At 34.1% G+C, this 144,179-nt stretch overlaps 1 protein-coding gene across 1 annotated transcript; it reads right to left on the reverse strand.

Annotated features, from left to right (window-relative positions):
* Positions 1–4,758: 4,758 nt before the first annotated feature.
* On the reverse strand, positions 4,759–103,294 carry PCDH17 (protocadherin 17). The gene is made up of 4 exons (XM_061170690.1): positions 100,546–103,294; positions 68,747–68,805; positions 68,441–68,613; positions 4,759–5,712 (listed from the first exon to the last, which is right to left on the reverse strand). Exons 1-4 carry the CDS (start codon positions 103,114–103,116, stop codon positions 5,030–5,032), a joined length of 3,486 nt encoding a protein of 1,161 aa, XP_061026673.1. The 5' UTR covers positions 103,117–103,294; the 3' UTR covers positions 4,759–5,029.
* Between the last annotated feature and the right edge of the window lie 40,885 nt (positions 103,295–144,179).

Here is a 144,179-nt window from a genome sequence, read left to right on the forward strand (position 1 = left end):
AGCATATATCACCTAGGTACAAGCTATAAATTCTCTGAGGATAAAATGTAATTGGCTTAGTTCTTTGTCCCTTGGGATCCTTGAACGCCACCTGACACCTCAGTGGTGCTCAATGAAAAAGAAAGACATGTTAACAAATAAATGAGCAAAATAAAGAATAGATAAGCCATTTAGTATATCCCAATAAGTCTAAACCATAAAGATCTTAAATATGGAAAAGCAATGCACTCTTCTTGATTTAATTTATATTGTCAGAAGAAAAGTAAAATTAAAAGAAAAAAGATTGACAGGGGCAGAATATTATGTTGGTTTGTAATTTAGGAGATGCAGCTCACTGAGTGTGAGATGGCAGAGATATGGGATGTGTGGAGTAGCTGAGGGAAAATGCAAACAAGCAAGAGTAATGTGTATTAGAACTTACCTCTTTGTTTCTCCCTCCAGACTGTGACCCAGGCACCGTTCCTTGTTTACTCCTGGGCATAATAGCCCAGGGAAAATACACAGTAGGAATTCAATAAACATTTGTTGAATGGGTAGAAAGAGAGGCTTATTATTGTAAGATGCCACAATAAACATGTACTTACTTTAAAATGCCATTTACAAATATGTGGTTTCATTAGTCATGTAAGCTTATGAGAGGTCTTTTAAAAATTATTTTTCTGAAGTCCTTTAGGATCTTGTGCCAAATTATCTTCAAACCAATCATAAATATGAAAAGCCACTAGTATCATTAGGCTATGACTCCATGGTAATTATCTGACTAACCAACTTATCTAAGCTATCTGAAAGCCAGGTAACCCATTCCCACTGAGGACCTAGTGACAATATTGTTAAATAAAATTTTCCAAAAGTTTATTTTACTGGCAAATAAAGAACTAGAGCACAAACAGTTGTGATGCCACAGTTGCTTTCCAAAATAATTATGATCAAGGTCCCTGAGGTATGCAGTGTATTAATGAATTCAAGGGAAGGCAATGCCACTATTAGTAATAGCTTTTTATTCGGAGTCCTCATTTTCCAGATAGGTCACATTAAACACAGCCATTAAACAATAGCGTTGAGATAAATCCATACAATGTATGCTGCTTTGTTGTTGTTATTCTTGTTCACCAATCACTTGGTGCAGCTAAGAACCTTATGGAGTGATGGGGCTGATACATGGGAATAGCCAACCTGCAAAACACTGGGGCCAGGAAAGTCAGACTTTATTCAGGTCTCATTCAATTATGTTTCGAATCAACACATCTTGATAGCCAAAACTCTCATTTGAATTAGTGCTCCTATAAATGCTGTGTGTTGTCAAAAGAATATAATTAGGCAGTAATGAATGGGCATATATTATGCCAAACCTCAGTCTACTTGTTGACCTCAGCAACTTCTAGTCAATTAGGCAACAAACAGCTTTTAACCTGGTGGTAATAAAGCATACTGCTCTATTACTACATGACTTTTTTTATGGTGTCATTTTTTAAATTGAGCAGTACCTAGATCCTTTAAAGGGAAGTCATGTTTTACAAGATCTCAGCTAATTTAGAAAAAACAAAACAAGTCAATTTTCCAAACAGGAATTCAATTAATTTATGGAGTAGTGAGCCAATATTTGCATATTGCCTGCAGTAAGGATAAGTATGTCAGGTTAAGAAATAATATGAAAGCATTCTTTGAAATTGCATGATATGTCTCTTTAATGTTTACTTTGGTATAGGTATAACTAACTGATTCTCACTACTTTTAATTTTGATGAAGAGATCTTTCATCATTAACATTTAATGAAAAAATTGTTTTGTTACTGATATTTTTTTTTAGTTCATCAGTAAACAATTTTTAGAACTTTAACTTTCTTATGAAAATTTCTATAAATTCTTTTTCTGTGCTTGACTTCAGTTATTTAAGGACCTAAAAGACAAAGTATTCAATATTATTATTCATTTTGAATGTGTGGGATTTTTTTGAGGGGTTAGTAATTGGAGGATGTGAATTAAGATAATTTTTTCACATTCTGAATTGTGATAAAAGCCCCTTGAAATGTCACTGTTTGATCATGCATCACCCCTTAGAGCAAGTTGCTCCCCAAAGGGGTAATTTTGGTATCTCGTAGACTTCCATGGAAGCTGAGCACCAGAGGTCTGTGGTAAAGGCAGTTGCCAGCCAAATGAATAAAAGCAAGATTCCCTCAACTCAACTATAAAAGCTTAGAGTCCTGACTGCTGAATTACCACCAACTTGTAAATAAATAATCACTACTAAATACAGATAATGTGTTAAACAGCTAACACTAGTAAATCACTGGTGACAGAGACCCTAAAGGTAATCCCTCACACATTGGCACAACCAATTCTTAAAATCTGATAGTGTTTTAATGTCTTCAGGCGCATATAATAAATGGAACAACTGGTTACTTGGTTACTCAGCATTAAGAACGTTTTAAAAATAAATCCTACTCTCTTTGTTGATTTCATTTACATACTGCCTTAGATTTTACTACTTGGCTATCTGTCTAGTAAGAGAGAGGCAACACTTGGTAAGACTAAATGGAAATCAGTTTTCCATCAAATTTCAGCTATCAAGCTAAATCAACCTGTAGTCTCCTGGCAAAAAATAACATCATATAACAGAGACAACACATTTCATATACATAAATTGTCCAAAATATAGAGAGTCAATTAGGTTTCACATGTACAAGATCCCTTCTTTTCTGACTTAAACATTTACAAATAATAAAAACCAAGAGTAGAGCTTTGGAAAGGCTGTTACTGGGAACCAAATACAGTTCTCAAGAGAATAAGGCTGATGGGAGTTGTCCATTCTTCCCTTTCAAAGCAATTTTGCAAACAAGGTACAGTCTAAAATCCTGACAGCATTTGATGGAAATATTTTCAGTTGGATTTTTTGAGGTTTAAAATTACAAAGCTGAGTTCACTTCAGTGTTTGTTTTTGTTTTGTTTTTATTTTTAATATAAGGATTTTATGACATTTATGTTGTTTCTACACTGGCTTGGTGGCCAGGAAAGAAGGCACAGAATTCTCCACCAGTTTGCAAATAATGCATTTTTCTGCTCCCTTGCACAAACAGCCTTTATTTAACTCAGCACCACATTTTCTAAGGTATGGGCTGGAAACTGTTTGTCATGAAGCTGTAAAATGCAAAAATTTTTAAACGCTGAAGGAAAATGTCAATCAAGGCATTTTCCCATCTACTGCTACTTCTGCAAGTGCTAATTTTATTTTTCCCCAATTCCTGAAATTTGAGGTTTCCTAGCCTCATATGGAAGTAAGTTTGAAACATGCTAAATGTCACAAGGAAAGGTGCAACAAAATGAAGGAATAGAAGGTGTATTGTTCTCAAGGGACACCAATAAAAAGAGGCAGAAGAGCGCTGAAAAAAAGGCAAACTTTTTGTTAAGACCCAGACTTCTTGTAAAACACTACACAGTGCAAGTAACCAGTGCTGGTACCACACATGCATTAAAGCATTTTGCATGGTTTTGAAATATAATGGGAACACACACTTAAGATACTTTTGAGAACCAATCAACAATATGATATCTACATAGGCAGCAGCTGTATGCTATTGAAAAAACATGAAGAAGTTTCAGGTATTGGTACAAATGTAATTCTTGTGATTTAGCATGACTTTAATAAAAGCTTCCACGAAGGACTTGCACATAACCATGACTGACGGATGTATGTTTTGACCTTTCAGTTAGCTCCATCAGCTCACTCAAACACATTTTGAACAGATTATGTACTGTAGTACTTGGTAGACTCTACATTAAACAAGAGACTTTTTGCTCTGAGGCACTGCTTCCAACACTCCATGGGGAAATGGAAGCAGGAAAAAACAAAACTCATAGAGTTCGACAGCTACCAAGGCAACACTTGCCATTTACAATATAAGCCCAAATATTTTTGCAACACAACTATATATTAATTTAATAAAATACACAATATAGCTCTTATACACTCAACAATTTGGCTCATATGCACTGAATCTGCAATAAATCAATAAAAATATGTCATTTGATGTAAACACATTGAATCTTCTTACATTTGCACATTTAAATGGTCATGTGATTTGTGTATGTCTAAGACATTTTCGCTTTCCTGAGCTATTTTAGTGTCCACAAATGAATAAAACATATCATTCATGTTAATTGTCTCTGAATATCATCACTCAATGGTAACTATTTTTCAGAACTTTTCTAGGTCAAATTTAAAACATATCTATCATTATTTATATGTTTGTTGGACACTAAAATGCTAAAGAGGCATTTTAAACCTTTAAATTTTCTTCTCCTTTCATGAAGTGAATTAGTCTATGTGTGTGCAGGACAAAATGGACTATACCTTTTTACATTTAACTTTTATACGACATGAGGTGTTTTACAGATGACTCAATTTTTAATTTTTTTTTGACTAATGATATGGAATGTTTTCTGTGTTTGTACATGTGGCAGGTAACTTTATACAGAAATGTTTACCACAAATATATGTTAATGTTTGGTGTAGCTTGGACTACTGCAAGGTCTTTTCAGGACTTTCAGTAGAAGCCTGTGGTGACTGCTAGAAATTCTACCACAGATCACAAATTATGACCCTGCTTTGTATGGGGTTTATAGGTAAACAGTTACGTCAGAATAAATCACGGAGGACAGTCTTAGGGCAATGAGAAAAAAACTTCCATTCTCACACTGCATACCTTCCTAACAGATTGTCACAAGGTAACTCGCCTCCTCATCCTCCTTTTTCTTCTCTCCTTTTTCGTCTCTGTTTTTCTTTCCTCTTTGAACATCGTTAATTCTGTCCTAATATAAGTTTGGTCAAAACAAAGCCATTGTTATTTCTGAAAAAGAAACAGCAGTGTAAAGAACATACTTGTGGGCACTTCAGATGTTCACTAAAAGCCTTAAAGCAGCATCGGTCTTTCTTTATCCCTGTAAAATGGGGTTTTCACCAGGAGGGGTCATTTTTAAATCAACAGAAGAGACAAGAAAATGCCAATGCTTTTTTTTTTTTTTTTTTTTTTTTTTCACTTTCTCACAGCCACAGGGTCATTTCCCCGGCAGTCCTGCAGAAGCTTGTCGATTTCTCTCACGACTTCCTCTGCATCCACCGGCTCTCTGGCCAGATCCCTGTTGGAGTGGTCAAGCTGCTCCAGGACAGCTCCCATCTCACTGGAATCCCGGCTGGCTCTCGAATGCACATCTGCGAAGACCCTTGCCATCTGCTCAGAAGCCAGGAAGGGAGGGTCTCTCGGTTGCTTGCTGGGGGAGAGATACTGACTGTCAGTGGGCAAGTACTGGCTGCTCGCCTCGGCCAGAGCTCCTGGCTTTGCTTCGCAACCATCCAGGGAGCCTTTCGTTGAGGTGCAAGGCTCGATGCATGCCTTGGTTGGGCTGCTTGATGCTGAGGGGACCTCTTGGAGGAGAGGGCTCAGGGCACGTTTGGCTTTTAAATAAGGTTTCACATTGGCAATGAGAATCGTGTGCTCTCGCTTGTCTTTTCCAAATGTACAAAAAGTCTTTTTCCCAGTGGGATTCACAGTTTCATAAGTCTCAGTCTCAACATTAGCTTCAACTGTGGGTACAAAGAGATTTGTGCGGTAATCTGCGTTTTCAGCCTGATTGGTTACAGGGAACTGTGGCATCCAACACCTGTCAGAATGACCAAGCACTCGGCATTCATCTGTGCAATTAACACACTCTTCCGGTTCTGCAAAACAAAAGAGAGGACAGCAAATCCAATCATTAGGGTTGCCTTTACAGTTCTACAAAGGCTGCGATCAGCTCTCCCTGGGTTTGCTTGACCTCTGGTCTCTAAATTAAAAAGGAAAAGAAAACAATAATTAAAACATTTCAGGATGGTTGCATAAACCTGCTGGTTGAGACAATGGTTTTATTTAAGTCTATTCTCTAGGTATTAACGAATTCCCATAGCCTGGGAAGAAGTAAAAAGTGGCCACTGGAGAATCATTCTCAGTAGAGTAGAATATCACTGTAAACTAATCTCCTGGGGATATCAGTTAGTCTTTGTTCTGTATAACCCACCCTGGAAACAGGGAACTTCAAAAAGGATTAACAGGTTTAATTTTTCAAATCAAATAACAGTGCAAAAACTGAATCACAAACTTCCATAACAAGTTCTAAGCTACTATTTTTTTTTTTTATGTTTTATCCCTATTTTGCTTGTAATTGTTATTTTGGTGACAGTCATGAAATAAAGTTTTCCTTTAAAGCCTGCTTTTCCTACTGAAGAGTAGCAAATGGAATTTTCTATCCGAGCGTGTTATGAATAAGCTTGTCAAAAACTGCACATTCCTATTGTAGTAGATTTGCGAATGGATCATGTAATCAGTTTTCTTCACTTCAGCTTTTTTTTTTTGGTGTAAGTAGGTGAAAATGTATTTTGTCAACAGATATAGTTCAGAATGAATGACAAATCATGATTTCAATTCTAAATGATAATGATTTCTGTGAGAATTTTTGCTTCTCTCTTTTGTGATAAGCATGTAGATAATCTAAATAAAGTACTGTTTAACGATCACTATTTCAAAGATGCTAAACAAGAAAATATGAAAGAAAATTCCTTCATTATGAAAACAGCTGCATATGTCCATGAACTCAATATTTTAAAAGATAACTTTGAACTACATCTTCCCAGTTGTCCCTTTCATCTACAAATCATTGTCTTCCTTATGTTTAATGATCCTTTTTAAATCAGGGACCTTTTTTTCAGGAGAGGATATTTACAGTTTAACTCTATGTGATGGGAATAGAATTCCCTACTCATTTGGGAACCCTTGGGATTGCCATTTAATTGATGTGAGAGGATCTCCATAATGTATAGTGTCCTGTGTGCAAGGGAAAAAGCAGCAAATTTAATAGCACTGATAAATTTATACAATTACTTTTCAAAGTCATATACAAAATCTGAGTTTGTACTTCAAACACACAAAAAATTCCTTATCCAAAAAGAAAAAAAATAAACCACACCTTAATTTATCTCAAAAGGTTTTAGGATAAAATAATTTCCTATGAAACTAAACTCTTTTAGAAAAGAATCAAAATGGTGTTTTGACAGAACAAAAATTCTGCAGTATTTCATAGCATGTATCATTATTCACCCTTGAAATGTTAAAAAGAAGTATCTAGGTGGCTTGTCTCTATTTTAATTTTGTCTTGCTTTTAAACATATATTCACCTAAGAGTGAATAAAATATGTTAAGTTTATTATGTAATGCAGGCAAGAATGCTGAAATGTAGTCTCAAACTGAACTATCTACTCACAGACTCAAATACTGTCTATGATTTGAAAGGTTGTCAGACAGATGGACACAAACAGAAGCAGAAGAATCTAGGCATTTAAAATTTTCTAGAAGCCTCCCTGTGCAGATTTAAAGTAGAGCAGAATTTAAACAACAGGATATCAGAAAAGTTTAATATCAGGTATCTGTTTTCATTACCTATTCTGAAAGTGAATCGTCAATATTATGCCTGTGTCAGAAAAAAATAATACATATCATTTCATTCAACTAATTTTATCCTTCAAAAATACAGTAGAAAACTTTACTATCTATTTCACTTGGTAATATTTTTGTATCTTTTAGGTTTGTGATTTTTAAAAACTTCATTTACAACTCATACACTCTCTTTGAAAGACACTAACATAATTTTATTTTCAATATTGACTGGCCTCAATTTCAGCAATTTCGATAGCCCAGCTTTGAATGAATTCAATATGAATTTAAGAATAGAGTGAACAGGACAGAATAATGCAGATTTATGAAAGTATAAATCGACCTTGAATTTGAAACCATCAACATAAAATGATTGTTTGCACTTCACTACTGAAACTCTGCAGCTTTTTTTACTTCACTTCATGTCACATCCTAGGGAGCAAATTTTGAGTATTGATTATGACACATTATATGCTGTTCACCTTGTGATTAGACTGTAATTTTGACAGCAGCAGTTCACAGACAGTGAAGAAAATCAAATGGACCCTTTCGTACAAGCTGCAGAAACTAAGAACATAAAATGAACTATAACTGCCAAGGGTCAAATAAGAATTTTTGAGAGAGTAGAATTATTTCTGAAGTGACATAAATAAATAGATGACTAGGTAGACACATAAAAGAGACATAGGTAGTACATAATGAATGACTAGCTAGACCAAAAAAATAGACAAAATGGAAAAAATGAAAGAAAAAGAGAGGGAAGAAAGAAACCAAAGTGAGGGGAGAGAGCGAAGGAGGGATGGAGGAGTGAGGGAGGAGGGGCTTAAGGGAAGGGGAGACGTATTGGGAGGATTTCTGCTATGCGCACCTTCTATTATATTTTTAAAAATCCACTCAATAAACTAAGTGTGTATAATAAAGAATAATAGTGTGGAGGATTTTCTCAAGCCCTAGGACTATAAAGGTAGATAATAGCTTCTTTCTGTACCTTAGGGAAAATGAATCCCGCAACAGATATGTTGAATTATGAACTATGAAAATGAAAAAGAAGCAAATTACACAGACAGTCACTATTTGCATAGGTTAGATATTTGTATCAAAAAACAAATTTAGGGATCTTGGATAGAAAACAAATTTAGAGACGCTTGATCCAAGATTCATTTTTTCTCCTGGACCAATCTGGGATTACAAAGAAATTATTTACCCTCATTTTTGTCGTTTCCTTAGTATAACATGATAACCATTTCACAGAATGCACCCCTTGCCAAGAAAGATAGGATAATCCAAATGGTATATAGATGAGAGAAACTGAGAGATAGGCATATTTATATTGCAAAGTGAAAACAACTCTGAAGTCCGACAGCTAGAAATCTGGGCAGTTCTTTCTATAGAGAAAGTTTACAGTGTCTAATCTTTTAAGTGTATAAGTCCCTGAAGGATCAGGTGACAATCAGAAATTTAAATACTTGTTTAACATTAAGAATCATTTTCTATACTACTATAGTCACATCTGACTATTATACAAGCTCCCAAGAGGAGGGATCTAAACACAGTCATCTTAATTAGTTCAATTTTGCATCTTAATTTATATGATCTTTTTCAAAAGATATAGTAACTCAAATTACTGTAAGTACTTGCAGTTCAGCTGCCACCATAAACTATACATGCACACACACACACACACACACGTATAGATCTTTATTTGCATGTGTGTAATAAAATTGAGGTTTCTCCAGGAAATAGTCCAAACAAAATTTAAAAACTCAAATGCATGTCCAATGCATTCCTGAAAATTAAAAATCAGTAACTACCATAAGAGAAATACAGATGAATGAATAAAACACACAGGAAAGTTATATAGTTGTAATATAAAGGATAGCAGATATATATATATATATATTTATTTATAAATATAAAACCTTGTATATAATTTACATGTATGTATAAATCTTTTTATTTAAAATCACCAATAAACAACCTTTTAATCTTTCCCTGTGCTCTTCAACTATGAGTGTGAAACCTCTGACTGGATAAACAACTTGACTACTGATTTTAGAATTTTATATAATTCAAGTTGATTTAGACATAAAGATGTATGAAATCTGCAAATTCATATTAGCCTACAAATCTGAAAGCTCTCTCTCTTTTATTAACCTTGATTAAACTGTTTAATAACTTAAAGATATTAGGCAAGCAAACATTTTTTGCCAAAATATACCTTCAAAGGAACAGGCATTGTGAAAGTTACATATAGATGAGGAAAAAAATATTTAGGTAAAACATCAAATTACCTGTTCCCAAATTATTGGATTTTAGCGATCTTCCACAAAGGTTACCAGAACTTAATGTCCACAATGTGATTTTAACCTTGTAATGTCACTGCATCATGAAGAGTACACAGCCATTTCAAGATGGGTAAGAGGTGCCAATAATTACAATGTAGAAGATTAAAATTTGAAGTCAAAACACTATTTAAACCATCAAAGATTAACAAAGATTAAGGGGCCTCTATTGAACATAGTTATTTTGGTAAAAGTCAGGGGAAAACCCTTGCGTGTTGTGACTCGGAACTGTTCACTGCGGAGGAAACACAGTTCGAGGAGCTGGTTTGAGGAGCCAGGTCACGAAATTTCTTTAGAGTAAATCTATCTCTTTACTACAATCTGTCTCACTCTCAGGAAGGAATTTATCACAAATCAAAAGATAAGCTTATTTTCCCTGTCTTCAAAGTACTATACCACATAACCCAAAGAGAGATACTTAGAAACTAATTTGTTAACACTTAGGGAAATATTAGAAAACATAAAAGGATTTCCTCCCCTTAGTTTCATTGCCTGTTTCCTCCAGAGCCCACATATCTGTACATCTGAAAACATGCATATTATTTCTAGAATAAGAGTTTCAGATATGCATCTGATTTAATTTTTATAATGAAGAAATAAATGTCTGTGTCATAGAAATCTGAAAACCCAAATCCATTAATCAGAACATTAGTGAGGAAATTCTAAATTGCTGTGGCTGTGGGGAAGGCTATTTGAGAGAGTTTTCTGTGCTTTATGACTGTCAACAAAATGGTTTTATTTCAGCTCTGTAAATAGCTTTAAATGGGAATAGTGCTCTTCTGTTAGTGTGGTGGTTGCTCCTGTTTCTAACAGCACCTTAAAATTGGAGTTGTTTCCAAGTAGACAGCTCTATAAATGAAGTTCATTTTTTATTTGTTCTCACTTTTCTTTTGTATTTCTACTTTACCTTCTTTAACCAATGTAAGCTTTCATAACACCTAATTAGCTGTCTGGGAAAGCAGAGAGCTGGCACCCATCTATATTTATGGCTGGCCCAAATGTTCTGGAGATTAACTCTACAGAACTTAAAGTTGACACCCATCACAGATTATCTACCAGTAAACAATGACAAGCCAGGACCTTAGACTGGCAGTTCGTGTATACCAGTTTTCTACTGAAAGGTTTTAATGATGTAACCACAGCTTGCTTCACTGCCTTTTTCTTTCTTCAGTGCACACACAAACACACAATTTTACACATGTACACACACTTCTCTATGAGCACAGCAAATTACAATTAATCCAAATATATTCTAACATATTAGAGATAAAAACACCAATACTAAAATAGAAATCTCATCAGAATACAGTCCAACAAACCTCTAATAAAATGTTTCTTTCAGTAAATTGACATAATTCATAACATCCTGCAAACTGACAGTTTTCTGCCATAAACAGTTCTCTCCTTTTTTGGCAATGTTGATGATTATTCACTTACTTCCCTTTACCATCCTATAAACCCCTTACACTTGTTATGATGATAGGGTGAGTCATTCCATATAAATGTCACTTTAACAATCTATATTCATTCAAATTATTCCCATTTTTTATTTATATTTCTCATTTACTAGCATATTAGTTAAAAATAAACCTTCTGATTTCACTCTATCTGACTATGAGGGGGTAAAAACTTCACTTTCAATATTACTTCTAGAGACAGTGTCGGAAAGTTGTCTCAAAACGTCTTTCTCTGTGTCGGGGAAAAAAAAAGAAACAAGTATCCTAATATTATAATTTTATCACACGCTTTTTCTTCTGCTAGTATTCATATGACTTCTAGGCTTAATTTTAGCACAATTTTTAATAACCTTGGTGTATCCCTTATTCAGGGAAGAAAAGAGAAGGGTAAGGGAAAATGTGGCATCAGAGTACAATCACTTTATTTAGCCAAGTGATCTTTCATCTATTGCCTTGTATTTCCCATGCTTCTCACTTGTGCACAGTGATCTAAGCTGTTCTACTAATCAAATAACTGATATACAAATACACAGATGTGGGATATGTTTTTGCTTCTTATATTTTTTAATGTAAGATCACATAACTTGTTACAATATGCTCATTTGCTCATTTCATGAGGATGCTTGTTCACGTGTTGGCAGTGATATAATGATAAAACATTGGCTACTGGACTCCAGGAACTTAAAATATTTCCTAATATTTGGTCATAAGAAATCAGAATTTAGAAACATAGTTCATGTAATAAAAATACTATGAGAGAAATGTATATATTTTTAGGTGTATGTACTGCTGATCTGGCTTCCAGAATTTACCTCAGTTGTGAAATGCCATTCTATCTGCTTTTAATAGGCAGAGAGCACATTTTGAAGAGGAGGTTATTATGATGCTATCAGATAGTCAAACCATGGCAGCTTTGAAGTACCAATCCTCTGGCGTGCAACTACATCACACAACGCTTCTGAATGTATCGCCACAACTTCATTCAGACACCAGAAACCACTGGCCTATATCACATTCAACTGAATCCAATTGCAGCTGGGTATTTGGAGTGCTGGGAGCATTTGCACTTACTATTCAGTGCACCTGCACACCTTCGGGGATGGTTTCAAGTGTTTGTGACCCTTTGGACATAATAATAGGTCTACCAGAATGAATTTTCTGGCATAAATACTGACAACCACAGATAATGCTCTGAGATGAAGAAAAATGAAATTAAATGGAAACATATGTTAAGGAATGAAAGCAAAAGGATATAAGGAAATCTGATACGGAAGCACCAGAAAAAAAAAAAAAAAGTGAGAATCTAAACCATGGATTGGGAACCTATGGCACAAATATAATTGTGTCCTGTGGCACAGTGTTCTGAAATTAACATTCAAAATTTAGCTGCCACCCTTCCCCAATCCCATACTGTAGGTGCAGCCATCACCTGGGGCAGTAGCAGATGCTTAGAAGTGAAGGCACAGATAAATAGGGCCATCTCTTTCTTAACAGGTACCCTCAGAAGAACTGGCTCTGAAACTCAATTCTATACTAAATGGAACAAGTTTTTGTTTCTGTTTTTATTTTTTGTTTTTTTGAGAAAAGGACTCTGACATAACCTCTCAAGGAAAAACAATATAATTCAAATGCCCCACCAGAGTAAAGACAGCTCAAATTCACTGAGAGTAGTAGATGTGTGTAATTCAGCAGTTAAAGGAATTATACTCAATCATTCATAAGGTAAGAATGAACTAAACATCAACTTTGTGAATTGGAAGTTTTCAAGCAAAGGCATCTTCGAAAGAATGTTGTGGAACAGGTGTTGTGTCAAGTAAAGGTTTGTGGTAAATGAACCCACGTTTACCCACCTCTAAAATTCTCCAGTCTGGAAGGCTGTATCTCTTTACCAAGGAATTTACAGTTTCATTAGAAACTAAAAACTTGATTTGAAACCACCATAAGAGAAATAATTCATGATTAGTTACATTTTGAACTATTTTATATGAATGTCAAACAACAGAAATACAGAGAAAAGTGTAGATTGTAATATTGTGAAAGGCTTTTTAGAAGAAGTGGTGCTTGATTTGCAATTCAAGAGATGATCAGGGTTTCAACAGACAGTGGAGAGCAGGGATAAGGTGATCTAGGTAAAGAGATTAGAAAGTGAAATGATTACTACACAGAAAAGTACGTTTCACAGGGTGATAAGAGAGCAGATTTGTAGGTCAAAAGACATATATTGCAATGTCTAAAAATAAAGTAACATGGGAAAAACTGGCTAGAATGTAAAAGAAAATGGAAAAGCTCTGAATAAAAGACCGAATTTAGTTTAACGGGTAATGGAACACTAATATGGGTATTTGAGCAATTTATTGTACATCTCAGAAGATTCTTGAAATACTTAGGAGCTTGACTGAGCAGTATTGAACAACATTTATGAGCCTAAAAAACTGCTTGGCCACAGAGCAAGTAGTATTCAAATCAGCATTACTTCTGTTACAGGTATCTAGCGTTTTGGCTCCGACCAGGATTATCTCCAACAGAGCACAAAGGACCTGTCATGGCTCTGGCACCATCATTCCAATTCCAGTCCTACCCCATTCTGCTTGCATCTCACTCCACTTCTCCTAAACTAAAGAAAGACTTAATGTATGTTGATTCAACTGATATTGTATATTAACAATATAAATCCTGAATTTTTTAGTTCTGCATTAGAAAACTATTTTTTTCTTCCTACATCTACTTTATCTCCCTTCCTGCTTTCTCAAATTTGCTATTATTATTAACCAACCATAAGATTGCATATGATCATGTATCAGAAAAATTAAAGGATTCTAGAAGGCCAGAAGAGGGAAGGTCTGGAAGAAAAAAGATCATTATATGTATCTAGAAGAGAAGTAATAAACACTCCTACAAGGCAAGGAACATGGCCACAAATAAGGTAGGTAGATGTTGAATCTCAGAAACCTTTCAAGATTTATTCTGGATCTCAAGAAGAATAAATAATTAATGAAAATTCCTGAAAATATTCTCCAAAATACTCATTTCTATTTTGGACAAAGATTATGCCAAAATTTTCCAATTGCATTATATACTCTAGCGTTGCTCCCTGACTCTTATTTTTTAATCTATTTGCCTCATCAAGTTCCTTATGCCCCTGGAGGATCAAGACTCTGAGGTCCTGGTATATTCTTACATGCTCTATTCCTTGAGAATACACTCAATAGTCACACTTCTGAATTTGAACAGAATGCTACCATTGATATAAAGGAAGATGAAATTTAAAAGATATCAAATACTATTGGTAATCTATAACAAGAATGACCACCCCTTACAAATTACTCAATTCATTTATGAGAGCGTAGCGTCAGTTTTCAGAATGATCCCAGGGCCTAAACAAAGTTATACATAATAGCTCTCTTTTGCTATGAGATACACAGTATTTAAAGTAACATCAGATCTGTCTGTTAAATACCATATTTATATAAAATTCTGAAGTTCTCTATTTATTATTGAGGGTACCATTTTCAATAAAATAAATAAATCCTACTTGACATATATCCACTGAAACATGGAGGTCAGAATATTTTCCCCTTAAGGGAATTTTGTAAACCAGGGACACTGTTATTGAAATTAAAATCTATGTTTAAATAATCATTTCTTTATAATTTTAAATTATGAAAACAGTGAGTATTCTGAAAAACCTACACCTCAGCAACTATTAAGTTTCTTTTATCTCTCCTAGGTTTCTCCTTTTGGCCTTTTTTTTTTTTTTTTTTTGATTCTACTGCATTGTTGGGTCAAATGTGCCAGTTTCTCTCTTTTGTTTTAAGGTAGTTGCCTCTGTATTTTATACTTTATCTGACAGCTACCATCAACATATGAATTAATTAATAAGTCCTTGTAATTTTAGATTCTTGAAAGGGTTAATGCAGCTTCCAAAAAAGCCCAATTTGTATGCAGTGAGAAACCTATGCTCTGACATGCAGTAGTTAGTAAAAACTGTTTGGTTTACAAGGACAAATTTAAAATTCTAGCGACTTAAATAATACTGTGAGTTTCAGACTCAAAACTATTTAAACATACTACTATGGAGGAGATGTTTTTCTTATGCTTTTATCACCTGTGTAAGCTAACCCCATCTCTAATAATGACACCATTTTTGATGACATGGGTGAATACATCTAAAATTCAAGTCATTCTCCTAGCAAAGTGGTAATTCTTAAGGAAGGTCAATGAAAACATGCCTATTAAGCTGAACTCTTTGTAAGAAGGAAGCAAGGTCGTCTTATTAGTTTTCTCTCCTGCCTGCTATCTGATTTCTGTTGGGATGTATTTCTATTTACTAGTTTAAATCCTACTGTTCACCTTGTTTCTAGCACTTGTTTGTTTTCAATTGCTAGAGACAAGTAAACAGAATCAGTATCATTTTTAGCATTCTCAGAAAACAGAGTTAATTCAGATGCAACTAATCCTCTCTTACTTATTATTTAGTAATCAATGCTTGCCAATAGGGTTTGGGAGTCCCAGAAGATGGATTTTTAAAAAAGATTTTAATATTATTATATTTTAATGATGTTCTGGTCTCCAAAATCTATTCATTAAATTCATAGAACTCTACTCTAGAGATAGATCTAAAGTTTCATTTAAGTTACCTTAAATTTGATGGACATGGTTCCAAAAGAACAGATGGGTGCCTTGCTCAGATGAGTATTTTTAAAAATGTAATTTTCTTAAAGAAATAAGTAATACAAAAGATGTTTTCTTTCAAGATTTAAAGCTGTGGGAAAAATATATGAAACTATACTTTTCCATAAATAATTCTTACAAAAATTACTTATATTACAATAATTTAAAAATAAACTGAGGAGAGACCTTCAAGATGGTGGAGGAGTAAGACGTGGAGATCACCTTCCTCCCCACAAATACATCAGAAATACATCTACATGTGGAGCAACTCCTATAGAACAACTACTGAACGCTGGCAGAAGACCTAAGACTTCCCAAAAGGCAACTCCCCACGTACCTGGGTAGGGCAAAAGAAAAAAGGAAAAACAGAGACAAAAGAATAGGGATGGGGCCTGCACCTTGGGGAGGGAGCTGTGAAGGAGGAAAAGTTTCCACACACTAGGGAGACCCTTCACTGACAGAGACGGGGGTGGGGGGTGGGGGGAGTGGGGGATGAGGGGCGGGAAGCTTCCGATACACGGAGGAGAGCGCAGCAACAGGGATGCAGAGGGCAAAGCAGAGAAATTCCCGTACAGAGGATCAGTGCCAACCAGCACTCACCAGCCTGAGAGCCTTGTCTACCCACCCTCCAGGCCGGTTGGGGGCTGGGAGCTGAGGCTCAGGCTTCAGAGGTCAGATCCCAAGGAGAGGACTGGGGTTGGTTGCATGAACACAGCCTGAAGCAGGCTAGTGAACCACAGCTAGCCACGAGGGAGTCCGAGAAAAAGTCTGGAACTGCCTAAGAGGCAAGAGACCATCGTCTCGGGGTGTCCAAGGAGAGGGGCTTCAGAGCACCACCTAAATGAGCTCCAGAGACTGGCACAAGCCGCGGCTATCAGCGTGGACACCAGAGACGGGCATGAAATGCTAAGGCTGCTGCTGCAGCCACCAGGAAGCCTGTGTGAAAGCATAGGACACTATCCACAACTCCCCTCCTTGGAGCATGTGCATCCCACCACTGCCAAGGTGCCGTGATCCAGGGACAACTTCCCCAGGAGAACACACGGAGTCCCTCAGGCGGTTGCAACATCATGCTTGCCTCTGCCTCCACAGGCTCGCCCCGCATTATGTACCCCTCCCTCCCTCCAGCCTGAGTGAGCCTGAGTCCCCTAATCAGCTGCTCCTTTAACCCCATTGTGTCTGAGCGAAGAACAGATGCCCTCAAGTGACATACATGCAGAGGAGGGACCAAATACAAAGCTGAACCCCAGGAGCTGTGTGACCAAAGAAGAGAAAGGGAAATTTCTCCCAGCAGCCTCAGGAGCAGTGGATAAAATCTTCACAATCAACTTGATGTACCCAGCATCTCTGGAATACCTGAATAGACAACAAATCATCCCCAAATTGAGGCTGTGGACTGTGGGAGCAACTGTAGACTTGGGGTTTGCTTTCTATATCTAATTTGTTTCTGGTCTTATGTTTATCTTAGTTTAGTATTTAGAGTTTATTATGATTGGTAGATTTGTTTATTGATTTGGTTGCTCTCTTCCTTTTTTTAAATGTATATATATATATATTTCCTTTTTCTCTTTTTCTGAGTGTGTATGTGTTTGCTTCTTTGTGTGATTTTGTCTGTATAGCTTTGCTTTCACCATTTGTCTTAGGGTACTGTCCGTCCCTTTTATTTTATTTTATTTTATTTTATTTTATTTTATTTTATTTTATTTTTCTTACTATAGTTTTTAGCGCATGTTATCATTGGTGGATTTGTTTTTTTGGTTTGGCTGCTCACCTCTTTCTTTTTTCCTTTATTTATTACTTTTTAATTTTTTAATATTTAATAATATTTTTAAAATTTCTTGTTTTAAAAACTTTATTTTATATTATATTATGATTTCTTTCTTTCTTTTTTTCTCCACTTTCTTCTGAGCTGTGTGACTGACAGGGTCTTGGTGTCAGGCCTGTGCCTCTGAGGGGGGAGAGCTGAGTTCAGGACATTGATACACCAGAGACCTCCTGGCTCCCTGTAATATCAAATGGAAAAAGCTCTCTCAGAGATCTCAATCTAAACGCTAAGACCCAGCTCCACTGAATGATCAGCAAGCTACAGTGCTGGACACCCTATGCCAAACAACTAGCAAGACAGGAACACAACCCCATCTATTAGCAGAGAGGCCACCTAATATCATAAAAAGGTCACAGACAACCCAAAACACACCACCAGTTGCGGTCCTGCCCACTAGAAAGACAAGATCCAGCCTCATTCACGAGAACTCAGGCACAGTCCCCTCCACCAGGAAGCCTACACAAGCCACTGAACCAACCTTAGCCACTGGGGGCAGACACCAAAAACAACGGGAAATACGAACGTGCAGTCTGTGAAAAGGAGACCCCAAACACAGTAAGTTAAGCAAAATGAGAAGACAGAGAAACACACAGCAGATGAAGGAGAAAGGGAAAAATCCACCAGACCAAACAAATGAAGAGGAAATAGGCAGTCTACCTGAAAAAGAATTCAGAGTAATGATAGTAAAGATGATTCAAAATCATGGAATTAGAATGCAGAAAATACAAGAAATGTTTCACAAGGACCTAGAAGAACTAAAGAGCAAACAAACAATAATGCACAACACAATAAATGAAATTAAAAATTCTCTAGAAGGAATCAATAGCAGAATAACTAAGGCAGAAGAACGGATAAGTACCTGGAAGATAAAATAGTGGAAATAACTACCACAGAGAAGAATAAAGAAAAAAGAATGAAAAGAATTGAGGACAGCCTTAGAGACCTCTGAGACAATATTAAACACACCAACAGAAGATAAACAGAACTGATAAACCATTAGCCAGACTCATCAAGAAAAAAAGGCAGAATACTCAAATCAATAGAATTAGAAATGAAAAAGCAGTAACAACTGACACTGCAGAAATAAAAAGGATCGTGAGAGACTACTACAAGCAACTATATGTCAAAAAAATGGACAACCTGGAAGAAATGGACAAATTCTTAGAAAAGCACACGTGTCCGAGACAGAACCAGGAAGAAATAGAAAATATAAGCAGACCAATTACAAGCACTTTAATTAAGACTGTGATTAAAAATCTTCCAACGAACAAAAGCACAGGACCAGATGGCTTCACAGGCGAATTCTATCAAAGATTTAGAGAAGAGCTAACACCTACCCTTTTCAAACTCTTCCAAAATATAGCAGAGAGAGGAACACTCCCAAACTCATTCTACGAGGCCAACACCGCCCTGATATGAAAACCAGACAAAGATGTTAAAAAGAAAGAAAATTACAGGCCAATATCACTGATGAATATAGATGCAAAAATCCTCAACAAAATACTAGCAAACAGAATCCAACAGCACATTAAAAGGATCATACACCATGATCAAGTGGGATTTATCCCAGGAATTCAAGAATTCTTCAATATACGCAAATCAATCAAGGTGATAAACCATATTAACAAATTGAAGGAGAAAAACCATATGATCATCTCAATAGATGAAGAAAAAGGTTTCAACAAAATTCAGCACCCATTTATGATAAAAACCTTCCAGAAAGAAGGCATAGAGGGAACTTACCTCAACATAATAAAGGCCAAATATGACAAAACCACAGACAACATCATTCTCAATGGTGAAAAACTGAAACCATTGTCACTAAGATGAGGAACAAGACAAGGTTGTCCACTCTCACCACTATTATTCAGCATAGTTTTGGAAGTTTTAGCCACAGCAATCAGACAAGAACAAGAAATAAAAGGAATCCAAATCGGAAAAGAAGAAGTAAAGCTGTCACTGTTTGCACATGACACGATACTATACATAGAGAATCCTAAAGATGCTACCAGAAAACTTGTAGAGCTAATCAATGAATTTGGTAAAGTAGCAGAATACAAAATTAATGCACAGAAATCTCTTGCATTCCTATACACTAATGATGAAAAATCTGAAAGAGAAATCAAAGAAACATTCTCATTTACTATTGCAACAAAAAGAATAAAATACCTAGGAATAAACCTACCTAAGGAGACAAAAGACCTGTATGCAGAAAACTATAAGACACTGATAAAATTAAAGATGATACAAACAGACAGAGAGATATACCATGTTCTTGGATTGGAAGAATCAACTTTATGTAAATGACTATACTACCCAAAGCAATCTACAGATTCAATGCAATCCTTATCAAACTACCAATGGCAGTTTTCAAAAAACTAGAACAAAAAATTTCACAATTTGTATGGAAACACAAAAGACACCCAAAAGCCAAAACAATCTTGAGAAAGAAAAACGAAGCTGTAGGAATCAGGCTCCTGAATTTCAGACTATACGACAGAGCTACAGTAATCAAGACAGTATGGTACTGGCCCAAAAACAGAAATATAGGTCAGTGGAACAGGATGGAAAAACCCATGCACATATGGTCACCTTATTTTTGATAAAGGAGGCAAGAATATACAATGGCGAAAAGACAGCCTCTTCAATAAGTGGTGCTGGGGAAACTGGACAGCTACAGGTAAAAGAATGAAATTAGAACACTCCCTAACACCATACACAAAAATAAACTCAAAATGGATTAAATATGTAAATGTAAGGCCAGACAGTACAAAACTCTTAGAGGAAAACATAGGCAGAACACTCTATGACATACATCACAGCAAGACCCTTTTTGACCCACCTCCTAGAGAAATGGAAAGAAAAACAAAAATAAACAAATGAGACCTAATGAAACTTAAAAGCTTTTGCACAACAAAGGAAAACCTAAACAAGATGAAAAGACAACCCTCAGAATGGGAGAAAATATTTGCAAATGAAGCAACTGACAAAGGATTAATCTCCAAAATTTACAAGCAGCTCATGCAGCTCAATATTTAAAAAAAGCAAACAACCCAATCCAAAAATGGGCAGAAGACCTAAATAGACATTTCTCTGAAGAAGATATACAGATTTCCAGTAGTAAACACGTGAAAGAATGCTCAACATCACTAATCATTAGAGAAATGCAAATTGAAACTACAGTGAGGTATCATCTCACACCATTCAGAATGGCCATCATCAAAAAATCTAGAAACAATAAATGCTGGAGAGGATGTGGTGAAAAGGGAATCCTCTTGCACTGTTGGTGGGAATGTAAATTGATACAGCCACTGTGGAGAACAGTATGGAGGTTCCTTAAAAAACTAAAAATAGAACTACCATACGACCCAGCAGTCCCACTACTGAGCATATTCCCTGAGAAAACCATAATTCAAAAAGAGTCATGTACTACAATGTTTATTTCAGCTTTATTTACAATAGCCAGGACATGGAAGCAAACTTAGTGTCCATCGACAGATGAATGGTTAAAGAAGATGTGGCACATATATTCAATGGAATATTACTCAGCCATAAAAAGAAATGAAATTGAGTTAATTGTAGTGAGGTGGATGGACCTAGAGCCTGTCATACGGAGTGAAGTAAGTCAGAAAGAGAAAAACAATACCATATGCTAACACATATATATGGAATCTAAAAAAAAAAAAAAAAAAAAAAAAAAAAATTGGTTCTGAAGAACCTAGGGGCAAGACAGGAATAAAGACTCAGACGTAAAGAATGGACTTGAGGACACAGGGAGGGGGAAGGGTAAGCTGGGACAAAATGAGAGAGTGGCATGGACATATATACACTACCAAACGTAAAATAGATAGCTAGTGGGAAGCAGCCGCATAGCACAGGGAGATCAGCTTTGTGCTTTGCGACCACCTAGAGGGGTGGGATAGGGAGGATGGGAGGGAGATGCAAGAGGGACGAGATAGGGAGATATATGTATATGTATAGCTGATTCACTTTGCTATAAAGCAGAAACTAACACACCATTGTAAAGCAATTATACTCCAATAAAGATGTTAAAAAAATTAAAAAATAAACTGAATCTAAATATCCTCAGTGTGCATCTACGCACATACACAAATGATAATAAATATGTGTTTTCACCAAAAATGCCTCCTGTGAAATGAAACCTTTCTGAGAGAACTATTAAAATTGATAGTGTCCCAAAGATTACTTTAGAATAAAATATAGGCTGTTTGAACAAAAACAATTTGGCCTTCATCTTACTAAAACAAATCTTACCATAGCATATTGTTGCTACTATTATTACAGTTCAAAAATATATGAATAGTAGGAAACGAGAGAGTGACATTTTAATTGACATTTTAAATAAAACTGTTTTCGAAATTACTTCTCGAAAACCATTCGGTCCTTATTACCTTTACTGTGCTGTAATTTTATCAGAAGCTGGTGTTTTTTACCCTGTAAGAGTGGGTCATCTCAAGAATGAAAATTTAAGCAAAATCAATAAACTCAATATCCATGTTCTAGAGTAAATACACAGAAATGTACGTTGTAATGGGTTTTACTGGCAATGACAAGCTATTTTTCTACTAACATCTTTAATATTTTGTAATCATTAAACACACTGAAGTATAGAAGAAATTGGGGAAAAAAGGCCGTGAAACTCACATATAGAAGGAGAGGATGTGAGGCCTTCTGGATCACCCTGATATGTAATGTAACCGAGGGTCAAAACACTATTGGAGAAGGCTATCCTTGAATCAGAGCAAAGATAAAAAGGTGTTTTAAAAGAATATGAAGTCTATCCATACATAATGCAGTATAAATATCAAAAGGTGTCTACAGTGGTGTTTTAAATACTTTCTTATCTTGGAGAGCACTTTCTGAGCTCTGATAACCATACCCAAAGCAAAGAACAGATAATAAAAGTAAAGTGCATCTCCCATGAGTAATAACAACAGGGAAATAAACATAAGTGTATGAGAATTTATTTAATTTTCAGACTTGTAATCTAAACTAATCTAAAAGAAAATCCATATTGACATCACAGGGAGAATTCATTGAGACGGTCTTTTCTAATTCAGGCATGTTCTGTTTGAGTTTTTCCCTTTAAAAATATGTATGCTCAGTCTCAGAAAGAAGTGATCCTTTGTGCTGTAAAAGTCATTTTTGAGTAGCTGCTTAACAATTCCATGATCATAATGAAAATAGTCATAATCTGGACTATTTTGGGCCTTTTTAATCTGGCCCAAAGATATTTGCTAGACAATACTATCATAAAAAAAAAAATAGCAAATCAAATTTGTACACATTCTTTCACAGCAAATTTCTTTGTAATTTTTAGGAAAATGGCAGCAATCTTGTAATTGAACTCTAAAATTCATTTAGAGCACTGTAGGATTTAAGTCAGTTGGAGAATGCAGAACCTGTTACTGGACACATAGTTGGGATTATAACTTGTCTGCCTGAAGGAGAGAAAACTTGAATTTGAGAAAGTATAACCCTAACCTTAAATTTTTAGGTGACTTAATTTTTGAGGTTCAGATGAGTGTGTTCCTTGATCTAAGATTATCTAATATTAAAATCCAAGTTCCACTATGCAGAACAGTATGGAGTTTCCTTAAAAAACTAAAAATAGAACTACCATACAACCCAGCAATCCCACTGCTGGCCATATACCCTGAGAAAACCATAATTCAGAAAGGATCATGTACCAAAATGTTCATTGCAGCTCTATTTACAATAGCCAGGACATGGAAGCAACCTAAGTGTCCATCATCGGATGAATGGATAAAGAAGATGTGGCACATATATACAATGGAATATTACTCAGCCATGAAAAGAAACGAAATGGAGTTATTTGTAGTGAGGTGGATGGAGTTAGAGTCTGTCATACAGAGTGAAGTAAGTCAGAAAGAGAAAAACAAATACAGTATGCTAACACATATATATGGAATCTAAGGGAAAATAAAAAAGGTCATGAAGAACCTAGTGGTAAGATGGGAATAAAGACACAGACCTACTAGAGAATGGACTTGAGGATATGGGGAGGGGGAAGGGTAAGGTGTGAGAAAGTGAGAGAGTGGCATGGACATATATACACTAACAAACGTAAAATTGATAGCTACTGGGAAGCAGCCACATAGCACAGGGAGATCAGCTCTGTGCTTTGTGACCACCTAGAGGGGTGGGATAGAGAGGGTGAGAGGGAGGGAGATGCAAGAGGGAAGAGATATGGGAACATATGTATATGTATAACTGATTCACTTTGTTATAAAGCAGAAACTAACACACCACTGTAAAGCAATTATACTCCAATAAAGACGTTAAAAAAATAAAATAAAATACAAGTTCCATGCTAAATTAAAATTAAATTTAACTATTTGACTTGGCAAATTTCTAATAAAATATTTATTTTAATGTTTATTCATTGAATTGATAAAAATATACATGATCACAGAAGAAAATTACCTAGCTAATTACTGTAAATATGGTCATTGTGGTAAGTACTACTGCATACTGGAAAAACTACTAAGTTAGAAGTACTTGGAAAATAGAACCTTCCTATCTGTTGGGTGGTTCTTTTATTATTAAAAACATATATATCTGTACATAATTTTACATAAAATTCCAAATACAAGTGATGTGTTGTGAGATTAAGCACTTATTTTAAAAGTACACAGTCTAACATTAACTCACTGAACCATAAATGTAACAACTGTAGCTATAGAAACCACATATTTTGGAGATAGTGATTTAAACAGAAAGATATAGTTATTCTGATTATTTTATAACATACATATACAATGATTATATTATATATAATAATTCTATTATAATAATAATCAAGGAAATATATATATGTATATAAATAGAAAAAGATCACATTCAGTAAGGTCCAATAACTGAGTTCTAAATTGAAGAATTCTATGACAGCATATATGTTAATGGAAAATATTCACTAGCTTCACTAGCTTGATACTTTGAAAAACTATACAAGTTTGAAATAGTAAGGTAACTCCAATATGCCAGATAAATATCAACAAAGAAATACAACTAAAAAGCAAGCATGCACGCATACACTTATGCATGCACCCTTTGTACACATGACGAAAAAACACGTCATTCTTGTACCAGATGGAAATGAATAGAAGGAGCCTAGCCTAAGGGCAAAAATCTTCATGAACTATTTAGTGGATATTAAACAAAAAAGGCTTAATCCACCTCACAATACCTACCGGTTTTCCTGGTGCTCAGTCACAGCGCCCAGATGGCTCTGTGTTTCAAGTTGCAAGCTGGCCATAATAAAGCTCAGGTGTGTACGTATGTATATACACACACACAGGGAGCACATGAACGCACACACACGTGCACATGAACAGAAAATGGATCTCAGTTTAAGAGAGAGAAATTTTTAAGAATACACAAAATAATGGATAGAAATTTACATTATAAAAGCTAAAATGCTCTATGGGGATAAATGTTGATTTGATTTTTATAGAATTGAAAAATAAAACTTTTTCCCAACTGATTATAATTTAATGAACGTGAAATCACAACTATGTAAGGGTAATAAGAAAGATTGTATACAGGTGTGTGTGTGTGTGTATATGTATGTGTGTATATGTGTGTGTGCATGCCCTCATTGTCAAACTTCCCAGCTTACCCTCCAAAATCAGGAACAAATATAACGTTTTTGATTCTATGTATCTAAGGTCTTTGCTTTTATTTTCTCTCCAATCTCCATTCATTTCCATACAAAAATAATGCTACCTCTTCTTTTTCTGGCATGGGTAAAGCTACATAAATAAATATAACAGTGATTGCTAGATTGCTATAACATACCTGTATATTTTTCAAGCACAGCAATATATATGTGTATAAATATATATACATATATATGTGAATCTATATTAGGGTGATGTGCAAAGATTTTACAAAGTAATGTGTAAAGCAGCCTTTAAAAAATGTCTGCAAAATAACACTTATCTAATACAAAGTATAATTGCCTGTCCAAAAGGAAAAAAGAATTTGGGGACCCAGTTTCTCAGGTGAAACACAGTTCTTTAGGCTGTTGAACAGTGAAGCAGTTTGCTCTATACCCACAACATCCAAGAAAAAAAATCAATTCCGCTTTCCTGTCCCAGCCCACTTTTCGTTCCATCTATTTCTTCCTTAGCATTTCCTACACAATCCCCTAAGTGAAATTAATGCAAGTGGTAGATTTTTTTATATTAAATAATTAAGAATTGAGCCACTTAAACTCAATAATAAATATGAAACAACCAATATAAATAAATATTTAGATTCTCTTTTGAACCCTTAATATTTCACAGCTTTTTCTGATATACTAACAGTACCAATGCAGATATAATAGGATCAATTATCAATACTTATTTACTATGCTATTTTCCCTTAAAAATAAAGTTTACAAGTTCTGCATAGATATATATGTGTACATATATATGTTTATATACGTATATGTATATACGTATATATATAAAATGTATGTGTGTATAGTCCTCTGAGTGCCATCATCTAACAAGTAAACTTCAGATCAAAGAGAAGAAAGCTAGCAGTTGAAGAAATTGCTCACCTGGAGGAAGCAGATCAACAGACTGAAGTCTACTTATGATGGTGTGTAGGGTGAGGATAGCAAAGGAAAGCAAAGTCAGGAATGCTTGAAAAATAAAATATTTTTAATTAACAAATAGAAAAACCAAGTGGGAAAATAGGGCCAATTGAATGATGAATCCTTCTCTATTGATTTCAAATTTTATATTAAAATTCTTTAGACTGATCAATCCCTAAACATATGGTTTTTGGCATTTCTCCAGATAAAAAAACTTAGTCTTATTGGAAGAAGATTACTTTTTCTTGGAGTATTTCAGTTTAGATGAGATAGAAACAATGCAAATTAACTATATGAATGCCTAGGTCAATGAAGAAAATAATCTCATGATGGTAATGGATTCATTTTTCCTAAATAAAATACTTTTCTTCAATAGTGAGCAGAAGATGTAAACAAGCAAGACCAAAATTAAACTTGCAAGACAGCAAGGCTTTAATAATTTTTTTACCGCATTTTTTTTCTTCATGTTAGTTACACAATGTATATTGTCTGGAACTTGAAAACAACATACTATTTGTAATTTATTTAACGCTTTACTCAGTTGCCTATAATCATTCAATTTTTAAAAGTGCACTGACAGTATTAATGATAATTATATATATTTCTATAACAATTTCTGCTCTTTTTCCACACAGCATAAAAGAAGTTATTTAATATGACATTAAGGAAATGCAGCATTTTTTGGTTTTGTTTTGCTTTTTCTGAACCTTTAACTAACTTAGGTATATTATGTAAGTGTATAATTGATCAATTTCTTACACTAAAAAAAGAACATTTTGCTGGCATTAATGTTATTGAAATATGCAGTGAATATTTGAAACCGATTGCTTTCTAAAAGTTCTGCCAAAAATATGCCTGTTGGTGAGCAAACGTTGCTTTATTTTCTAAGTAGTCTCATTTTCTTATTTTTAGCCTTTATTCAACATCTGTCATTTGCCCCTCCCCTGGAATGTAATTATGTAGAATTCCAATGTAAAACAGGTTGAGTTGTTAATAACAGGCAGCTCAAACATTTTTTTCACACTGTTGCCCTGCCGATGTTTCATTTTTTTTCTTTTTTTCCCCTGGCTTCGTGTTTAATTTGTATATGTTTCTCTCCTATTTTTAAAGTATATTCCCACAACAGATGGAAACACCTGAAAATAAGTCTGCCTCTTGCACATGTTTAAATAATGCCTATTGTGATATTTAACACAGTAAAGAGAACACAGAACACACAGAATATTTGTTTAGGGGAAAGAAAATAATTAATCTGTAAGTCATCTTGTTACTATATTCAATTTAAAATTCTGAAGAGACAATCTGGTTCTTGCCGAAGACATGTGAGAAAAAGTTAGTCTACAACCTTCATTTATTCTTATTTTGTTACCAGATTCATTTGTCTTTTATGCATTTGACATGATTCTCTTAAATTTTCAGTCCTACAAGAAACTGAACTTTTTTCTATCCTCTGACCAATTTACTATGTAAAAGGCACTTTACATTCACTTGATAATAATCTAAACTCAGAAATCAATATCTAACATTTTTCTGGTATATTCAAAATATATCCTATATTATTGAAATAGTATAACCAAAGTCATATAACCTACATATAAGGTGTAGGTTTTTTTTAATTCATAAAAATACAGTTCATCCAAATTGGAGAAAAAACAGCTATAAGTTGTGCACTAGGTTGGAAATTGTCCCTCAAATATTCATGTTCACCCAGAACATATGACCTTGGAAATATGGTCCTTGCAGATGTAATTACTTAAGATGAGGCCATACTGGATTAGAGTGGGCCCTACTCCAAAATCTGGTGTCCTTATAAGAGAAAAAAGAGATACAGAGACAGTCACACAGGGGGAACACCATGTGAAAGTGGAAGTTAAGGTTGAAGTACTGTGTCTATGATAGCTGGCGACCACAAAAACTAGCTAGAGACAAGGAAAAGTCCTCCCCTAGAGCCATCAGAGGGCATGGCCCTGCTGACACCTTGATTTTAGACTTCTGGCCTCCAGAAATGGGAGAGAATAAATTCCTATTATTTTAAGCCACTTTGTTTATTAGTTTGTTATGGCAGCTTTAGGAAACCACTTCTGATTCTGGTACCAGAAGTAAGGTGTTACTGTAACAAATACCTAAAAATGTGAAAGTGACTTTGGAATTGGGTGATGGATAGAAGATGGAAGAGTTTTGAGATGTGTGTATTTTAAAAAGCCTAGATTACCTTAAGGAAACTATTGGAAGAAATATGGACATTAAAGGTGATTTTGCTGAGAGCTCAGAAAGAAGCCAGGAGAGCTCTAGAGAAAGCATCTATCATCTTAGAGGATACCTATATGGTTATCATGAACGGAATGTAGATAGGAATATAAACAGTACAGTTGCTTCTTGTGAGAGCTCAGACGGAAATGTTATTGGACTCTGAAAGGCAATCCTTGTTATAAGTGGCAGAAAACCTGGCCAAATTATTATGTGCAAAGTAGAATCAATGAACTTACAGTTACAGTAAAATGTGAAAGGAAAAAGATTAACTGAGGAATGAAATTTTAAGCAAAAAGGAATCACCACGTGATTTAGAAAATTCGCTGCCTATCCAATAGCATGCTCTGGAAATAAGGACAAGGGTGGACAGTCATTTGCTACAGAGATTTGATATATGGTTTATGGATCGAATCAACCATCTCAAGAGAAGTCAGGATTAGAGATGGGATGGGATTATCAAGGAAGACTCTGTGGATGCTTATCAAATGGCATGGATCCCCTCAACATCCACAGGAGATGAACAAAATTTTTGAGAATTTCATTCTAATAGAAACATTGCCAAATTAAACTGAAAGGGACAGATATGGGATGAAATGAAGGGACAATGACTCCAAGAACACAGTCACAGATGCAGGGACCAGGAAGGGTGGGCTACTGTGAGGAGGGTCAGAAAGGCTTAAAGGACAGAGCATCAAGACACAATTCAGGCCTTGAAACCTAATGGAAATTGCTCTGCTGTGCCCCCAACTTCCTTTAGACTAGTAACCCCTTATTCCTTCTATTTTCTCCTTCAGAAGGAGAATGTCTAGGTTGTGCCTCTTCCACCACTGTATTTTAGAAGCAGATAACTTGTTTTCTAGTTTGATAGGTCTGTGGAAAGAGAGGAATACTGCTCCGGGATGGACCATGCCATGCCTGATTTAGATGCTGAGATTTGGGACTACTTGAGTTGACATCTAGAAGAGATTTGGGACTTAGAGTTCACGCAGGAAAGGGTTAAGACATTGGGATGATGTTGAAAGGGGGTGAATGGATTTTGTAAATGGGATGGACATGAACTGGGGGCCAGAGGGTAAACTGGGTTAAATTATCATCCCCCCAAAATTCATGTCCACCTAGAAACTCAGAATGTAATTTTATTTAAAAATAGAATCTTTGCAGATATAATTACTTAAGATGACCCTGATCCAGTGATAGTGTCCTTATAGGAAGAAAAAAAGAGACACAGAGACAGTCATACAAGGAGAACACCATGTGACCATGGAGGCAGACATGGGAGTGATGTGTCTTGGACTGCGGGCAACCACAAGAAGCTAGGAAGAGTCAAGAAAGGTCCCTGCTCTAGAGCTGTAAGACCGCACGGCCCTGCTGACAGCTTGATGTTTGACTCTGCTCTCCAGAACTGTAAAATAATTAATTTCTGCTGTTGTAAGCCACCCAGTTAGTATATTTTGTTACAAAAACCCTAGGGAACTAATACATACCATCAAAAAAACAAACAAAAATATAAAGTACCCAGATAGCTGTCGAGAATGACAATGGGGCAAATTAAAATGCAGATCCCAGAAAAGTAAAACAAGATTGATATTAATAAATTAAAATGTCTTCAATATTATGGCTCATAAATAAACTAAATTCAGCATAAGAGATAAGTGCATAAGTCAATAAAATTGATGCCAGGAGTATAAGACTAAATTGAAATCACCCAGGAAAAATGTGTGTGTGTGTGTGTGTGTGTGTGTAAGATTGTTCTAAATCTTACCAAAAACTTTGAAACAGAATATTTTTAAAAAAATTCTTGCAAAATAGTAGCTCTTTGTGCTTATTTCCTAAGATTGCTAGAATTTCTCATCTCAATTTGCATTACTTTTAATTTATATGTATAATAATCACATTTTAATACCATCTGCATGGCAACTTTGCTTAAAATTTCTATGTATACTAGAGGACTATTAAACAAAATGTGTGACTGTACGTATGTGCACATATGTGCATGAATAGTTGGATTAACAATGAAAAAATAGTCTCTTACAAGAAAATATATCTCCATATTTGTAAATGTAGCTTCAAAACCATGCATATTTTTAGTGAGAAACTTACTATGGATAGCATGAATAGGTGATTCAAATCCACAGATACTCAGCATTCTCTCAAGCCATATATTAATATATTTTTCTACTTCTTTGGGAAATGAATATATAAACATTAAAATATTCAATTTTTATACATTTATCGAAAGGCATTTGACTACATTTTTCATCTAGATAGAAAAAAGAAGGCAGAAATATATTTCCTTTAAGAAATATGATACTGAATTTCACTAAAATATACTGTACATTAGCAATAGGTATATGCGTTATTAGCAAAGGCATTTCTTTTTAATTCAGTACACACATGCATACTGTGTTTCTTTAGGGCTTTATGTTCCAATATATTAATATTAAATCATTTTTTAGGGAATTCCCAGGCGGTCCAGTGGTTAGGACTTGGCGCTTTCACTGCCATGGGGCCAGGTTCCATCCCTGGTCAGGAAACTAAGGTCCCACAAGGTGCATGGAGCAGCCAAAAGAAATTTTTAAAAAGAAGGAGAATTTTAAAATATAAATAAATAAATCATTTTTATAAGGCATTTGTCTTAGTCTGTTTGGGCTGCTACAACAAACTGCTACAAACTGGGAGCTTATAAACAACAGAAATTTATTTATCACAGTTCTGGAAGCTTAGAAAATGTCCAAGATCAAGGTACCTGCAGATTCAGAGTCTGGAGAGGACCCACCTTCTGGTTCATGGACGGCTGTTTTTCCCCTGTGTCCTCACATGGAGGAAGGGGGCCTCCATTATAAGAGCACCAATCCCATTCACGAGGGCTCTATCCTCAAAACCTAACACCTCCTAAAGGTCCCACCTCCAAATACCATCACATTGGGGATTAGGTTTCAACACAGGAATTTTTTGGGGGGATACAAACATTCAGTCCATAGCAGCATTCTACTTCATGAAATAAAATAAATGTTTTAGAAGGGGTGAAGACTAAAAGTCATAGCTCTAGAAAGAAACTGAGTAAATTTTTCAACTGGTCTGTTGTGGAACTAACAAAGAATTTTAAAAAAATGACACATTTTATATATATACATATAAATATGTATATACATATACACGAGCATATATATGTTAGTTATTGGGTATTTATCTGCCCTTTGCAAGTGCAAAGCCTAAGTATCAATCCATCCAAGTTATATAATATCTCTCAAAGTCACTGAATCTAAGGATGTGTAAAAAGTGACATCAGTATCTTACACACAATGCAAGAAAATATCACATCAGTTTGTGATATTGTTCACTGTAGAATCTTTCTGCCATGTTATTTCAGTTTCTTTCAATGAAAAATCAATACATGCTTTTTTTGTAGCATAGCAAATTACTCCCTGTCACTTTGTTTCAAATAATGTCTTCCAAGTACCATGACTACATTTTAGGTTTCAGTGGGCTCTTAGTAGGAATTTGAGTTACCGAACCAGGCTTTACAATAGTAAACAGCTATTAAATTTTTTTTTCCTGATATTTGGCTCTCAATCTTTATACTGACATGGAAATATAATGCAAAATTAGTTTTTAAAAACAGACTTATATTATCAGAACTATAATCAAAAGGGAAAAATGCTCAATACACTTTGGGTTTCCTACAAAATTTCTGCTGACTACTGGACTGCTTTAGTGAGTAGATTTTGTAATCTGTAATGCCTACCAAAAAGTCAGGAAGGCATAATGGCCAGATAATCATCATTATCCTTGACGATGGCTAAAGGGAAAAGGGAAATCATTTAATTAATATTACTTTGATGATAAAACAAAATGGCACACTGACAAGTACAGGCTGGGTTGTGATTAAATCTCAGAGACCACAAACCTACATGGCTGAATTCTCATCCATTTAGTCTTGAAATCAGAGGACAGGTATCTAAGAGTATTAAAATATCTAACTAAAGCAGAATAAATCTTATCTGAAAATTTCTCTGTGAATTTCCCTAACTCAAAAACAATAACAATGACATTAAAAAGAAAAAGATAAGTCAGCATTCTTATGACAGAAAGCAAACATCACTACTGAATATCCATGCAGTAGAAAATACTGAGCTTATATATATATATATTCCACAATTGCAAATGAGTTATGTTCTGAAAGCTTATTCATTATTCTCACTTTGGGAATTCAAAATGTATTTTACTATGTTAAAAAGTCATAATAAAATAGATTTTTAGTTTAGTTTACAAAAACCTACTAAAGTCACAGGGTGGCTGAACTATAGTACTATGAATGCTAACTCTGGCTTTAATTTGAAGTTCTAGCAATAGGGAACAATAAAATATAATAGGAAGTGGAGGAAGAACAGCTATTTCCCTCCTTCCTATACACAGAAGTGATTCCATGAAGATATATGAAACGAGTTGGTTTTATTCCAATCTCCTTTACTCTCCCTCCTTATCTTTCCTCCACTGAACACTCTTTCTCTCGTCCTTAAATTTATTAAACTTCCTTTATTTTCCCAATTGGGAAATATCACCTTGGCCAATTTACTCTCCCCGAAAGTTCACTATGCCCGCAAATTACCTATAGAATTCTCCTTCCTCAAGAGAATTCCTTTCATGCCAAGCAGTTCATACCTCATGTATGTTATACCTAAAAGCAATACAATTAAATTATATCCAAATTCATGTGACTTAATAAACTTCTAATTCTCTCAAAATTTATGAAAAAATAAGACACTTTTGCTTAACAGTTTAACAGCTTCCTGGCCAAAGAGGTTACATCTTTACAAAAATGAGAACACTTATAAAACTAGTTTAAATGTCTCAATTGTGAATTTTTAATAAATGTAAACTGGTGATATAAAAACAAATCAATTCAGAACACACAAATACACATGTGCACCTGCACACACTTGTATACATAGTTCTGCAGAGACACAGAAAAGCAATGTCACATGAGAGTCTGCCAGCAGCCCTAGTTGTGCCTGTTTCCTTTCCCCACTTTCTGAATGCAGTCAGAAGCAGGGGTTCAGGGTGTGGCAAAGACAATGAGGAAGGGAGAGTGTTCTTCCGTGTATGTGGGTCATTTTTTTTTTTAAACATCTTTATTGGAGAATAATTGCTTTACAATGGTGTGTTAGTTTCTGCTTTATAACAAAATGAATCAGATATACATATACATATGTCCCCATATCTCTTCCCTCTTGTGTCTCCCTCCCTCCCTCCCTCCCTACCCCACCCCTCTAGGTGGTCACAAAGCACCGATCTGATCTCCCTGTGCTATGCGGCTGCTTCCCACTAGCCATCTATTTTACGTTTGGTAGTGTATATATGTCCATGCCACTCTCTCACTTTGTCCCAGGTCATTTATAAGTCAGAGACAACCTGTCTTGCTACACGCAGCTGCATATATACCGCTGAGCGCATTCAGTACTCAGAGAGCATAACGGAGGCTAAGAGAGAACAGTCATACCATCCCTAGGAGACTTGAAGATTTCAATCTCTAGAGCTGGATTCTTACAAGTATAAATCGTGTTTGGCAGCTGGACCATTAAGGAAGGGCAGAACTTGAATTTGGCAAAGCCTATAGCTGGATCTGAGGACTTACTACATGTTTTCCAGGTCAAATCTCTTAACTTCTATATTCTTTCACTCCCTCATCTGTAAAATGGAAATATCTTCATAGGGTTATTGTGGGGATTAAATGAGCAGATGCATGCAAAGCACTTAGTTCACGAAAACCACTCAATGAATGCTACGATTAGGTTATAACGCTATGGCAGGATTGGCAAGTCAAAGAAAGTACAATACAATTTGTACACCTCAGCTTGAATGCAGAGCCTCTTTCAAGTAAAAGCTACTCATTTTGGGACTCTGTTTTAGCATCACAAAGCAAAACATATAGTTATTGTTGCTTTTATCTTTAATACACTCAATATAACACCCTAAATTTAAGCATATAATAAGTAAAACACATAATTTTGTGACGGTGATATTAATTTACAATTGAGGTGAAACGGTCATAAATGCACACTATTCTTTCCCTCTAGATGATTTTTGTAATGATGGAATCAGAATTCCAGAGGTGTTGATCATGTATCTCTATGCTTCTCTAACAGAAAAGTGTGTTCAAGATACACAAAACCAAAAATAGGCAAGATTCATGGTCCTGAAGAAAAATATTAATAGATGCAAAATAATTTAAATCATTACTTCTCTGTAAAGCAAATATTATCGTAAAACAGAGGGCAAAATTACAGGTATTTTAAAATTAGAACATGAGAATCAAACACCCCTAGCAGTCATTTGATGACTCATAATTATACATTTACTGTCCTCTGCCTTTACTGTCCTCTGCCTTTAGAGATCCTTTAATGAAAACATCTGAGAAATACCAGAAAGGTGAAGGATTTGACATGGGCCACATGCAAATTAGAAGCAGACCTTCTGGAGGTTAGCATGAATGTCCCATGTCTACAATACAGGGTTTTTTTCCCCCACCCTCCACTTTTACAATTTACATGACAAAAATCAGGGAGTCAAAAGAGATAAAGCAATCCTGTGACAAGGTAATTTAATAAACTACAGAAAAAGTGATGCTAGCTTTTGCTTTCTTTGATTTTTTTAGTAAACTAAATTCCATTTTAACAATTCTTTTCCACTAGATCTTTAATACTGGACTTAAATAATGAGGGAGGTTTATTTTTAGTTTGGCCTTCTATTCATTGTTTACTTATGGTTTATTGACATTCAAAGAAATGGTGACACAAGAAAATTACATCTCATTAACTCTTAATTGAACATTGTGGAAAGAACTCTGTTTATAGAATTGCTTGGCCTCAACTTTTCCTTGGATCTAGTTCAGGTTTCCATGTGTACGACTGACTGCTCACATACAGAATGATAGTTACATTAATAAATTTATTTTATATTTTCCAAAGGTACTTGGGCAATATCAACATAACTTTAAGCAAAAGAAAGCAAATATTCACTCCTACAATCAGGTCCTCTCTTAAATCAAGCATATTCATCTTAGCTTCTTTCGTTGCAACTATTGTTTATATGTATACACAATCTTTGCGCAGTTTAAATCTCAAAGGAGGTGTAATTATGTGTGATAATTTATATTTTAGGAATGAGAGGAATTCTAGAGCTCATTCAAAAAAATGTCTTCATTTTCCAGGCAAGAAAACTGAGGTCCAGAATAGGTAGTGGCAAAACAAAAATTATTCTCCTGACCCCAAGTACAGTTCTTTTCCCACATTAGGGTATCTCTGAAAGTGATAGAGTCCACTATTAATAATTATGCCTGGACAACAGGTATAGACAGAGATTTTTTTGAGTAAACCGTGACATATGATAACCTACCCAGAAAGTAAAGAAAGGACAAGTTTAGAATCCTTTGATTTGTTCCAAGAAGGTTATTTAAAAATATGACAAAAATTTTATTTGGGATCTGTAATCAACATTTTGTCTAGATAATAATATGAATCTTTATCCTTTAAAATTGGAAAATAATTGTACATTTATTGACTGCATTAAAATATGTTTCATCCATGTACACAGAAAAACGCAGTAGAAAAATCTTTATTGCTTTTGTGAGAAACAATAGGCACCACCATGAACAAAAACAGGGGAATGTTTGAAAAAATCTGTATAAAATATTAAACTAATCAAAAAGCTTTAAATCAAATTAAAATTTATAAAAAAGTAATAATAAAAACATGTCTTGTAAAATATCTAATAGAGAAGGCAGCTAGTAAAGAACAACATATAAAAATAAAAGAAGGATAAAAAGACATTAGATCCAGAATAAAAATGCAAATATGCAAAGAGACGGTGTCAATTAATCATACAAAACAAAGGGAGAAATATAATGTGCAAATTTGATGAAGGAATTCTGATGGTGCTCACTTGAGTAATCAAAGAATGACAGATCAATAATTAAAATTAGACAGATAGCTAAGAGAATAGTTTCTTAAAAATTCAGAAAATTAATAGGAAGAAACTTTTGCCCTTTTTTATTAATTTGGGGAAGAAACAAACCAGAGATATGAATTATTCCACACACACACACACACACACACACAGACACAAACCTTAAAAATACAAATCAATGAAACATAACTAAATATAGACCTCTAATATCTCTTTTGACACAGCATCAATGCCTGCAAGGGAATGCACACATTACAATTATACAAGCTGAAACCATTCAGATGTACCATGGCCAGTAATTATCTAGGACACTAAAAGATCCCGGCAAAAGTTAATCTAATAAATCTGCCATTATCTCTAATACTTCAAATCTGTGCCTTGAGCTAAACAATTGTCAAAATGGAACTCTGTTTACATAGAAATGAATCAGAGTGGGTGAAAAAAGATGTCAAGCCTTTTCTAATTATTCTTTTTGCCTTTCGATTGTTGGCATAAAATGGTTAGCTGGCATATTTCATACTGATTTTCTACAAGGTGCCAAAGATCACTGTTTTTCCTCAGAAATATATGCTCTACAACATGAAGGTGGCCGCTTATTTGAGTTCTTTAGCTCTGAAAGCCGGCTTTGGCAGTGTTCAAGGCATTTCTGCAAGGCAACATCTCTGATAATTTTCTCTCTATGACCTAAAAGAATCAGCTTCAGAATGAAAGAGAATATGTAATATTTTTCAAGAGGGTCACGTTATTCAATGATTTCTGTAAAACAGATAAATTCAATTCACTACATAGTGCTCAAAATTACTAATTGAAATTGTGGAAAACATAATATGCTGTTGGTATTTTCAATAATATGGACAGGAATAATTGCCAGAACCCTGTAATCAGCATCAATTTATCAGGAAGATTAAAGCAGTATGATATTTATAATCCACTAAAGACCAATATTTGAACCTTGATTTTACTTCAAAACTATGACTCTATACATCTATATGCTCTGTAGCCTCAATTTCTCTATCGGGTCAAAAAGAAAATTTGTTCCCACAAGTGTCTATCTCCCAGTAATGGTACTGAAAATAAGCATATGAACAAAGGGTCTTCTGTTATTAAAAGATAAATAAAATAAACAAAAAACCCTCTCCTCTTTTTATATGTATCCCTCTATATAGTCTCTCCAATTTTTATATAAGAAATGCAATAATTCAATCAATTCAGAACATTTTATTGGTCTATGATGTCACAAAATACTTCAGGTCAAGGTAAAAATCCACTTGATGAAATCTTTCTATACACTGTCACCCCAAAATATACATTTTACTGCTTTACCAAGATTATGGGTTTTTAGTGTCATTGAATTTAGATTCTCCATTGCTATGACTCATTTATCCATGGAAGAAACTGAAGAATATATGGAATACTAAACTATATTTTAATATATTTAAAAGAATGATGAAAATCCAAAGTAGAATTATTATCTATTTGATTTCACATAACAAAAGATATTTTAAATTCATTTAATCTGAAGTACCCCAGACTTGGAGTCTTGATTCTATGTTGATTCGGACCCCTTTTCCAACTCTCTTTGTAGACTTAAAAAAAATCACTTTTGTTTTGAGCTATAGGATGAGGATGCTAAACATATAGACTCTGTGTTTCATTTCATTATTAGTATTATATGATTTTTTAAAAAAAAACAACATTCTAGAATATTTGACTTTTGATACTATGTAAGAGGATATAAGGGCAATCATTCTTTTTTTTCTTTGGCAATCATTCTTATCACCTTGTAATTTGGTGACAACTTTTTCATAGTTCACTTTTGGTAGAAACATGTTATAATAAACCTAAATATATAGCATAGAAGATTACAGAGCTATTCATGTTAGATATACGAGACAACTAGCTTTTTAACATGATTTTCCCTATTTTGCTTGTTTGGCAAGATCTTTGTATGTTTTCTATATAAGTTGTATATATTAGATGTTAAACATGTTAACTAACATAAATCTAAAAAGATAGGTTAGGGCTTCCCTGGTGGCGCAGTGGTTGAGAATCTGCCTGCTAATGCAGGGGACACGGGTTCGAGCCCTGGTCTGGGAAGATCCCACACGCCGTGGAGCAACTAGGCCTGTGAGCCACAACTACTGAGCCTGCACGTCTGGAGCCTGTGCTCCGCAACAAGAGAGGCCATGATAGTGAGAGGCCCGTGCACCGCGATGAAGAGTGGCCCCCGCTTGCCACAACTAGAGAAAGCCCTAGCACAGAAACGAAGACCCAACATAGTAATCAATCAATCAATCAATAAATTGTAAAAAAAAAAAAAAAAAAAAAGATAGGTTAAAAAACTAGCATCTCTTCAGGAATAAAAAAAGTATCTTTGATTTCTAGCACAAAACACTCATGCAAAATTTTGCTAAATTACAGTTCTGCAATATGGCTAATATGCATAAAAATCATTTTATTTCATGAATAAATAAGAACTACTCTGTATAGCCATTACATTCTAGAAAGAGTGGAAAACCAGCCTGTATTCATGGGGTTTTCACTTAATAAAAATAAGTACATACAGCTCAATGGGGAGAGAACCATCTGAAAATGTAAGCAGGTGCCTAAAAAAATGGAAGACTGTCTCCTTAAGAGATGGATTCTCCCACCTTAAAAAAAAAAAAAAAATCTAATTATTGCTCTAAAAAAGTAGAATTTTAATAATAAATAGATAAATAAATGATAAAATACCACACACAAATGATTACACTTGATGCAAGTATTTCCTAATGATTTCTTCAAGTCTACTTTAAAATCCAAAAAAATTAAGAATTATTTAAACAAATAAAGTGGGCAATTATCAGTTTGTTGAGAGTGTCAATCAACTGTGAATGTGGGAGGAATTTAAATAGGTAAAAACACTGCCAACCTTCATATTTGATTCCTTTCTCATACTAACAACATAGAAAAACTTTAGCAGTTTCACTGCCATTTAGAAGGAAATTTTGTTTTTCCTTATCACGAATTTCAATTTACAATTCCTATCTATTCTTTATTGTTAATACTCAAAATGTGTAACATCTTATACTTTGCTTGGAATAGAGAACTGCTAACTTCCATTACCCAGTGTAAATGAGAAAAATAAATTTAAATGTCACTATTAATGCTTTGAAATATGTAGTGTATTTTGGTGAATACAGTTTAAGATAGAGTGCAAATAATTAATTCTAAGGCAATTAAAAACAGTCCAATTATTTTCGTGTTTTTGTTTGCAAAAGGTATATATGTGTATTTTCCTTTGTTAAAATAATCAATTTATAGTAACATTGACATTTTCTATTGATATTCTATTTTCATATGTTTCTCTATTCAGTTTTTATGGTTTCTTTCTTAAAATTTTAGGACTAAATACAATTAGTTTGTATAAAATTGCAAACTTACTGTTTTGAAGATGTATAAAGTAGGGAGAATCTGGCCCTCTAAAACTGAAGATTTAAATAATTTTATACAATCTGTGGTCTTCTTTTTGTATTCTAGAATCAAGATAGTATTTTCATAAAATGCTAACAGGTCTGGAAAACCAAAACAATAATTACAAATAAAATATAAAGATCAACCATCTATTCCTATTTCTTGCTAAGAACAGTTGTTATAATAACATCATATATGTATAGAGTTTAAACTGTGTTTACATACATCAATACATTAAACTTCATCTTTAAAGAAGTTGGGGCAGTTGTTATTAGTTCTGAATTTCAAAAGACAGTCCTGAAATCTAGAGTTAAAGGGACAAGTGACAAAAATAAGCCAGAACCCAGGCTTTCTGCTTCATGTCTATTTCTTCATGAAACAAAACAGATATCTTGAGCAGACTTAAGTACAAGAATAATTGCTGAGCCATAATCTCTTCTTTGGTAACCTGAGATTTACATTTAAATTACAGAGGTTTTTATCTGTGAGGACAGTGTTGATATATGTAAAGGGTTGGATACAAAGTAGAGAAGGTGGTAAATGGCAGATATGTATTCCAATGCACTGGTCCATAATTCTTAAATTTAACCTCATTTTTCTATCCAAAATTAACGATACTGCAGAGAAGATTACTTTGATGGGAAAAATAATAATCAGCAGACTATAACTTAAAAATAGGTTATTTTCATCAAAATAATTGTAGTAGGGCTTCCCTGGTGGCGCAGTGGTTGAGAATCTGCCTGCCAATGCAGGGGACACAGGTTCGAGCCCTGGTCTGGGAAGGTCCCACATGCCGTGGAGCAACTGGGCCCGTGAGCCACAACTACTGAGCCTGCGCGTCTGGAGCTTGTGCTCTGCAGCAAGAGAGGCCGCGATAGTGAGAGGCCCGCGCACCGCAATGAAGAGTGGCCCCCGCTCGCCTCAACTAGAGAAAGCCCTCGCACAGAAACGAAGACCCAACACAGCTAAAAATAAATAAATAAATAAATATATTAAAAAAAAAAATAATAATTGTAGTAAATACAATTTCCCCTGAAGACATAATTCACTTTTAGAAACCAATATTTCCCCTTCCTTTCCCTCCCTCCCTCCTTTCTTTCTTTTCTTTCTTTCTTTTCTTTCTTTCTTTCTTTCTTCCTTCCTTCCTTCCTTCCTTCCTTCCTTCCTTCCTTCCTTCCTTCCTTCCTTCCTTCCTTCCTTCCTTCCTTTTCTTCTATTTGTAATCTCAACCTTATCTTGTATGTTTTTACATAAAAGCCCTGCTTCTGGCAACGTGTCAGATTCTAGGAATTAGGCTAGAATTGCTAAATAAGAGGCAATGATTTACAAACAAACTAAACCCGATTGTGTCCCTCTTTGTTATGAGTTAGTTAATTTTTTAAGATGTAAATTATCAACATACTTGGAGCCATTGTTTTATACCAGATATTCTATAATAGATAAAAGGCAACTCAACTTTCCCTTCCTTTTCATACACTTGATTTTAATGTATTTGGAAAGGAAAAACATAGTTTATTTCACTTCTTTGCAGTCAGTGGGAAACTTCTCTAAAAATTACATTCAACTGTACAATAAGACTTTCACTTACTGGAAAAAAAAGTGTGTCCTACTTAACAGGTACACTTAGCAGTAATCAAGCGGTTAATAAAATAGAAAACACTAAAGTCTATATAGCACAAAAGGCCAATATCTTTCTATTCCACATCAGGGAATTACAGAAACATGCTGACCCAGCTCTTTCAACACACAGGGGTTGCCATCCTGATTCAGATCCTTGATTAATATACTCTAGAATGATACATCTGGCAATGGCCTACATAGGAGCTCTCTGAGGACTGGGGAAAAAATAGACTCTATTAAAATGGAGCAATTATACTACTATATATTGTTACTGTTTTTCAGTTTGCAGCAAAATTTTTTTTAAAAGGTTAAAATTTTTTAAATAATCAAACGCTGATCTCAAGAGGAGAGATTTCATTTCAGGACGTGTAAAAATATAAATTTATCATTATAGATTTTATTTTAGGGACTGAAACTAGTATTAAGTGTGTTTATTCAACAATAAATGAATTCGCACAGATTTCATTTTGGAAGGTTAAAAATTTGCTTCTAAATTCTGAGTTAGCTAATGCTTCATAACACTTTTCCTAATACTGTACATACACTTTTCATAGGATAAATCCCGGCATGTAAGAGCAAGACTGAACAGGAAGAAAGTCTTTCATTCTCATCAAAACATTTTCATATTCATTATTTATTGGATTCTAACAATTGCTCTCTATGGTAAGGATGCAAGGCATTGCTGACATAATTCTACAGATAAGAAGGTAGCTATTATAATGTAGCAATTAGATTGTGCCCTAAAATCTATTGCAGAGATAACCCTTCTCCCTCAGGCATTTTTAACAACAAACATCTTTTGCTGAGAAAACATAGCATATGACTTGTATACTTGGACTGGCTTACCTACTTCTAGCATTCCCATCTTAATAATTGAGTCAACTTTTGCCACATCAAGGTAGGATTGATTTCATTTTGCATCTACCTTGATCTGGAAAAAAAACCTTAAAACTTGGCTATGAAATATCCAAGACCTGTTGCCATCAATTATCTGGACCTCCCTGATATGCCATTCTTTATGTAGATTGCCTAAAAAGAAATCACTGAATGCTGCAATATGATCTCTAAAATCTATGTATCTACAGTTTATAAATTAGAAGTATTCTTACAGACTGTTTTGACTTTAATTGGTCTCTGAAGACATGGCTTGAATTGTTATAAAAGAATATTGGATATAAAACTGCAAAAACTTAATAGTTTTTTAGGTTTTCTTCTTAAATCAGGGATATATAAAACTGCGTTAGTTTTTCTCTGACATGTACACCTTCCAAAGACAATAAGAGATCACAAAATGTGAGAAAGGCAGCATAAAATACCTTATATAATTAAGAAAAGTACCATTTGACTAGACTAAAGTTCCGTATAATAGTTTAACCCTTCTTAAAAGATTTTTCTGTGTAGCTGAAAATTTTAAAATAAAGCAATTACCAATGTTGAATTATTGTGTTCCTCACCATAATATTTAAAGTAATAAATCCAAGTGCTTTTGAGCAATTTGATTTCATTCACTATTGCTGAATAAAATACACAGAATCCACTCTGATCTACCTGCAATTCCTCTAGTAATATGCTGAAACTTTAAAAAATAAAATATGAAAAAGCAATGTAAAATTTTTAGTAGGTCTGAATCTTGAAATTTGAATATTATTTGAGAAAATATGAAAGTGAATGTATGTTTCCTTTTTGAAAAAATTACTTTAAATATTATTTCAGTTAGCAATGAGTTATCATATTGAAATAGAAAAAAATGTCGATCTGTATTCCAGTGTTCACCTCTACTACTTTAAGAGCACTAGCTTTCTTGGTACCTGAAAATTGTGGAAATATCTTAAAGTGGAAGTGCTGACAACAGGCACATCCCTTGAGATGAAGCGTCAGGACCTGTAGCCTCAATTCAAGCTGCATCATGGATTTCTTTTTGGCTATGGGAAAGCTAATAAATTTGAATGACACTATTTCTTCAGCTGAAGAAATCCTTAAAGTTCTTAAAAGTATATCTGTTTATTTATGAGAGAAATGAACATAAAATAACTTGACTGTAAAATAAGTTCATATAAATTCAGACTGCATCATACAGATCACCTTACTGCCAAATATATGTTTATATATATACATATATATGTATATATTTTTTTTAATTTGAAATAGTCATTTTGAAAGTGAGATTTACTTTTATAATCTGAGTTGGAAAAAATTAAAGGTTTTTTTTCTCCTCTTTGAAAAGGGGTCTAAAAAGAAAACAAAATAGAAAAGTAATAATCTAGAATAAGTGAATGTTAAAATACAAGTTAACCTGTGTTCTTCCCCTCCATTCTAGATTATTTCATCTAATACTGCTATTTTTAGAGATGTTCCAAACAGATATGAAATACATACATCATTTTAGAATTCCCAGAAGTAATTCTTTTATATTAAATAAAATATATTTAAGTTACTTTAGAAGTAGCTGAACCAGTTTATGGTTTATTTTAACTCATTTTAATAAAAGGCTTTGAACGTCTTATTTCAATGTAAATAAGATTACCAAATATCAGCCTAGTTAACCTCAAAAGATATTACAATACTCAAATAGTAAAAAGTAAAAGTAAACTAATACAAATAAATTTAATTGTTGATAAACCAAGAGAGCAGCTAGTTAAAGCAACATTCAATTGATGTATGGAAATGAAAAGTGCCAGCATGCTTCCTGGGCATGACAGAGAAAGGGAGGATCTCTCATTTATTTATCCATAAAATTGCAGACAATTTAGCAATAAGCATAAAACTGTTATTCAAAGCATGAAAATGCTAAATATCAATGTCTGGATACAATAAAATAGAGGATGAAGCAAAATGATAAGAGAAAATTTTATCAGTCTTCATCATGAAATATTATCAAGTTGAAATTATCTTCCTGAATTTTATAAGCCTTTTAACTTCCTGTTCTCACTGGCATTTATTAAACCATAAGTCACCTTAAATTGGTTTATTTGTATTAAAATTTAATAAGCTCTAGTACATATTCAAAGAAAGTCTCATATGCATTCAAATAAAGGTTTGCCTTTAATTCAAAAATAAATTACCCTTATTAGTTGGCATAGTATTAATAGGTGTATTGATTTAGGCAAAGGCAAAATATGTAAGGACAATATACTTTCACTTTGGTAGCAGCTAAAATTATTCTAGACATGCCATTTTATCTATGAATTAAATTCTAAATAATTTTTCTCTCACGGATTCCCTTTCAAACCACCCATTTTCACTTCTAAATACATAGGGAAATGTGTAAAGCTTTTCATAAAGCTATTAAACTTTTAATTGATGTGTATACATTCTACATCTATGAGTAACAAAAAAGCTAGTATTCTTATTAAAAATTAAAATGCAAATGTTGAAAACTTCAACATTTAAAAAATAATCATAGAGGAGCCAAATAGAACAATACTCTAATTTTTACTTCTCAATTTTTTATCTCTCTATTCTACTTACATTTTGATTTTCCTACACAATCACTTTTTATCCCATTATTTTAAAAAATTCCTGTATATTAGGCTGACCATAAATTCGTATTTGTCCTGAAAAATCTTCTCAGTAAAGTATTAAAAGTGCATTTAAATATCCCTCTCATCCTAAAATAATGAACCATATTGGATAGTAAATAGTATGATCATCCCATTAAATTCTGGCACTAAGTGCTATTAAAATGGTTATGAATCAATGAGTGAATGAAGTTCATTTCAAATGAACAAAATGTTTGTTTCATTTTCTTTCTATTTTATTCATTTAATAGAATTTTGATGAAATATTTAAATATTTGCCCATAACTTCTCAGTATTCAATTTGAGAAACATTTTTGATTAATGATTTGGCAAATAGTCACCAAAGAATAATTAATTTATTATAACTCCAATAAGAAAGAAAAGATGAAAATTAAGTGTATTGCAGACATTTTTTCAGAAGATGTAGTTTTTAACTCAAATGTATTGAACTTAACTGCCTACAAAATGATTCTGCCAAAATACTGATACTGCATTTAAAAATCACAAGGGACACCATTTTCAAAGATTATGTAGTTATACTATACGTGTAATGAAGGACATACAATATAGCTAGTTAGAGTATTGCAATTAGTGAACATGCTCTGGTTAGATTATTTTGAAGACTGTAGCTGGTAAGAGGTAAAGACTTCACAATTTACACATCATCACGCATAAATGATACTATTTGGATATGTATTATAAGGATTTGTATTATGGCTCATGCACTGAATCATTTTTTAGTCTACCAATGAGTATTTTCAGTTTTACTCAGAAGTCAAATTCTCTGATCGTAGATACATACTAAATATATTTCTCACCTACTAAAAATTAATGATTTTAGTCATCTTCACTTTTTTCATTCAGTTTCAGTTGCATAATTTGATAAAACAAGGTATATTCCTTCATGAATATTATGGTAACAATTTTAGGTTGTCTAAACAGCCGTATCTAAAAATTAAAGTCTCTTATTTCATTCAATGATCTCTTTACATTCTAATTGGATAAAGAACCTTTGAACACAACCCCTTAAACTCTATTACACTAAGCTGATATTATAATAATTCTTAAAACTAATTTGTGAAAACATTTTTCCCCAAATAATACCAACAATATAATAAAAACCCAGCAGGAATATGGTTAAGATGCTGGTCTAAAAATTAAAATAATTATTTTTTCATACATGATTCCTGAAACCTAGTTAAATATGAGATATGAAAAACTAGTTATATTTCCTTCAGAATATTTCCTTTATGGATATCATGGAAAATGGACAGGTTTTGCATGTGAAAAATTTGAGAAATCTATAGCTTATTAATTTTATTTTAAATCCTATAAAGTTTTATTTTTTATCAAGAACTTTAAAAAACATTTATATTCTCTGAAACAATAATTTGCTCCTAGGATCACTTCTTAGGAAAATAATAAATGATATTATTGTAAAAGATATCTTCAACAGTATGTTGCCCGTGAGATCATTGGAATAGTGCATTATTTATCAAAATATTTATAAAACATGTGTGTATGTTTATTATATACAATTTTCCCAAAATAGAATTATGCTTCAATAAAGAATTGTTCAACCAGAGTTTTGAATTTTGAGTTTAAATGCTGAGGTGAATCAGACTACTTCTTTTGAAGAAATTAAGTGATCAGGGGTTTGTTCAATATATATTGCTAGGTGTTAAGGGATATAAGTATAGATACAGATATAGACAGAAATAGAGATAGACAGATACATTCAAAGACACCTAACGAGAAACTATGCAAATATGTTTACAAAGGTTATCTCCAGGCAAATTTGATTATAATCTATAATTCCCACAAAAGTTTTGTATTTTACTATAAGAGAACCCTATTTTGATGATTCTTTCAATAAACAGATCATAAGCATCATCAGTAAGACAAATAAGCAGGAATTGTGTCCTCTCCATTATGGTTCTAATACTGTCCATCTACCACCTTCTCTCTTCCTTATCCGACACCTCCTTTGCCTCAATCTCACCTCCTCTGCCCCAGCCGTGTTGGAATTTGTGCTTTTTATTCAATACGCCAGACTAGCAGGAACTGCACTGGTCATTCTCTCTGCTTGGAACTCTTCTCCAGAGAGCTACCTGGCTGTACTTCCTCATTTCCTTCATGGCTCTACTGCCCCATTTTTTTCATATGGTGGCTAGAAAGCCATATTCTCCATGAGGACTCCTGTCTACTCTTTCCATAATGTGTCTGGCTTATTATAGATACTCAGTAAAAACGTGTTACGTAAATGAACCTTATTGCTCAGAAATATTTATTAATATGTCATCATCCTTATCATTTAGAAACAACAGGGTTGATGAAAATTTGGGACGGTACAAATAAATTCCCTCTCTAATGAATTCTTATTGCTATTACCTATGTAAAATTAATCATATTTCTATACTGAGAAAATAATCATCAGAATTCAAGTAGAGGCTGCAAAATCAGTCTTACAGTGGCAAAACTTTTCAGTTTCCTTATGTCTGTGTATAATAGAACATTATAGGGTGGTAAGGTATATTAGAGATAATCTGGTTTGGTCCTTCCATTTATAGATAAGGCATTTAAGAACCAGCCAGTTAAGGTCAGAGCCAAAGACACAGATATGCAACTGGTATTACTACTGAACCAATACTAGAACTGAGTGTATTGATTCCTGATCTAATATCCATTATGAAGTTGTAGAAAGTTTCAAGTCTTCTGTGTATTTGACGATATATTAAAGCAACTTTATATAATATACAGCATTTCTGCAAATATTTAGGCACATGTAACTGATAATTAAATGTCAGTAGTATTTGCAAAAAACAAAAACAAATTTTGAATTAAAGAGAAAGATCAGCCTCAGATATAATAGTCACTAACCTTGCTCTTCCCTGACTAAAAAATAGATAAATAAAAATTGTGTTATTATGTGTTGATTAGTACAAAAATGGAAATTTTATTATACTTGTTGTATAAAAACCCTTTTCCCAAAGAACTTTTAAATGCACTAACTACTTAATATGTATAAAATAGATAACTAATAAGAATCTGCTGTATGAAAAAATAAAATAAAATTCAAAAAAAAAGAATAGTTAACTAATATAAAATTCTGAACTAGGTAAGTGAAAAAGCAGTATCAGCCATATTCAATATGAACCATATTGAAGCCTGAGGCAAAAGGAAGGGAAAACTTGTGCACCCCAATATACACAATTTTGTGTATTTTTTAAATGGTGAATTTCCCCAGAACATTAAAATAGTTGAAAAAATAATGAAAAATTGAAAAGTTGGTGTATTAAAATTCACAATATTATTTTTAATTTAAATGTTTTATTTATACCCAAACCTAATTTATTATAATTTTACATCAGCTTAAGCTAATTCAAAATTATTCAAAATTATCCCTTGGACAGGAGAAATGATCAAATACGGTAATTCTCTCAATAAAAATTGAAATAAGTAAAAGGTATATTTTGAAAATACTACTGATGAGTTTGTGTCTGTTAAAAGGAGCACATTTTTTCCTTTAGCCTCAGGCTCTAAGATGCCTCAGCATGGCATTGACCGCTAAAATTTTGATATTTTGTTCATCATGGTTTGTGCATTGAATTTTGATTTTTGAAGAGTATTCCATTCGAATATAGTTTACCTGGATTCCTGAGAATTTTGATGTCCCCTTGAATTCTATGCCTCAGGCAACTGACTCACTGACCTCACCCTGGTCCCTGCCCTGTGAAAATGTAGAAGAGAACTCTAATCCCCATATGACCCTGTAATCCCACTCCTGGGCATATATCCAGACAAAACTATAATTCAAAAAGATACATGCACCCCTATGTTCATAGCAGTACTATTTACAATAGCCAAGACATGGAAGCAACCTAAATGTCCATTGACAGATAAATGGATAAAGATGATGTGGTACATATATACAATGGAATACTACTCAGCCATAACAAAGAATGAAATAATGCCATTTGCAGCAACATGGATGGAACTAGAGATTATCATACTAAGTGAAATAAGTCAGACAGAGAAAGGCAAACACCATATGATATTACTTATATGTGGAATTTAAAATATGACACAAATGAACTTATTTATGAAACAGAAACAGACTCACAGACATAGAGAAAGGACTTGGTTGCTAAGAAGGAGGGGGAGTGGGGGAAGGATGGATTGTAAGTTTGGGAATAGCAGATTCAAACTAATATATATAGAATCGATAAACAACAGGTCCTACTGTATAGCACAGGGAACTATATTCAATATCCTATAATAAACCATAATAGAAAAGAATATGAAATACATACATATGTATAACTGAATCACTTTGCTGTACAGCAGAAATTAAACACAACATTGTAAATCAACTATACTTCAATAAAAAATAAATTTTAAAAAAAGAGAAAAAATAAAAAATAAATGCACTAATTACCTAACTGTGCAAAAAGAGAAGCCCACGACCTCTAAAGATTTCAGAGAAAATGGAAAGGGGGTCGAGGAGTGAATGGACTAAGCTTTTTCAGCAGAGGAAAAATTTCCAAAGCTGTCTGTACCCCACTGCACTCTAAGTGATCTAAATGAACAACCTCTCTCTACACAGCGTATCCTGACCAAATACTCTCAGGGGATTCTAACCATCCTGATTATATTTAACCTGATTAGGGAAAATAATGTATCATGCTCCAGGATTCCCTCCCCTGAGGGAGTTCCCTCCACAGATTCAGCCTTAGACATACTGATGGTGGTATATAAGGGAACAGTGCCTCACAAGAGAGTCTGTAACCCATCCTCTTGTGTGGACAAAAATCCCACTATTCTTTTCAGGTATTCATGGTCAAATTAGCAGTCAAATGTATACATCTTTTATCCATTTTAATCATAAAATTATGTCACACTTTACTGAATCTAAATGAAAAGCACAATACACATCAACAATGAATGTGAGCCCCCTCCCCCACCCAGAGAGCTACTGCATACCTATTCTTTCGATGAAACAATTTTAGAATTTTTGTTAATGAAGAGTTGGTTTCTTTCAATAAGAATGACACTAAAGAGTCAGTCAAGTCTATAAAATGCAAAGTTAAATCCAATTGAGATTGTGTTCAATCAAACAGTTATTTCTAATTTGAAGACTTCAAAAGGCCTACAAAAACATTCTAGGAACCTCCACTGACATCAACGGGACCGTTCCACACAATGGGAATATGTTTCAGTGCTCTCTCTCAAGTCATTACTGGTGTTTTGTGGGTCACTTTCAAATTTGATAATTCCAACCATTTACCCTTCTTTAAAAGTTTCAGAAGTAATTTATTTTCCACTTATGAAATACAGAACATAAAATTACCTTTAATGTTCAAGGGTAGAAATGTAAATGAGAATAAAATAAAAGTTAACCACCTAAAATTTCATTTTGTCAAATGAATTTGGAATTGGAGCAATGTGCCTTGCTTAGACTTCTATTATAACCATTAATTAATATTCTGAATACATAATAGAGATTACTCATTAAGAGATATCTGGCAGCTGGAAATTTTCCTATTTTACTCCTAATTCTTAGTTTATCCATTAAGAGGTTACGGTTCACTATGTGCTTTTGAGAAAATGTTAACATTTAAAATAAAAGCACAATCATTATCATGACAAAAAAAGGTTGTGAAACAGACCACAGTGACATTCTGCGCTCAAAAACTCCAAGCATTCCTTGTTCGTTGCTCAAGAGATTTCAGATTATTTAACCACAAGACATTCCTGGAGGAAATGATTAAACTTTCATTTAACCTTGGGAACTCAAATATATCTTATTTTACCCTATCTAATACAACACCAGCAACTGTAGTTTCTAAGTCTAAACTACATATTACTTTCTTATTCTATATTCAGTTTATTATAGATTATTATAGATTATTATTATTATACATCTCTCCTCTAAATCACCCAGACTTTGTTTCTCTGATAGGTTTCATATCCAATAAACTGCCAAATACTGTTAATTACTTATTTGTAGTGTGTCAAATCTTTATCTTTCCATTCACACTGACCACCACATGAATTCTGCCTTTATCACTCTATAGGGAAATTACTGAATCAGATTGGTCTCCTGGAAGCCCCCGCTCCCTTCCTACAATTTGTGCAGTCGTAGAAAAAGGTGTCCCTAAATGGCTACATTAATTACGTTAGGCTCCTGCCCACATATTTGGCTTCCTACTGATCATTAAAAATGCTCAAATACTTGAGTTAACATCTAAAGTTCTGCACAATTTGGTATCCTCAATTTTTTTCTTCCAAAGTTATTAATTTTTAAAATAAACTTCAAAATTTTGATCAGTTTTAGATTTACAGAAAAATTGAGAAGATACTACAGAGAGTTCCCTATATCTCACACCCAGCTGGCCTATTTTTAACATCTTACATTCATATAGTACATTTGTCACAATTAATGAACCAATATTGATACAATAAAGCCCATACTTTATTCACATTTCCTTAGTTTTTAGCTCATGTCATTTTTCTGTTCAAGGATTCCATGCAGGATATCATTCCTCAATATTTTTATCTGTTTGAAGGGAATAAAAATTCCATCCTACAACTTCCACAGCTGTAGATAAGGTACATTTTTATCTCATCTAATTTTTAAAATTTACTTTCACATATTCATTTATTTTCATATGGTAGATCTAAGGTGTGTTTTCAGACTAACAAAACACTTCTGTTTGTATGCTTCATTAACAAAAAGTGAAATTAGATGTTCCAAGAGCTTTGAATAACACAAACATCTACTGAGGTAAACAACAAAAGATCAGGACTTAGGTCTGTTTTGTGAATAATCTCTTTCCCTAGCCATAGGTTTGTTTTGTGAATAATTTCTTTCCCTAGTGCCATGTACAATGTCTGGCACAAATAAATATTGAATCCTTTCATGTAAACTATATTTAAGAGGATAGAAAAAATATATGCCACTTTGAATCATCAGTAATGCTTTATATATCAGTATAATTATTATTAGGAAGATTTTTCTACCTTGTCAAATATTTTTAATAGATATTGCACATTAAGAGCATAAACACAATTATAAAGGGGTGCTTAACAGTTCTAAGGGAACAAACTACTTTTACTCTCCCTTAAATAAATTAGAAGCAAATTATAGATAACATACTAATTACTATCATATCTACTTATCCTTGAAGATGTTAATAAGGATTTATATGGCAACATACTATTGACTCATTTGAATTTCAGTATGTCTTTGAATCAAAATAGAAATCTGAATTCTTTTTAAAGTAATTCATGAGGCACATAGGTTCTCCCCCAGACAGAGTTAATGACTGTGCTGTATTACTAAAGAAAAATTGAGTAGTTTAACATTATTGAATTGATATCAGAGAAAAAGTGGTTACATCTGAAGAAAATGATAGCAAATCACTCAAACATTGATGGTATTAACAAATGTATCGAGTGTTCAAATGAACTGATGATATGTAAGTAATAAATATACTGAAATGAATGTACGTATTTATATTCATAACACAATTCCAAAAGCAAATTAGGCGAAATAGGTAACCTCTATTCATAAAAACATATTACTCATAACCTAAAAACAAATAACTTGGATTATGGCTTTTTAAAAAGCTGCTTCTTTTATTCTTTTCAACATTCAAAAGTTTTTAAATGATGGTTAATAAAATATTGTCATGTGAACACAGAAATAATTAGGTTGTTAATGGGTTTTGAATAATCTTGTGCTAATAAATCTATGTGAAAATGCATTATTATATATTGTTGATACATTTTGTAATTTCAAGGACAAGTCTCTAGTAACCTGGTACAATTTCCAGGCACAATTACAATACATTGGAGAAGTTAATGATATTCTAGTGGATATAGGCTAAGTGTAATTTTAAAAAAATTTAAGCTTTTGTCATTCAAATTTTGAAAATATATATACAAATATATAAACTCATGTATGTTTTCATATAAATATGTGTGGATATAAAACAGAAAATAAATTTAATAATCAAAATATAGAAAGTCAGAGTTATGTCTCACAAAAACAAATCTAGTAGGAGATGTATTTCCTAACTTCTGGAGTTTTATGTAGCCTAGTTTTTTTTTTAAATCTCAATATGTTATAGAAGAAAAGAGGGAGCAAAAACATAGCACTGGTGTTCTCAGTAAAATTCAAGGAAGAAATCTGGAAAGCTTTGGCTTCTGGAGTGTTGGTTCTTTAATCTTTATTATTTTAAATATATGTTCTTCTTAAAGTATAAACTCAAGGGGATCTCACATCATGCCCTGAAGTAGTACACTTATCCTTCTTTTTAGCAACTATTCAATGTATGAGTACTTTCAGTTACTCCTTTACTCAGTATTGTCTATTATCACTTTTGGCAAAGCTTTCATTTTCACTATTATTTTTATCACACCTCTATTACTTTAGATGGGCTTATATAAATAGACAATTTTAAAAATCAGTACATGTATGTGGCCAACAGTATCAGTATTTCACAAATAAATGAACACTATTTGCTGGGATTCAAATCTAATTATTTTTTTGCAAATGTAACTCTGGGCCCAGTAATATGAAGGACACTTCTGAGCCCTGTCGAATCTTTGCCTACCTCATCTAAGGTTCTGTTGTTGAATTTACTCACAAGATAAGCTTTCATTTTACTGATTTATCTCCTGTGTTTCAAAGTAGCAATTTGCTTTACTATCTTCCTTAACATGTCAGTTTATCTACTTGCTCTAATTTTTGTATATATAGTACGATATTAATAATGGACACTCAAAAGCTAACCCAAATTTACCCATCTTTCCCTCAATAGTACAGTATATTTTGAGTGCCTGCAGTCACATATTTCAAATACACCAATCATATGTTTCAAATAGATTGTACTCACTTTTTTCAATTCTCTTTTCACCCATTTCTATTGCACCATGTACTTTGCACGCTGCTTTAGCCAGCCAATACTATTAAATAGCCCAACCATATTGTTAAGACATGATGGAAGTTTTTAACATTGAAAAATTTGATGACTGTCTCTTACTCCTTACCCAGATGTTAAGATGTTTATTCTCCAAATATTTTCATCCCAATGACTCCCTCTTATTTTCACTATCACTTAGACGGGTTACAACTTTGTTACTTCTCATGTGGCCATAGCTACTGTGAAAAAATGAAAAGACCAATGAAATTAGAATCAGATCCCTAGGCTAAAATTTTGGCTCGGCCACATAAAAGTTCGATGACCTTAGATTGGTCATTTCTTCTATTCAAAATGGAAATGGCAATGCCTATCTTATAAAATTATTTAAAATTGTGCATGGTAAATGAGATGATTCAATTTAAATGTGCATAATTCAATTACTGGAAGTCATTAACTGTTTGTTGGATTTGTTTCTAACTATAGTAGAACTGGCTTCTCTAAAGATTAATTCAATATCATGTTATTTATCAGATCAAGATCCTTTAACATTTATCCAATGACTTCAAGTTCCCTAAAATCTTCTTCTTAATCTGTAATTTTAATCCTTGATAACCCTTTTTTTTAAACCAAACATTGGGAATACATTGGAGAATAAAAGTATCTCCATCGCACATGGAGCATGCAGATTCCTGAGGGAGACAAGTTAATGCAAAGAAAGCTTTCCACACTAGAAACCTCTTTCTTGAGTAAGAAAAGAATAAACTGCAAGAAGACGTCCACGGCTGGTGTAGAGTGTGCTAGTAGGAGAGTGACAAAAGGGGAGGGTTTACTGGCCAAGGTTAAAAGTCTAATTTATTTTTTTTTCAAGTACTCTGTGGAAGCCATTAAAGAGTTTTAATTGAAGTGAAATGTTTGAACTTACATCTCAAACAAGACAGCAAGGGAAGCAGGTGACCACCTATCCTGGGAAGGTATGGTGGTGTGAAAAAGAGGTAACCTCTGATGGGGGAATACATTAGAGGTGAACCAAAGAAGTAGACTTGGCTCGTGGTAACAATAGGACTTAATGGCACATGATGGGATGAGGAAGAGAAGGGAAATAAGAGGAGTTCCTTTGTTTCTGACTGGAGTGACTAGGTAGATGGTGGTACCAATAACTGGAATTAGAAGGGCTGGTTGGGAGGGCTTGAGAAAGTAGAAAAAAAATGTGTTGGCAGTTTTGGAGTGGAAAAAAATGAGGTAAATGGAATTTTTTCAAGTTTTTTTTTGCTCCATTTTAATTGAACAAAAACTTTGATCAAATACTTGGAGAACTGTGACATTTCTTAAGAATACATATGGACTACAGTGTATTACAAAATGTAGATTATGAATAAAGTGGGATTAAATTTGTGTATATAACATAACTCTAAGTAGTCTGTCATAGGTTTAAAAGTAAACTAATGTTAGAGCTTAATACAGACAGCATTTAAAAAACAAAATGCATTTTATTTATTACTCAAAAATAGCAAAAGTACCTTTTTATCAAACTTAATGGAAATGAATGGGGAGATAGAACATATATCTAGAACTATCTTGTTATATTCTGTGTTTAACAGTGATTACACTTTAATAAAATGACCCTCACATATGAAGGTGACTTTTAGAAGTATATAGAAATTAAAGTATTTTCCAATTGGTATCAACATGTTAGCATGGCAAGTTTTGTGCCTCTGTCCAGTGCCTAGGTTAACTGCACAATATGTAGTAATGAAATAAAGGTTATTTGGGGTAAAGGCAAATCATCTATATAAGGATCAAAAAACAATAGTCTCAGTATTAGATACTGCTGCAGAAGAAGTCACAAAGATAATAATAATAAAATAATGGCAATGAGATGACTATATATGGTACTGAAGAACTGTTCATAACTCTACTCACTTAGGCATAAATAATCACATTCAACTCTAATTTCAACCCTATTTTCAATTTAGAAATATTAGTATAACTTCCCTGTGAACTCTCCTTTGCACAGTGGTATTGAAGACTGTAAATAAGGAAATGGAACTAGAATGAGGAGAACACAGTCATGGCATCAGGCAGACAACTGCTACACCACTGAGGGCCTAGACTATGGGCAAGTTACATCAGTTTTTTATGCTCAGGTTTTTCGTCTATTAAAGATAACAGCCATCTCCTCAGCTTGCCATGAGGACAAACTTGCTTAAAGGTGCTTGGTGCGGTACTTGACATAAAGTAGCTGTTCAATTTTTTTTTCTTTTTAATTGCCTGTAACTATTAGCTGTTCTTTTGTTATCCGATTGAATGATTCCACACAGTTTGTTATATATTTATAATCTTTTAAGGGTTTCATTAGGATTCATATTTAAGGTAGGGTTTTCAGCTCTGCTGTAAATAAAAATGAAAGAGAAAAATCAACATTGATCATACTTGACAAATACAAATAGATGGTACTTTGAACTGAGTAATCTTTCTTTTGAGTTACATTTATTGCTCAGAATAATTTCAATAAAAACTCTTGGGCTCAGCAATTAAATTACATTATAATATACAAAAATTAGAAAATATTAAACACGCCACTGCCCTTTTGAAATTTGATGAATGATCAGTCTTGGCCGTTGGGCTCCTTTGATTTCCAGCGCTCCTCTGGTATATTATTAATTGAATCATCTAAAACAAAATTCTGATCAGTTAACTCTACTCAAAATAAAGTTTTTAATGGTCTATATAATCAGATTCAAACTTCTTAGTATGGCATTTAAGGTATTTCATAATCTGACCCTAGTCCATTTATTTGGTCCAATTTCTCTCCATTATAACCCTACACGTCATACTCCAATAAAAATATCCATACTTATTTGTCACTCCTGGATCATGCTATGACTTGTCATATCTCTAGCATGATCTTGGATCATGCTATTATCCCAGCTTCAAATACTCAATTCATCTGTGTCCTGTAAGTCCTACTCTACCTTCAAGACCCTATTAAAGGCACATCTAATTCATGAAGTAATTCTTTATTCATTTCTCTAGCAGAATTTTATTTTTATTTATTACATATATTACAGTATTTAACAAATGGAACTATAGCTAGATGGATAGAGGAATGACAGTTTCAAAAACCAAACACCTTGAAGGCAGAGTCATATATGTAGGTACTGAAATAACATGCATTGAATTAATTTATTCATATTTTAATGGTAATGAGAGTCACTCCTGAGCAAGAGTCACTCCTGAGCAAGAGTCACTCCTGAGCAAGAGTCACAATACACTCCATGAGTTAAAAAAAAAAAAAAAAAAAAAAATTATCACATATATTTACTTAAGATTCAAAGTACTTTCTATTGTTTTCTAACAGTGTGGAGTAATACCTATGTACATCATGAAGTCATTCTGCATGTATTAAAATTTTCTGAAGTTTTCTTGCCATCCTTCTTTTAAATATCTTTAAAAATGTTAGCCTGGAGGGGAAAAAGGTCAGATGTCTATATAAAGGACATTATGTAATAAACGTAGTAATTAAAATTAGGAAGGAAATGGCCCGGGACAAAAATGAAACAAAATTTCATCCCTCAGTATGAATATTCAAAACCTCAAAGAAAATAAAATCCAGGGCAGATGAATCAATCTCCATGAAATATGTATTTTGTTTCAAAAATATACACTGTATCAGAGGTGGGAGTGCATTTGTTACCTGTCTGCAAATCCTAAAAGTACTACTCAAAATGTTCTTATGACATGATTAAACATTTCAATGTTCCAGGATGAAACATTTGAGTGATCTTCCCAAAGTAAATATTTATCACATTAAAATGATTACAGGGGTGATAGAATATTTTTGTCTATATTTGATTTAAGACATCCCCCACTGTAGATTTCTATTATGACTTAATAGGAAACTAGATTAAATCATTTCTCTTGTTGGTAGATAATTTTTTTTCGTCATGTTACTACTGGGATCATCATCAGTATAACTAACTGTCAAGAATTTAAGGAAGGAAAAGCTCCAATATGCAAATTAAGTAAAAATTTTAAATTTCTTGTCCATTTTGAAATCCAAAAAAATTTCAGGTCTGTAAGTTATTTTGCTACTCATTCGGTGGTAAAATTGACTTGAACTGACATGGGCTATCTATATTATTCATTTATTCCATTTAATGTGAATATTTAGACTTTTCACTACAAAACTGATCATGTGTTTCATTGTGAGTACTGGTACAGCTCCCAGTGGGGATGTTACATAATATATGGTATATGCAATACATCACCTTTCTAAAATCTGAAAAATTTTTAATTCTAGAAAACATCTATACTATAGGCCTACACATCAAAACATCAGCTTTAAAGACTCCTTGGGAGCTATAAAATTGAAAAGTAAAAGAGGAGTTAATTTAAATATGTTAATGTATTTGGTTTGATACATTATATGTTCCTATTTCTTATTTTTTTAACAAATATAAATATGAAATAATAGCCGTATCTGTTTTTGACAGGTGTTCATCTTGCAATAGATTATCTTGGTAATTGTATGAGCTCCTCTGGCTTTTCGCAAATCTGAGTGTCATTTATATAATATGTGTTTTTTGTGAAATAATGAGATTGATGAAATTTGCTTTACATTTTATAGAGAAGATCAGAATCACCTACAATTATTTTCCCTTTGCCTCCACATCACTGTTTATCTTTTCAAATTTATTTCTCCTTTCTTTCCTTTACAGAAAAAGTTTATCTTTACTTTAAAGCTAGCATCCCCATTATACTGGAATAACATCTATCTCATCCAATCCTTCAATAATTCCTCTAGGTGGATCATTTACCTCAGTATATTGATACTCAGCTACCTTGAATAATTAAAGCATTTTCCATCTGTAATACCACCTTCTTTAGCTACTTTTTCCCCCTTTCTTTCTCTTATTCATAAACAGAGTTTTAACATAAGAGGAAATAATTTGCACTGCAATTCACCAATGAAAATCAGATTGCTGAACTTTCCTGGTGGTGCAGTGGTTAAGAATCCACCTGCCAATGCAGGGGACACGGGTTTGAGCCCTGGTCCGGGAAGATCCCACATGCCACGGAGTAAAAAAACCCATGTGACACAACTACTGAGCCTGTGCTCTAGAACCCGCGAGCCACAACTACTGAAGCCCACACGCCTAGAGCCCGTGCTCCACAACAAGAGAAGTCAATGCAATGAGAAGCCCACTCACCGCAACAAAGAGTAGGCCCTTCTCACCGCAACTAGAGAAAGCCCGTGTACAGCAACGAAGACCCAATGCAACCAAAAATAAATAAATAGATTTATTTAAAAAAAAAAAAAAAGATTCCAAGTAAATGTTCCTTTTTTTGAAGTAGTGAGCTCTGGAAGTCATACATTTAATGCCAGTGATGCCAGATTACATATTTGGGACTGTCCTCAGAACTAGTTTGTGAACCATAAAACAGAACCAAGCTCAGTATCATTTTGTTTTAAATAAAAACAGAGTTGTCCAGATTGATTTAATGAATTGATTTAATTTGGCTCTCAATTATGTTGTCTGGAAATGAAATCTAAAAACTCTTGGCTTCAGTCAAATACTTCATCTAGATGGTCTCCAGATTTTGGATTGTCACACTACATACTGATTATGTCTCATGCAGATTGAACAATTGTTGAACTTTTCTCCTGTCCAACATCTTACTGTTGTGTTCTGAAGGATTCTGTCCTGTACTCTATTCTCTTTTCTCCCAATAATCCCTGTCATCAGTTTACTTTAAGTATGATCCCATATCAATGGCTTCTGTGTTTATACCCACCACCTCTCCTCCCATTACCAAACTAACTTTCAGTTGGTTCTTCTGTTACTCATCTAAACTCTTTTTACTTCCCAAATGCTTTCCCCATGATGAGCTCACCCTGTTTTTACCATTTAGTAAACTGAACTCAGTTATCCAAATCACAATCCTAATGTTTATCACAGCAAGTTTTATACTACCTTACTGCTTTCTGAAAGTTTTCTCAAAGATCTGGTTAACTGAAGTTTTGTGCTTGTTTGTTTGTTTTTTCCCCAGCATCCTTGAATGGTAAATTTCTTTATTAAATCGATTCCTATATAGAAATAAGCATTGGTCATTTAGAGAAAATGCTAAAAGTTTCAAATATTTATGTGTTAATTTAATATATGTGGTATATATTACATAAAAACTTACTTAAATGCATTAAAAATGCATTAAATAATTCAAGTGCTATTCCATTTACTTGGGCATCAAATGATTTTTTTCTAAACAATTCATTAGAATCATAAAAGTAGTGGTGTGTACTAAAAGAAGTTTTTAATCTTTCATTTTGTTCCATTCCTACTACCTCTTCACCACTCTAGGCCTCATTTTGCCTTGCCATGTATTACTTGCCCAGCTTCCTAATTGTATTCCCATCTCCCAAGACCTTGTCATAAAAATCATCCCTTTAAAATGAAAGTTTGAACTGCCACCTCCTGAACCTCCAAGGGCTGCCTCTCAGTGGTCCCATGATTGGGCTTCTACTTACCTCCCCAGTCTCTACCTGCCATTCCCACTCTCACACATCACTACTCACATGCCTCTAACAACAGCTTGCCATGCACTGCTTCCTTTCACCTATGTTTCTGAGAGTGTCCATCATCTTCCCTCTCCCAACTTCACTCTGCCAAGTAAGCCAAACATTTTTTGAAGAGTCAGCTCAGATGTGTTCTTCTCCAGGAATGTTCTTTGAGCCTCCAAATCTGGGCCGGGTTTCCATTCTCCTGACTCCATTAATACCCAGGACATATCTCTCTCTCACTGCACAAAACTCATGGTTTGTATGTCAAACTCACTTAATACAGTGTGAACTTCTTGAGGACCCAGCCTGTGCTTTAGTGCATCTTTGTATCCCGGGCACAGTCATTTATTAGAAGAAAAATTAAGTGATTGAATAAATGAATGAATGACTGAAAAATCTCTATTGGCACCACCATTCCTCAGCACTCTATGAAAGTATCAAGGACCCACAGGTAGCAGAGGTATAGGTGCTGTGTCCAGATTGAAGAAATATTTACATCCCAGTGCTTAGTGATAAATAATCCAGTAGTGTCAGTGTATAACTTCTGGAATGATACATTTAATTGACCTTTTGGAGCTTTTATTCAATATATATTAAATAAATGAATATGTGAAATATTTATTCAATATATATGAAAGAATCAAGAATGAAGCTCTGAAGCTTGGCAGTTGACATCTTCAAATTAATAAGGAAAAGAAGTGTGATGACAAATCTGAAGTACCTGTTCAGAGACTTCGAGGTCTCTATTAATGTGTCACAGAAATTACACAGAAGGATGGAAAGGGCTCTAGACAGAAAATTATAAACCTGGAACTAGTGCTACCTCTGTCACTAACTTGAAGACCCTATGGAAATCACTTAATCTGTTTTCTTATCTACACAATATGGGAATTATACTTCAAGGATTCTTACCCTAATGTTTTGTAATACGGCTTTCAAAAGAATAGAGAACCTGCAATATTAGACATGCTATTAAAGTGAAATAACAGAAAATTGCTGGGAGAAGTTTTAGACCTAATAACATTATTTTCTTACAGTTCTTAATTAACAGATGAGCTGATAACTATTTTATATTTTTAGAATGTATGGACACACTCCTGCTTTCATAAAAATGTATGTAATATTAGTATAGAATTTTATTTATAAAAATGAAAAAAATTGTCATTATTTATATTATAAAAAATACAAAAAGTAAAATCCTCTGGTTGTTCGGGAATATTTGAGAGAGTGTGTAATTCTAAGGCTGGGGAGGGTTCCCCTGCCCCAAGTATAAGGCAAAATGAGTGTCAAAAGTTTGGGAAATACTATTCCAACATTTCCCCATCGGAATGTTTCAGGAAAAGTCATTGCTGTGCTTACTAAAAGCAAGAGAATCTCAAAATCACAGTGAGTCTATAGTAAATCATGCAACACTTGTTAGAGAGGCTTTATGATGAGCAACAAATGTGAGGGTGATAAAATCTATTTTCATGATACCAGATGCTGGATTCTGGAAGCAGATGTTTGCACACGAGAAAAAGAGATGTCATTGAAACATTTAAAGTTAGGTGAACTATGGGACGGTTGCAAAGCCTGGTAAGCAAAAACAAAGTGAAACTGCTCACAGTTTGAGAAATATATTGTCTAGTAAAATGTAAGGCCAGATGAATTGGGAAGGCCCTAAAAGATAGCACAGGGAGGTGATAAAATTGATATTACCCTGCTCTTGGATAGATGCAGCCTAATAAAAACTTACAGGACTTGAAAATAATATGAATTATTGGCAAATAATACAATTTCTTAAATACCACGTATGCAAATCATAAAGCAGCAGTGCCTCTAAAAATTTGTAAATGATTCCTCTCTGGCATTAAATATTCAAAGTTCCTTCCCGCCCCCAATATATGGCAGTAATTTTCCATTTCCTTCCTAAGACAAATTTCCTATTAATAAGTTTATAGCAACATTTCTTTTAAAAATTATTTTCAGAGATCGCCAGATGGCTGCTGAGAGGATGGACACAGTCACCACCTTCATGTTCTTGCTTCCGCAGAAGTGGATTTGCTGTTGCCTGTTACGGGTAGGCCTGGGAAAAGGCACTGCTTGATTGGAAGGTTCAGACTGCAGTAACCATAATGCAGAAAAGAAAACAGAACAGAAGCTTGAGAATATAAAAGTACTATGCTAGTACTTTTCTATTCAGGGTCAGTTCTAGGGGAAATTGCAAGGTAGGTCAAGTTTGTGTTCAGCATCCCAACCCTCTGTCTCAATAACCTCCTCCCAAATCCTGAACGTATGGCTCCACCCTCACTTCCGTGGACAAGGACCTCAACTTCCATTCTCCCATTTCCCTACTACTGCTTTCATAAATATCTCCTTCATGGTAAAGTATAGGTTGTACAAACATTAAACTGTTTCCTTTCCAGACATAATTAGAAATATGGTGAAATTGCAGTCATTATGCAGTGAATTAGGGAGGAAAATTAGAAGAAGTGGGGCTCAGAGCCTTGACAAACTCTGAAATCCTATAACAAATACTAAAGTCGTTCCAACTAGCCTAATCCTATTTTGAATATGGAGCCCACAAGCAAAATTCAAACACTGACTTAAAGAAAAAAAGGAACGACAACAAAAAACAGTTCTTTATCTTTAGTTTTTGTAGTTTTCTAGAATGTCCCCTGGGAAGAGGGAAGGCAACCCTTAAGAATGCAATTTAGTTTTAAAACTGAATTCACTGGAGCAAACCTAGCTTATTTGTTATTTCCATTATTCTCAACTTTCTATTGATTATATTTTATTAGATTTTAATCAGGGATTCCATTGTGAAATGTTTTGAACCCAGAATGTAATTTAAGAAGTCAGATTTTTCTAGCAGTAGAGAGAACGGGGGAGGCACAGAATTGAATAGAATAAAATAAATTATAAGGCAATTAAATAAGATGAGAAATGAAAAAGAATGTGATTGGAGCAATTCCTGAGGCTCAGAAATGTCCTGGAATCCAGTCACCAGGGAAGGGACCAACATCTGGCCCCCACGGGGCATTACATCCTGTGTTGGTGATGCTTCCACTGCAATCTCTAGCACAGGCCGTCAGTACTTACGATGTACAATGCTACTCCACTAGCTTCAGAGTTCAATTCAAAGACTTGGTTTCAGTTAATTATAAAGATATCAGAAGACTGATTATCCTTGGAAAATTGAGAACAGTCACTCAGCTATCAATAACAAGCTCAGAAAAATTGCCAGTCAGTATTTATAAAGACTGCACATTTATTATTTGGGAATCAACAGAGACTACTGAATTTTGGGGAAAGCTTATTACGTCTTTTAAAAGAAAAACAAAACACTTATTGCTAACAATCAAAATACTCTACAGGGCTTCTGATGGATAGAAATAAAGAAGTCAAAGTATAAATAGTATTCTGAGGTATAAAGAGTAAGTTACCCGCAAAAATTTTTGAAAGAGTTTTGTTCTTTATAAAACTGTATGTGACTCTTCTTTACAGAAGTAACATTATGTATTTTTGTTAGTTCTTGATATAAATTAGTTTTTGTCATTCCAAAATATAAAATCAGCAGAATAAGATAAAATGTATTTTGGTCAATTTTCTGTGTCATTTTCTGATAAATAATGACTTATTAAATAGAAATATATATATATTATATATATAAATATATATTATATATATATATATGCCTTTCTAAGGAATTTGCTACTATGGCACCATACACACTCCAAAACATATGGATTGTTTTACCTATTATCTCCCTCTCTCCCTCTCTCTCTCTCTCTATCTACCCACTAACCTACCTCCCTACCTTTAATATTTGATGGGGAATGTATAGGGAAAAATCTAATTGACAAAAAGAGAGGCAGAACACACAACTGAACTCAAATAGAAAAAAAAAAACTAAGTACATTCTTTGAGATTTTTTTTTAATCACACTAAGAGAAGCTAAAATAACCTCTTTCTATTATAGGTTTTATTAACATAAAATCCTTAAACCTATCTTCAACTGTAGTGCAGTACATCACACCTTCACTTAACTACTGAATCCTTTCAAATATTTTTTCTAAAACAATGGGCAACACATACTAGTGCTGTAAATTTGGGATGCTTAAACTGATGGTAGCAAAAATACACAAATATCAGGAACAGAATAAATGGAAAAAATCTAACAGCACAAAAGAGAAGAAAAACAGTAAAAATTAAGCTAATAAAATAAAATCGCAAATGGACTAAGTTATTTGCAAAGGAAAATCATTATTAGCATAGAAAGTTCCATTGAAAATATGAAGACTATTTTTTAAATTGATTTTAATTTCTAAGTTAAAGAAGTATTTTAATTTAGAAATAGAACATTATTTTTCTTAATAGAGATAATTTAAACAGGGAAAGAAGCCAACTAAACTAATATAAAAATATAAAATATAATTATGCTACTGAGTTTTTAATTGAAAACTATTAAGGTACTACTATAAATTTTTAGGACAAGCAAAAGACTGATAAACAGGTTTTTTTTTTGGTTAGCTTTTGTTTTAAAGGAAATTTATTTTTGTTTTTTAGGAGATTTTTAAAGGCATTAAAAATTAGGGTCTAACATATGAAACTTGGACATGAGATAATTGTTTGAATATGGCTGTCATCTTCTTTCATCTGTAAAGAAAATTATTCTTTGTAGGTGTGCATTAAACTAATTTGGCATTGGCTCTCATGATGCTTTTCAAATAAATTAACAGAGGACATTGACCAAGACAATGCTGATTGCTTCTTCAAACATTTTAATTTTTTTTTTTTCTGAGTAAACCATTCATTATGTGAATAGTATAAAATGTTGGTTAAGAGGGCAGACCCTGAAGGCACGCTATTTTATTTCGAATGCTGACTTCACTACTTACAGCACAGAACACTGAGAAAATTTCTTAACAACTATTAAATGTGAGAGTAACAGTAGTCACCTATCTATAAGTGCAGTGAAAACTAAATAGGATATTATGTTTTAACCACTGAATAATTCAATGCATATAACCTATTTTGATGTTTTCCCTCAAGGTTCGCATACATGAACTCAAGTTTTAACTTACCCTTCAATGTTTATTTGATATCTAGTCATAGCAATGAATCAGAAAGTATATTTGAGCAAATTCTCCCATTTGGAGATAAAGTTGTACAGAAAAGACACAAATTTCGGTCATATCTAGACCTAAGATAAAATTCCAACCTGTTTGGCAGGTTAGTAAATTTCCCATAAGCTCAGTTTTCTTACATGTAAGATAAAAATGATAACTATTTTAGAGTTTGCAGGTTAAATATGCTAATGTTGAAATGAAGTTGGCACAGTTTATGGTAAGTAGTAAAAACTCAATAAATACTAGTCTCCTCCTCTGAATCTAGGTAGGTAGATAGATAGATGTATGCATAATATACATAGAAGAAAGAGAAAGAAAGAGAGAGAGAGAGAGAGAGAGAGGGATGGAGGGAGACAAAAAGATTATCTAGATGATGGAGAGAGAAAGACAGATTGGAGGTAGATAGGGAGATAGATGGCAGATAAAGGTAGATGAGAGAGGAGATATGAGAGAGAGAGAGCCAAACAGAGAAAGGTCTCCCATCTCAACTAGTTACATACAGTTTCTTGAAGGCAGGCTTCAAGTCAAATTTATTTTTGATGTTCTCGAAGAATCTAACTTTCCTTACATATTGAAATCATTTAATAGATATTTATTAAATAAATGAATTAACGAATCAAATCTGTCGATCAATGAAATACTCCTTCAAAATCATGTTTTAAAGTAGAAGTCAGTCTCTCTCCTATAAATTCAGAGATTACCTTCTAAGTATGGCTTTCAGATTCATAACTTTCTCATGTTTGTTAATAAGGATATGTGGAAACTACTTGTTTTACAGGAGATATATCTATTGGCATTCTCACTCATAGACTAGCCATTATTTTATGTGTAATATTAATTAAAATATGTGTCAACCACATTTTCTTTTAAGAACAATAGCCACCTTTCTATGATATTACTTTTTGATATCAAAATAGGAAAAAACAGCTTTTCAGTATAAACTACATTTTCAGACATATATTTCACTTTTCTATAGGGGTCTTTTTTCATTCCTATCAAATACATTGCTCAGTCAGTGGATGGAAAGGAATTAAAAAGTTAATAGTGAGTAGCAGGCTTTTTTAATTAACAAAGTTTCTCATGAAGATAGGACAATAAATGCAAACTCTTTACTTACTCTATGCAGCTTTACAAATAGTGGCCAGTGAATTACCTGTAAATCACTTTATCACACACATAGATTAGTCTGTTAGGCTATGCATTCACATATCAAGATCCAACAACCCATTACTTAAAATGTGCCTAAAATATTCATATATTATAATATTGCATAGTCAAATCCATCAAGACCACGTAAGTCACTTCAAGTAAACATTCAAATGTGCAGGAACTGTGAATATTAGATAAGTATTCAAATAGCTTTTGTTTAAAATAATTTTTAAAACAATATTGCATTGTTACGCAAAAAGTTGTTAAGACATATCTGGCACTTATTACTTAGAAAAGAAGGCTTTTGTGAGGTTATCCTTAAAATAAAGCCAGCATAATTATATTTAGTGCAGAAACTTTTATATATATGTATATATATATGAATTTATTTCTGTATTGAATGTATGTGTGTGCATGTTTGAACTCAAATTTCAACATGAATAGAGAAATTAAAAAGCATTCTATCTGCTGATGTATATGTGATAGGACTGACTGCACTAGAGGCAAAACTTTATTTTCTATGAATCACCAATCATTAAATGACTTAGAAGAATAAATAAATATGTCCATATAGCTTAAATGTAGTCTCTCATAAAAACTTAAATAAATATTAAACATATTTAAATACTATTAATATTTTGAAAACTAATATTAACTAATATAATATGCATTTGTAATTCTGAAATTCAATTTATACAACAGTTCTTTTCATTTCTTATAATTGGACATAAAAAAAGCTTATTCACAACATCTAAGTCTCACACTTAAGAGTAGTTTAATTCTCTTTGGGTAAATCATTAGTAAATATTCTATTGTGTTTGAAACAATAAAAATATCAAAATTAATTTAAAAAGGCATATCAAACTAATAAATTGAAGATAGACCTTTAGAAAAAAACATATGTATTTATGAAAAAGTATTTCTTTTTTAACTCTATCAGGGTAAACAAGTTCATGTTTATTTGATATCCAGGAAGACTTAGACATAAATCAAAAGGAGCCAGAACTCTGGCTTAGCTATTATTTGACTCTTGAAAAACTATCTTGAAGCTAAAATCCACGCTAAAAATACACCAACACTGATAAGAGCTATACAGTTCCAATCGAGTTTTCATTTCACCTAAAAGCGTTGAATTTATTCATCTTAATCTGTATATTAGTATATTAAAATGTGCATATCTAGCTAACATATGCTATATATTCCTTTAATAAAATGCAACATAGCAAAGGCTGGAAATTGTTCATAAAGATAAGTACAATCTAGTGACTTTGGCCAAGTTCTCATCTTAAGAAGATTACAGACCAAAATCCATGGCCTTCCTTTTTCTGTGGTTACTGAGGTATTGAATAATTGCTTTTTGTCTGGGGCAACCTTAGAATTTGCTGCTTCTTTTGCTATATCGTCAATGGTCCATTCCAAGGTGATAAACTACAACTCTAGTACTATGAGGTTTCTAATGATGGCTTAAGCTTTACACTTTGTAAGCATTGGAAGACTTCACTCACCTTGTTCAAGTGGCTGGCTTTTAGTTGAAGTAGTTTTCATCTTGAGTGCCTCCCTAACAGACATGTCACAGCAGGAGCCTTTGTTAGTGTCTTGGTCACTGTCAGCCTGATCACTGTCCCCGTGCCCACTGTCTCTCAGGCTGGCTCTTTCTGGGTCCTTAAACGTGGAGCTACTGAAATACATATAAAGAAAAAGAAGAGAAAGTGTTGTCTCTACGAGTTTGAATCTGAAGTGTAATCTCTAGCAAAGCAATTTTGACATGAATGCAAATGGGGAAGCTGAGAAAGTTATTTAATAGGCCTTACCTTTGAACAAACTGCTGCCTGCTGCCCATGTAATTGGGCTCTGCGGGAAAATTGTCTGTCTGCGAAAGAGAAGGAAAAAAATACGTATAGTTGTACACTGGACAAATCTCCTGCAGAGCAACAAGATTTCCTAGTGGAAAAATGATTAATAATTCAAAAATTCCCTTAATCTTCAAATTTGTACATTTTAATTAAATTGGAAATTGCTGACATGTAATTATGTACTCAGAACAATTAAATGATTCCGGTCCACAAATTACCTGTTAAAGTAAACAATGAGCCTGTCATAACTGGCATTCTCCGTTAGTACCAGGATGGATAACACTGTCTGTGCTGTTTCATTACTTAGATAGCAAGATTGAATATTTGTGGGAGGAGTGGAAAAATGACCTAATTTCTCCATATTAAAAGCGTGAATTATTTAATAATACTCATTTTTAAGCATAATTACATCATCTGCTGGGATTCTTTGCCCTTCTTGATATAACATCATTTAAAGTCATCCACTCCTCAATTAAGGGATATAAGACCTTTCCTTCAAATTTTACCAGTAACAAATACAGACATGGCACCTATGGTCGGACTCATCTCTATAGTGCATCCTTATCTGCATCCCTACTATGGAAATTGTACTCAATACAAGGGAAAGGGGTGTTACTTCCTGGTTATTAAAAACAAAGTGAAAGAAAAATAAGAATTAAAATGTTACTTAAAACATTGGGAGTAAAGACACTGAGAAACGAAGCTTGTTTTTGTGTTTGTTTTTGCTGCTTCCAAACTGATGTGGCGGTCTGCCAAATAGAACTGAATTCTCCTTGTACCGTAGAACAGAGTCTTTTGCGAGAAAGAGAGTAGATCTTTCATAGGTTTCCCTATACTGTACATTCATACACGTTACTTCTTCTTGCAGCTGACTCAGCGACAAAGGTTCTCCTGTTTTCTGCCTCACTTCATATCACACCATTGTGCTCTGAAGCAGCTATGGGTTCCTACAAGATCATCCAGCATGCAACTATCAGTGACACAGGAGCGTGCAATTCATGAAGCAGAGGGACCAAGGTAAGGTTTAATGTAGAGCAGTATGTATTTTCCTTATAAATAAGGCTAATTTAAACTAACAGCACTCTTTTTTTATCCTACGTAATAATTTAAATTATTTCGCTTTTTAAACTATTATTGGAAAAACATGTTAAGAGGAATAGCTTAAACTACTATCTAAGTTTCACTGTCTTTTAGAAGTTGGAGGAAAGGAAAAACCCTCACAAATTTCTTAATCTATAATCTTTTCTTGCTGTTGTTCAAATGACCTTTGTCAAAATAAATGCAAAGATGAAGGTAAACAAGGTAGATTAATTTCTCACTTCTAACCCACTTTAACTAGTAGTTGGTAGCAGATGTTTTTTATTAACATGTTTTTACTAATTTCCAGATTCTGTGAAGCACCTTAATTGTTTCCATAACAAACTATCTATCTTTAAGGATAACTTTATCTTCCAGTAAAAGTAATAATGGAAACCAACACCAAAAGCAAAAATGTTTGCAAAAGAGTTTTGCCAATTTTAAAAACTAAAATTACTTAGAAACTCCACATTTAAACTTAAAATCATCTAGTTCATTTTTTGAATTGGTCAAAAACATGCATCAACTCATTATTGCTGTCAGTTAAAAGCTAAGCCTGAGTATCTTAGAACACTTCAGAAAAACAGAATCCGAGGTATTAAGGAGAGAGTAAAATGTAAAGTGAAAGTGTAAACTCTAGTTAGAAAATATAAGGGCTATTATAAGTAATCTTGTGATTTTAATGGCTTTGATTAGGTGGGACCTCATAGGATGTGGATCCCTATTCAGTTAGACACAGGGAGACCGACTGGGAAAACTTTTCTTCCCTTGTCCTAATAGGGACAGTATCTAAAAATGTTTGCATAATATCAAAGTTCTAGGCAGTTCTTATAAAATAAGATACTTTAAGTTCCTATTGAGTGAAGAGCTGCTTTAAATTATATGTGAGTGTGTGTGCACACGTGTCTATGTATGTTTCTATCTATGTATCTGTGTTTGATGAGCACTGGGCGATGGTAATGCTACCAAATATTGTTCTGATGAAAGCAGAAAAACAATAGGAAGTTAGAAAATAAGAATTTTGGAAAGGAAAGAAAGGCAGGGAGAAAGGCAAGGGAAAAATAGAAAGAGAGGAGGAAGAGAAAAACAAAAGGATATACAAAGGAGGAGAAATGAGGGTGGAGGGTGGTAAAAAAAGGCTAAAGAAAGTTGGTTTATTATTATACAATTTCACAAAGTATAATTTGAGAGGTCTGCAACTTAATCAGTAGCAGAGTATCAAGAGTTTATTAATAATGTCTGCCAGCATTCATCCATTAAAATAGGTAGGAATGTGAGAGGCTGTGTCTGTTTATAATTACCATAATGAAATAACCATTTGGTCTTTAATAAACATATGACTAATTCACTATAAAAACCACACTGGTTTTAATATAGAAAATAACAGTTTCATTATCCAGGCTCCAAGGATGTCTGAAAACTCATTTCAAATAATCTGAAATGAAATAACAGTATTTACATAGAAAAACAAACAAAAAATAGACAAAAAAAGCTGAATGTATTACAGCATCATTTAATTTAGAAATATAAGGGCTTTCAGCTATTTTCCAACACTGTATTCTAAAAATCAAATTCTATCTTGTACATTTATAATTCTTAACCATTAAGTCTAGAAAGAAAGTAAAATTTTAGGTCAGACACTTGTAGATTTTTAGGTCTCAGCAGGGTAATTAAAATATTCATATGAGTAATTAAAATATTCATATGAGTAATTAAAATATAACTCTTGAAAATTTTATCCTTTTCCATACAAGGATAAAATTAGAATGTTTTCCCTTCAAACACAACTTGAACACAGGAACTATTAACTTTTATCTTTAAAACATATCATTTGTTTATTATTTAAAAAAATGGATCCCTGGAATTGACGGCTAGTCACAAAAAATTTCTAAAGCAGACACTTTGAAATAAACTGTAGGATATGATTATCTTTTTAATCTATTTCACTCAGAAATAAAAAGACAAATGTTTTGCTGTTTTTTAAACGATCATTTGCTCATAATGATCACTTAAATCTGAACTAACTTATCAAACTGAATGGCCCCCCTAGCTTGATTTTATTTTGTTATTTTTTGGATGAAGATAAAAATATAGATATTCTTTCCTTTGTTCAGAGAACATAAACAAATAAACAAGTAATCAAGTAAACAAACACACAAAGTGGATAAAGTCTGTATGATATGAATGGTTTCTTTGATTATTTATCTTTATGCCTTCTCTTCTAGTACTCAGCAAATTGTAGTAAATTTATAAATGATACTTGAAATCATAATTTTTATCAGCAGTAGTCAATAATAAACTATTCCTAAGATGTGCCATCTTCTACTACTTGCTCATCTATTAGGACTCTATAAACATCATGATTTTAAAAACGAGTGTCTCTGAAAAAGACCAAAAGAAAGCACCTACTGAAGCTGAACCACGTTGCCTGAAATTGGGAAAGGTCTATCTGTGGAAGTAGATTAATTTGACATGACCACTTACATGTATCTAGAGAAACTGATCTGAAAATGGATAGCAAAAAGAGTCAAAATAGATTTTTTTACTCTTAGAATAGTAAAAGTAGAAAATTTTAAAATATATCCAGCATTTGACAAAACTCAACATCTATTAATGATAAAAATTCTCAGCAAATAGGAATAGAAGGAAACTTCTTCAACTGCATAAAGAGCATCTATCAAAAAAGAGTACAACTAGCATCACTCTTGAAAGACTGAAAGCTTCACCACTTCTATTCACCACTGCACTGAAAGTCCTAATATGTTCAATAAGGCAAGAAAAGTAAGTGAAGGACATACAAATTGGGAAAGGAGGAAAAAAAATTTTCACAATGTTGTTGTATTCTCAGATAATAGTATTGTTCAAACAGAAAATAAGAAGGAATCAAGACAAACAAAAACAAACAAATAAAACTTCTCAGAATGAGTAAATAAGTTAGGCAATGTTGCCATGTTCAAGGTCACCACACAAAAATCAATCATATTTCTATATACTAGCAATGAACTAGTTGGAAACTTAAATATCCAAAGCAATACATTTATAATATGTCCCTAAAAGTCAAATACTTAAGCAAATAGATAATTTTAAAAAATAAGTACAGAATCTGTATACTGAACATTACAGAAACTGATGGAATAAATCAAAGAAGGCCTAAATAAATGGAGAGGTATATCATGTTTATGGATTGAAAAATTTAACATGGTAAAGACATCAATGTTCCTCAAATAATCTATACATGTAACATAATTCCATTCATATTCACTGCATGATTTTCTATAGCTATAGACAAGAGGACTCTAGAACTTAAAACAGAAAGAACTGTAATAGCCAAAATAATTTTGAAAAAGAAGATTAAGTTTGAAGGAATCACACTACCCTATTTAAAGAATTACTATGAAGCTACATAAATCAAGACAGTGTAGTATTGTCAGTGGAAAAGACACATAGATCAGTGGGACAGGAGAGACTGTTCAGAAGCCCACAGAAATACGGCCAACTAATTTTTGACAAAGTTGCAGAAGGCAATTCAATAGAAATGAACCTTGGCAATTCAACAGAAATGAACACTTTATAAAAACAAAACAAAACAAAAACTTAAAAATTCAAAATTGACCATAGATCTAAATGAAAAACATAAAACTATAAAACTTTATAAGAAAACCCTGCAGAAAATCTATGTGACCTAATGTTAGGCAGAGTTCTTAGACATGATACCAAAAGTATCATTCATAAGAAAAAAAAAAAAAAAAAAAGACCAAAATTAACCCAATAATTTGGTATTTACCTTAAATAAATGAAGACTATGATCACACAGAGATTTGTACATGAATATTTCCAGAGATCTCTTTGCCAAAACTGGAATCATCCCAGATATCTTTCAATAGGTGAACAGATAGACTGTGGTACATACATACAGTGAAAAACTATTTAACAATAAAATAATGAACTATTGGTGCAACAACTTGGATGAATCTCAGAAGCATCATGTTGAGTGAAAGAAGCCAGTCTCAAAAAAATTGCACAGTGTATGATTCCATTTATAAGATTTCTCAAAAAAGCAAAAATTATTATAACAAAGACTACATCAGTGGATGCCAGGGGTTAAGGTTGACTATAGAGATATAGCATGAGGAAGCTTTTTACAGTGATAGAACTGTCCTGATTGTGGTATTAGTTTCATGAAGCTATATATGAAAAAAATAACAAAAAACAAAAAACACAGAACTCTACATTCCAAAAAAGTTTCATTTTACTGGATGCTAATAAAAAGTTATTACAAACATATATATAAGGTGATCATCTACATCTCATATACACTGAGGATTTTTCTGTCTCACAGAGAATTATAAAACTACAAATTATTTCATTAGTCTCAATAAAGAGTATTTCTGAACTTTGTCTTTTAAAATTATACACAGCCAACTTTCAAAACACTATGTAGAAATCCCATATTCATTTGGACAGACTACAAATGGATTTGAGATATAAAGCTCTATTTAGCCACACTAACAAACCCAAGCAACACTCTATAAGACAGTCGTCTTAAATATGAATTATTTAGCTCAACTTTCATATTTTTTCAAAGATGTTTTTCTTGTGTGCAGTTCTCATTTACCCAGCCATAAAATAGATACTTTAAATAAAGATTTCAGACTGCATTTATTGCAAAGAAGTAGCTTTTCCTTTCAATGCATGAAAAAATATGGCTATATCATGAAGACCTGGGAACCATCCTTAGAAATGGTGAGTTTTTTAATTTGGAGAATACCTCATGAAATCGATGCTACATTTGAAAGTAAGTGAATAGAATATCCTTGTAAAGACTAAAGACATTGAATATGAAATTATTAGCATCTAAGATGCACCAAAGTGTATACAGAATAGTCAAAATAATTTTACAACTTTGATGGTAAAATTAGGATAATATTATCTAAGTTGTGTGGTTTTATATTTTATATGAGATAATATATGAAAATTTCTTAGTTATAAAATACCATTCTTGTTATAACTTTTAAATTTTTTACTTTTTAATATTTTTTTATTTTTTGGCTGCACCATGCAGCTTGCGGGATCTTAGTTCCCCAACCAGGGATCAAACCCCAGGTCCCCTGCAGTAGAAGCACAGAGTCCTAACCACTGGACCACCAGGGAATTCCCACTTTAAAATTTTTTTTAATCTTATAAGCAGCACTGTAATGATCATGAAATAACAATAACTGGATGACAGTCTGGTAAATTGTAAAACAATACTTGAATTTCTAAAAAAAAAAGATACCTGTGGGATGACAAAAACAAAGACCTCATCTTTTTGAGTCTCATTTCTAAAGAATTTCTAAGAAAAATATCAGAGTACTATTCTCCAAATGTATCCCTGCAAAAGGAACAGAGAAAAATATTGTGAGCATTAGGAAACTGGATTCTATAGTTATTTTTCACCATCATAGATACTGTTTAAGTAAATGTTTCTAGAATTCAATCTATGGTTAGTGCAATAACTGTGAAAACTATATGCACAATACCTCAGTGCTATTTAACAAGATTACCTTATATTTCCCATTATAGAGTCATGAGACAGTCAGGAAATTTCCTAAGGAGAGAACAACTTTGACAAACCAAACAGCTCTGGCATTTCCAGAATCATTGTTGTGTAAACACAGAAGACAGTAGTTTATAAACTGCTGGCATTCTTGATATTATTTTGCTTTTTCTACATCTGTTTCTTTACCAAAGAGGAGACCTTTGGGACAGAGACTCAGCAGGTAAATTCATTCCACAAACACACATTTAATTCAAACCATGAACAGTATAAAAAATCTAGTATTCACCAATGTAAAATTCACAGTATCTGATATTCAATCAGGAATTACAAGGCATGCAGTAAACCAGGAAAACATAACCCATGCCCAGGGTATAGCCCATCAATCAATAAAACCCATCAATCAATAAAAACAGATCCAGAGGGCTTCCCTGGTGGTGCAGTGGTTGAGAATCCGCCTGCCAATGCAGGGGACATGGGTTCGAGCCCTGGTCTGGGAAGATCCCACATGCCGCGGAGCAACTGAGCCCGTGAGCCACAACTGCTGAGCCTGTGCGTCTGGAGCCTGTGCTCCGCAACAAGAGAGGCCACGATAGTGAGAGGCCCGCGCACCGCGATGAAGAGTGGCCCCCGCTCGCCGCAACTGGAGAAAGCCCTCGCACAGAAATGAAGACCCAACACAGCCAAAAATAATAAATAAATAAATAAATTTATTAAAACAAAACAAAACAAAACAGACCCAGACATGAAAAAGATGACAGAATTAACCAATAAGGACCTTAAAATCTATTAGAATTTTGGAAATATGATCAGGAATGTAAAAGCATGACCCTGAGAGTAAGTGCCTCAAATTTTGAGCCCCAAGAACCTCCCTTGCAGTATCCTAATCTTGGGCCTAAAGGTGAGAAATAGATGGCCCAAAAGACGCAAAATGAAACTTCTAAAAGTGAAAACTATAATATTTGAAATTAAAAATACAATGAATAAGACTGACAACAGATTAGACAATGAGGGACAAAAGATGTAGCATTTTGCACCAAGTTCTAGAAGCATCTGTCTCAACAATTATATATTTAATATTAAATTTCTACTTTATGTTTATCTGTATAAGCTTTATATATTTGAGTCAACATCCCGTTTATAATTTTGTAATATATAAGAGAGCAGACAGATATGTCAAATACAAAAAGGCTCTCCCAGAGGTTGCAATATAAATACGAAGAAAGCTTTCATTCTAGAGGTATTGATCTAGAATTGGAATTATTGAAGAAAAATGAAAGTGTATATTTGACTCTTTGAAGTCATCATTAAGATAAAGCTTCTCACAGACTAATTTTGGGTCGGATGTGTAGTTATGGTGTTGAATCACATCATTATAGCTTCAGTTATACTTAGATGATCAGTGTTTTCCTAATCCAGAGGAACAGGGGAGTGAAATTTTGAAAATTCCTTTGAATTAGGGAGAGAAGATTGATTGCATATATTGATGCCACTGGGTTGCAAACAAAATGAAACAAGTTGAACTTTTCCCTTAATTCAAAGGCACTGCTTTTCCCATTGATAACAGTATTCTCTTTGCAGCACTCTGAACACAAGGGAGTGTTAAGAGGTGAATAATTCACTTTAAGCTTTTTTCATACCAACATTGCTTCTGATAGCTCTGCCTTCAACGGAATATATGGTGTGGTTCTTTCCACATTGCTGAAGTAACCAACAGCATTTTAAGCCACCACTTATAAAATTATCTGACAGCACCTATAGCTCTGAAATTTCTAAAGTGCATGAGGTATGGCAATAACCGTATTTATCAGTGATTTTCAAAATAATACATTTTATACAAATATAGTGTGGTCCACTTATGTTACTAAAGGTATAAGAAAAAAAGTGAGAAATTCTTACCACATTTAGCAAAAACTGACATTAAGTTAAAAATGGGAGGACAAGAACAGCCATATCCTGTTAAGTGAGAATTGCAAGTATGTTGCTCAATTTGGATGACTTAGATGCATTTTTAAAGTGATGTGGCTGTATCTGAAAACCTCTTGCAAATGTTAACCCTTTTATAAATGGCACTGATAGGTTCAGTAATAACTGGTGTGCCAGAATTTAATTATGTAATCTGTGAATCTTAAAGAAAATCATCTTTGACAAGAAAGAAGAAAATAGAAATACTCAAAAGGTAAGATGAGAGCTATTTGTTATCTATAAAAGCACACAAAATAGCGAATGCTGCACATTCTTTTTATATATTTCCTGAAGGTTGGAGCCCAGAGGCCACCGAGGCACCACTGAATGCTAGCTGTACTTTCCCACTGGCAACAGCAGCACATTATGCCATGAGCAGATATCATAGGAAAAGAATCCACACTTACTAGAAGACTGCTAATTTCAACATCCTTAATTAATCCATTCTCTTCAGTGTGGTAAGCCTTTCCATCTCAACCCTATCCAATACCCAGTCCTCCCTTTTTCTTCCAAGTGGCGGGGGAAGTTTGGAGTTCTTTTCTGTTTTCTTGCTAACTCTTAGCCAGACATTTAGTCTTAGGAAACTCTCCTCTGCTTTCCTCCTATCATGTTCTTTTCCCATCTCTATTAAGAATGCAGAAGGATTTTCCCCCTGGAGGGAATATCTGAAACTACATTCTCTGCAGTTGGGCCTCTAAGACTAACAACTCAAAGATTATACATTGCCAATAAAAATTCATTACAAGCCTGAACTTCTGGAATGCTCCACATATGAAGAGAAAGAGTGAAAAGAGAGGGAGACAAATTAGTGACACGTTCTTTTGAATGCTCCCTTCTGCAAAATATATTTCCTTAAAATCTTATTTTATTAATTTTAAGAAACTTGCTAATAAGCATATGGAAATTTTAAAAAATTGAATTATTTAGATTCAAGCCAGTCTTTAGTCCAATTCACTTAGCTAATTTGGACACGCTTTGAAACTATACCTCACTGAATCTAAATACATGTAAATGGTATAACTGTGTCTATTCTGTACTTGGAGATTTGAAGTATGCTGTCCTACATTAGGATCTACAAAGCGGTATTATTGATATTTATTATTCATTCTTCTCAATTGCCCTAGGAGACACAATACTATTACTGTCCACATTTTTTTTAAACAGAGAAACTACAGCTGACTTTCATAGGGGTGCTTGTCATATACCCAATTCATTGTAGAACAATAACACTTGCCAGAGACTGCCAGGACCAGTCGGTTGATATACTGCCTCTCTGAGAAATAGAGAAAAAATAATGATCTATACCAATATTTTCAGAAATAAGTTAATGAGAAATTAATGTGAATTGCCTTGAAATGATCTTAAAAATTATTGTTACATACTAAGCAAAATAGTACTACTATTACCCCTAATAACAAGATGGCTTTTTATGCACTTTACCTTTCTTTTTATACTTTCACGTTAAATTATTTTAATATGCTTAATATTATATTTAACTCTAATGACTAGATTTTTCCTTTGGTCAATAACAGAAAAAGGTAATAATGGTCATTTATTATCAAATATACTAATGTATACAGTAGGCTTAATTGTATAATTACCATCACTATAGTCATATATTATCAATTGCCAAAATAGGCACTTCTGAACACTCACTTTTAAAGTGCAAATTTAAGGTATTACATTCAGTCAATCATCATGTGAAATTCCTAAAAGACAAATAACTAATTTAAAAAGTAAATCAAACTGTATGCTTGTTATCCATTTCATCAGTTTATTTTTTCACAATACACTAAAATTAAAAACTTTATGAATGCACTGATTTTGGTAAACACAATTCACCAGTCTTTCTCCTCAAAATATTAAATTGTTGATCAGAAGATAGTCAATTATTATTTAAATAATGATTACATTTTGCAAATGCAACAAAAAGTGATCAACAAGATCTGTTTCTTATCTGATTTTGCATCAGCCTTCCAAGTCATCAACTGTATAGGTGCATTGCAATTCTTAATAGGAGAAAAAATAGGAGGAATTCAAGGTGAAATTGAATAAATCAGCAGCTTTCTAATGTTTTCCTTCCTCTAAATCTTGATAAGCGTAGATAATTTTTAACTCTTTATAAGTAATGATTCAGCCAACCAGATAAACAGCCAATATATTTTACAATAACTAGTATATACTTTGGGGGAATTTTGAGTCCCCAACCTTTTGAATGAGTTTCAAAGATAATTTACTAACCCCTTCCAAAAAATAAAAATTATATAAAATTATAAGTTAAAAAATAACCCTTTAGATTTGAATTTCTGGCTTAAAAACAAGAGTAATTTGAAAGCACAGTTATGAAGATTTAGGAGATAACATACAAGGAATTTGGAAGACTTGTCCTCAGAAATGAATATTAAAAAGAAAAAGAAATTCCTAAATTTGAGGAAAAATTAATTATTAATCAAATTTGTGAGTATTAGATTACTAGAATATTTTTCATTTTCCCTCTGAAATATAAGTATCACATTTAAAATGCATGATTCAGTGGAAATAGCTATTTCAGGTTGGCGTTCATACCTGAAATTAAAATAAAGTTAAGTGTCTTTACTAATGTTAACATATTTTTAAACATTAGCATTAAATGAAATGAAATATCTCTACTCTTTATCAGACTGTCACTTAATATCTAATTCAAGCATCCCCAGTTCTTTCTTTGCTTGAAGACTTTAATTCTAAGAATTTTTCTCCTCTAGTGAAAGAAGCAATGCTATCTAGAGAATCACATCATGAGACAATAAGCCAGCATTCCTCCAATAACTGGTTTTAAAATAACAGATAATCATTTTGATTTTGTTAGAAACTATTTAAAGTCTACATAGTGCAGTTTTTTAGCAAACACTCAAATGGAAAAAATTAAGAAATATTATTAACAGTTAGTAATGACTTACAAAATTGGTTGGTGAACCCTGGCTGGCTATGGGGCTCATTCTCTGTTTTTGAAAACAAAGTTTTATTGGAACTCAGCCATGCCCTTTCATTTATATGTTGTCTATGGCTGCTTTCATGCTTCAATAGCAAAGTTGAGTAGTTGTGACAGAGACCGTACAACCCCTGAACTTTAAAATATATACTCTCTGGCCCGTCATAAAAAAAAAAAAAAAAAAGTTGCAGGCTCCTGATTTAGAAAGACGAAGTCTCAGTTCTTAACCATATAATTAATATTTTTTTACTCTACCCACTCCTGTAGATAAAATAGTAATGAGGCATTTTTACATATGCACTAGGCTTAATTAGGTCATGGTTTAGGAAAAAAACACATCATTTTCATCCTCTGAAGGACATAGACTTCCTCACAGAGTATGCACTTGGAAGGTACCTGATCGAAAAACGATTTATATTTTTAAGTGATTTAGGTTTTAGGTGATTTATAGCATGTTTATATTCAATTCCAAACAACTTAAAACTGCGGAAACAGTACCATCATGGGAACACCTAAAACAAAATGCACTCAGATGCATGAAGTTTCCTGAATTGTATTACAAGTTCCTCTAGAGTGCACTTAGAATAAGAGTAACCAATTCATTCCCAGAGAAAAGAACTCTCCAGTTCTGAGAACTCTGTCTCCTGTGCTTCCTTACATATTTAAGAGGTTGATGTCGTCACAGTATTTCAACTCTTCCAAATCTATTATTTCCTTTCAGCCTCACTGGATGGGGCCGTTATAATTATTTCTATTTTATGGATGGAGAAGCTGAGGCCTGTGGAATTCATGAAAGGCTAGCCGGAGGTTCCAATATGAGTAAGTAATATGAACGAGATACTTTGACTCAACATTTTGCACTCTTTCAAATAAAAAACCTGCAAGTGCTATATGATTCATCTTGCTTTTGTGTGTATTGCCCTTTGCTTTCTATTTTATTCTATTTATCATTGTCTGTCGTGTTTTACAGATTATTTTCATTCTAATCATGCTTGTTAATCAACACTCCCTACAGAGTTCTAATACCAGGTCACAGCCCCTTGAATGGCTTTATTCCTATAACTGGGCAGCTCTGAATTAAACACAAATAAAAGCAATGACGGCTACTGGACAATTTTGATTAGAATAAAAGAATCAAAGCCAGTTCTGTGATCAAATCTGAGAATCCAGGGCTGCTTCTGGAGTCTCCAAAATTTGGAAGTATTTTCACTACAAATGGAAATACTATAGGAAAAGCTACAGAACCTCTTGACACTACTGATGGTTTCCCATTTGAAAGACCTTGTGACAACATGTTGTATATAGGCTCCAGCAGAGTTTTTGATGCTTCCTATGTGGAAACCTTAAATAATTTTCTTCTAAATTGACCTGCAGTCTAGGGACTAAGCTGTATTACTTTATTGCAGCAATTATCATGCTACAAGATGTTCCCATAATCTATAGATACCTCAATAGAAATGAATGTCAAATATGATATTCCAACTGGTGTGGGAGTAAAAACCCTAAACTCTGAGTCAGATGACATTAGTTCTCTATTCCTGGCAAGCTGCGGTAACATTTCTGTGCTTCAATTTTCTCACATGAAAAGAAGTGTAAATGAAATCAGGCGCTGTCAAATGTCTCTAACTTTCTAGTATTCATTGCCCTAAAACAGTTCTTTTGTGGAAAATTCTCTTCAGTTTCTACCTAGTGTGAGTTTTTCTTCCTACAGGGTCTCCCTGCATAAAAAGCACAGTTCTTAAGGAAGACTTAATAACATCTTTCCACTTCAGAGTTTACTTTGGTAGTTTAGGAATGTTTAGACATCTAGAAACCAATTTTCACAAAATAGTCTATCAAAAATCAGTCACATTTTAAAATGTCTATTTAACATTAAAGCAAAAGTGATCACTTCTGGTTCCGAGAAATCAAAATAGAAATGTACAGTAAAATACATTTGCATTCCAGGAAAATTACTTTTTTATAAGCATAAGTAATCTGGAATAAAACTGTACTCTTGTACAAATGCTAACGTTGAGGTCAACTGAAATTTTGTTTTTACAGGGAATATGTCTACATATCAGCACCCTAAAGTTTAACTGCTCCAGAATGTTTTATGTCTTTTGCTGTTAACAAAAATAATAATAACATGTTAATATTTCTTCAGAATTTAGCATCGTCAATATTATTTATAAGCACAATCATATTTCATTCTTGACACTTATGACAGCCCTATGGGTAACAAATATTATTAGACTTAATAAGAAAACAGAAAAAAGAAGTTAAGCAACTTGCTCTGGACTGAAAAGCAAGTTTGTTTTTTATTTTTAAACCAAGTCATTGGGAATAGAATCTCAGTGTAAAGAATCCGTCAGTCAGAGAGTAACTGATGAAATGAACTATAATATATCCATTAATTGGCCAAGAATTCCACCATTTATATGAAACTACATCATTGACATAGAAAGATATCTATGCTACATTTATATAATTTTGAGGAAAAAGCAGCTTTAATATATTATGTTTTGTATGTACCACTTTTTAAAATTGAAATATAGTTGGCTACAGTATTGTGTAGTATATACCACTTATTGTAAAAATCTAGTTATGTGTGTGTGTGCGTGCATGTGTGTATGTCACGTATTACTCATCCCAGCGGGAACTGGTATAACACCTCAAAATTAAACATATTAATATTTCTGTGGTAAAAAATATTGATATTAACACTAAGTGGAATAAATAAAAATTTAAAATAGCCTTAAATCTGTACAGGCCGGAGTCCTTTAGATTTCATAATTAGAGAAGGGATTGTGGATGTGAACCAAAAAAGTTAGCAATAGCTACCTCTGAGGTCTAAACTGTAAGCAATTATAACTTTTGAAATTCAACTTTACCTTCAGTCCACAAGTATATAATGAGTTCTAACTATATACTGGACACTGTTTTAGGTATGGCTTTTATAGTGGAATTTTTGCAATAAGTAAGAATTCCTCTTAAAATTAGGGAAAAAATATAGTCAGTATAAAAAAAATGAAAAGAGAAACTCAAAGTCACATATACTGGAAAATAACTTGAAATTATTTTAATGAATAAAACAATTTCTGCATATCAGCCTTTTGTAATAGCTGTTTTTCTCAAGAGTAAAGTGTCTTCTTCTAAGAAAACTGTTGACTAGCTTAAAATCAAGCAGGAAGGGAGTAACTGGCCCTGTGGTCAAATGTAGCCAATTCACCCCTAGAGGCTTACTACAAATTCCCAGTTTGATGGTACAGTAGTTGAAATCCAAAAGACACTAGACCAGCAATGACCACACAGGTCTAGAGGCACAGTCTCAGTGGAGCAGCTTCATCTTTGGAATATGTCACACACAAAAAATAAGGGTCCAAAAATCTTATTATTCAATACATATTTACATATCAATTGTCCTTGAAGAGCTCTTCTTTAGAGGTTACCTAATTCTATGTGGGTTTTTTGGTAGGGATTTGCATGCATATTTTATTAAAATGTATAATTATTCTTACAACTTTATTTAATGTCATTATCTGAATAATTTCTGGGTATGCCAGGTTTTCTGGACAAATATTCTCCGGTTTACCTTGACAAATACCAGTTCCTTAGCTTTTCAGAATATCTGTTTTCAGACTTGTGCCAATAAATATGGAAATTAATTTTCAGTATCTTTGGCCATGAAGAATGGTTAAGTGCCTCTCTTGGTAGAAACAGTGACTTTCTTTTATTTCCAAGTCCTTTTGATTACTTTTAGAGCTGTAAGGTTTTTTTGTTTTTAAATACAATTTTTAAAGGTCACTTTCCATTTACAGTTACTACAAAATATTGGCCATATTCCCCATGTTGTACAATACATCCTTGAGCCTATTTACACCCAATAGATTGTACTCCCACCTTTATCCTGTCCCCACCCACCCACTGGTAACCACTAGTTTGTTCTCTATCTCTGTGAGTCTGCTTCTTTTTTGTTATATTCACTAGTTTGTTATATTTTTTAGATTCCACATATAAGTGACATCATACAGTATTTATCTTTCTCTGACTTATTTCACTTAGCATAATGCCTTCCAAGTCCATCCATGTTGCTGAAAATGGCAAAATTTCATTTTTTTTATGGCTGAGTGGTATTCCATTGTATGTGTGTGTATATATATATAAAACACATCTTTATCCACTCATCTGTTGATAAACACTTAGGTTGCTTCCATATCTTGGCAATTTTAAATAATGCTGCTATTAACACTGGGGTGCATATATATTTTCAAATTAGTGTTTTTGTTTTTTTTTCAGATATATACCCAGGAGTGGAATTGCTGGGTCATAGGGTAATTATAGTCTTAGTTTTTTGAGAAACCTCCATACTGCTTTTCACAGTGGTTGCAACAATTTACACTCCCATTAACAGTGTACAAGGGTACCCTTTTCCCCACATTCTTGCCAACATGTGTTATTTGTGTTCTTTTTGATTGTAGCCATTCTGACGGGTGTGAGGTAATATCTCACTGTGGTTTTGATTTGCCTTTCCCCGATGATTAGAGATGTTAAGAATATTATGTTTCCTTATTTTGGGTCCATTAGACACATTTTTGTGTAAATATAAAACACAAAGTAGATAATTCTCCCAAAAAAGATAAAAAAAGCAGAAGAACTGTTCTCTTCACTGACAGTCTGTTTTCTTTTTCCTTCTTTACAAAACAGAGAATCAGGTTGTAATATATAGTTTGAAAAATAGGTTTTTCCTTTCTCTGAAGGAGCATGAGTTTATTCAAGCAGAGTCAGGTAGTTTATAAAACTATGAACTTAATATAAAAAAGACAAAGTATGAAACTCTTCCCAGTCTAATTTGATTTAAGGATCCTGATACCCTTTTTCTTGAGAGGACAGAACATCAAAAATATGAAATGGTGCACCTAGTAGCATGGTGCATAAATAGCTCAAACTGAAAGCATAACAGTATGCTCTCCATCTATTACTGCAGAACCTATAAATAAGCATAATGAAAATCATGACACATTATTACATTATTCTGTATTGTCTCTATTCATTAAAAAAAAGGATGAGTGCATTTAAAATAAGTTCACATGTCAAATGACATGCAAGGCCTTGCAACTGAGATAATGCTGAAAGAAATATTTGTAAAGGGCAGATGCATGGTCTTATATGGCTTATCAAGATTACGATAGAAGTATGAGAAATCCGAGTAGTAATTGCTTCACACCAAAGTGGTGATAGCATAGTATCTAAAACTTTTACATCATTCACCTGCACCATGTGTGTTCTAATATTATGGTCAATTAAAAAAAAAAAAAAAAAACATTAAAAAGCTTTAGAGAAAATTTCCCTGTCAATGAGCCCTTAAATGGATTCTTTTTTCAGTTTCCATGTCGATTTAACATACTAGATTATTTTAACAGTGCTGGCTTGTAAATAAGGAAGATCCGAATCCTATTAATGGAACTATGCTGCCAAAATAATCAGCTTCATACTTAACAAGTTTCCAAGTATTTGGAAAAGCTGTGAAATGGGATTATAAGGTTAAGCTGTGTACATCTGGCTCATCACTATATAAACATTTCAGAAATCTGATCTCATAGGCTGAAGAAACACCCATCTAATCATGATTCTTTTCCAAGTTACATGGACTTCAGTGAGCAGAGCAGTACACAAACGCTGACAAGAAATCATGATCAATTTGCATAATGTATTTCTCCTGTTAGGCATATAATTTTGTCATATATCACCCTTCTGCGTGAAGACATAAGAAATATTTTAGGAGGGTCCTGTGGTATCATACTTATGTTGGTGAAAGGGGTTGGGGAGTGCCCAAATTTTTGAAATTAAGAATAATCACCTGTAATACTAAATACTGCTTTTTTCTTATGTCATGGTAAGTAATTTTAGTGTAATTGGATGTTGTAACTATAAGTGTAGTGTAATATAGATCCAGAGAATAATTAATGGGAAGCAGGAGTTCGGGAATAAAACAGCAGTAAAAAGTTCGCCAGTCCTTCTAGTTAATAGAAACCTTAAGTTGAACATTAGTTGCTTTAACCAGATTCAGGATTAAATAACTATGCTGATGCTTTGTCAAATACACACCAGCCCATTAAGCCTGATTTTATGTTTTGAAATTTTGTTCAAAAAGATAATTGGGTTAAAAATGTACTGAATATGGTTCTATCAAATTAACTTCAAATGTCCAACTTGAAAACATTAGGCTTTGGAACTGTGATCCAAAATGGCAGCTAAAGGTCAATGAATCAAATTTCCAATTACATTTCCTGGGAGCAGATAGGTGCAATAAAACCTAATGATTGAATTTTAAATGCTTTCATGCACCTTTTATCTGTTTCCCAACATGTTGATTCTACCTTAATGCTCTAACAAGATAGGTTTATTACAATTAACCAACTGAAATAATATCTCTTTTTTCCAATTATTTATATCATATTACCTGGGGATATTGAATTAGAGCTCCTTTCCTTCTCCGACCCCTAGTGCCTTTCCATCACCATCCCACGCTTTCACCAAACAAAACCCAAACTATAATATCATTAAATAACAGATGTGTCCTTGGAGATTTAATTTCTCTAGTTAAACGATGAGTATTTAAATAAAGCTGAAGTTCACTGAGGCTTAATGGAAAATTTCAAATGAAAATAATTTTAATGAATTTGTTGACGAAGTTTAACTATAGATTTCCCTTCCTTATGTTATGAACTGATATGTTAGTCTATTTCTCTGACCTGCATAGGCATAAATATATGAAGAAGATTTATCCAGAGGTAAAAAACTAAGCATTCTATTTTCGGGAGTGGCAGATGGAGGATACTTTCTCTACTCTATCTCAATAGAGAACACTCTTGCCTGAAGAACAAAAAGAGGGAGTCATGTACAGAGGTTTATTGTATTGTTTTTACACAAAAAAGAACATCAATAATTTACTTCTTAAAATATATACTCAAGTCTAGATTAAGGGAAATCCAAGAAGTTTTTTAATTTTAACTAAATAAATATGTTTCTTGTCTATTAAATGCATTTTAATAATGTTAAACATAATACTATCAATCCAACCCATCTGAAATCCAACCCACCCCATATAGCTCCACTATGTAAAATAACTATATAATCTCAAGTCCAAATGTACATGTAGTCAAGCTCTCCGTATCCTCAGGTTACACATCCTCAGATTCAACCAATCTCAGACAGAAAGTATTTGGGGAAAAAAATTTCCAGAAAGTTCCAAAGAGCAAAACTTTAATTTGCTGCAAGCTGGCAACTATTTACCTAGCATTTACATTGTATTTAGAACTATTTACATAGCATTTACATTGCATTTGGTATTGTGAGTAATCTAGAGAGAATTTAAAGTATATGTGAGGATGTGTGTAGGTTATATGCAAATACTATGCCATTTTACATAAGGGACTTGAGCATCTTTGGATTTTGGAATCCACGGAGGTCCTAGAACATATCCCCCACAGATACTGAGGGAAAACTCTATAGTTAAATATTAATCTGGTGATAAATACCACCATGGTCTCATCAACCTATATATCTACATTCTTTTAAAATATTTAAGCTATATACTAATGTGCAAGGTTCTTAAGGTATCCCTGTAAAAATAAATTTTCTGAATGAATATCACAGAAAAGAGACCAGAGGGCAAAGATAGGAAGAAAAGAATTAGAACAGGTCAGTATAAGACATAAATAATAATTCCTTTCCATTTGCTTCACTCAAATTATGTTTTGATGATACTTTTCAGCTATATAAACAACTTTTGAAAACTTTAAGCAGATGATACATGTGTTTAGATTATACAGTTTTATGTGAAGACTAAACTCATGAAAACTAGTACATCTGCGAAACATTCACATTCTACCAACATTATCTGGAAGCCACCTTTCCAGAAGATTTCTCAGCTGTATTCTTTTTCTAAAAACAAAAAAAAACAAAAAAAAAACACATGTATGATAGTTCAAGAACAAGCACATTCTGAGAAAGAATTAAAACTCAGACAGATTATGAAGTATTACAGGTCCAGCTTCTGATCCACTATGTCTAAAAGAATATCTTCCCCAGATACACAGACCTTTTGTAGTGCCATGAAACCAAGACCCACCCTGGTTTTCCTTCTGGAGAGAGCAGCTCTGACTGCTGATGGGCTTTCTTTCCCCAAAATGCCAAATATTCCAGGTTGAATTTACAGATGAACTTGAACTATAATGTTTAGATAATTGTGGATATATATGTCTCCATTGAGAACTTGTTATTTGTAGGTTAATCTTACATAATATTTGACACTATTAGTTTAATCTTTCCAAAAGTTCTTCTCTTCTTTATAAATGATAATTGACAATGAATCCTAAACTTCTTAAATTTATATTTCTATGCTCCTTTCTATTGTTTCTTTTTTTCCCCATCATTTTGAATCTCAGCTATTCTGGCAAATGAGGATAATTAAATTTTGAATATGGTTTGAAAGCTCATTCTGCTTGAAGCCTTTATTCTACCAAGCCTCCTTATTATTTGACTTGAATTTTGCTATCAAAATTTAAAATTCAGATAAATAGTAATTAAGTCCTATAATAGCTTAAAAGTAGTAAAGTATTTCAATTAAGAGCTCTTTAAATTATTTCATTACTTATTCTTGAATTAATGATTATGGATTGAACAACTTTTCAGGTTGTGAATGTATTTTAAATAACAATACTGAAATGGGAAAATACTGTTTACATGAACATGTAGTTTATGTTTCCCCAAAATGTGCACTGAAATTTCATATTACCTACGCAAGATAGATTCTGAAATTTCAAGAAAAGTTTTGTAAGTTGAGGTTGTATTATTACATACATTTGATAACTGCCCATGGTGATTTTCTTTTCCCATCATCAAATGGCAAATTTCTGGTACAAAAGTGATTAAATCATAAAAAATACAAATAAATGTATTTGTCAACAAATACAAATAAATGTAATCAAAATTACTATTTATGGTTTATCTATAATTTCATTAAAAATTCATATAAAAAATAAGTGTATATTTTATGGAGTCTCTATAAATATAATTATCTTAAAATTAATTAAAACATAGAAAAAAGGATCACATTAGTTTCTTAATTTACTAGAGCTGTGTGATTTTCAAAGCCTTAATATAACACCTGAATTGCATAGTTTCAATATTTTATTAACCATACCAAGGAACAGAACAAAAGATGAAAGATACTCTCTTACCAACACTATTTCTCTTGATACAATGTAAATATATTTATGGATATATATATATGGATCTACATATATACACATAAATATAAACACATTCTGCGAAGATTGATGTTCATAATTGTGAACCTTGATCACTTGTTTTTTTCCATGAATTGGTAATATTATCAATAGAACTGTATAGGAATTTTCATTGTAGTTATTAAAAAGGTAACAACTATAAATAAAAATTATCAAATAGGCCACCTTCAAATAAATTATTTAGCAACAGATCCTTATTTCAGCATGTTTCTGTACATAAGGTCTTAGGTTTGACCTTAGTAATTTCTAATTCTGAATCCAAGCTCCGGCTCATATCTGATCAGTGATCACAGGACATTACAAATAATTCATATTTTAAGTGCCCACTATGCAATAGAAACCATGCTAGGTTCTCTCAACTATAACGACAAGCAAGGTGGATGTGGTCACTGTCCTCAAGCATTCTCCTATCTAGACAGCTTTGTGACAAATTAACTTTACTAATAAAGAGTTACAACACTGACCCAGAGGTTTAAAACTGTTCAGACTTAATAACATTATTTTGTGTGTAGATCAATTAGATCTTTATTAAGAATAGGGACGCAGATGTAGAGAACGGACGTGTGGACACAGCAGGGGGAAGGGAGGGTGGAATGAATTGGGAGATTGGGATTGACATATATACACTACCATGTGTAAAACAGATAGCTAGTGGGAACCTGCTGTATAGCGCAGGGAGCTCAGGTTGGTGCTCTGTGGTGACCTAGATGGGTGGGATGGTGGGGGGAGGGAGGTTCAAGAGGGATGGGATATATATATATATATACATATAGCTGATTCACTTTGTTGTACAGCAGAAACTAACAGCATTATAAAGCAACTATACCCCAATTAAAAAAAAAGGATAGAGTTAACATATCACAATCAAAAGAAGGAATGAATGGAAATTGATAGAATGTTAAATCTCATTAGCCATCCAGCCTCAATATATTTTTATTGTGGCTCTTTAAAATTCTTATGCATTAAGTAGCTTTAGGATCAAGCACAGAATTAAAATACTTCCATCCACTTCTGTTGACTAGATATTATTTTATAGTTCAAAAGAGTGCACTTTTCTTTTTGCCTGCTAGTCTAAGTCCTGCTTTCTCAACACTCTCAAATGGTCCTACTACCATTTACTTCGAACTTAACCAGACAACAGAGGAGTGCGATGGAAAATATTATCTACTCCTTTGCTGAGACGTTACATGTCAACTTTTCACCTAAGGCAAAATTTAATGGCTGACTTGTGGATCTTCATTTCTAGAGATTTACTATGGAAACACTGACATAACCTTTAACCAGAGCAAACAGAGCCACTCTAATAAGCAGGCAACACCAAGCCTAAAAATGCACGAGGAACAGAAAGATCCTGGCAGGAATTAATCTGCCATTTTCACACATCTGCCCAAGGATTGTAATTGCAAAAATTTACTCTAAGACTGCTGAGACTCATAGTAATTATGTTTCTTTTTTTAAATAGAAATAGCCACAGGTGGTAACAAATAGCGTTTTGAGATAGGGAACTGGGCATGCATTCTAACCCAAATAACTATGTAATTGCCTTAATTGTAAAAAAAAAAAAAAAAAAAAATCATGGAAAGCCTATTGCTCAAAATCAGAAAAAAAATGTTTCAAATGTATTTCCTGTCATTTAGTTTCTCCCAACTTAGCCATTTTGCTTCATTTGTTGGTATTGGCACATCTGATATCAGGGCCACACTGCAGAGTAGGCTTTTGTCAATAACCCTTACCTTGCCTGTGAGTGGGATTTGTTTAGTAGGCTAGTTCTCTTATTTCCTGCCTTATTATTATCCAGGAATAAATAGTAGCTTTCCTAGAAGTTCAGGATCTGGAAATTTAGCTAATAATTACTATCCGTGCATCTGCCAACACTAAAAGTGCAAGGTTATAAACAATTTTTTCAATATATGTGTTGTATTAAAATATTTCCTATTTTTCATACAATATCTACTCTCAGTCATCCTGTGTCTTTATCTACATTTAGGTTCATGCATTAGCACCAACATATTTTCATAGTTCCTAAAATTACAAATGCATTCCATGCATATACCATGCCAAGTAAGAGTCAACTGTATCTCCAAAATTTCTCATTAATCAGAAATTTCTGATTTAATCAATGAAGATTAAAATAAGAGAGTAAGGGTTGGCTTAAAATAAAAAGAAAAAACAGTTCATTAATGTTACACAAGATCATGCAAAACTAAAATAATAATAAAAATGAAGAAATCAAGTGTCTTGCCTTCAAACTATGTGAAGGCAAGTTTGCATGTAATCTTTAATTCTGTCTTAATGGGAATGTTAGTAATGATAGATGGTTGATTTCTCTTTCATTTTGCATGACTTATAACTCCTCTTATTCACATTCTTAATGTAATAAGTTAATTTGGATAAACTATTTTAAAATAGAGGCAAAACTGCCAAAGCAAAATAGAGGGAATTTTGTGCCTCAAGAAGACACGGTAATAGAATCCACCAATATTTAGATAATCTTCTGGGTTTTTGCTGATAGAACTATTGAAATCAAAGCAAATTATTTTTCAAATTTCAAAATTTCAGAAAACTTTTATGCCTCATATTTATATAAAGATGTATCACTAAGCAATTATCAAGTTTGAAATGGAAAATATCCCCTTTAAAGTTAAGTCCTGTTTTTCCAAATACTAAAGGATAACATTTTTTCCTAGTAAGTTTTGCTAAGATTTTAAACATATTATTTCTCAAGCATTCTAACTTCTTACTGTTACCTCATCTACTGAAATGGGGACATCAGTAAAAGCGCATTTTGGTCACTTTACACTGTGGTTAGATGATCCTTCTCATGGTAATTATAGGTGAACTGCCTTTATAAATATCAGCTCTGCATATGCAATTGCTCTGGTGTTGTGGAAAAATAGCAAAAGTCTACCAAATATGCAGTCCTAAAATAATCTCAGTATATTCTGGTAAAATATTCTGTGGTAAATGAAATGAAGAGCTTTCAGCAAAGGTATTTATATTGGGGTCTGTGAAGAGAAAAGGAATTAATATATCTTGAGAGTGAAAACTATAACTTTAGGTTTCAAAACTGATACAAGTGTTCGTACTGCAAATAAATAAAAATTTAAGAATTTTTCTAAGACATTGATTGTCTAAAATTGGATTATAAAAATAAAAAAAAGAAATTTTGACCCCGTGAACATGTCTGCCTACAATAAAATACTTGTTGTGTTTCTGCATTATAAAAGAAAGATATCAAAATTTAGGATATATGTGTATATTTCAATTTGAGTTTTATTGAATTGGAGGACATAAAAATTCTGGGTATAAGTACAACCCAATCATTGTTTAGCAATGATTATTAAGGATTCAGGTAGAAATATTGTAAAGAAGTATACCAATTGATGACTTATGCTTAAATTACATTTTTTAAAAGTTACCACTAAATGAAGCTGAAGAAAACATACCTAAGCACCACAGTTGTTGGAAAGAAATTAGTTGAGTCACCTAAGTTAAATCTGTTATTTAAACATATATATGCCATCAAAATAGCATTAGAAAATTTGAGAACATAAAGTCATTATCTACATTAAGTATTAATATAATTTACAAACATGTATCTAGTGTTTCTTAAAAACAGTATATACCTACAAAATTATGAATTATGAATATATGAAATATGAATATATGAAAAATTATGAATATATAGCTTTGAAAACTTGAAATAGACTTTTAATGCTCACATTTTCATATTTTACAAAGGCTGCTTTTAGCTGATAAAGGAAATAAACAAGAAACTGTCCTTTAAATGGTCCCTTTAATGTGTGCCACTAATTAAAAATCAATCAAAAACATTACAAGTCTAAAAAACAATAAATATTGTTTGGACAGGGTGTATTCTACCAAACAGAAGCTTACAAAGATAATAGTCATCTTTACTTTGCCCATTTTTCACTCAATACAAATATGGTTCATGACCATTTCATCGAATAGAAACATAAAGAAAATAACTCAAGTCTTTAAATATTTCATAATGTCTGAAATAAAATGCATTTCTAATACCATTAAATTATTTTAATATATTCTATTCCCTTAATCAGACCAAAGTCTATTTATGTAGATTAGTTACATCTAAAGTCTAATTTATCCAACCTGTATTTATCCTTTGATCACAAAGCTTGTTAACTTAAATGGTCTTTTATTGTTATGATTCGTTTTCCCATAATTATGCTGCTTAACTGCCTTATTTTTTGAATAAATATATGCAAACGTGCCAATCATATTTAGTACATTTATGCTAGATGCTCAATGAACTGTAAGAGTCATTTCACTACAATAAAGCTCCCTGGAATATATCCGGGGCAGAGCCTACAAATACCAGTAATCAGAATGTCACTAGGACCAGAACAAATAGAAGTGTGTCACATGTATATCAATAGATTTTCTCAAACACTGTCTGAAACCAATTTTACAGTCTCTCACTGGAAGACCATGGGGCACACAAGTGAAAAATGCCACCTACACTGCCACAACTTTGCATTTGTATTTTGTTACATTTTTTTTTTGCTTTACCTTAAAAAATATTGAATTTATACTTCTGTAGTAGCAAGGAGGTGAGAGCAGGCTTCTGCTTAGTCACGGTAGGGAATGTTGATGTCATTAAGGACTCCTTTATTATAGATACTTTATTTCAGGAGACCGAAGGATAGCAATATATCACCATCAAAGCTACTGGTGAAACCTATGACTAACTGTAAAATACTGTGTGCCACTGAAGGGAATTCTTGTCAGCGTCTCCTCTGCTAAAATAGGTTGACAATAGATAAGTGTAGGTCTGATGAAGATTTAAAAGTGTTTTGTAGGTGGGTGGCAGAAGTCACACTATCTTCAAATTGATAGGCAAAATGACCTTGACGCTATTCTCTAACAAATATACAGTCATTGATTGAAGGAATTCAATAGAAAAAAAAAAAACAAAAAAAACTTTCCCTAATGGCTTTACTAAAATATGGCTTTAAGATAATGCCCTGTGGGATTTATTAAACAGAAGCATCACTGAAGGGAATACATTCTGGAGCAATGACTAATATCATAATTAGCAGGTGCATTTGTAAGAATTGAGTGTATTGCAAGACTTCTCAGCATAGGGGTGTTAAGCTTCACTTCCCGACTGGCATGAGCCCAGTTCTAGTGGCTTCACCTTCGTCCTGTTGTTTCATCATCAGACTCCTGGCAAATATTCTCACAGTGCCTCCAGCCATCTCACCATCCTCACCAAAGAATCAGAAACTTGCATGAAATTTTTTTTCTCTTAATCTACATAAACTCCAACCTATTGTCCACTGAAGATCAGGTGTTCCTTAATTGCTCTGGAATAACTAGCTCTACTTTAAGGAACTTCAAAATGTTTGAAGCTTTAAAACAGTGAGTCATCAAGTTTTAAAATATTTTCAAAGAAAAATAAAGGTTTGAGTTCATCCTTAATAAGAGAAGAACTACCTTTGAACTAAAAAAGTATAAAAATGGGCTAATATTTGTGCTTGAGTATTTATGTGCATTATACTGAAAATATAAAGACATATACATACGTATACACATATGTTAATTTTGCCAGGAAGTTTGATTCCTCACATTTTCATAAATATGGGCAGAGATGACCTTCACTGCAGTAAATGCATGTAAACCTTTATTAATCTTAAAAATTTTTTAATACTTTCTTAACTTACATCTTTTATAGATATATTTTACTGCATTATATTGCACAAGGAGCAATAACAGTGTAAGATTTGAAACCTGACAATGGTAGTGAAACATGATAAAGTACAAACACTGTATTTTTCAACAATATTAAATATTTATCTGGAGATTTTTAAGGTGTTTTTCTTTTAAAATATGTATATTTCTTAGTTCTTTAAGGGATGATATTTGGGATTATTTTAAGAATAATTCATTTATTTTAACCTCATATGTAAATGTGTATCTGTGTACCATAAAACAGTGAATAATATGCATTATAATATCAACTTTATAAAGAAAAGTTTCTAGAAAATGTTTTTATTTTATTTTATTTTTTGGGTGTGGCTTGATCAATATAGTTACAGGCAATAGATAATGTTTTAGAACATGTACATTTTTTTTCTTGACTAAAAAATATGTTCAAGAAGTTGAGATAGGAATTTTAGGGCATACCTTTCTATGATCTGATATTTTTCATGATCGCACACAGCCTTAAATAACGTGATGAGGCCAAGAATAAAATTTCAAAGTCATCCGTGCAGATTTCTATATGACAATATTTATTGATATTATAAAATTCAGTCATAGAATTCAAGTAAAATTATAGAACACACTAAAAGACCTTAAGTAAAATTAAAAATCATCTTACTCTTACATTTTTAAAAGACTGATAAGGATGTAAGGATAAGACTGTAAGGATGATAAAGTACTACCTAGCTAATATTTTGAGAATTGTATTGAAAACTAAAAACTAATCGGTAATGAAGTTAATACCTCATGAGTAGTTAGATCAACTAATATTAAAAATGAGATTCTCAGGTTTCTAATTCATATAGTAAAAAAGTTATGCATTTTGTGTTTTCATATTATTATAAAATAGAGAAATGCACAGAGATTTACGTTGCAGCTGAGATTTTCATGGGTGCACACAAAACTAAGAATAAAAATAATATATTAAGAATGATTATAATAATTTGGATTTTAAACTCTTCTCCAAAGAAACTCAAACCACTTTAATTGTTATCTTTTTAGTTAAACTTACCTCCACTTTATTTGTACTACTTTTAATATATGGTAAAACAGAAATATATGTTTTATGATTGTGTACTCATGTTAATTTGAAGTAGAAATTAATCCTATCTTTTAAAAAACTTTAAAAAAAAAGAAGAGTGGACAAGATAGTGCTGGAGGCATGCAGTAAGAAAGGGATATCCCCTTCCTTCTCAGCCCACCAAACCCCTAGAAATAGAGATGTATATCAAGTTTATGTAAATAAATGCATGTAATTTATCAAACTGTGCCGTATTGGAATAACACGGTAAAAACGCTTTAAAATCGTAAATGAAAAAATTGTTCACACACTTTGTGTTTGTTACTGAAATCACTAACATACTAGAGTATGAATTTTTGAAGATCATGGTCTTGAAAACTCATCTGAGTCCCAAGCCAAGGATCTCTTGTATTAGAGAAGTAGGAACAAGGCAGACAATGGTTAATGTTGCTAGGAAAGACTTTCTTTCACCTTTTCATTCTAAAATACTGAGTTTATTGTTTACACTATGATACTTTAGCCCTCTATTCCTCAATCTCATTTTTATATATTTGTATTGATTATAAGTATTTATCATGTGTTTAATTTGCTTTTATTGAAAAGGCCATCCAGGTATATCAAAAGGATTTCCTCTTCCAGCATAAAAAATCTAAAGTCAACCAAAATGTGAATCTTTTAAAACTGAACTGTAAAACACTGTGTAAGAATGTATTCCTTTTAAAAATTTATTTCAATAGATCTTATTCTGCTGGCTCAATATATTTTCTTCTATGACAGCATATTAAAATGACTACATTTTACGTGCTACCAAAAAAAAATCTGAAAATACAGATGTTCCAACAAAACTGGAAATTCTCCCACCAGTGAGAAGTCCCCAGCCTCCTCCCTCTTCTCAGCACGACCTTCATTGAAAACACCTGTTGAAAAGTTACCCCGGGACAAATAATTCTTGATAAACCACGATTAGAAGTTACTCGTGACAATTAGTAATGACCTCTACTTGATTTCAGATTCTCACATTAACCTATGAAATAATTCACACGGAAATTGCTCCTATGAAAAGTGCTTTTATAAATTTGGTAATATTTGCCTTACCTATCACAAAATCTGTATTCCTATTTTTCACAAATCACTTTTGTAGCTTTAAAATAAATAAAATATCTCATTATAACAATGCTATATTATGATTCACACTACTGAGGATATTTTAATCACTAGTCAATTGTTTAAACACTTCACAGACTGACTTTACTTGGGCTGAGAAACTTGAAGAAAATCTGCCTTAAAATACTTTCTCCTGAACCACTGTTTCTACACCAGTTTACGTGACTGTTCTGTATCCATTTTCATTAAAAATACTCTTATGCCCATAAACCTATATATCTTAATTTTAAAATTTTAGACCCTGTGATTCACACAAAATCTTTTGAGAAATTTGAATTTGAGCTGTAACATGAGTCTTTTAAGTCCTAAAGTTCCTGTTTCATATCACCACTCTTTACCATTCTATCTCAAAACAATTATGATATCATTTTCAGTCCATCAATAGAAATACACTGGGAATATTCTAAACAGCACCCAAGATGCTGGAAAATAAAGATAAACCAGACCTAGTAGCTGCCAGCCCAGTTGCACTGTGAATTAAAATTCTTCCTTCAGAAATATACATGAGATTAATAGTGTGTTTCCTCAGCAGGCTGTGTTAAATAAACACACAGTAATAAATGCACTTGAAACAAGAATATGGGGTCCCTGAACACTTTAATTTGGGCATCTCACGTCAGCACAAAGTGCAGCACGCTAGTTTTAAAAAAAAGAAAGACAGCAAGGTCACTGTAGTCAGTTTACTCTGTTCTTCATAATAGGCACTGAGAAAAACCTGACACATTTAAAAGGAAATTAACATACTAGGAATTTAAAAGGCATCCCTTATAGGGCAACAAAAACTCAATAGAAAAAAAAAAAAAAAAAAGAGCTTGTTTTAACATTTTATATTGAGGATATTTCCAGGGCAGAAGCAATATGGGCAACTGAGCCACTATGGAAACAATTTCAAGAACTTAAACATTTTCTGTGTCTTTATGGAATGAATTAAGATTCCAGAAAAAAGGGAATAGCAAGGAAGTTTGTCTCCTTTGTTTGCTGTTTAAGCTCTCTCTCTCCCTTTGTGTGTGTGTGTGTGTGTGTGAGATTTGCTTTGGCTCAAGTTTTACTGCTAATGAGAGGAATCATCATCATCCATCCCTTGGGCAATGACCAGCTTCAAGAACAGTATGGTGTAAACACTGTATAGGGACCCCTGTCCCTCAAAACCTCCTGGATACTTCTATCCAACATTGTTCCTCACTAATCTGACCAGGAATCAGGCTTGCTGAGAATTCTACTGCACAAACTTCATTTTTACTGGACCCTGAATAAGAATTCAACTCATAGTACTTGAAGTGGAAGATTAAGCATTAACCCTCTGTGATATCTTTTTAACTTTCAATGGTAAAAATATAAGAAAGGTATATAACAAATGTGTATTTATAAAATGATTGCAAAAGATCTATATATATATTTTAACATATATCCCTCTAAAGAAATTATCATAAATACCAGTTTTACACACTCATAGACTTTCATAGAAACTACAGTTTTTATGGGAGGAATATCTTGTTCAGTTTTATATAGACCTCCAAAAAATCATGATTACTGGTGTGTAGTAAACACTGTAAAAAGTGGGATTTAATACTACAGTGGATACTCTAGTATTCGGTAGCGTCAAGTATGAGTCTGTTTTACAAGGACATTACCCTATTATAAGGAAATGTTCTGCTGAGTTTTAGTATTTGTTACACTTATGTTAAAAAGTATAAGATTATGAAATTGTACTACTCTGTTTTAATAATAAAAACAGTATTTGCTTTTTCAAAGCACAAAACTGTGAACAAATTATTTTCATTTGCCCCAGACTAATCTTCCTCCCAAAATGTCACTTTTAGTTAAACTCAATTTTGAATTTCAAGTATTGCTCATCCAGAGTAACTTGTAGCAACATGCATTCATAATAAGCAAAAATTACATTTTTTTCATAACACAACTCAATATGTGAAAAAAAGAAACTAGGTAGTAACTAGACACAGTGTAGTCACCTGCTGTTGTTAGAGTCTAGTGTCCATGCTGGGTCAGTTTTTTTCATATACCAATAACTTTAAATTATACTATCTAATATATATTAAATATCACTTAGATATACTGAAAATACTCAGTATGCAAACTAAATGCATACTTGAATTCTTTTTGGCACAAGTGCCTTTAGTGCAACTTTGCAGCCTGTTTTCAACAGCATAGAGTGAGTACACCCCTCTAGTGTACTCTGTTCATCCCTCAATGACTCCAAGGAAGAAGACCAGGAAAAAATCACAGGACAAAATAAATATAAACTTTTCATAGATAGATACTAGTCATTATCCAGAGCCTATATTTTTTCAAACTTTTGAAAGATCTTCAGAGCATAATTCACATTTCCAAACCTTAAGCTACACTAATGCATTGTGCTACAGTTTCAGCTGAAGAATAAATGAGATTCATGAGAACTTTTAAATATAAAACACTTTTTAAATATAAAAACTGATATTTTTCCGGGGGGTGGGGAGCGAAACCTTAGCTCAAATTGATTCAGGCTCTGGAATTCTGACCGGTTGCTATGTTGTGCTTCAAGTAATTTACTTCTTAATATTGGGGTATACATTTCTTTCTTTTGCCATCAGATTTTTTTTAATGAAATAAAAAAATGTTAAAGTCAATTAACTGAAACAATTTTTTTCTCTCTCTAGTAATCCTCTGTTTTGGAGAGAAATGCAGACCAACAAATAAAGTAAAATAAACTATGACATACTGAACCCTGGTAACATTTTAAAACCTATAAAAATAAACTTTAAATATGCAAAAGTAAGACATTTACATCTTGTAGATTTTTGACTATTTAAATGGGAGGAGTTATGTATAGAATATGTTGTACACGCAGTGGCAAAAGTGTAAATCCTTTTCATTTAAAGAAGTTCCCTTCTCACTGCTGCTAGCAGTGTGGCTAAGTCCTGTTCCAAAGGTTTCAGGACAGCTCCAAAACCAGCAAAATATGAAGTCCCAGTTATGCTAAAAGTCTCCTACCTGAATTATGGACATCCGAGTGGCCGGGGTCTCGCTCGCGTTAGTCCCTTGTCCGGTGAAGCTGGTGTGGCAGCCCGCGTGCCCCTGAGGGACAGTCAGGTTGTTGGAGGACGGTTTGAGATACATCACCTCCGACCGGGGCGAGCTGAGGGGCAGGCGGGTCTGGTAGTCGAAGTACATGGGGGAGGTAGCCAGGGAGGGGCTGCTCACCACGTTCATGACGTTCATGGCGTTCCTCTCTTCCACCTCGCTCTGTACCAGCATGATATCATTTTTGTTGATCTTCTTTTTCTTGCCCTTGCCCCCGCCCAGCTGCGGGTGGCTGTACTCTGCGATGCGGCAGTTGTAAGTGCGGATCTCCTTGTTCTCGCGCTTGCACTTAACAGCGATGGTGATCATGGCCGCTAGGAGGATGATGGAGATAGTGCTCAGAGTCACTATGAGCGGCAGCGACATGTCCCAGTGGCGCTGTTCGCCGTTCACCCGGGGAACCCCCTCGGGCAAAGAGCCGCTCACCGAGCGGATGATGAGCTTGGCCACCGCCGACAGAGTGGGCTTGCCGTGGTCAGTCACCTTCACTACCAGCTCCACCACCGGCGTCACGTCCTCCCAGAAAGGGTGCAGCGTGCGGATCTCGCCGCTGGATGGATCGATTTCAAACAGGTGGTCGTCGTTACCGTCTACGATCTCGTAGGTGAGGCGCCCGCTCTCGCCGAAGTCGCTGTCAAGGGCGCGTACGGTGCTCACCAGGTAGCCTAGCCCGGCGTTGCGCGGCACCTGCAGTTCAGCCGTGTCGTTCTGCAGCGTTGGCAGCACGATCACCGGAGCGTTGTCATTCACGTCTAGCACTGTCACCCTCACAGTGGCGTTGCTCTCCAAGTGCGCGGGCGCCCCGGAGTCCTTAGCAAGCACCTTGAACTCAAAAGCCTTGGTCTGCTCGTAGTTAAAGGAGCGCAGGGCGTAGATGGCCCCGTTGGTGGGGTTCACAGACACATAGGTGTAGATGGACACGTCGCCGATGTGCGAGGGCAGGATGGAGTAGGACACTGTGCCGTTTTGGCCCAGGTCAGGGTCCTGGGCAAGCACCGAGCCCAGGTACTCTCCTGGGATGTTGTTCTCGTGCACCTGCAGCACATAGAGTCCCTTAGTGAAGCGAGGCGGGTTGTCATTCTCGTCCAGGATCTTGACTGCGAACGACTTGGTGGAGTTGAGTGGAGGCGAGCCCCCGTCCCGTGCCACGATTGTCACGTTGTACTCGTCCTGTGTCTCGCGGTCCAACGGGCGGTCAGTCACCACCGTGTAGAAGTTGTCGTAGTTCTCCTCAAGTTTGAAGGGCACGGAACCTCCCGGCCCGCCCAGGCCGCCGCCGCCGCCCGCCCCTCCTCCGCCCAGGACCCTGCACTGCAGCTGCCCGTTCTTGCCCGAGTCTCGGTCAGTGACCCGCACCAGAGCGATGACGGTGCCGGGCGGAGCGGCCTCGCTCAGCGCCCCCTGGCGCACGGAGACAAAACCAATGGACGGAGCGTTGTCGTTGCGGTCGATGAGCTTGACAGTGACCTTGCAGTGGGCCGGGATGGGGTTGGGACCCAGGTCTCGAGCCTGCACGTCGATCTCCAGCATCCCATTCTCCTCATAGTCTAGGTTGCCCTTGACACGGATCAGGCCGGTCTTGGGGTCGATGGAGAAAAGCTCCCGCACGCGGTCGGGCACATAGCTGCTGAAAGAGTAGAGCACTTCGCCGTTGGGACCCTCGTCGGCGTCGGTGGCATTCAGATCAATGACCACGGTGCCCAGCGGGGCGTCCTCGGGCAACTCCACCAGGTAGGAGGGCGCCTCAAAGACGGGGCTGTTGTCGTTAGAGTCAATCACCTTCACGTTGATCTGCACGGTGGCCGAGCGCGGCGGCTCGCCGCCATCCAGAGCGGTCAGCACGAGCGTGTGGTGGTTCTGCTGCTCGCGGTCCAGTGCCTTCTGGATAACCAGCTCTGGGAACTTGGTGCCGTCGCCGCGGGACTTGACGTCCAGCGCGAAGAGGCCGTGGTCGTCGCGCGTAAGCAGATAGGTGCGGAGCCCGTTCTCGCCCGCGTCGGGGTCATGCGCACTGGTGAGGGGGAAGCGGGTGCCGGGGGCCGCGTTCTCTGAGATGTCCATCTCAATCTGGTCCGACGGGAAGGAGGGAGCATTGTCGTTGATGTCCTGGATCTCTACCTTGATCATGCAGATCTCCTTGTCGTTGGCAAACACCTCGAGGGACAGCTGGCACTTGGCGTTGTGGCGGCACAGGGACTCGCGGTCGATGCGCTGCTTCGTGTAGAGGAGTCCGCTGTCGGCTTCCACGTCCAGCAGGTGCGGCGCCGAGTTCTCCAGCACCCGGTAGCTACCCGACTTGCTTCGCCCGCCGCCACCGCCGCCTCGCTCTGCGGGCGGAAGCCCCGGCTGCAGTCGAGCATCCTTGCCGATGTTGCCGATCACCGTGCCGGCCCCTTGCTCCTCCGGCACGGAGTAGTTCAGGTTTTTGAGCGTCAGGGCAGGGGCCCATAGGAGGAAACAGCAACAGATGGAAAGGTACATCCCAGACCGGTGGGGTGTTGGCAGGAGCAGCCGGACTGGAGGGGCGAGTGGATGGGTGCGCGCCAGCTTGGGGCCCAGGCGCAGCGTGCGCCCCCGACGCAAGCCACAAGTCTATGGATCCTTCCTTCCTTCCGCTCCCGGGCTGCGGCACCCGGCGGTCTCTCCTTATTCCGCTCAAGTTCCCTGAACCTGTTGATCTACAGCATCCGCACTGGGCGAGAAGCAGCGGTGCAGCAGAGCTGCAGAGGCACTGAGCAAGGCGGCGGCTCCCTGCAGCTGGGGGCGAGCCCGGAGCTTTGTCTCTCCCGCCCGGACTTCGGGCGACTCAAACTTGAGCGATGAGACCAGGCAAAAGAAGGAAATCGCGTTTGGGAAAGATGATAATGAGCTAAAGAATCCGTAGGTTTTCCTCGCTCCCGCTAGGGCGCTGCAAATCCACTCCAGCTTTTTGCCTCCGGAATACTCTTCACATCGGGTGGGGGAGGGAGCGGGGAGGTGTGTCTCTAGGCAGATCAGAAAGTGAAATCCTTACTTGTTTCTCCTCTCCTGTGATGAAATTGTTGGGAATGAGGAACAACGAAGAGAGAGTCAGATATATTTTGAAGCTTCAAAATAGCCGGAGCCCTGTGAATTGTCTGCTTGCTTCGCGAGTTGGTCTGTTTTCAGGCGGTGTTTCGCTGCATTTAGAGATCTAATCTTGCATTGCTGGCTGAGACAGCGGTGGCGGCAGACTGCATCTCCCAGCCAAGGATATATATATTTTTTCCTCTCTCTCTCTCTCTCCTTTCCGAGCAGCCAAAGGGAGGGGAGGAAATGCAGCGCAAAGAACTAGTGTCCCGATTTGTAGTTTCCTCCCTCCACGAGGCTCCTCCCTCTCTTCCTCGGAAAAGGCTCTCCCCCAAGTCAAGAAAGCCACAGCCTGATCAGCATTTGCGGTTTGAGTCTACTGGGAGGGGAAAAAATGTATAGATGTATCTCCGCCTCTGTTGGTAGAACACACTCTGTGATTTCTCTACGCTGAGCCAGTAGCCGCCGCTACCATCCCATTCTCTCCCCACGAGCAAGGACTTCTCTCGATGCAGTTTAATTCCAGTTTGCTTTTCTTCCCAGGCGAAAGGAAATCAACAGGCAACTCATGGTTGGATGTGCAGATCTGAAGGGGAAGGGAGAGGCGGAATAAAAAAAAAGGGGGAGCCACCCTCCCAGTCCTCGCACACACACTCTCCCTGTCTCTCGCTAGAAGGGAAACAGTCTCTGCATTCACAGGGCTGGGCTGTCAAGTGCCTCTCTTTTCTTTCTATTCAGCATCTCCTTCCAATGGCCCTGCCTCCCAGTCCTCTTCATCTAGAAAGGAAAACCTTGGCGAGGAATAAAAGTGGTGAATATTTGAAGCGAATAAAGTGCGGGCTTTTTTTTCTTTCTTAATTTTTTTCTGTAGTAGGAGGAGTGAGCTGGATGAAAGGAACGCATCAAGGTTTGGCGTGATGCATTCTGCAGTCTCGCTCTCGCAGTCTCTCTGGGCGACTCGCGAGGGCAGCGGGCGAGGAGCTGCGGCCGCGGCGGTCAAGCCAGGGGAGCCCTCCCCGGGTAGCTACCGCCCAGGGGATGCTAGGCACGGGTCTGTCTACACACTATTTCGGGTTGTCGAGGCGCCTCGACAAACGGGAATGACACATCCAGAAATGCAGGTGTTCCGATCTGCCGGATGAGTCAGAAGTAGCGGAACGAATCGTATTCACTCTCGCCTCATGTTCCTCCCTTCACAGACATTAGTTGTGGCTTCTTCCTAACGCTTTCTCTGACTCACTCTACAGAAAGAAAAGCCAGATTCATGTTTTGGAGAAAAAGAAAAAGCGAGAGAAAGGGAGGGAGGAAAGGAGGGAGATGAAGCTGAATCCAGCAGCACTTTTACTCTACCTCTTTCTGCCGGAGTCCGAGGCTCTGGATAGCAAGGCGTCTGTCTTGCAAGGTGTATTTATTTAAAAACAAAAACAAAAACCAAAAACAAAACAAAACAACGACAAAAAAACCTTCCCTTTTTTGTTAGGCGTAAGGAACCCCCAAATCTTTCAGAGTCTTGGGGGAAAAAAGGAAAAAAAAAATCTGGATTACAGTGACTGTTCACAGCTTAGCCCCGCATCATATTTCACGATTATCCTCTCAATGTTCTCTATTCACAAAGTCCAGCACCGGTGTGCGTAGTTAATTGTGCAGTCCGTTGTGGAGGTTTTTGGGTTTTTTTGTTTTTTTGGGGGGGGTTTCCTCCTTTTTTGTCACGGGTGGTCTCTTTCAATCTGGAGCCTGTCACGATCAGCTCACAGCCTGCGAAAGACGTGCGGATTTCAAAGCAAATATATCCATCTCCGCAAGCAAAGCATCGGTGGAAATGAAAGGTGAAAATTCAACAGTTGGAGTAACGTCTCCCCAGCCGCCCTCCGCGCTGCCGCATCTGCGGGGCTCGCAGTCCCTGCTTTCTCCCCAGCGCCTCTTGCTGACTGACTCTATTCACCTCACGCCGCCGCTTAAACATTGATACTGATTTCCTGCCAGCCAATCCGCGCGAGGAGCAAGGCTCTGCCTCCTCGGCCCGCGCCCAATGGAAGGCGGAGGAGAGACTGGCGGGGGCGGAGCCCGGAGCCCCAGAGGTTCAGAGCCATTGATTAGATCAGTTTGGTGGGAGAGCAGCCGGGCTAGCCGAGCCCCGTGCGTGCTGCGGCGGCTGCGCCCAGGGCCTCGCCGCAGGGTCTCCCGAGTCTTTAACTACCGGGAGAAACGCCTCCACCGTCTTCCTCTGGAAAAGAGAGAATAAAAAAAAAAAAAAAAAAAAAGTCTGGCAGCGATTTATTTATTGTTTTATCCGATGTACACGGAAACCGGAATCGCAGCGAGCTTGTAGAATAGGGTAGCTGCGGTCTTCCTGATGGGTTTCTGTACACACACACACACACGCACGCGCGCGCGCGCGCACCATACACTCACTCACACCAAGGGAGGCGCAGATCTTCTGCCTGCACATGGACCCATCTAAATGAGGTGCAGAGGGATGTGTGTGTATGTATGTGGGGTGTGTGTGTGTTTCTGAGGCGGGGTGTGTGTCTTGTGTATTTCAGTGAGTGTGTGTAAATGCGAGGGTGCTAGCGCGCCCGCTTCTGCTCCGCGCTGGTGCCAACACACCGCGAGCAACAGCAATCAATATGTAACTTTCTTTATCCTCGGAGAAAAATCAGCTGTCCCCAGGCACCGCGGCAAGGAAAGTCACTTGATTATAGAGTGTTTCAGAAAAAAGCAAAAGCCCAGTGAAAGAGAGGCCGTGTCTCCCCAGAGGAAAAGCGCCTCTCCTTTAAGGAGAAAGGCTTACGGTCAATTGAAGCTTAGTAGCTTGTTAAAACTCAAATCTGGCTAAATAATACTTAGAGCTTTACCGTTTTCAGTCGCCAGCATTCTCAGCCCAGATTCAAAGTAAAGCGGACATCCATACTCGCACTCATAATAGTTTTCGAGGGGTTTTGTTTACCTCAATCTTATTATCAAAGGTCCACATGGAAATTTGAATGTTATATCCTTAAGATCAAATAAGTGTTGATGACCACATTTGCCAAAGCTTCTTTGCGTAGAAACTGAACCATAACCATGACGACCGATCAGTGGGAGATCTGTTAAGATTCATGCTTTCTAACTTGGTAGATACCGATAATGCACCTTAATAAAGAAAGAAAAAAAAAAAAGATTCATGCTTTCTAAGTAATACCACCACCACTACCACCACACACACACACACACACACACACACACACACACACACACACAAAGAGAGAGAGAGAGAGAGAGAAATAGAGAGAGAGAGACTCCTGATTCATCTACTTCTTCTGCAGTTCTTAATCTCAGAGATTCTTTCTCCCCAAACTATTATCACAAACATCCACAAGAGATGACTGCTTTGTTCGTGATCCAGCCGTTCTGGGAAAGAACGCAAAAGAAAATTGAAGTATTGAAATAGAAAAGGTGAGTGTTTTGATTGCTAGAGTATTGATCGCTATTCATAAATACTGAAGTAAAGTTGCCATTTATAACTTGTGAATGACTAACGTATAAGTCTGTAACATAAATCATTCAAAATTCAAAGAAAATCGAATCCAGACCAATTACAAGAAAGTTCTGATGATTGTTGTTGGGATAATTGCTTAAAGATTCAAGTAAAGGAGCTATTTATTTCCCGGAGGATTCAATGAGATAACCTACAGTCTGAATTTGCAGTGTGATCTGGATCCAAAATTCACCACTCCCTTAAGAGACTATCTTTAACAGTTTAAAAATGCAAAGAGGTGCTCTTTACAGCCAGACCTTCAAATCCTAAAATGTCTTTATATTTTTTAAATAGTTTGTCATGCACATACTTTTGCTAAACAGGGGAGCTAGAGCTTTGTTGACATCTGGGTTGTTTTGCTGAGTGGGTGCCTAACCACACTGTCGCATGAAACCTCACCATTACATTTCTCAGGCAGGGGTTAGTATCTCTGTCCTAATGCATGTACCTTGAAATCTGAAGTGTAGAGGCTTTAAAAGCAGCCGTTATCTTAAATCAAGAGTAGAGAACGCACACTCATTTTTAATCATTACTTTTAAATTTTTTAAATTTATTTTTGGCTGTGTTGCGTCTTCGTTGCTGCGCGTGGGCTTTCTCTAGTTGCGGGAGCGGGGGCTTCTCATTGGGGTAGCTTCTCTTGCAGAGCACGGGCTCTAGGCCCTCGGGCTTCAGTAACTGTGGCACACGGGCTCAGTAGTTGTGGCGCACAGACTTAGTTGCTCGGCGGCATGTGGTATCTTCCTGGACGAGGGCTGGAACCCGTGTCCCCTGCATTGGCAGGCAGATTCTTAACCACTGCGCCACCAGTGAAGCCCCTCATTATTTTTTAAATATGAAAAATCTATGATTTTTATTTTTGCAATACATACTAATTCAAGGAAAGTCATAAAATATCCTTACTTGAGGTTTACAATAGAGCAAAAACAAAAGGATGAAAACTTCCAAGGAAAAGGTAATATGGTTTATTGATTAGTCTTAATTAGAAGTGCTGTTGTGCAAACGAGGGGAAAACCACAGTGTCTAAGAAGAGACCAGTGAGAGATATGAAACACATACTCATAGACATCAATTTGCACACTACCTCTCCAGAGTAATTGTAACACCTCCCCCTAGTGTATATAGAGAGAACTACCATGATTATGGTGAATACCCCAGGGTTTCAGCCAAGGGGAGCAAAACAGAACTACTACTACATGTTAGATACCTTACTCATATATTAATTTGAAGTATTGAGTTCTGTTGTTAAAGATCGACATGTACCCACAATAATTAATTTTAATCTTTATGTCTCATCCCTATTTCACTTTTAAAGGAAATGAAATCAGCTTCCAATTGTTTGACTTCCCTTTAGCCAGATACAATTTTTAAAACTGTAATCACTCCTAATTTGTAACCCTTTCTTAAATTATATTTTTCCCCAAACAATTTTTCTGTTTAAGATACCATTTTTGAGTAATTTCTTTTTAACTATTCTTAAAATATTGAGCTCAATTTTTTAAAAAAGAGATGATATAAATATTGTTAAACAGTTCAAAGATCCTACTGGTTTTTATACCATAGTAGGCTATGGACATAAGAGTTCTAGCTGAGGAATCCAGAGGACCACAGAGTTGAGTGTAGCTCACGATACCTAGAATCTCATATTTCTAAGAAAAGACTGGTTGATAATCATGAGTTGTAATTACAAATGATAGTCTCAACCTTAAACCAAAATTATATTATTCCTTTATTATTACACGTATATTGAACATCCAAAAATCTTGTGTGATTCCATCAAAATATGCACACTCATTGAGAAAAAGTACTGAGAAATACTCATACAAACATAACATTATTTCATTAATAAGATATTATGCTACTCTAGGTGAGTTTTAAAATAAATTGATTATGTTGGAACAGCTTCAAACAGAGAAGTATTAAGGTCTATTTTTATAGACTGATAAAGGCTGATTAATGCTGTTACATTAAATCAATAATTGAATATCATTAATAATCTTAAAATGCTATTTTATGACGTTTTTGTTATATAAGGTATTTAATTTAGCCTCTGAGAGACTCTTTAAAATTCATATTGACTAGCTGTAGTTGTAGTTCCAAGAGTTTATGCATGTAGCCCCGAGAGTTTATGTATGTAGCCAAAATGGTAGCAGTTATAACATTCTTCCAAAATTTGTCCTGTTTGTTGTATTCTTGAATTCAATAAGATACAGTTCCTAAGAGAAATTTCTGTTGCTGATATTTTCAACACAGACACTGTTTATATGACTGAAAAATTCTCTCTCCACTATTTCCTTTTCCATCATCTTTACCATTATTTCACTACTTGATTTCATATATTTTTATTTAACAGAGAATTTTTCAAAAATAACTTTAACAGCTAAATGTTTTAGATGTACTATGTATCAAAGGTTGCCATATCATATTTAAATCCACAGGTGAAGGATAGTGTTTCATTCACATCTAGTTCTAGTTCCCACTGTCTTTCAGAGATATTTGAGGCTCACTTCTAACACACAGCTATTAGCCACCTGTTGACTTTTAATCAAAGATTTCCCTTTTAACAAATGACAAATTCACACTTCTAACAGGACAATCCCTAAAACATCTTTCCCCTTTATGATAAATATGAATTTTAATAAAGTAATGTAAACTAACTATAAGTTTTAAGTTTCAGGGGAAATTGTTTATAATTAAAAATATTTTTGAGAACTAAATCTCTCCTATATAACAACTAAGAAAAAGTGTAAACTATATCCATAAATAAACAGTATATTAAATTAAATTTTAATTTTTTCTCATTTTTATTAAAATTATTAAATCTTGTTATTAAAAAATATTTCTCAGGAAATGATATATTTCAAGTCCCTTCTATATGATATGTATGTTATGTTACAATATAACATGTTCATATACATGTTCCCTCCTCCCACACATAGGAAGTGAGTTCCCAATGAACAGTCAAAATTAAATACAGAATTAGCCCTACAAAAACATGGAAGTTCTATTAATTTGAAATTCACACAGTAAATAAACTAAATTTCCAACTGGTGCTATGTATTATAAATATATGTAAATCGGAAGGAAACACTCATAAATTAGTCACCAATGATCAACTTTTGAACTGGGACACATATCAGGATGTTTATTTTAAAATATTGAAAGTTATGCTAGAAATAGTTCTGCTTGCAACATATTTTTTTCCCCCACCGGATAATATGTTCCAGACTTTTCTTATCACTAATTCTCATCTCATTTTTTTGTGTGTGTTTGTGTATGTGTCTCCAAAGATGGAAAATCAGTGAGGCAATCACTTAAAGATTTCAACAATTTAATTGATTGCATACACTATTTGTTTTGTTTTTGTTGTCTTTTAGCAAAAAAAAAAATAAACTAATAAAAATACCAAGTACTAGAGTAAAAAAAAAATTAAAAATTAAAAAAATAAAATAAAATATTGAGACAAATTTAAGAGGTAATTTAAAATTTTTATATTTAAGTTTTACAGTTGAAAATTATTTGGTGTGCGTGTAATTGTGTGCAGAGTACCTGAGAGTTAGGCCATGCAGAAACAGGAATTATCAGACTAAAAAATGTTACATTGTATCTAATGTATTAGCATATATTAAAAGGGGGGGTTGGATTGCATTGTGAAAAATGTAATTCTGAGAAAAATTATCTTTAGTTTCATAAATTTCAAATGGCATATTTATATCTTCTCCTGCCTTAGCCAGGAATAAAAGGGTTCAATTAATTATGAAACCTCAACTCTCCTGCCCCATAAGAAGTTGCATGCTAGCTCCCCCTTGTGGCCACTTCGACAATAAAAAAGACAGGTATTTATTTTGGAAATTCCCTTCATTAAAGAACAAAGTTAGATTTGTTCAATCTTTGTATACTAGTTTTCAAAACAAATGGAAAGTTTTTGAATGAAATGGTTAATTTATAGATGTGATGGGTGGATTGTTAAAATAAATTGACTGAAGCTGGAAACAAAAATAATAAGTATTTCATGCATGGTGCAGCAATCCCATTACTTCTTATAGTTAAGCATGTTAGGACAATTCTAAAACTGAGAGAGCAGCCCTTGGAGGGAACCCGGGCAATTTGATTCAATAGGTGGCACTCTTTCCTCAGAGTCAGTTTTGCTGTGATGACCTGAAGTGATGTTTCAAAAAGCTATGTCATTGGAGGTCCTGCCTTTCAGGTGAGGCAAAACCCAAAAGATTATAATCATTTATGGTTATAACAGGTCAGACGTTTCCTTCCATTATTCTGAGGTATTTAAACATCCTGTTGTATAGCTATCGCACAGAGATCAATGAGAAGAATAGAATATATGAGAAGTACACTGAGCTCTTCAGAAAGCAAATAAGTGCTCTACAAATCCTCTGCATTTTAATTATCATCATAATCATTAACCCTCCCACGTCTCAGCAACAAGGTCTTACTTGGATAATTATGATCTACTTATGTAAATGCCTCTTTTCAGTGAGCTAGGCATATTATTTCCTCTTATCTTTTAAATATTCAGAGCAGTTCAATTGAAAATCAAGCACTGTTAAACAGCTATTGTCTGTCACCCTGGAAATAGCAGACTTTTGTTTTAGGTAGAGCACCTTTGTTTAGTTTTTCCCTCCTAAATATACATAAACAAGTACACATCCAATAAAATTATTTCTGCTCTTACTCAGGTGGTGTTTCTGAAATCATGTTAAACGTTAAGTAAGAGGAATCACTGAGATGAATCATCTTTAAAATTACCATGGCTGGGTTGATTTTTGGAGCTGCTGAAACCTAATTTCTAACATCAGATTCTCAGAGAGTGTCCACATCTTTCTGAGTCAGTATTAACTGTTTCTAGAAAGGATGAGAGAAAAAAAGGCCATGGTCACTTACAAACTGCCAATACTAAAATAGAAATATAATGATGTGCAATATTTTAATTAAACATTGAACAACTTAAATCCAACTTTGGCAGTAAAGGAGTAATATATCTTTATTTCTCACTAAAATTGGTTATCACAGTGTAAGTTTGTTATGTGACAACCATAAATATAGTATTAAACAAAAGAAATTTAAATGCTTGAGTACTTATTTAAATATTGGCCAACTCATCTTAGAAAATGTACAGATTAAATTCTTGAATGTATTGGCTATAATAATTAGATGAGTTGAGATTATATATATTTTTTTCTTTCTAAATGATTTGATTGAGGCATAGGAACCAGAGAAAAGCACAAAAAAATAAAGAATTTAAAATTATCGCACTGTTCAGCCATTTATACAAATATAAATTAACAATATTCTGAAGGTGTATCAATAAGATACAGTGTTACTTAAACTTTTGTGACAAGGATACTTTCTAGAATCTGCTGAATGCTATAGAACCCCTTTCCAATAAGTTTGATGGTGATCTATAAATTTGGTTTGTACAAATATTTTCACAAACACTTGTAGGAATTTTATATACATGATTAGCAAACTCACTGTGTACAAATACTGAAATAATTCTGTTTTGGAAAAAGATCCAAAAGCAGCTTTGCTCTGCTAAAATTAAAATTTTAAGAGAGGTGAGATGAATTTATGTGATGCACTGCACTATATGAGGTATATTTTAATAATTGAAAAATCCATTTTTTAAAAGCAAAAGCTTCCTGTACTTTGATCAGAAGCCTCATTTGCAGTGGAAAGCTTAATTGATTATAACTATTGTGATACAAGTGAATCTCACAAGCAGCAGGGAAGTAAAAGGTTGCCTAGGGAGCAGCCTCTTCATTTTACTACTCAGGTTTAGCAACCAAAAGGCCATTGAGATATAGAGATCTTTCTCACTCTGACTGGTGAAAGATGGACATACAATTCTGTCCAGTTAGAGGTAAAAGGACTGTTTCTGTGAACAGGCAAAAGCAGTCAGAGCAGGGCATGTACATAGTGAGGATTTAAAAGTTTATTTTATGACAGCCATTTCAACAAGTATAAATTAACAATATTCCAAAAGTGGTCACTAGACTGTTGAGTCATGGGCCCTTCCAATAATTTGCTGAATGCTTTAGAACTGATTTCCAGTACATTTGTATATAAAAACATGCACTGAAAATAGAACACAATTTTTAAGGGAGCATTTACGAATAAGCAACGCATGGAATTCCTTGTGCTCCATGGACTCCAGATTAGAAGACTCTTGAGCACTGCCGACAGCATAGTGTGTCACTCCAAGTAGTTTCGGTTAAGAATGAAAACACTCAAGAAAAGGTAATCAAAGTACTTTGTTTGAAATGCACACATACATTAAAAGAAAGAAATATTTCTGATTAATCCAAGTCTAAAATCTTGTTTAATTGGAAATATTAGTTTCAAAGTGAATTGGTGACATGTGCAGATGTCACTTATCCCTCCCTTGCTTCAAACCTTGCTAAAATGTCATTGAAAATTCATTAGAAAAATAAAGGAAAAATAAAGAAAAGTGTGCATCATGTGGAAAGGGCAATGATGACATATTTGAATAATGAGGAGTGTTTTATGGATATAGTTGAGATGGAACTAGATGGAAGGAAACTTCTCAAATTTTAGCTCCCCAGAGCCACTTCCCTGGGAATAAGAGATTTAGGAAAAATATAAATATCTTATACACTGGAGAGAAGAAGCCAAAAGAGTAGGCTGTGGGGAGAGGGTGGTTGCATATTTTGTTTTATCAGTAGTTCTGGGACGTGCAACAGATGACTGAGCCTTTACTTTTGTCTGGATCTGATCAAAATCTGGGGATCTGATCATTCTCTTGGGGAAACTGTCTTTACCCTCAATCATCTCCCTCTTTGAAGGTGAACAGGGTAAGTGTATCATCCTGAAAGATAGGTAATGAGGAGGGCAGTTTCAGGACCACATTCAGGAAGCATATATTCTCTTGTGAAGTGGAATTAATGCAGAAAGTCTTTCCAAAATTTTAGTTCATATTCTCAAAAATATTTTTGGGGATAGTGAGTCCAAGAAACTTGAAGAGGTAGCCATGAAAGGGAAATAGTATAAGATTTGAAAAGTCACAACCACAATATATAAAACTACAGTAGGTGCAGTCAACAGCAGAAATAATATTGCAGAAAAAAATGTAGAGAAATACATGAAAAAAATCAGATATTTTTCTGTAACTCAGAGGAAAGGGGCCCATGGAGAGAAATGAAATCAGAGAAAACTAAATACAATGACAGGTGCAGGGTATCCATTAACAGAACACAATAATAAATAACAGAACTTGTAAAAGAGAGAACAGAATAGAATGGGAAAACAAGGAAGATCTATAACCATAAAAATATGAGGGAAAAAGTTTGGGGGTAAACAAAGACCCAGTTTTGTTAATTAAAATAGCTTATTGACTACCAAGTAAAATGTAGAAGCCAACACAGAAATAGTCCTTTAATTTTTGAATTTCAAGGATGATGAAAAAATATTGTTAAGTGTTATCTCTAAGTGATGTTCCCCCGTGCTGCTCTGGGTGGGCTCCACCCTGTGGGCTAAGAGAGCAAATGAGCAGCAGCTGCTACATTTGTTCAAGTTCCAAACCCACTGGTCAACATAAGGGTGGGCTTCTGCTATTTCTAGGATAAGTGACATTTTCAGAGAGCAAGTTGATGGGAAGAGGAGCAAGACAGCATGGAAAACAGAATTCCTTGACTTGTAGGCAAATATTGTAGCTAAACGGTAGTAGAAAACACAGCTCTACAGTATCCCAGAAGCTATTCAGCATTTGGACGCAATTTAAGTTTTTACAAATGATATACATTTCTCTCCTCATGACTTCCTTTATTACACAGACTCATTCTACACTCCTCTCTGTAACCAGGAGTGACTCTTCAGTCTTGAATAAAACCTTGACTCCATATACTCATACTCGCTGTCCTGCATTCTTGCTTCTTCCCTCCTGTACCAGAGTAAATGGGCAATTTCCACAGTCTGCATGTTTCTTCTCCCTATTTTGTTTCTCTTTCTGTAAGTTTAGCTAAACAATACAGTGCTTTCCTGATTTTACTAAATGAATTCTTTTTATTTCTAGTAACTCACTTTGTTGCATTTTTTTTTCCTCCTACAAAATAGATTCCTCTTCTAAATTTCTCATTCTAACAATACTACATATTTAATACAGAACTTCTGGCTCCTTCAAATCAAAAAAAAAAAAATCATCTCACAAGAGACCAAAAAAAATTGTAGAAGTGATATTAAAGAACAATCTACAAATGCAGAAATATAATTCATTCATTGATTTAGCAAACGAGATGCACATTTTAGGTTCTGGAATCGTAATAGTGAAAAAGGCAGACAAGTAAAGTCCTTTGTCCATGATTTAGGGTTGTTGGTCAAATTTACTTCTGTGTGACTGTGAGAATGAGGTCTCCATTTCCTTGCTAGTGTCAGCCAATAGTTTTTCTCAGTTCCCTAAGACAGTCTGCCTTCCTTGTCAAATTTCCCTCTCCATCTTCAAAGTAGCAAAGCCAGCTTCTTCTCAAGCTTTGAATCTCTCTGACTTCCTCTTTTGCAGCATCTCTTTTGCCTCCAGCTGGAGAAAATCCTCTGCTTTTAAGGGCTCATGTTAGATTGAGTCCACTCAAATAATTCAGACAATCTCTCCAAATTAAAGTCTGTAACCTTATTTACACCTTTGAAGTCCCCTTTTTCACATACTGTAACATATTTTCAGATTCCAGGGATTAGGATGTGAACATCTTTGGGAAGAGCATTTTGCCAAAGGGATTTATACAATGGGGTTAGATAAATAATTTACAGAACAGCTGTATGTTAGCATTCTACTCAAAAGTTAGTATAAGAAAAAGTAATAAAATAGAACAACACAAAAACTTACATTAAACAGCATTTAATAAGGCAGTATATATAATATTACAACTTTCTTAAAACTTGTATATACACATTTGTACATAAAATTAAGTGGGGAGATAAGCATTTTTGTCTGGGTGGTTGGGTGGTGGGTGACTTCTTACTATCATAAATTTTATAAATTTTCTATTATGAAGACATAATAATTTATGTTAAAGAAAATGCATTAATAACCTGGTAGTACCATTTCCCCTCACCAGTGTCTTAATTTCAATCACTTCATTCTCTCTCATATACACAATATTAATTTCCATGTTTGCTTTTGTTCTTCTTCCCACCTGGCAAGTCTTTTACTTACAGAGATCACTCAGTTTTCCAAAACACTGGAGTTCCACAAGAAACAATTGATTGCTTGTAATTACTTTCTTTTGTTTTCTATTGTTACATTCTTCATAATTTATCCTTCAAGTAGAAAAGCATCATCTTTGGGGTAGGTCCATGACTAATATTCCATTTTATTTTAGTGTGTTGTTGGGAAACCAGTCAACATTAAAGAGAAGAATTAATTTATAGGTACATGAAATAAGAAGCCATTGACTTGTTATGCTGTAACATAATATTTCAAAGGGGAAAGATTTATTAGTACTTTCCACTTTTATTTTTGTGACTTTAGTCTTCAGATAAGGCAACCTAATTGTTATGTCTCAATATTGTTGTATGTGTAAGGTCCAATATTTGATAGGTTTCTTTAATGAATCAATTAGACGAGTGCCACATTAATAAAATACTATTTTTCTTATAAATGTGTGGATTAAATTATTGAAACTCAAAGTTGTCTTCATTTCTGCCCTATTAAATACACCTATCATTCATCTTGATGGGTTTAAGATATCTATGACAAAAGAACTAAACAAAGCTAGTTGCTTGATGTACTCTTAGTGAGCATTTTCAACAAAAGCATTAATAAATAAATTTATTCAACAAAACATTCATTCATAAATATAGCCAAAGTGAATAATAAAATACATAGGATCATTGGCAGTCTTAAATGTGCCTAAAAGTTTCTGAGAGCCTTGGTGTGGTGTAAGGGTGGGCTGTTCAGCATAGGCTGCATCATTAATGATGTTGAAAGTGTTACTGGGAGATTTTGGTTTCATCTGGTCCGGTAGGCAAATCAGTTAACTTCCCAGAGACTAAATTTTATCGTCTCAGAAATACTAGTAAAATATCTGATGTTCCTCCTTCCCAAATTTTTGAGGACCAGATGATATTTGGGAAGGATTTTACTAACTCTAAAAAACAGTTGTCACAACTATTATAGTATTAGTCCATTTTGTAGCTAAATTATAACAAAAACGGGTATAGTGAGCATTTAAGAATTATATTTATTTTAAAATACCGTATGCTAACACATATATATGGAATCTAAAAAAAAAAAAAAAAAAAAATGCTCATGAAGAACCTAAGGGCAAGACGGGAATAAAGACACAGACCTACTAGAGAATGGACTTGAGGATAGGGAGAGGGGCAAGGGTAAGCTGAGACAAAGTGAGAGAGTGGCATGGACTTATATACACCACCAAATGTAAAATAGATAGCTAGTGGGAAGCAGCCGCATAGCAAAGGCAGATCAGCTCAGTGCTTTGTGACCACCTAGAGGGGTGGGATAGGGAGGGTGGGAGGGAGACGGAAGAGGGAGGAGATATGGGGATATATGTATATGTATAGCTGATTCACTTTGTTATAAAGCAGAAACTAACACACCATTGTAAGGCAATTATACTCTAATAAAGATGTTAAAAAAATTATATTTGCTTTAAAAATACAGAATTTTGTTTATTTACGATTACTAATCTCTTGACCATCCTACATGCCATTTGCTCTCAAATGTTCCAAATGTTTAGAAATGTGCTTTCTAGGTCGATATTTCATTTGATTAATCTACTAAATATTTTACATATTTGAAATTAACTGGCTTTTGATTTATATGTTTATCAGTAAATAGCTAACTAGGTCATATTTTTACTTTTGTTTACTTTTTCATTTATTTGCTCCTGAATGTGTAGAAGTATAAACACAACTGTAAAGAGCAGAGATAAGCTCTCAAAATGTTACAGGCATTTTACCCAAACATCTGTCAAGTAAAAGGTTAGAATTTTCACTTTTAGAAGAAAAACATATACTAATTAGCAGCAATATTCTGTTGCCTATTGCATGATTTTGGTGTGTGTGGGGGGGAAATTGACATGCTTCTTGATTATGTGAGGGCATTTCTACGTGGGGCTTTCTCTGCGGAATGTCTACAAGTTGATTCAAAAGATAACTTCTACACTTCATTTGGATATTTAACACATAGACATTTATCTTCAGCATGTAATTTGGACTATATACTGGACATGTTGCCAAAATTTTTCAGTTAAATTAATTAATAATAACCTTACATATTCCAAAACACTAGTGGATACAGTTTTTCTGAATTTGTAAAGAGAATTGCTATTAGAAACCCCATGATGCATAAAATATTTGAGGTTATGATAGTATTTTTAGATGTCACTAAAATTCTTATAGATATCTAATGTCAGAAAACTGCTGAATAGTAAAATTTCTAAATTTTTTTTGTAAGAAAGGTTTTAATTATTTAGATTAGAATTAAAATATAATTTGAAAAATATTCTACATTTGTGTGTTTGATATGAAACAGTATTTAGTACAAAATAATAGTAATATAAAATTTTTCAAAATGTGGTTCAGTCATAGTATTTATAAAAGCAGCAACACCCTACCACATAGGTAAGATATACCACATAGGTAGGGTGTGTATGTAATTACAGTACTAATCACTCTTTTATATAATTTATTTTTCTCCCAGTAATGATAAATCAAGCACATCTTTCCATACTAAAACCTTAAGCTTTTGAATAAATATGTAGGGTTTCATTGTGTAGACACATAATCATGTGTATAACTAATTCTCTCTTAATAGATATATAGATTTCTTTTTATGTTTTATTTTAAAATATTGAAATTTACACAATTATTAATATGTTTTTCTATACATGTGGAAATATTTTCACATAAAATTAATTTATGAGAAGTTAATTAGCTATGTCCAACGAAATACATATTTTAATAATGAATAGATACAATGTACTAGAAAGTTAAGGGAACTATAGTCTTCACAAATTTCAATGTCATAAAAGACAAAGAAAAGCTTTGGAAATAATTCAGATTAAAGCAGACTAAAGAAACATGACAATTAATTGTAATACCTGATTCTAGACAGAATCCTGTTCTTTTGAAAAATGCTATAAAGAGCATTACTGGATAAAGTGACAAAATTGGAATACACATAGTCGATCAGATAAAAGAAGTATCAATGTTACATGTTTTCATGCCAATAACTGTACTTGGGGTTATGTAAGGCAATATTCTTATTTTGAGAAAATATACATTAAAATATTTAGAAGTAAATGGCTATGGTATATAAAACTTACTTTCAAATGATTCAGAAAGAAAAAGTATGTGTGTATACACAGTCATATGTATATACAGATATGCTTATATAGATGCATATGATTATATACATGTGCCATATAGAGAAGAAGATGAGAGAGACAGAAAGAGAAAGCAAATGTGGCAAAACATTTACAAAAGGTAAATCTAGTAAAAGATTTATAGGTGTTCTTTGTACTACTCTTATTGCAACATTTCTGTAAGTTTGAAATTACTTCCAAGTAAAAATTTATAAAAAATCAATAGACATTTACAAATGGCTCTCACAAAAGCAGGGCTAACTGTTCCTGTTCCTCTTTTGTCTGCCTTCCCTCTTTAAACAGCATTTACCACTTTCCTCACTCTGTCTTCCACTCTGTTTCCTTCTTTCCTTCCTACCTTCCATTGGCAAAAATCCATGAGGCAAACTCAAACTCAAAAATAGTTATTATTAATATGTAACATTACAATGGCAAAACCTGGTAGATCTATTATCATCAAATGATTAATATCAACATCACTAATAAAGGGACAAATAGATATTGTGTGCTATACATTGGTATGCAATAAAATGAAACAGCATCTCTGATATCCTTGCTGAAAATACTTGAGGGAACATTGGAAAAAACCAAAATAGGAGGCTGTGGTAATCAGAATAATGGCCTCCACAAAGATGTCCATATCCCCAGAATATCAGTATGTTTGGGTACATGGCAAAGGAGAATTAAGTTTACAAATGGAATAAAGGTTGCTAATCAGATGACCTTGAGATGGAGGGATTATCCTGGATTATTTCAGTGGTACCAATGTAATTATAAGGGTCCTTAGAAGTGAAAAAAGGAGCCAACAGAGAGAGAATCATAGAGGCAGCAGTATGTGGGAAGACTTAGCCCAATGTTGCTGACTTCAACGATGAGGGAATGGGACCACAAGCCAAGAAATGAGAGTGGCTTCTAACTCAAAAAAAGAAAGAAAAGAAAAGGAAAAGCACTCTCTCCTAGAGCTTCTAGGAGGAAACACAGTCAGGTTGGCACCTTGATTTTAGCCTAGTGAGACCTATTTGGTTCTGACCTCTAGCACTGTAAAATACTATTATAAATTTGTGTTTCTTTAAGCCATTAAGCTTGTGGCAATTTGTTACAGTGGCAATAAGAAAGTCATACAAATAAATCTAAGAAGTGACTGACTTGTAATATTCAAACATGCCAAATTTGGGAAAGTGAAGGAGAAATTGAAGGACTGTTCCCAGTTCAAAGACAGTGACACATAACTGGGTTCGATAATGATTCCAGATTGGATCTTTTACTACAGAGGACTTTACTGGGAAACCTGGGCTTGCTGGATGAAGGATACATGAAAGTCCTTTGCATTATTTTTGCAGTTATTCTTTACATTTGAAACTGTCAACATCTATAGACATAAAGCAGGACCAAATTAGAATCTCACCACAGTATATGCACTATTTCTGTGTATCTTCCCATTAGTGGATATTATCAAATATTTTTCTCAGTTGACAAACTGACAAATTAAAAATAATTTGATAATTAATATAATTTATATTTATAAAGGCATGCACTTCTAAAGATTAATTGTATGCTTGATTTTTAGGAAGCTTTTCTTTTATTAGTAAAAACTTTTGTCTATGTAAGACTGAGTACCTTGATAAAGCAGCAAACCACAGCTTAAGTCAAATGCTCTGCTTATAGAACAATAAATATATTACATTAAATAAATAAATCTATTGAGCTTAAAAACATGAAATAAATGTAGGAAAAGTTTAAAGGGTTCAAAAATAAGTTTTTTAACTTAAATATATGTTGAAGTGCACTTATTCACTTTTTAAGGCTAAAATGAAGCATTTCTTCCTCAATTGAAAATTGGGGGTTAAATTGTAACTTTCTGGGTCTACCAGACTCATTTTTATTTTTATTTATATATTTACATTTGGAGGAGAAGATAATGACAAATATGATATTAACTAGAACTTGTATTCTATCTTTCAGTTCATAAAACACTTTTATGCTTATTTTAATTATGCAATTCTCTTCTAAAATAGGTATGTCAGAAATTATCATTCTCATTTTTCAAAGAGGAAACTGAGGATCAGAGACATCAAATAACTTTCCCAGGGTCACAGAGCTATCAGATATATAATGAAGGGATTCATGACATTTTGAATCTATTTTATTTTACTCACTGTGTATTAATAACATAAAACTGGGAATATTAGATGAGGCAGCTCAGCTTTGCATTTGAGGGTGAAGGTTACAAAGCAAAGTTTCCTCAGTTTGAATCCTGTTTCCACCATTTACTTGTTGTGTTACTGCAGGCCATTTTCTTATTCTGTCTGTGCCTGTGTGTTAAGCAGTTAATGAGCTATTAGATGTAAAATTTGATACAAGTCTTGACAAGTAATAAGTGACAAATAAATGTTTTTATTATTACTATTATTGTAATATAAAATAAAAGTAAGTGGTATTGATCTAATGAAATAAATCAAATCAACACTATTGGGAACAAAAACAGCTCATGATGATATTTCAATGTTAAATCAGCTACTGAATGCAAATTACCTAGCCCAGGAGTTGTAATAATAAATTCAGTTTTTATCATCATCATCATCATTATCATAATCATAATCATCCTATAAGGAAAAGGTACATGACATGGCCTAATATGTTAAATCAATATAAAGGAAAAATTTACATGCACAGAGTGCTATTTAGATTTTTCTACTTTCTGTTTTCCAAGGCCAAAAACCAAAAAGCCCCAATTCTATTTTTTTATTGAAGTATCGCTGATTTACAATAGTATATTACTTTCGGGTGTACAACATAGTGATTCAATATTTTTTAGATTGTACTCCATTTAAAGTTATTACAAAATAATGGCTATATTTCCCTGTGCTGTATAATATATACTTGTTTCTTATTTATTTTGTACATGGTAGTTTGTGTCTCTTTAATCCCAAACTCCTATCTCACCTCTCCCCACTTCCCTCTCCCCACTAGTAACCCCAAATTTGTTCTCTATATCTGTGAGTCAATTACTGTTTTGTTGTATACATTCATTTTTGTTTTTAGATTCCATATATAAATTATAACATAAAGTGTCTTTCTCTTTCTGCCTTATTTCACTATGCATAATACTCTCTAGGTCCAGCCATGTTGTTGCAAATAGTAGAATTTCATTATTTTTATGGCTGAGTAATATTCCATTTTGTATTTATGACATCTTCTCTATTCACTCATCTGTTGATGGACACTAAAGTTGCTTCCATAGCTTAGCTATTGTAAATAATGCTGGTATGAACCTTGGGGTGCATGTATCTTTTTGAGTTAGTTTTTTTTTTTTCATTTTCTTCAGATATATACCCAGCAGTGGAAATGCTGGATCATATAGTAGTTCTATTTTCAGATTCTTGAGGAACCTCCATACTGTTTTTCATAGTGGCTGCCCCAATTTACAATCCCACCAACAGTGTAATAGTATTCCCCTTTCTCCAAATTCTCCCAACATTTGTTATTTGTAGGTTTTTTGATGATAGCCATTTTGACAGGTATGAGGATATATCTCATTGTGGTTTTGATTTGCATCTCTCTGATGATTAGCAATGTTGTCATTCATGTGCCTGTTGGCCAACTGCATATCTTCTTCAGGAGAATGTCTATTAAGATCTTCTAACCATGTTTTAATTGGGTTCTTTTTTCTATGATATTGAGTTGTATGAGCTGTTCATATATTTTGGTTATTAACCTCTTGTCAGTCATATCATTTCAAAATATTTTCTCCAAGTTAGTAGGTTGTCTTTTCATTTTGTCAATGGTTTATTCTGCAGTGCAAAACCTTTTACGTTTAACAAGGTCCCAATTCTTTTCACAGGTGATGTTAATTTCATCATTTGAAAGATGCTTTTAAAATTAAATCCAGAAATGTATTTGTTTTCTTGTACATTCATCCCTTGGTATCCAGTGGGGATAGGTTCCAGGACCTCCACAGACACCAGAATCAGTGGATTCTCAAGTCTCTTACATAAAATGGAGTAGTATTTGCACATAACCTATGCACATCCTTCAGTATTCCTTAAATAATTTCTAGATTAATTATAATACCTAATACAATGTAAATGCTATGCATGTAGTTGTAAACACAATGTAAATGTCATGTAACTAGTTCCTGGCATGCAGTAAATTCAAGTTTTGCAGTTTGGAATTTTCTAGGATTTTTTGTAATATGTTCCATTCTTGTTTGGTTGAATCCATGGATGTGAAACCCAGGACTAAAGCTAAAGCTTGGACTCTGTCGACATTTGCCCCAGTTCTATGCTGAATTCTCCTCTGCTCAGTCCCCTTCATTAATATGCATGTGCCCTTAGCTTAAAACTTCCTTAATTTTGCTGTTCAGGGAGACACTGCTTCGGAAAAGATTCCCTGTGTTCTCCTTTCTTGCTGCAAGCATTCTACTTTTTGCCTTGGTTGTGTCTCTTGACTCCACACCCACCAAGAGGTGAACCAGTTTTTCAGATAACACTGCCCGTGTTTGTATCTCAGCTCAAGCAAGTGCTAGATGTTTGATCTTGGGCAAGTTACTTTAATGTTTCTGTACTTCCATTTCCTCAACTATAAAATGGAGATATTAGAAATATCTACTTTAGGGTGCTGTAATGACATTAAATGAGTCTATGACAGATGATATAACACATGATCCAGTTCAGTGCTGGTGTCATAGGAACCGCATTTGGAAGAAGCCTAATATTTTTTAAAATCCTGGTATTTAAGACATAATAATTACCAAGGACTCATTGGAGTCCAAAGTGAGCAATAGAAAAAATTGACAAACTATTATTAGTGTCATCTCCACCTCTTCACAAAATGCTCATTTTAAGTAAAATGTGAAACAAATCATCTGACCAAGAAGACCTTAACATTCACCTCAGCTTGACTAAACTGCAGACAGACTTGTTCCTGACTCCAGGCCTCTGACTTTTCATAGGGTATTTGCGTTTAGTCTTTCTCCCTTATTGCAAGGTCTTTAATAAAGTCTCATTGCCTGTTTAACTGATCTAGTAGAATTTTTCTTACCACAGGAACTGTCTCCAGAATTAGAGAATTTATTACATTATTATGTATAAAAGAATTATAATAGTCTGTTAAGTTTTCAAAGAAGAAAGCCATCAAAATTCAATAAGAATTTATATTTATATTTTCATTTTCCATAGATAGTTATCAATTTTGACACCATATGTTAAATACTTGACAGCATTAATTTTTGAATCATTTTATGATATGTCTTTCAGCTTGCTTTATTGTTTCAATTATACTTATGAAGTTAATTTCATTTTTTACTGAAGTGTCAGCTCCACAAATTTTAGCAAACTGCTTCACTCATATGTATCATGCATATAAATGACTTGATGCTATAGTTTAAGATGTGTTATGATAATAATCAAGAGCTTAATTCTACTTTAAGATGAAGACTCAAGACAGCATTTTTATTTCTTTAGTCATTAGCTTGATCTTAGAATAAAAAATAATTTATGAGATAAATTATCATAAGTACAACAGCTTGCTGTTAAAGTTTCAGTTACAATTTATATGGTTTTAATCAATATAATAAAAAGTATTTACATATTCTATTTTTATATTCATGTGGTAACTATACAAAATAAGTTTTTTATTTAAAGTATAGATGTTGTCACTAATTATTAGAGAAATGCAAATCAAAACTACAATGATGTATTACCTAACACCTGTCAGAATGGCCATCATTAAACAATCTACAAATAAATTCTGGAGAGGGTGTGGAGAAAAAGAAACCCTCCTGCACTGTTAGTGAGAATGTAAATTGATGCAGCCACTAAGGAGAAGAATATGGAGGTTCCTTAAAAAACTAAAAATAGAGTTGCCATATGATATGGGAATCCCACCCCTGGGCATATATCCAGAGAAAACTATAATTTGAAAGATACATGCATCCCTATGTTCATAGCAGCACTATTTACAATAGCCAAGACATGGAAACAACCTAAGTGTCCATCAACAGATGAACAGGTAAAGATGTGGTGTTTATATATATATATATATATATATACACACATATAATGAAATATTACTCAGCCATAAAAAAAGAATGAAATAATACCATTTGCAGCAACGGATGGACTTAGAGATTATCATACTAAGTGAAGTAAGTTAGACAGAGGAAGACAAATATCATATGATATCACTTATATGTGGAATCTAAAATATGACACAAATGAACATATCTACAAAACAGAAACAGACTCACAGATACAGAGAACAGATTGGTGGTTGTCAAGTGTGGGGGGGTGGGGGAGGGATAAACTGGGAGTTTGGGATTAGCAGATGAAAACTATTGTATATAGGATGGATAAACAACAAGGTCCTACGGTACAGCGCAGGGGACTATATTCACTATCTTGTGATTAAATCATAATGTTCTAATTCTGTGAAATATGCCATTGGTGATTTGATAGGGATTGCATTGAATCTGTAGATCGCTTTGGGTAGTATAGTCATTTTCACAATATTAATTCTTCCAATCCAAGAACATGGTATATCTCTCCATCTGTTTGTGTCGTCTTTGGTTTCTTTCATCAGTATCTTATAGTTTTCTGAGTACAGGTCTTTTGCCTCCTTAAGTAGGTTTATTCCTAGGTATTTTATTCTTTTGATGCAATGGTAATGGGATTGTTTCCTTAATTTCTCTTTCTGATCTTTTGTCGTTAGTGTATAGGAATACAAGAGATTGCTGTGTATTAATTTTGTATCCTGCAACTTTACCAAATTCACTTATTTATTTATTGGCCACACCACATGGCTTGCGGGTCCTTAGTTCCTTGACCAGGGATCGAACCTGGGGATCAAATTCAGGCCCAGAAGTGAAAGCACCAAGTTCTAACCTCTGGACTGCCAGGGAGTTCACCTATACCTATTTTTTAATGATCTAATTAAAATAATACATTTTCTATGTCCAAACTTAGGAGAACTGTAATTAAATCTAACACTATGATCACAAAATAAATAAATGTAATGGAAAGCATATATAAAACTGAATTAACATTCAGTGGTTTCAATATGCAATAAAAGACACTATGTCTTACAATATGAGAAGTATTTAAAAAAAGTGGGAATTTTAAAAAATCACTTAGATTTTTAAATATTTCTAAATATAAGCACAAAATATGTCATAGAAATTTGACCCAAAATTGCATTTTTCTCACAGCTTTTCTATTGAATTTATAAGAAAAATGTTACTCTCTTTAATTTCAACTTCAAAAAATAGTTGGTCCAAAATATCCTTGTTAACAGATTTTTAATAAATCATAGGTAAATTTACTTGACTCTTTCTATTTTTTAGCTGGTATGTTATTCAATGAAAAAGAAGGCTTCCAATTATAGTGGCAAAAGGAGAAAAACAATCAATATAAAAATATAGCTTAAGAATAATTTTCAAATTTTAAGCAAACCATAGTCATTTTATATAATTTGCAGGTGTCATTTTAGAGAGACAATAGACTGTGTACGCAATTACATTCCGTTTTCAGACAACAGTTTGCAATCAGGAGAATGTGTGATGAGGTTTAATCAAAGATTAGAACTTTTTAATTAAATAGGGCCTTTTGTGACTAGTCATTTGACGTTAATTACTGTTTTACTTGGATTCTTTTTGATTTGTAAAGGGCCCTGAGTACTGAAAAAATTATATCGCATCACAGAAATTGTTGATAATTAAAATAAAAGCTTGTCTTCCTCAGCCCATCACACATCTTAAAAAGGAACATCATTTTAAATGTTAAATGGCTGCCTTAGATAAACAGACTAGAGGGTGTTAAAGGAAAAATAACAGATGGCATGTCAAGCCAGTTGCTTTGGATGGGCAGTTCGAAAGTTGTTAATTGTAATGATTTATAAGCTCTTTTAAAATATTCAGCCACACTTTTAGGGACTAACTAATGGTAGGAGATATATGCGCAGTTCTAAAAGCTCAAGACCCTTATGGGAAACATAAACCAAACTCAAAAAACACCACTGCAATGAATAAAGGCCATCAATCAAACTTAATGCTGAAACAGAATGTTCAAATAATATTTTTTATTTGTAGACTCATGGAGAATAAAATGAAAGTTGAGACTATTTTTGTAAGATGATGACTCTAAGTGCAACATTCATCTCTCTGTGATTCAGAGTATAGTATATGCAAGGGGTAATCGAAATAAAAGGATTTAATATCAATGAACTAATTTGTTTTAAAACAATTTGAGAAAAAAAGAACTTATACATATAAAGGTAATTTTGAAAACAATGATGTTCTGTGTTTATGTAAGATACAGTGATTTGACTTGTTCAGACATAGAAACCAAATTATTTTTCCAGTTGGGATAAGAGAATCACATATTTCCCTGTGGTGATTGCCTTGTAATGGAGGGCATTCAATTTTAGTACAAGTTGCCTTAGGTTAGGATTAGGGTCTGTGGACAGAGTAAAACTAATTGGCCTGAACATGGATGTCACCCATGCCCTCAGCTTCATTAGCAGTACGCACTAACCAACTAAATTAAATAGACATGGTAATCATAAAACAGAACGTTAAAAATACATGGTTGTATGAACAAAAGATATGCACTACTGAGCATGGAACATGTGATTAATTTTGCCTTTATTAGACCATGTGTAAAAGCTAGTCAGCTAAAATATGTTTGATATAATTGTACTTAAGTAACTTAAAGATAATAATCTCTCACAATAGTAGAAACTACTTAAATAATATCAATAATTCAGGCCACTTCAATTTCCATTAAAATAAAAATTATAAATATAAATTCATAGGAGGAGATAATCTATGTTGCCTGTAGATGTATATTTATTTAGACTTTTTATAAGCTAACACTTCCAGTTCATATGTTATGCTATTTTCATGTCCAATGGAGACTTAATATGAAAACATTCAAGAGTGGTAATTAATTGCTCATAATGGTAAATAGCTTGAGGGTAGTGAGGAGATTTTATTGACCTCACTCCTCTCTTCTCCAGTACTGGAATAAAATAATGTGGCACCATGGCTAAGGACAGCAGTTACAATTCCAAATTTTCCAAGATAAATAGGAAAATTGACTATGACATGATTATATACCCCAAATGTCACTAAAACTGAAATTATAGCTTGGGTTTCCTAGCAAGCTGCAGAATTAAAGAATTGCAAAATTAAGAGAATAGAACTAGAACTTTACAGTTGTTGATAATAATTATTTATTTATTGCTGACTTTTACTAGACAGTTTATTATGTATCATGTCATTTAGTCCTCCCAACAAAATTTAGATAGATGATTATCCCCATTTTACAAATGAGAAATGCAGAGAGGCTAAAAAACTTCCCAAGATGACACAGTTTGTAATGGACTTGTTAATGTTTAAATCATAGTCATATCTGGAAAACAAATCTAAGGTTTAAAAATAAGATTAGAAAAAGTTTAGGTTTGAATGCTCCATTTGGTATTTTAATAAGTGGATTCCATTTCTCTTAAACTTTGAGGTATCACAGAAGATATGAAAGGCTAGACAGAAAAATATTGGGCAAGAAGAAGAAATGGGATAAAACAGGCACGGGAAATGTTTTAACATTGAAGTCCCACAAGTAAGATCAAGGATTCCTCCCCTGAGTATCCACCTGTGTATTTAAGCATAATCTGTCCTGCCCAACCTTTGCTTCAGTACTTCCTGGTTAACCTTAGCCCTTGGGATTCACTTTGCCTTTTGTCCAAGTATCAGAATCAAGGATGTTCTCTCAAATCTCTCTTTCTCTCACTCACATAAACAAAAATACTTCTGGAAAAGCCAAGCCTCTTGGTCTTCTTTCACCCTTAAATAACCCCACAACTCAATTTGGTTAAATATAGACCCCGAAACATAAGAAATTCTATATCCTTGTATCCTCATGTCAATCCTGCTGTCTCGATTCCTCCTCTAGGTCTCACAAGCTCCCAAAGCAAGTTCCCCTTGTTTAAACAAAATCAAAGATTTTTACATTGGGCTTCCCTGGTGGCGCAGTGGTTGAGAATCTGCCTGCCAATGCAGGGGACACGGGTGCGAGCTCTGGTCTGGGAAGATCCCACATGCCGCGGAGCAACTAGGCCTGTGAACCACAACTACTGAGCCTGCGCGTCTGGAGCCTGTGCTCCACAGCAAGAGAGGCCGCGATAGTGAGAGGCCCGCGTACCGCGATGAAGAGTGGCCCCCACTTGCCGCAACTAGAGAAAGCCCTCGCACAGAAATGAAGACCCAGCACAGCCATAAATAAATAAATAATTACCATTTAAAAAAAAAAAAAAAAACATTTTACATGAATACCCCATAAGGTCACATCCCTCTCCATAACTATTTTCAGAATATTTGTGTTCTTCTGCTGTGCTAGAAACACAGTTCATGGGCCTCTCCAAGGTCCTCTTGACCGCTACCTTGAGAAACTAAGAGACAAGATGAGCAAAGTCTCAACAAAAATGCCTATTCAGTATACCAATTCTCGGACTCCTCTTGTCTGTACCTAATCCATAGTGCAATATTTAGTCTTGGAGTGAGGACTTCTTTATTTCTGTTCTAAGTAAAGGGAATAAAGCCAGAGCTTTCTATGACAGGAACAATCTTTGGCATGGCATTAGTCAGACCAAGGTTGGAACCTAAGAAAAATTCTTTATCTTGGTGTCATACTTTACTATTTCTCTTTTTTATTAATCAAACCAGGAGAATGATGATGACCTTAAACTTTCTCTTACTTTACTCCCCAACAAAGAAAATCTAAAAGATAAGAATAATTGAAGTTTAAAAAAATCTGATTTCATACTACCGAGAAGACATTGCTATTTTAAACTTAAGATTTAATTCTATTCCTTGTACCCATGAAAGACAGGCTCAAACCTAACTGAAGCATAAGATTTAGCACATCAAACATGAAAGAGTTAAAATTGCAATTCATGGGTTGTACTGCATTTAAAAGAAAGCTGCTAAATTTTTTCATTTAATGTTTTTTAAACTCAAATATATGTCATTAAGGACAATTAAATATAAAATCAATAATTATTATAAGAAGCTAGTTTACAACTGAAATAATTATTTTCCCATTAGAAGACATATTTGGGAAGACTATAAAAGTAAAACTATATTTGGTATTCTCTGCATTGCTTATTTTCCCATAGAAAGCCTATCAGTTAAAATGAATTTTAACCTTCTCCATTTCTCCCAGAGAACATTTAGTTCATATTCTTTAGGCTTTTTGAGACTGGCTCCCCATACTGATGAAGAAATTATTGTTTTTATGATATTTACTAAGGCCCAGTTACTGAAACTTTCTCAAGGACATTTCATTTGTTTTTAATGTGTAAATCTCTGAGAATCATTTTGGGAAAAAAGGCAGCCAAAAATATTAATATATATTATATATTTATATAGTTTAATGAATTCAAATTCAAATTATATAGTTTAATGAATTCAAATTAAGTCATAATATATTATATTAAATACAATGCATGTGACGAATAGGAAATAAAAAAGTCATGACATCTAAGAATAGTAGGACCAAGAACTTGAATACTAATGGCTCAAGAATATCCTGTATGAAATATTATTTTATATTTTACTCTCAGTCTCAGATTTTTTCTTTTCAAATTGACTGTTCTCAAAACTACTCAAAAAAGTCAGCAATATGATTTTATAATGTTCTGTGATGTCAAGAAGGTATGAGATTATGTTATACATTAAAATGTGCTATTTTCAGAAATAATTAGCTAAATCATAATGTTCTGAACATTAATTATCTGAAAATGTGCCCAGTAAGCTATAATTTAAGAACAGCTTCTTGACTATCTTTCAATATCTTGACAGCCATTGAAACACGTTGCTCAGACGATGTTGACTCATCTAATGGAAAGAACCACTACTTAGATGGTTGCCTCAGAATAGTTATCTAAAAAAGGTGTATGTAGAACTGTGGTAGCTGAAGCTACCACATGGTCCACATGACTTTTTTTGGTCTCTTCCAACCTATGGAGGTTGTCACCACTGAGTAATAAAGAAAGAAACATTATCTTCTAAATCTTTGCTCCATGATCCTTCTGTTGTATGACTGGATAATTTCTAATGTGTGTTTTTAGTGATACAGAACCTTGCTACATATATTAATTTTTTCTTCAAAATTGCTTTCCACAAATTTACTATGTTAATAACAGACTAATTGGTGTTTATTGCTCTATTCATAAATACAGTTTGGAAATATATATTTTAAACATTCCAAATTACTGTCCCTGTGATGATACTCTTTTCCAGTTTTCTTTGCTGATTTCTCCTCTTGGCATAGTGGTATGAGTGTGGACTCCAGAGATAGTGCCTTGGTCAAAGTCTGGGTCTACTCTTCCTAGCTATATTGATCTTGGAGAAGTTATTTACACTCTCTGTGGCTTGAATTCTTCATCTGTAAAATGTGAATATTAATATTAGCAATATTATAAATGACAATTCTTGTTACCCAATTTATAAAGAAGGAAGCCAGATATCACAGAGTTGATGTCATTTAGCTGAAATCAAAAATAACTGGTGTAAAGTGATACATTTAGAGTCAATAACTAGTAAGTAGCAAAGTCAGGATTTGAATACAAAAGGAACAATTTTTTCCTTCTTTGGTATTAGTGAAATATATTTATGAACTTACAAAGGATTATAAATTCTTTAATGGAGCTCTTCCTCCAACATAATATTAACATCAGCTTAGCAAGGGATAGTTTATATTTAGGTAACATTTAATTTTGTTTCAAACATATTTGTCTCATGTCTTTCAGAGCAGGCCATTCAAATCAAGACCAATTTGAAAAGCTAGTAATCTCCAGGAAGTGGACAGGGGCCAATTGCAAATTGTTAGTTATAGCAGGTAAAACTTTCTTCCTTCACCCACCATGTTTTGTCATGTCTTTCTTGGATATGACTGCATGCAAGGGGCAAGGACAGAGACCACTTGAAACCTCTTTGATGTGACCAAATTTTTGTATCCTACAGAAGTAACAGAGCCTCAAGATTTGAACATGTTAACGATCTCCGAATAACCCTAAGCTTAACTTTGTCACTACTTTATCAGGAATAGGAATAATAGTAGTGGTCTAAGTCTCCTCCCTTGCTTAACCAGACAAGGTCCTCTTCCAGGTGTAGTGATGATGGAATAGCACAGGAAAGGATACTGCCCTTCAATTATGTCCCTCACACTATCCAGCAGACACTCATGGAATTTTCTAGAAAGTACTTGGCAAGTAGTTGTTACTCCTCTGCTTATATATACTTTATTGTTTATTTTTTGGAGAATTTGTGAGAAGAGTTGATAAATAGCTATTTCACACTACTACTGACCTTGGAAGCCTTACCAGAATATTGCACATTCATTTAGTTACTTCAGGAATATGGAGCTTGCATTTAGGGTTGGCATCATAAAAGAAGCTTTTTCCTACAGACACTCATACACACACACACACACACACACACACACACACACAGAGAGAGAGAGAGAGAGAGAGAGAGAGAGAGAGAGAGAGAGAGAGAAAACCTAGAGAGAAAACCTAGAGGACTGTAGTCATAGAACTGAGGAAGACCCATCTTCCCCAGGTTTTGCTTCTCAGGTGGAATTTTACTTCTTTAGAGGTAATAGTGATAAAAAATCAGAGATGAAATAAAGCAGTGATCAGATAATACATACTGTGTTTACATGCATTTCTAACCCTGAACTAGTTGCCATCCCTTAAGCATGCCTTAAGTTTTCCTAAATATTTTCCTTTTAACTAGAATGCCTTAGTACCTCATCTCTACCTGTGTAAATTATATCAATCCTTTACATTGATATCCTATAAGGTCATCCCTTAATATCCTTTAAGGCCCACTCAGAAAGCCCATATCTTTGTAAATCCTCTCTTGATTCCTTACAATTGAATATGATTGCTCCTTTCTTAAACTGTTATGGTAATTTATGTATAATTTCTATGACACACATTTTATTTTGTTCGGCATTATTCTCTGCTTAATTGTTGTATCACTCTTCTCCATCTGAAATTATAAAGACATAGAAAATAATGTTTTTCTCATTCCTATGTACCCCACGGTGCCTAGCACAGTGTTTTACAAATAGCATACCCTGAATGAAAGTTGAAATGAATCAGTCTGCCCTTTTCTAATAGTGCCTGTAACAGTGTTATTTTCCCTCTGATAGAAAATTAGTTGAACATCTGGAAATTTAGGAATATGGCTCTTCAGTTATCTTAGTACATAAGAAATACAAGAGCTACACAATTTCTGACCCTCAACTGGCTTCCACTAGTCCAGATACTGGGTCTGAACAATACTTAGTACAGTTGAGTTAACAATGAGCCTATAAATTAAGAAAGAAAAAGTATGCAAGCCTTATCATTTATGAATCATCATAAACAAATGGTACCAAATAAATATGAATATATTCAGGATCCATAAATAAATTTATTTATATAAATATTTGATATATAAGTATTGTGTGTGTATATATATATATATATATATATATATAAAATCTCCAGGATACATAAACAAATGAAATATATAGTTAACATTAAAGGCCGTTTTCTAAAATCATGGCTTACATAACCCCTATTTTGCACATGGGGTGTCTTAGTGTATTACTTTATTGTCCTAAAATTATTGTTTAATTTTAAAGGATTCCATTTAAGCTTCTTAAAATATGACATGGTAATCATTAGCATAATTTGTATGAATAACAAATAACAATGATGATACTGCAGTTCTTTTAATGAAATAATTCGTTATTTAAGCTGTCTAAGCAGTATGCATGACAGCTACCCTATCAACAGAGGAGTTAATTCAATGCACATGGAAGAACAGTTTAAATATTAAGCAATCAATCAATCATTCTCTCATCCTAGTTAATGAATAAGAGTATTACTTCAGTTGTTTCTTCTCTACTGAAAGGATGAACATAATCAAACTTGAATTTTATAGGAAATGAGGAGAATTAACATTTATACTCCATATCCATATATGCTTCTCATGGGTTAGAATTACTTGGGAATAATATTAAGTATATTAATGAAGATTCAAACTTATAAAAATTATTTTAGCTCTAGTTAATTTTTGCTAATAATCACTGAAACTGTTAACATGATCAAAACATTTGGTTTAAATCATTTGCACATATTTTATTAACAGGACAAGTTTCTTTCATGAATAACAGAGGTGATTTACCAAGTTTTACATATACTGTAAGTATCAGAGAAATTTTACTGTGTTTTGCCCCATGAAATAACAATCTTTGTTATCAGTTGACTATGGGTTTGTACCATGAAAAGACCCTGGATTATATATAGAGCAAGTTCATCTGTGTAAAAGTAGGTTATGAAAATAGAGTAGCTAAACTAAGATCTTTACTGCACTCTTAGGAATATGTAAGCAGAGAATACCGGTAGATAGGAACAAATGTATTTCAATCAATGAAAAACTAACAAGATTTTGACAAAAAGAGAGTGCAGTTTTGTCCCAGACCTCCTGAAAATGCCCAAGAAACTAGCATACAGAAAGTAACAGACTAGTAAGAATTTGGACCTTTTGATAATTGTTTGTGGACAAAAATTGGAAAGTTTCATAACAGGTAGGAGGTTTTTACATAGAAAGCAGCAATCATTCAGGCCTTATCCTATTAAAAACAGCTCATGGTAAGGAAGTGTCCAGGATTCTTTCCAATAAAACAACATCTTAGTGTTTCTCCTCCTGCCAGTGAGGTTGGCTTAAATTAAGTGAGCATAAAGAATATGTGTATATATAAGTAATAGATAGAAATGATACAGAATGAATGTTGATGATTGATTACTGTATTAAATTTAGGAACCACTGTCTTAAGAATTTACCTCTAAATTCTTATTTGAATACTTACCATTTGTTTAACTGGAAATAATATTATAAAAAGGATGGTAAAAAAAAATAATCAATAGGATTTAAATATAATTAGCTGCTTAGCTAGAAAATATTTGAGATATTGATTTTTATGGAATCCAGAAAACAGAGTTTGTTATATAGAAAAGAGTAAAAGTTCACCAAAATATTCAAAACTAAAAATAAAATGAACAACAAAAAATTTAAAAGCCATTTCATTCATCCTATTGAATTGATAGAGTATGTACATAGGTGTTTTCCTTCTCAGAGTCTTTATTGGTGGAGCCCCCATGAGGCTGCATATAGAGCTAAAATTGTCATTGCCAAAGGACCACTTATAATATGACCACAGATATTTCTTCCCATTTAACATCAGCTGTTCTTTGGTCTATCACATCAAAATTGCTTCAGCTATTTTCTCCTTCACAATCCTATATTTCAAACATCCTCCAATACAATAAAAATGCATATATTTTTAACAATCAAAGTCAAAATTCTGAAGAAAGATACAGGATTTCATGAAAGTGATGGACGTGATGTCAGAGAACTGCAACTGCTAGAATCAAATGTAAAATAATACACAACAGGTCAATACAAAAATATTAACCACTCATGATGAAAAATTTACACAGCATCTTGACAAGATTTATTTTTTTATTTTTAAGCTAATCTCCCAAACCTTATTTTGTTCTCTCTACACATAAAATTTTAATCTTTGCTTTAAGTGGATTTACTTTGAGTGCCATTTTTTTTTTTCTGGAACTGATTATTCTTAGATAATGAGTTCTTATATCAAAATAATAAAATGATGCAACCATAACATTCTAAAAAATGTATACTGCAGTTGATCAGAAAATTCCTTGAACTTAGAAAAAAATAAACTGGGTTGGATTTAAGAAGATAAACGAGGAAAGCAACCGGTACCTGCAAACAGCAGAGATAAAATTTCCTCCCCAAGCAACCTCAGACAAGCTCTAAGTTCAGAATCAATAAATCCAAAGAACAGAAGATGAGAAGAAATCGTCTAGGTAATTTATTACCAAACTTTAATTAAAACATCTGAGCTGGCCTGAGCTTCCTTTCTTCTACCCACTTGCCCTACATACAAAGCACAGGCGGCAACTGTTGTGGCCAGATTTATAATTGAGACCCACTCTTTAAATTGAGTGACAGAGAGGCCATGGGTAGCTCTAAATGTGGATGTTGGGGACCAAGAGAAAGAAATCATTGCTTCTGAGGGAAAAAGTTTAGAAAACATGCAAGACCATCTTTGCCTCATTTGTGGTCAAAGAGTAAAGTTTCTGAACTTTGGCAGTCATGCTATGTTCAAGCACTCTGCAGGGTAGCATCCTGCCCATGGCCATACTCTTACATGGAGAAGCTCATCAGCCTTCCTTACTAGGAAGCGATCTCTTAGAACTGAAGAGAAAACCTGTATCAACATCCTATATTAAACGACCTGGTCTTTCTCATAAAAAAAAAAAAATGAAGCGAGAAATAAAGACTACTGTACATAGAATAACAAGGACATGAAAAAAAGACAAGGTTGATACCAAGTAATTCAGGAAGAAAACATTAAAAGTAACAATCATACCACTACTTTCTAATACATGTCTATAGAAAGATTAGGTTAATCTAAAATACACATTGAAAAACAGACCTCGCTGTAACTAAGTAAAGAGTAAAGAGAGCAAGTAAAATTTGCTTGATTTTTGAAATAGAAATTATTGAATAAACTGAATAATACATTAGCAGGGCTAAAAACCAACTTCTTGATAAAATAAGTAGACAATTTTTATTTATTTAGTGGTTATTATAGGCTAGGTACTGTTCTGTAAACTTGATATATTCTTAACTAATTTCATTCTCACAACAAATCATTTGATACTCTTATCATCTCCAGCTCACAGATGAGGAAACTGAGGCAGAGAGAAGCTGACTAGCTTAAGACTATACAGCTAATAATGACACAATGCTAGTTAGCCACATTCTGAATCTAGGTGGTTCTGTGGCAAAACCATATACCTACCAACTGGGCTTCATTAATCTTGAAGACAAAGTTAAGAGAATATGCAAATGTTTAGAGTCAAAATTGCAGAGTTTTAAAAATACAAAAGAAAGAAAAATGTGGAATTAAGAATATTTAAAAAAATATAGAGAAGTACCAACTAGGTCCATTATTAATTTAAAGGGAACAACAATACAAAAAAGTTTTCTGAGTGGAAAAAATATATGTGGGTCTTTATACTGAAAGTCTCCACTGAATAAAAGCAGAAGAAAAATTTACAAGACTCACTCTTAAATATACCCAGGTCAAATTTCAGAACACTAAGGAGGTTGAAAAATTCTAAAAGTATCCAGAGACAAAAGCAAGGTTACCTACGATAAAAAAAAAGTCAAAATGACATCAGAGTTTGCATCAGCAGCAGTTGCATCTGAGGGCAAAATTAAATCTCTTAGGATGTGAAAAAATTTATAAAATGTATTGATATGTTTATCAACAAATGCACATAATATTTTCTGTTTGTGTTATAAAAGGATCTGTAAGAAATATCAAATATTATAGTAAGGTTTGGTAATCCTTAGAGAAATTAGTCTAAAAGCAGCTGCATTCTAACCTGTCCTGCCAAACGGGCAGAGACAAATCTCTTAAAATAATCCTTCAGTAAGAAGAGGAAAAGTTTAATTTAGTAATATCTTAAAAACAACAATAGCAACAACACAGAATGGAGTCTAACGATAGCTACAATATTAACATTTTTATTAAGGAATAGAAATTCTAACAAAAGGAAATAAGGAGCATTGGATTTAGAATGGAAGGACAGAAGATTTAAGAAACAGTGGAAATTCTGTGTGGTCTAGAAGAGGTAAAACAAATGACATAAAAATTAAAAGAGAATAATTTGAGACATTTTCTGAGCATGAGCACAGTTTAGTCACTTGGGCTTAATCCCATTTCATTTCTTTGGGACCAAGCATACCACCTGGGTCTGCAATAACTCATATAAACACAATGCTGAAAATTCTATATATGTACACTGTATCTTATAACTGAAAATTGACCTGTGAACATTAATAACTTGGCTGCAGCTGCAGAGTTGATGCAGTATTTATAGACAATAAAAACATAGCAAAATTACTTCATATTCATCTGTACAAATACAATATTCTAATATTACTTTAATTAAAGTGGTGTTAATTAGAAGAGTGGTATGTCTTCTAAATGTTCATATTAGACTCCATGAATTTTACTTATGTTTTTTCATATATTCAAACACAATATCACATAATAAATATTTATTCTCTTTTATAAATATTCTATGCATGACTATACCATTTCTATATTTTTCAACATATTGGTATTGAAGGATTTTGATGAACAGGAACTGGAAAGAGCTAAATTGGTAGGCGATTTAACTCTGGTACATTTTCATTCCATTATAATTGTTTTCTCTGTAAATGAGAAACATATCTCTTTCTGCTTTCCCTTTTACTTCTATTCCTTTTCTTCAACCCCATTCCCACACTCTAAATTAGGTTAAAATTAGATCATGAGATCCGTGTATTTGGAAAAGTTGGTAGAGAATGCTATTGGTCCATTTATATGCTCATTTATTTATTATATTTCTAACTTCTTAGGTAAATTATCTTAATTACCTTTAACTCTCCAAATTCAAGGCAGATATGCAAGGTCAGTTATTCTATTTCAGTTGTTAGTTGATAATCAGTGATTTTTGAAAAAGATATATCTCTAGTTGAGTGACTGTATGTAGTAATGAAAATACTTAATATTATTAAAATGGAATAAACTGTTTCAAGAAATCCAAAAGATGATGGATAATAGAAGGAAAAGTTAATCCAATCATTTTCATGGTCACCTAACTTTAGACCAAGTTCAAGGCTGGTTTACCACAAAATAATTTGAGAACTTGTGACATCTTTTGGCTGTCTTTTGTTTTCAGTTCTATTTGTAAATATGCAGTCTGCCTAACTGCCAAAAAACAGGCGCTCTTTGCGTTTCATGACTTTAAAACCCTAGGACATAAGTAGGATTCTGTCAGGTAAGATAAATGTGAGAATAAACAACAGAATCCATACTTTTTTAGCAGCTGCATGTTGCCACATTAAGCATTCCAGAGCATCCTCTCCACACTCAATGAAAATTGCAGTTGAGCTTAACATACCAAAACCCTTTGATTGCCAGAGGCATTGGAATTGCTCTGCTGAAAATACTTTCAGAATCCTCAGGGAGTCTGATATGGGGTAAGCTCTCCCCGGTGGTTGATTAATACTTTGTCTCCTAAAATACTGCAAGGCTTCCATGGTGTTTATACTAGCCATTCCATATATATAACAATGTAAAATCAGCAGAGAAGTTTTGCTTTGAATTGCTGCATCCACTTTACAATAGTGGTTTTGACACAGCATCTTAATATTTCGTAACAAACAGTCTACAATGGGGCACTATTCTATTCACAAGTAAATTATATTACTTTGTTTTCCAGTCCACAGCCAGTTTTTGTTGTAGGTTTTGCTGTTGTTTCCTTTGGGGGAGGTAGGAGATACACTGGGAGAAGCTTTTGTGAGAACCACTAAACTAGAGGATAACATCTGTACTACCAGCTATATAACCATTGATATTGAGAATTAGAGTTCCCTTGTTGTGGTTTGAACACAAACTGTAACTTCAATATTACTTTAACAGAGCTCTCAACTATAGGTTGTTTCAAAAATGAAATTTAATAAATATCACTCTAAAGTGGTGTGTGTGTGTTTGTGTGTGTGTGTGTGTGTGTGTGTTTGGTATTTTATGTTTCAATATAATATAAAGAGAATCTTAGGTAGACACCTCATTGTTCTTGCATCTAAGAAAGTCATGTTAAAAACTGAGTGTACTGTCTTATCAAAAAGAAAAATTAAGCTTGTTTTAGACAAAGTGCTTCACATACACTATAATAATATGATAAATTCCTCATTAGTTATACTAATTCTACATGGAAAGTAAAAGTTTGTTTGGTTTACTTTTTCATTTAATTTTCATGCATTTGTTCTGAGGAAGGAAAAGCTTGTGTGTAGATTGGAAAGGCTTTGAAGCATTTGCTAAAGATATGAAATTTCTGTAATGTCATTACTCTGGCTGTAACATCACTCTCCTTGCTAACCCATGTGATTCTGTTAACTTCCTAGATGCAAAATGGGCCTCATGGTTTTCATAAGAGTAAATTCATATATTTTTACATTAGCTGATCAGTTGAATAGAGCATAAAAAACTATATGTGGATTCTTTCATAAATCAATTTAGTGTTTTAAAGGGAGTAATTATTATTTTTTACTGTAGGATGAAACTGCTCCCTAAATTTAATTCATGGGAGATACAGACTTTAGTGTATAAAGAGGCCTTAAAAGTTAATAGTTAATGTTTACAAAAACAGTAACAATAAGTGCCTTTTTTTAACACCGTCTAGTCTCAAAACATGGCTTACCTGTTCCTTCATACATAATTCATTCAAATAGAGATAAAAAACAAAACCAAACCCACTGTCTTAGCTATGGTCTAATGTGGACATAGCCAAGCTAACAATTGATTTTTACTACTGAAGTGGCTGCAAGTAAAAAAAAGTACAGTGGGAGCTGAACCATAATTTAAACTCAGATTTTCTCATACTAAGTCCAGCATTAAAAACTATATCATGCTGATATTCCATAATACAAATTAAAATAAAGAATAATATTGTAGCTACATTGTATATCATTCAATTTTGGTTTCAAGTATTCCCAAATTAAAGTCTTCCTATTCCTTATCAAGTGCTATTTTAAGAAATCTACCTCTGCAGATGGTAAATACATCTCTTCCAATTTTATAAGATACACTTGATGAAAAATATTTTTTAATTCTAAGAAGCTTTGTACTAATTTAAGTTTAGCTAAATAATACAGCTGGTTTTGTACTAATTTTACTGAAACTTGTCAGATCCTTGATACAACTTTTGTTCTTATAGAACCTTAAAAAATAAACATGATTTTTTCTAAGTGTTTGCTAATAAACATTCCACTGAACTCTTCCTTTTATAAGCAAATGAGATCAATTCAAGAGAAATTCCATAGAATTTTTTTCCTACTTTTGGATTCTTAAAATGAAATTTTTCTTTTTTAGGTTACTGAGGTGATAATTAATAATGCAGAATGGAATAATTATAACTGGATGGTTTCTAAATATCACCTACAATACCAATGCCATGCTGCCACATATGTACTTGCCCATAGTCAGACTTTTTCCTATTTCCTATAGCAACTATTACAAAGTTTTATTCTCCATATTCTCCTATTCAACCTGGTCCAGTGCAAATGAACAGAGCAAGACAGTGCTTAAAGTGTTCGCTTCCCTCCGTGCCCTGAGATTAAACTTATCTGTATCTGAATCCTTCTTTCATTCCTTTTGCCTCAGCCTCCCTCCTTATCTATTATTTTTTCTTTCGGTTTCTCTTCATATCTAGACTCTTTGAAAATAACACAAAACAAGAATAAAGTTTTCCATTGTCTCAAATCAGTTCACATCTCAACCACAGCTTTTAACTTCCATTCCAAAATTCTATTGCTACTGAAGTCACCCATGCAAAAACCGGTCTTAAATTTTCATTTAGTCTGAACTATTATTAGATTTTGACATTGCTACTCACCCAACTATATTTGTGAAACTCTCCTCTTCCTTGCATCTCATGAGCTTACTTTTCCATGGTCTTCTCCTATCATCAATATAACTACTCCTCTTAGGATTCTTAACAGATCTCTCTCCTTACACACACAGTAAATTTTAGTGCTCTCTGTTAGACACTGGCTCACCTCTTTCCCCATATGCTGTTTCTGAGTGAAATCATCTTCAGAATCAACTGTTCTTCTGACAGGTGGATCATTGCCATATCTATACTCTTCCTCTGTTCTGAGATCCACTACCTTCCACTATCTTCTGTGTATCTAACAGACAATTTCAAATTGACATGAATCAATCTATATTCATTAGCCTCTACTTCTAAGTCTTACTCCTCCTGTGCCATCTTGCTTAATGATATCATCATTTACTTAATTTTACAAATAAGAAACACTAGAGTCAACCTCAGCTGCTTTCTTTTCCTCAATATCCACTACCTGTTTCACAATTAAATCCATCAATGTGTCTTACTATTTTATCAGTTAAATAGATTTTAGGATATAGCTTTGTGGGGGGAGGAAAAATACTTTCTTCTACCCTTCTTCTGTTGGTCTAATAATTAAATTGACATGACACAGATTAACAGGAGAGAATCAAATTTAATTATGTACCTCTGGGAGTTCCATAAGAATATGAAGCCCAACGACAAGTTAAGCAATTGAAGCTTATGTGCCGTCAGAAAGAAGGAAGAGGGGGGAAGGGTTTGAGACTTCTAAAGGTAGGAATGCAATTTGCTGGAAGATGAAAAAGAGCAAATGTTTGGTAAACAAGTGTTTGCTGGGCCATGCAGAGACAATGGGACACAGAGAGGACTTTGATCAAACAGGCCTTGCTAAGTTTCCCCAAGTCTACCTCACCTAGCTCATATTATATGTTAGTTATTTATGATGATAGTTCTGCTAGAACAGGCCCTTTATCTGATTTTAGGCAGTTAAGGAGAGGAGGTAAATGCTCTTCCTGAGACATTTACTTCTTAAAAACAATCAGCCCAAAATAATCCTCAAGCCAAAGAGACACATTTTGGGGTGGCAAGTTTTTCCCCCCTACAGCTTAAATTTTTTATCTAGACATTGTCGAGACTTTGACTTCAGTTTACATTTTGGAACATGTAGTCAAGGAAAACATGAAATGAGAAAAATAAACTTGGAGAGTATTGCATGATACATTTGTATCTGTCCTTTAAAAAATGAATATGAGGTTAGATAAAAATATTTCACTAATCATGCAGTCACTTATTTTTATGATATGATATTAAATCATAAAGCCATAAAATCTTAAAAAGAATAAAAATGTTAGAATCCAATTTCAATCCATCTCTTTTTCATCATTTTTATTGCAATTTTTTTTTTTTTTTTAGTTTAGATTCTCATCATAATGTACTAAATCTCCTAGCTGTTCTCCTTGCTTCAGAAATTTTCCCCTTTCTGTCTTTCCCCCCTTGCTTTTTGTTTTTACTTCCTTCAGGGTTAGCTTTCTAAAAGTCAGAATTGTATAATCAATACACTATACTGAAACCACTCACATGTGCAAAGAAAACCGAGCTTTTGCACTTGTTCTGTAACTGATTCAATCTTACAAACAAGCCCTTCTACCTAATATGTAATGAAAAACACTAGTCTTTAATTCAACTTTGAAAATTTAGTTTTATAATAATTTAAGTAGTCTATTTTACATGTTCATTCTTTTTAGGCAAAAAGGATTTGTCTGTTACCTTTTAGATATGCAAGCTCTCCCACCTTCTCTTCACCCTGTCGCAAAGAAGTGTTTCAGAATATGGAGGCAGGTAAGGTTTTGCTGATCTAATGGCCTCTGCTGTAGTGGTCATAGTAACTCTTGTCTGGTCCCTAGTCCAGGTACTGGTGGTGAGACAGGAAGGGGACAGGGCACAACCTTTAAAAGAATGACATAGCCCGAAGACATGACATAAACTGATTAGAACCAACTAGGTCCAAGATGGACCAAGACAGTTCCAAGGCCGACCATGTTAAGGTAAAAAGTGGA

This window comes from Eubalaena glacialis, chromosome 16 (genome assembly GCF_028564815.1).
Source record: "Eubalaena glacialis isolate mEubGla1 chromosome 16, mEubGla1.1.hap2.+ XY, whole genome shotgun sequence".
In the NCBI taxonomy this organism is placed as follows: Eukaryota; Metazoa; Chordata; class Mammalia; order Artiodactyla; family Balaenidae; genus Eubalaena; species Eubalaena glacialis.

What these genes read in the sequence shown, in the direction of transcription:
- PCDH17 (XM_061170690.1), bottom strand. Translation starts at nt 103,116, where the DNA reads ATGTACCTTTCCATCTGTTGCTGTTTCCTCCTATGGGCCCCTGCCCTG. An exon ending in CTCGGATGTCCATAATTCAG is followed by an intron (nt 68,806 to 100,545) that starts GTAGGAGACTTT and finishes TCTCTTTCGCAG; the next exon opens with ACAGACAATTTTCCCGCAGA. An exon ending in AGGCAGCAGTTTGTTCAAAG is followed by an intron (nt 68,614 to 68,746) that starts GTAAGGCCTATT and finishes TATGTATTTCAG; the next exon opens with TAGCTCCACGTTTAAGGACC.